We start from the raw sequence: 144,179 nt of genomic DNA on the forward strand, positions 1-144,179 counted from the left end.
AGCCTGATATATCTGTGCTGTAAACCTCCTTTGTTGTCCAAAAGCTGTTTAAAACACAATGAGTCACACTGCTGCACTGGGTGACATGTTCCTTCTTCCTGAACAGTTTAGACACGGTAGTTTGTTTAGAAACGGCTCCAAAGACTAATAACAGTGATCACGTTTTTCAGTCTCCGGAGAGTAATTCTGCGTAATGCAGACGCCACTGAGCACGTGTGGGTTCTGTTTACAGTGTTGTGCTAGCTTGTTGTGCCAAAAATCACAACCTCTTGACTTTTTCCAATGCACAATTTAGTATAAATACTAGGTAATATTGCCTCATCAGCATTAACACAAACACTGCAGTTGGTTATGAATCAATCCCACTCACACTGTCTTGTTACTGTGAAAACTCAGAGCCAGCAGGGTCGGATTTAGTGATTTGGGGGCCTTGGCAAATTCAGTCATGGGGCCACTTTCACCCTTTCTCTAATTGAGAATGTTGATATTGGTGGTGGTAGACAAAGTACTTAAATCTTTAAGCTATTAATACAAGTCCTGAATTCAAACATTTACTTAGGTAAAAGTGCAGAAGTATTATAAGCATAATGGACTTACATTTACTCTACGTCTGGTCAAGGTGGAGCTCATTTTAGCTGCTTTATATACTGCTGGGTAGTTTAATCTATCATAACACATCATCTTTTCTCTCATGATCGTATATTTTGTGTGTAATTAATTCGTAAAGTAACCAGTAACAAGCTGTCAGATAAATGTAGTACAGTGTTTCTCTCTGAAATAGAAGGAAGTGGAGTAAAAGTATACAGTTGAATAAAATGGAAATATTTAAGTACATGTATCTCATAACTATAAGCATAATATTTGAGTTACTTGGTTACTTTTCACCATATGGTATTAAGGAGATTGATGATTTCCATAACAGCAGTCATTTATCACATGAGCATCTCAATACATCTGAAAAAAACTACATTTACTCAAGTGAGAACCTGTACATCTGTCATCAGACTATTCAGGTGTGTTATTGTGCGTGTGGTTGCAGGATCAATAAAGCAGACTAGAGGATGGGTAGAATGCATTCTCTCTGGTTTATTCAGGTTCTTTAGGAAGAATTCTGTTTGAAATTACAAAATGCACTGGTAGAAACAGCAGAGATAGATAGAGAAAGAAACAGAGGGAGAGAAAGAGATGGTCAGAGAAAGAGAGAAAGAGAGGGAGAGAGAAAGAAGGGATTTCATAGCCGGAATAAACGGGAATAACATCACCAGATTCAGGTTCAGGCAGCTCTTTACTCTCAAAGGGATTGTTTTTCATCAAGGAAAAGTTTTGTATTCCTTCTCCCCCTTTTTAAAATCATTTTTTCTTTTTTTTTTTTTTGTTGTAATGTTAGTTAAAGTGTTATCTATCCTTGTTCCCCCACGGTGTTTCTCCCGTGAAATAACTGGCAAATATAACAAACAAACATTCTTTGATTTCATCACCAAAGTCATTTCCATTTTTTGTCAGGATGATTTTTTTTTTTTTTCATTTTTGTTTGTTTTTTTTTTTTTTTTGGTCAGGTTTTTTGTATTTTTTGTTTTTAAAAATAGAAGAAAAAAGAAACACATTGCTCTTAAAAACATCTATCTATATATATTTTTACATATATATACTTTTTTCTTTATATTTATTTTTTTAATTCCTGAAGTTGACTTGTTACCCCACATAGTGGCATGCACATTGCACATGCAAATCTGTAATTAAATACTTCTCTTTTATCTTAAATTGCCATGTATGTTTATTTTTTCTCTTTTATCCCCAACTTGCTGAGTGAATCCTGTATGGTTTTCTACTGTGGCACTGGTTCGGTTTCTACTGGGTCGAGTGTCGGATGGTTTGCGTGTTGATGGGATGGATGGTTGGATGGTAGTTGCTTCAGAGAGTTTCCTCAAAGCATCTGGACCAACTACGCTTTTATCCCCTCGGTGTTTAGATCCTTTTAAATTGTGATCGTTAACCCTTTGTATCTGAGATCTGATTCTTTTCACCGTCTGTCACGTCTGGTTCTGCTCACGATAAGCGTGTTTAGGGTGGTTTACTTCAAGTCTGTAGCTTTTTACTACTTTAGTTTGGTTTGTTCAATGCAGCCAACGCCACTTACAGCTGTAATAAAATACTTAAACACACAAATACTGTGTATTATTTGTTATACTGTGATGTCACGTAAGTTAACATGTTGGATCGAAGAGTAAACCAGTATGGATACTGTTGAAGAAATCCTAGAAGAACCGACAAGAATATCCCTAATTTTTGGCTAGATTTTATTTCTGGAATTGACTTTCTACTACTTTTTACTACTATTAACTCCTTTTGGATGACAAGTTATGAAAACTCTGGAGCTAATGGTTCATTTTGGCCTTCGAAAGCCTAAAACTATCAAGGACAAAAGCCAAATAAATAAAATTTGTCTGTTTTGTTGCAATGAACTGTCGATGTGTTTGCACCCTCAGTCAACTTCACCAATCTTCTCTGACTAAACGTAAAGATGCAACAAGGAATCTAACCTTCTGATGGCAAGAAAAAGCTCAAATCTAAGCTCCGAAGGGTTAAAAAAAAAAAGATCCTGCTGATCTCCTGATCTTGTGGCACCTTGAGATGTTTTGAGAGAGGTCTAGGGAAGGTCTGAAGAGAGGTGAGAGCTAAACGTTGAGGACAGATCTTCTGGAAGCAACTTGTCTCCAGTAATGATGGTGATGGAAACAAATGGAGAAGAGAGAGAGAGAGAGAGGGAAAGAGAAAGAAAGACAGAAAGAGAGCGGGCCTTGAGGGTTGCTATGGCGACATAAGGAGACACTTCACCCATGTCTCACAGGAGTCATTTTTACTGTAGAGAAGTAAAGTACAGAGAGAGAACAGGGAAGTATGGAGCTCGGCAAGTATGAGGGGTTAAACTTTTGATCATTTGTGCTCACAAATCTATAATTTTCCTTCCTCACATGAATAAATTCTGCCTTTACATCAATACTGTTAGCATCCAGCTCGCAGCTGTGTTTCAGTATAGAGGCACAGACGTATTACTGGACTTATTCGCTCAAATTAGTATCGATAAGTTATCGCATTGAGTACATTAATCGCCTTGACGCTCTCTTAAACTGTTTTCATGCTACATTGCTTCAATACTCCTTGTTGACTCTCTGCTAAGCCCCACAAACAAGCAAAGTTAGTGACTAGCCAGTCAAAAAGGTTGAAAATCTAGCAGCATAAGAGCAAGAAGTCTTCTTAGAAGTTGGTGGAGACCAAAACAAAGCTAAAATGAGACTGAATATTGGGCTTACATTCATCAGGTGGACAAAAACACAACTCCAAATGAATGCTTATGTTATCTCTGTGTCTGAAGGATGTGTCGGAAGCTAACTGTCTGCTAACACTTTAGCTATAACCAATTTTTATAGGGAGATAATACACCTGGCTTTGGGTTATGAGCTCCTCTGCCCGGAAGTGGCCAGGAAACGATTAGTGCAGCTTTAAACATGCTTTACGGAATAACACACCGATTCTCTTCTGTTAATTTGTGCACATTTACGTAATTTTAGAATACAAATGAGTATTTATTCCAGTGAGTGATTCACTGATTCATGTGCAGAAATCATCAATAAATTCAGCCCTGATACCTGATGGGCTCCACAAAGAACTGAAGGCACACACTGCAGACAAAACACCCACACACAAGCATGAACTCATTCAACCTACACAGCACAGCGCAATGCACACACACACAGCTTTCACAATGAGCGAAGACGACGACGACAGCTCAATCCCACCACCTTGTGTTCATGAACGGTACTGCAAGTAGATATGCAGTGGAGTCAGCAGAATGAGGAGGAAGATACAGTGAAGAAAGAAAAGTGAGATGAGGACAGAACTAATCAACAGCAAATGAACACGATGAGTTTTTCAGAAACTTTATAGATTGTTATATACACAAGAATTACAGAGCCAAAATATACAACAGATGGCATGGGAGAGAGGGAGAGAGCGGGTTATCTACCGACTCCCTCACATCAACCCCGACTCTCACTCTCACCCATCCAGGCTTGAATCAGATGAGGGGGTGAGGAGCGGGTGAGGGAGGGGGAAGAATATGGTGATGAGGACAGTAACATCTTACATGTGTGCGCTGCGACTGTCTCCGGTGGAGAAATGATAGTGTCCTGTACAGTGTAAGGCACTGAGGGTTACCTACTGTAGCTGATGGTGTCAGGACACTATGCATGCGCACACGCACACACACACACACACACACACACACACAATAAACTGACAAACACATGCAGGTTTACTCACTCGTACATGACTTCCTTGTGCATTCATACTCACAGCCAGACGCACTCAAATAGTGCTGAAAATTAGCCAATTAACTGATTAGTTGACCATCAAAAAATAAACCATTTTTTTACAATTGATTAATAATTTCAAAAATTTCTGAATTTGTGAGGTAAAAATGCCAGATAAATCTTTGTCTTTTGAACTTTTATATATTTACTTCATCTTGGGCTCTGGGAAAATGTGATCTTCATCATAATCTATTTGTTTATATATAGAGGATAGTGCATATTAATTAACACGAATGTGCATAATAGTTTTACAGTAATATAGATTCACCTTTCATAACATAGTAACTGGTACTCTGAATTCGTATTATTAATCTACCTTTATTTAAATTTTATACTATGTTACTAGAAATACTATGTATACTGAGCCTCTTGGACACAAACATTTTCTCCAGAAAAAGTAAATTTCTATCTAATCTTTTGTCATCTTGTCTTATTGACATTTTAGTAATATGTTTGTAAATGTGCTGAGTTTAGCTCAACTGCTAATTTGCAGCAAATACAATTAAAAATAGACAAATCAGATCAAACTTGGCATTATTGTAAATTAAATTAAAAAATTTAATTTCTGATATTTTACAGACTAAATGACTAATAATAAAGAAATGCCAGATTTATCAATAACACACACACACAAGTTTGCACAGCTGTCCTTGTTAGGACATTGCATTGACTTCCTTTCATTGTGGACAGTCTAACCCAAAACCCTAACCTTAACCTAACCTCAATCCATACCTCACCCCTAACCTCAGCCAGGACCTCAGAAATGATGTTTTGCCTCATTAGGACTGGGATTTGGTCCCCATGACGACCACTGGTCCCTACAAGGTTGGTGTTTATACTGAAAAAGGTCCCCAAGAGGTAACAAAAAATGTACACACACACACACAAACACACACACAGAGTAAATGTCTCCCTGTCGCAGCAGTAGCCCCGCCCCCCTCACATTGGGACCAAGCGTGGGCGGATGACGGTGACAAAATGGCTTCTGAGCATGAGGATGAGCCCGAAAAGTGGTCCAGTGCCATTGTGAAATTGTGTGTTAACATCTCTACGACCTCTGCCGCTGCTCCCCCCCCCACCTCCCCAAAAAACTCACCCTCTCCACCCCAAACAGGATCCCTACATCAATAAAATCTCTTTCGTCGCCTTTTGACCCCCCCCACCCCTCCCTCCCTGCCTCGCTCTTGACCCCCTACACACACACGCATGCACACATCTAGTGCTGTACAAAGGGGAGACCACGGCGTGGCTTCAGCTACATAAGCACAACTTTTGGCAGCACTACTGTACATTAAAACCCACTGTGTAGTTTTTTTTTTAAAGAGAGCCCTTATTCGTGTTTTTGTCGACACATCGCCTCATGACTGACCCACTGACACAATTTCACAGCCGACTGAGTGGATGGGGTGGTGCGTTTGTTATTTTTCCTTCGTCCCAGAATGAAGAGGAAAAGAAAAAAAAAATAAGTCAGAGGTTAAAGAGAGATGGGTGACAAAAGCCGAAGGTGGAGACACAGAAAGCGAATGACTGAGCAAAGACTTTGCAACCCTCCCCAAACCCCGTTCAAAGAAATCACTGAAACGACAACAAAAACAAAGAACGAAAGATCAGATGTTCACTTTTTTTTTTTTTTTTTTTTTTTCCAAAGAATGGGATTTGTTCTCGGAAAAGCACACACACAACATGCTTTCACACAAGGGCAGTGTTGTGTGTCGGCCATTTTGGATCCGCTGTTACAATTCTGGACAAGCGAGTGGTGTTGAGGAGCCAAAATGGAGGTGGTTTGTTCCTGCCTGTCTGTCAACACGCTTGGCGTCGAGTGTAGGTGCGCCGGCAGGCTGCTGATGGGGAGGTGAGGGGTCAGAGTGTGTAATGTAGGTTAGTGAAAGGAGAGAGGGGAGGGGGGGGTCAACATTACAACGTCTGACGCCATGCCAGGTAAAACCATACAATAACTCATCTGAGGCCTGCTTGTTTTGTAGCTGACTCTTCTCTACATTGTCTACCTAACTAGCTACCTAACTCTAGAGGGACCTGAGAAGTAAGCAAACCGCTTTGCACCTCTGTAAACCTCTACACCGCCTGAAACTGGACCCAGGACATCTCTGGGATGGACACAAAATGGCGCCCTTGTGCCACGCCTGACAGGGAGGTGAAGCCAAGTGGGCTAGCTTGCTAGCAGCCTCTGGTATATTAATGATGATCTGTATGGATCTTGGATCCTTTTTTTTTTTTTTTTTTTTAATTTTGGCAGCCTTTACAAAAATCTGTGATGCATTTAAGCGATTTAGCACATACCAGATGTGATTTCTCTATGTCAAGTCTAGTCTCTTGGCTAGTTCCTCGCCATGGCCCAGTCTCAAAATCACAGCTCTCCCTGTTTCAATGCTAGCATGGGAGCCAGTGGAACTCGACTTTTAAGGCGTAGTGTGGTTGATCTTGTCTACTACAGAGGGTAGGGGGGATGGATCGGGGTGGCAAGGGGCGAGGAGATTGGGGGGGTGATAAATGTGACTCTGATACAGAAGGCACTGCGGCTCTGTAGGGGGTTTTGGGGAAACACCCCGCTTGCCATAACCTCCCAAAGGAAAGGAGGTAAAGGCAGAGGGGTTCAGGTTTGCGCCCCTCGACTCCCGCCAAACAAATAAACAATCAACAAAAACAAAACCCCCCCATCCCCATTTTCACTACATTATGCTCAACTACTAGGCCTGGAGGCAACACATTTCGGGAGAAGAGAGAAAGATGGGGAGGAAGAAGGGATCAAAAGACAGAGACTGAGGTACATGAAAGAAAGGGGGTTTCACTGTGGGTGTTATGTCAAGTGACGTGTGCAAAAGTGGTGTCAATCTTCATATTTTCTCAGATCCGCTTGTTCCTGTTACACTGATCCGTTTACAGTACCACAGCGTTGCAGTTTCTCCTCCGAAATAATACCATGAGGATGCTTATGAGGTCTGCATAGAGTCAAAACACGTGGACTGGGGTTTGTTTTCTGGCCTCTGCGACTGCGAAGAAAACAGTGCAAGGTTTCAAGAGTAGCTAGATCGTCGACCGTGTCATGAGCATGAACGGTATGCAAAATAAATAAATATCTGAAAACTCTAATTATACTCTGTTATCTATAACTACATCTACGTTATTATATCTAGATTTATCTGTAGGTTATCATCTATATTTATCTATACTTTATCATCTTGTCCTAGAGTTATTGAATATTCAATAATTGTTGTCCCTCATAACAATAAGGATGAAATAATTCCTAAATGTTTCTGTCCTGTAATGCCTTTTGTATCTTCAGTGTCGCTCCCTGGCAAGCTTAAAGAACAGATGTCAACGCAAATGGACAGAAAAAGAAAAAGAGAGACAGATAGATGAGGAAAAGCGTTAGGTGGATACTTAAGTTGGTTTTTGGCAGAGGAGGTTTCAGCCTTACTACAACCTCTTACGATTGGACTGTTGAGATTTGGTGACTTGGTTATCCAGACCTGAGAGAAGGGGTTGGAGGGGGAGGTCAGCATTGGCACAGACAGGCAGACAGAAGGACGGACGGACGGAAGGACATATGGACAGATATGGCATCTCCCAGGCTACATCCACGTCCCCTGACTAGGACTAGACTTCATCTGTATATCTTACAAAGGTATAAGAATCAGATAAGTGGAAGGGTGGTTTACTTCAGGTCTAGAAACCAGGATGTGGCCTGGAGGCTGTCCTGTAGAGGGGGAAGGTAGGGAGGATAATGTTTGCTGATAATTGCCCCCTGATGGCGAAAAAAAAAGAGAACACCACCACCTAATACTGACTGACACAAACACTGTACCACCAATACTGTGCTGTCACTGCCGGCAACTGATCTACACAAGAGAGTAAGTGTGATCAGGCTGGTCTGAAACCTTTGCGGTGTAAAAACTTCTTGATCTTTGGGTTGGCTTGACAAGAGTACTGACCCCATGAATTAATGCAAGTCAGGTACTGAGACTCCCCTGACCTCCACCTCCACCATTCTGAAGAGAGTGTATCATAACAGTTGCGTTACAACACGCAACGCTGCTAAAATGTGAATGTTCCCAAGCCACCATTGCCCCTAAACGTTGCAGGAAGGCATCAGGAACCCAGTAAACGTTGTTGGAACGTGGGGATAAAAACATAACGGATGTAAACGAGATGAGACATAGCATACTTGAACTCCAAATAACATGACAACAAATCTACAGCAACAGGTTCTATCAATCAATCAATCAATCAATCATCATCAGTATCATCATCATCATCATCATCATCATTGTCATCGTCATTTTGCATTGACATTGATATAATTATTCATAAAACTATCATCATTAACAATAATAAATCAAGTGTGGAAGAAGTCCGTTTCTCTCTACTCTTTCTCGCTCTTGTTCCTCATGTGCGGCGGGAAAATTGAACGTGATCCCGCAGCGCTTCCTGTCTTTTAACAGGTCGTTGAAACGTAGGTTTTAAACTTTATCGGCAGAAAACTGAGACAAACAAAACAGCCGACTGTCGAAGCCTGTTCTGGGTTAAAAAGTAAGCGAAAACCGTTTTTGAGGTGTAAAAGAGAGAGAGAGAGAGTCTGAGAAAAGAGAACTTCTTTTGTAAACCTAAATGCAAAGTTTCCTATAAAGCCCCCAGGTCCCACCCACACCAGTTAGGTTTCCTCTCTAGTATGTATTTAATCAATCATGCAGGTTTCCATCAAATTTTGGACTCCGAAAAAGATCAAAGGAGGCTGAGCGAATGCAACAGAAGAACCAAGCTCCAATGTCCGAAGAAGAACAAGAAGGAGAAGTAATTGATAGAAGAAATACTGAAGAAATTAGTCTTTTTCCCCATCCCTCCTTTCCTCTCCTCCGCCCCATTCAACCGTGTGATGTCAATCCCTGTCGGGTTATCCTTCGCCGTGCGCCGAGTCGAGTAACCGAGGAGGGAGGGGCTCGACGAAGTGTCCGACTCCCTTCTCTAGTTATCTTAGCCCACCCCCCCCTCCCTCCAAAGTGTACTGGAACAGGAAGTGAGCTCACACCGTGCCCCGTCCCCCTCCACTTCCACCACCAGACAGGAAGTGATGTCACACCAGTTCCGTCAGCATTAAGTGAGTCTTTAACAGTAAACAGAGATGATAAAACTCATCAAATATCAGCCAGCGCTGTGATTGGCTGGTTTTTGCAGTATAGGCGGAGCTTCCTGGTTATGTCCCTTGGAAAGGAAAAGGTTAAAGATAAAGTGGTTGTTCTCCCTTTTTTTCTTTTCATTGTTTGTCATGTAAAGTTTCATTTTGTTCTTCATTGTTCAATTTTGATTTTTCTGGAGGCATAGCTTGGCATGTAAGGGTTAGGGGGTCCTGGCTTTTTATTAATTTATTTTCCTTTAAAAGTATCTGTTAAGGAGCAGAGTCGAAGCAGTGGACTCTGTGTTCCAGCTCATTTTCAGGCTTTTACAGTAGCAGACTGGCCAGCGACAAACAGCACAGATCTGACAAAACGAACCAATCACGTGTCAGTCTGGGAGAAGTGCTTTTAGGCCTCGTAAACCGCGATAATCCCGGGCCTTTCTTTTTTCTTTTTTTTTTTTTTTAACAACGACATGCTTCTCACTCGCTTCCTGTTCCCACACTTCTCTCTTCCTCCTGCAGCCTGGCCTTGCTGGAGAATTCAGGGAAGTGTAGTTCTGAGACTGAGAGAGGGAGAGGTAAACTGTGCCCAGGCGTTGCCCTAGTTGTCTTGGCTGTCTCTTTATCGATTTTTCCGTCTGCTGCTCTGTCACTGATTTGAGTCTTACACAAAATGTGTAAAAAGCTATTTGCAGCACCATCGCCCCCCTCCCCTCCGCCCCTTCCTCACATTTTGAGTCCAAGGGGTGAAGGTGGAGGGTTTGGAGGACGTCCGATCCCCCCCAACCTCTCCTCCACCACCTCTGCTTCGTTAAAAGTCTACATGTTCATGGCCAGAGCACTGGAGGCTGCTGTTCTTCTCCTCTTCTGCCCTTATCCCTCGCTCCCTGTGGTCGCTAGCACCAGTCATCCTCGTCCGTCTCACTATAAGGTTCATGCAGGCCCTTGCGGGGCCCTCGGGCATGGGGTGGGCGGTGGTGTGGGTGGGGGGGCGCCCCGGGTGGTCCCCGCCGATGTGGTGAAGGTGAAGATGAGCGATAGCCATTGGGAACCCTGCGAGGATGCGGGTGAGGGGGCGGAGGGGGCCCGTGGCGGGCAGTCCTAGGTGAGCGTGGGTGTGGGTGAGGATTCCCCCCATGTGGGTGTGGGTTGCCATGGGAGAGGCTTTGCTCATAGGCAGGGGGCTCATGGTGCCGCTCGTACTCGTAGTCACGCTCATAGAAAGGCCCGTCGCCCTCCAGGCTGTCCCCAGGTGGAGGTCCGCTCCAGCGGCCTCGGTGAGGGGACCTGGGCGAGCCGTGGAGGGGCGAACGTGGGGACTGGTGTCTAGGGGAGCGTGGCGAACCGTGCCTGGACGAAGAGCCCCCGTGGTGGGGAGAGCCGTGGCGTGACGGGGGTCGGTGGTGGTAGCCTCTGTCATGGTCTGGTGGGGAGAAGTGTCGGGGTGAAGGTGAGCGCAGGCGGCCTGGCCCCGGAGGGCCATAACTGGGCTTGCGGACAGCGGGGGAGTAGGTGACATGTGGACGGGGGACAGCGGGGGTCTGGGGCAGCTGGCGACGGCCTCTCCGCGGAGTGCTGGTCCCCGAGGTGGAGGGGACCGGGCTGCCGCTCACCGAACTACTGCCCTACAGCAAAATGTAAACAAGGAAAATCAAAACGCACCACAACAACAACAACAACAACGGAGACCAGAGTAGAGCAGAGTGGTGGTGAATCAAAGATCAAGATAGATAGAAAGATAGACAGATAAGACAGAAAGATAGAAAGGCAGATAGATAGATAGATAAAGTAGAGATAAACACCATTGAAAATCATTCAAAAACAGTGATGAGGCAAAAAATTGACACCAAGAAGCCACATGTCACATTGAAGAAAAATGGACAGAGAGAGAAACAGTGACAAAGAAAAAAGCATAACACAAAAAAGAGAGATTGATATCCATAAGTAGGTGTATGTGAAATAACTTGGTGTGAACTCTTACTGGATAAATAAACAGTCTGCTGATGTGTGAACAAAAGGCAGGGGTTAAGATCACTTCTGTAACATTTAACAGATATACTGATCTATTACAAACACAGCTCATTAGACTTTAAACAGTCAAATATCTGAAAAGTATTTGGAGTAATACCTAAGAAAGCCTTTCCTACTGAGTGTAACAGGTATGATGTTAAGTACCACTGTCAGCACTGAAGTATCCATAATGACAGTACAGAACATCCTGGAGGCTATTAGGGCTTTAATCCAACCTGTGTTGACTAAAAAAGCTGTATATAAAGGATTCTACAAGTGAAATTAACAAGAAAAAACAAGAAAGACAGTATTAAGAAATCGTCCCCAATATTTTGTGACCCTTGGCATTGATCTTGGTGTCTTTTTGGCCCACCTGTCTGTGACCCCGTCCATCAGGCCCCTCGCTGGGTGAGCGGGACCAGTGGCGGTCGTGAGGATGCCTGTGGGGGTAGTCGTGGCGGTCGGGGCCGTAACGTTCCTGGTCCATGGAGCTGTGGTGATGGTGGTGGTGATGGTGGTGACGACGGTCCTTGGTCCTGCCGCGGTCCCGCTCACGCTCCTTGGGTGGCAAGTCGCCCGACTGCGTGGTGGTGCTGAGGTCTGTGCCCAGACCTAGCAAGGAGATGTCTCAGTTTACATTTGAAAATACCAAATGGTAATTTAGAACAGCTTTTCATACCACTGCAACACACATGGTAACACTGATAAACCTTGTTTCTTTCATATCTGAAAAAGGCTAAAAAGCCACTTAAAACGACAGAGTTAATTAGTTAGTAAGGTGCCCAAATGAACAGTGAATCATTCCTCCTGTTCATACTGACCATTAGAAGATCCCTTCATAATGCACTTACAATATAAGTGATGTATGTGAAGTGAATATAAGTGATGAGCAATGTATTTAAAAGTTTATCTGAAGCTTCAGCTGTCCAAATGAGTATATATACATTTGCACAAAACAGGCACTGTGTATTTGTCTCTCATCACTTACATTGTAAGCACGTTTGGTGGGGATCTCTTTAACCTTTTAACATCCACTGGGTCACCGGTGACCCGCTTAAGCCAGTTGATAGCGGTAGCATCACGCAGTAATGAGTCAAAGCAATGGGCACAATTGGGCCAATTTGAGTTGATTGAAGAGGTTCAGGGACACCAGTGACACCACAAACTAAAAACTCCTTAGCCCCCATAAGGTTAGGCCTAGAGGTCTGGAATTTTATACAGGTTGACAAGATGTGGAAGGTATACGGTGTTCTGCATAGTTCTGGCATAACGCATGTCTTAATTATTGTTACTCAAATATGACTCATTATAGACGACGACCAAAAACACTTTTTTTTTTTAGCCTTATTTGAACTGGTGTAGTTTTGTTTGTGTTTTAGCCACATGCTAAACAAACACATTTCCAGAAACTAGAAGATGTTACTTGTCAAATGAAGCCTAATACATGCATCATGGCCTTACAGTTCTTCTGTTATAAGCTTTTCCATTTGAATATGCCAAAATAGGCCAAAATTCTATAAAAAAGAGTGGATGTTAAAGGGTTAAGAGGTACTGCACACTTAAACGTGTTTTTGAGTTGTAAACTAAATGATATGACTGTACTGTGATGAAACACATCAGTGCTGGTGTTAATATTGACATTTCTTACCAAATCTATATAAGAAATTGCCCAACACCCTACCTACTGTTTTAAATCAGCCCTGAACCTTGCAAGGCGACATAAGTCGTGTTTTGACTGTGGGAACTTTCCCCAGGGACTAAGAACCTTTTGAGGAACTCAGTTCCTCGACCTTCGTTTCCACTGGAGGGACCAGGGTCTATATTTAGTTTCAGGGAGATTGTTTTACCCCTCAAAAAGTCCCTGCTTGGGGGGTAATACTTTCCAAAAGTACAGGAACTTTGGGGGCAGGTTTTGCAGGAATGACCGTCTCTGATTGGTCAAACACACAGCGTGGCTGCTTCAACTTGTGTGACGCTTAATTCATAAAACGAGGAGGTGCTCTAGTATTGATTTAAGACCAGTTTAGGATGAGGGGAGGACAGAGGAGAGAGAGAGAGAGCAAGTGAGCAGCAGTGATCAAGCGATGAGAGGGAGCAGCGGTAGTGAGAACAAAGCCGTGAAAGAGAAATAAAGCGTTATTTTCGGATTGTTTCACAGCGGTTTCATTCTAAAGCAGAAATAAATAACCATCAAACATTCAACAGATGTCATACTGTGGAGACAGATGCTCTAATTTCAGTTTCATTTTCCTCCTCTGCATTTCTCCTTTTCATCCATTCATTCATTACATCTAACTCATGCAGCAGTAAATACAGAGAACAGGACAAATCTGTCTTGTCGCTTCCTCGTGTGTTAATACTGTGTCTCAAATGCTGTCATTATTTTTAAATTCCTCATGGGTCTAGTTTGCATGATCTATGATCTGGTTCCTCAGATGCGGGGGAAACACAAACAGGACTGCACTATTGGGACTCCTCTGGGTCTAAAGTACCTAGAACTTTTGATGGAAATGGGGCTATAGAGTTGATCAGTTGGGACTTATCTACGTCATGAAATGTATATAAAAAGAGAATATTAACAACCTAAAGGCTCCCCAGAGACACACACAGCAGGGCTACAGCTACGTACTGACACTCCCCCACAGAGACACACACACACATCGGAGAGCCCCTCGTAGCAGAGCCACTAACTCAGCTACAACAAAGGTACCACATAGAAACTTTAACAAAGGGCCATGAATGTGCTTCTAGTGCCTGTCAAAGCTCCAACGGACTCTTTGTGTTTCCAGCACAGACACGGAGAGTCTGACAGCAGCGGCTCATGGCTGGTTAGCTCTGACTACCAGCTCTACATCCTTGTTCATGCTACACTGAGTGGTGGTCAGTTGGTGTCCCCTTACCTCCAGTATCACACACTGTATAGCCACGAGGCCACGCCCCCTACAATCACTGTCCTCTGCTGCATTTTTTAAATATGCTGGGAGGGAGGGAGCTAGCAAAATTTGGCCAGGAAGAGAAATGTTTACAGCAAGAAAAACCTGTTTCAAAGTTCATTTGGGCACCTGACAGTTTTACGACAGATTGGAAAAATGATGAATCTATCCTTTAAAGCACATTTACATTAAAAACAATTTAAAAAATGTAATGCATGTATACACACAATTATCAACTACAACAATGCAAATATAAAACAGAGAAAAGTAATTTAAAACACCATCATCGCCACCACGTCCAGGAGGCGGAGGAGAGGATTCTCCATCAGATTAGAGAGCCCTCCAATTATAAAGGGGATTTAGAGTTTAACTGCGGCAGCCTTGTTGGATTAGTTTTACAGCTGAAGCATGCAATTTGCACTTGCAATTAGTGTGGCTATCTGCTTGCACAATGTTCTTTTCAAGGACTTCTTTGTGCCAAGACTTGACTCGCATAAAATTTAGTGAATATGGTGATAACTCTGCTCTCTTAGCTCAATAAAAGCACAGATTGCTCTTAATTGCTTCAACAACTGCTATTGAGTTGCCCTTGAGCGGGACAGTTACTGTCCAATAGCTCTAAAACAGCAATATATGAATGTATGACAATGTACATGTGCACTGCATCTACATAAAAGACACTATAAAAATGAAGCACCATCACTACATGTTTAATGTAATGTCCACTGTAAATTTAAACTTGCAATAACAAACTTTTTGTCCACCTGGGGAAAACAGGTTGTGAGTGTTTGTATGAGCACTTGATACACCTGACCCTCTGAGTTAATTAATAAGCCAGCCATCCAAAAAGAAGCAAGGAAAGTGACAATGTGAGGCTGATACTCAATCTAACAGTAGGCATTAAAAGTACTTCCTCTGTATGGTATAGATAACCGCCACAACCCTCCTGTGAGTGACTCACCCGTGTCAGCGTCGGTGTATCTGGTCAGGGAACGCTGGGAGGCGCGATGACTCCTGTCCCTGTGCCTTCGCCCCCCACCGTGCCTCCCCTCCTCGGACACCACCCTCTCCAGGGAGTAGTCATCCAGCCTCACACCCCGGCCTGTGCGCCCGTGGACCAGGCTGGAAGTGGAGCGACGCATCGGACTGGTGTCTGTGATGGTCTATGAGGTCGAAGGAGAAACGTAGAGAAAGAAATACAGAGAGGAGGAGCGACAGACAGATAGGAAGTGATAAGATGAGGAGAAAAGAGATAAAAAAAAAAAGGTGGGGAAAGAGAGGAGAAGAAGTGAGATTTAATATCTCCTGACTGGTGGAGTCCATCCTCAGCTTTAGTGTATGACACCACTACAGAGGTGCATATGGTCGAATGTCTGTCATATCATGAGTTCCTGAATGTGAATGTGTCTATTTAATGACAATATTCGACTTTGGTCACACAGCAGCTTCAAAGAACTCTTGTTTTATGTTTTAATCTTCTTGGTGCACCAGATGGGTAGCAGTTAACCCAACTTGGGCAATTCAGGTATTCACAGGTTGCATTTTGTTATGATAATATCCATTTTTTGCCTCTTGCATTGCCCTGTGTGGTGACCTGCACCCATCTGGCTGAAACAAACCATGATAATATACAATTTAACCAAGCATGAATCAATAAAAATTGATGGAATCAGCATTCACATAGCTTGCCCTATAAAAGTAGAAGCTGAAATCCCCGATTATGGAGCTTTCGACAAGCACATGTAATGTAATACCATGCTTCTCCACCAAAACGTGGAGAGATGAAACAGACAGAGATATAACTGGGAACTGACAGAAAGAGAGAAATAGGGGCAGAGAGACAGAGAAGAGCAAGCATGAAGGAAGGCCATAGAAACCATGCCTCACATGCACAAGGCAGAGGAGTCTACTGAACTTTTCCACATGGAAGCCATATTTCATTTATGTCATTCTTAGCTTGGTAAGATATATATTTTTTTCCCAATCCCAAAGCTGGTATATCATAAGAACATCAGATGGTTGATGGTTGGTTGGTGGTGACGATTGGACACATAGCATTAGCATTATTAGTATTTGTCACCCTGCTGTATTGCTAATTTTGATACGTAAAATTCGACAGAAGCTTTTATTAACAAGTTGAGTGTCAAAGACGCACCACTAAGAATAAGCACATTGCTGCATAACCAATACTATAGAAGACTGTAAAAGCTGATGATTAACAAAAATTAAATCTTGCCGATTTGGAGGGAACTCATGGATCATCATAATCTTGTTTCTGCTGGAACCAACTTAGAAATTTGTAGTAATTGCACCTCTTATCAGCATCTCTGTTCATCACAATGGTGCCATTTATTTTTATTCATTTTTGTCCAAAAACTGCTTGCATTGAGCATTTTCATTTCATATATGTATTGTTTCCCCGACACTGAGTATGACATAAATCAAATATGGCAGCCATGCAAATAAGGCAAACCATCATTCCATAACCTAAGACCCTCGTCAAAAAGCACTGAAAAAACCCAACCAGAAAATTTCTAAAGCACTGAAGAAAGATTATTCTACTCTGTTGGGGGTATATAATATCATATCAATATCATATCAGCTAAATCAAAATCCTGAGAATCCTGATCATAGTCAGTGCAGTAGGCCCAAATGTTTGACACTTTGTTTGTCACATAAGTGCATTGTGAATTGAAGTTACTGTAAAAAAAATTAGTCAACAGGGGCAGCAGAAAAAAGTTATATGTGGTTATATAAGTCTATTTTAACTCTCTAATACCTGCATAATGTAAGTGTGTTGACATATAATGTAGGTGTGTCAGCATCTAATGCATCAAATTCGTGCATTTGGTCAAATATTATTACTTTTAAAACCTGTTGGTGGCTTTGCTGCTGCATCAGGACAATTCAAATAAGATTTCATTAACAGTAAATCACAGCAAAACCTACAAATCATATGTAATGTGTACTGGTCTTGTTGGATTTTCTTGCTGGGTTTATAACAGGCTCTTCTGACCGGGACAGGACCCTGCTGACGCTCTGAACCCCCATAAAAAGCTTCACATCACCCTGATGACCAAACACGTCAGTCTGCAAGCTAGCAGGCCAGACAAATATTCAGACAAACACAAGAGGATTCACCGTCCTGAGAGGAGCTCCACACTTCACAGCGGACTCTGTACACTCTGAGCAGCCTAACACAAGCCATGCATGCCCTCTGGATAGCCGGCAGCACACTACTAAATGTGTGCACACGCTCGACATACACACGCACGCTTGAGACAATCTGGGTGTCTATTTTGGAACGACACATGGATGTGTATTACTTTTACACACCTTTTACACACCCCTCCTCTTGCATGAATAACAAGGGATGTAATAACTTTTCACATGAACAACACTTAATATGTTGTATGTTTTTAGATATTTAGCACTATCTGTTTAAATTGTTATAATGCAAAGAGTAACTTGTACATTTTCTTATTATTTTAAAGCCTTTTGGGCTTGAGCGGGTCACATGACCTGCAATTCAGACTGTAGCCTTTATAGCAAAGTGACACTACTTTTCCAGACAGATAGTTGTATATTTCAGGTTTATTTGTGGATAAATTAATTTTTGAAATTGTATTTGAAAGAACATAAACACTGAAAAAAAAAAAAAGAAAAACCTGCCGGATCCACTCTGATTATGTTTACCATTTTATATTAGAAATATATATATTTTTATTAACATCTTCACTCAGACATGACTAAAAATAACATTGAATTGTGACCCTGGTGATCTGTGTATCCAAATTACATCCCAAGTTGAGACATGTAGAGAAGTGACAAAAAAACAGTATGTCATCCAACTTTAGACACTCAGAAATGCTGAGCGCGACACATCCATTTAATGAGCTCTCAACTTCTCAAACTTTCACTCCACCTTACAGACCACTTAATGCCAGCGTTTTGCTGAAGCAACATTTCCCCTCATTGGTACAACACTTCCACGGCGAGACAGGGCTCTGCCACGTCATGCATGACTAATGACATGCCGGCACGCTGCCAATCCCCTCCCGCACAGGCCAACAGTCTCACATCAGGCCAGTCCATGCTTTTGTCATACGCTGTTGACCCGGTCTGCAGCGATGCAACAGACTGAAACACACATGTAACACGCGTACAGAGGAACATACACACACGCACACGCTGCATACAAGCACGACTCCAGGGGAAAACCCGTCACAGAGGAACAAACAAGGGAGAGCAGAGAAACCGCAACACAAGCAGAGGGAGGAAGGAGAGATGGGGAAAAAGGCAGGAGAAAGAAAGACAGAAAGAGACTAGAAGAGCTCACAGAAAAGCTGACAGGGTAAGAAGATAGAAAAAAGGGAGAGGTAAACCAAAGTAGATCCCAATAGAGGCAATTACGCCGCGGTGCTTGATTAAAAGAGCTTTGAGCACCAGATGGGAGGGGTTCACTGCAGTAACAACTCAGATGATGTCTGGTTAACTTTTAAGTTGCACAAAAGCACAGTGCATTGACTTCCAAGAAGTTTCACATGCCTGTCAAAACCTTTCAGGAATTAATGTCTTTAAAACAGGCTAAACAAGACATAAAAAAGGATGAACAGGATGGATGGAGACTAAGAAAATTAGATAAGTAGAACAAAATTTTAGGTGAACATTGTGATTTGGTAGGTAAAAGTGAGACAGATCCAGGTCTGGGTCACACAAACCCCGTTTATGTCAAAATTTCAGTCATAATTGTTTAAGTGACACCTGTGGTTACTGGTGGTAAGAGCAACACAGGTCCCAGAACAATGTTTGAAATGACACATGTATTGTCCATGAGGGGGCAGCAAACTCTCCTTGAGCGCTCATCAAATAAGCTGGTAGCATCATCAGAGGATGAGTTGATTTTATATCCTCTCATTAAAACATGATGTAATGTCTTCCAGAGATCTTAGTACTTGTGTCTTTTATTCATTTTTACACATCAACAAAAATCTGACTGCACTGATATCTTCCCCTATACAGGACGTCTAGCTGAAGCTAATTTGTAGTACCCGTCCCTGATGAAAAACACCAGGATAGGTAAAACAGACACTATGCATTACACAAATGTATGCAGATATGTTGAATTACTATTGATGAAAAAAGATACTGTCAATAAAAAATATCAAAAATGTGATATAACAAAAATCTTAAGGATTATAACTTTAAACTGTCCTGAATGCCAGATGGATGGGAGTTGTGACACTGTCCAACTAACATCACCTGAACAGTCCTACTGCAGTTCAACCCCACCTAAATTAGCAGCCGACGTAAGGCAAAACAAACACCAACTACAATTTGATGCCGATCAATTTGAGAAATAATTGAGAAAGAAGAAAAAGGGAGGAGAAAGAGAGAGCGAGAGAGAGAGAGAGAGAGAGAGAGAGAGAGAGAGAGAGAGAGAGAGAGAGAGAGAGAGAGCGGTACATACACTGAGGTTATTTCCGCGAGGCCTGTGTCTCCTCCGCTGCAGAGCAGGCAAACACAGAGATGATACGTAGAGCAGAGCAGTGTAGCACACACACACACACACACACACACACACACACACACACACACACGCACGCACGCACGCACGCACACACACACACACAGACAGAGCATAGGCCCGATGTAGCATAGTCACCAGGACCGAAGACAATCAAGAAAGAGAAAGAGACAGAAACAAATACACAGACAGAAGGAATGAGCAACCATGACAGAGATAGAGAAGGACAGGGAGGATAATAAGATTATTTTGGAGAGATAAATAGGTTTTGGGAAGGACGGGAGGAGAAAATAGAAGGAGAGGGAGAAAAGATGAGGGGGATAGAAGAAGGTAGTGAGAAAAGGAGAAGAGAAAAAGTACAAAAGTAAGTCATGAAGAAGGAGAAAGAGAGGGAGAACCAGTTAACCGAAGGAAGGCCAATGCGCACACAGAAGAGCGAGGTGGGTGTGCGAGTGAGAGGACAGAGGACAATATAAGACGCATGTGCATCCACACACACACACACACACACACACACACACACACACACACACACACAAACAGACACACACAATCACTCATACACACACTTACCGAAGCAGCGTGAGCTCTCTGTAAGGCAGAGCAGTGTTAGAAGACAGTAAGTAACAGTGTACAGACACACACACTTATAGGCAAACACACATACACACACACACAGACACACACACACACACTTATAGGCAAACACACACACACAGACACACACACTTATAGGTAAACACATACATTCACATTGGACATTTTCTACACTCCCACAGCACCTGTCTTTATATTGATATTATAATTTAATTATTATATTACATAAACACCAAGACTTGTACTGTATGAACCAGGATAGTTACTGGAGGAGTAACAGGGCTCAAAACTACACACACCAAACTTGTGTTAGGTCTTTTTTTTTTAATGAACATGGAGTACTAACTGGGTGGAGATTGCAAGATTGGGACAATTGAAAAACTTGAAAAGATAAATACAGAAAGAGTGCGATCAGTGCAGACTTTGAGTATATGCAGTATTAAATAGTTTTTGTTGTGTTGGCTTTGTTTTACAGTAGAGATAAAAAGAGACACAAAAAACTCTTCAACAGGTGCTGAACTAAAAAGGAGACATCATGCAAAAAGTAGAATCTCCACACTGTTCTCTGCTCCCACAAATGTTCTTTCTTTTTTTTTAAACTGTTGCTGTGCAATCAGATCTTCAGGCGCAGCAACAGAAAAATAAAAGAAACATTGTGGGAGCAGACAACAGTGAGTGGATCCTACTTTTTTTTTGCCATGACGGCTCTGGACTGCAGCATATAACATATTTGATTGAAACAATGACTACAGTATGAAGGTAAACTTTCAGCTTTAATTTGAGTGTATTTACATACATTTTAGAGGACAAGAAGTTAAAATAAACCTACACAATGTTGTAATGTCTAATAATTGGTTGCATATCTTTTCAGATTAATCATTGATTAAGAAAAAAGCAGTACAAGCTGCAGAGTTTACACTAAAAATCTGATTTGTTAGGAACTTAAAATCCTATGAATGACTAGAAAACAAACTGACACCTCTGTACCACAGTCCTCTTATACACTCCTTCCTCATCCTCTAAATGAACATTCAGAAGCACACCATGGAGTAACCAACATACCAAAGTGAGAGCAACGTGACTCGATGGAGTGACATATTGGGAGTATGGCCGGGCTTATATGCATGAATGTGTGTGTATAACTGCAGCCAGAGGCTTCACAGCAAACTTCACATGTTCTGAACAGGTTTACCAACATTTTTTTAACGCACCTATTGTTATTTTTATTTAACAGAGGCACAAAAAAGGTTGTGCAAGTTCATTAATGATAAAAAATACAAAGCCAGCACAAAAGAAACTTAGCAGAGTAGTAATCCATCTGCAATGCAAGATTTGAAATCTAATTTGTGGTTGTTTTTAGTCTGCAAGATGTAAGCACCAGGGTTTCCTTTTCTCACTTTCTTCATACATGCTATGTCCCTGTATTGTCCCTCACCTTTTGTTTAAAATTATGATCCTAACATCCAGATATGGACATGATCTGTTAAGGTTAACCAAAAATTGTTGGCAAGCACACTGTCACATTCTCAAGTGCATAGCGTCTGCTAAAAGTACCAAAACTGCAGGAGAAATTTTGAGCGCAAAATCATCCACAAGAACTTCTACCACACTTCTCTCTTTCTCTCTCAGACACACAAACACACACACACATATAATTTGATTTGACAACCTAAACTTTATGTACTTCATATATTACTTTAATTTGGGCACAATGTGGTTGAATTTGTGCTTTAAATGCTACAGAAACGCTTTAGCATCACACTTATGAATGTACTTATCACTTATGGGTATTTTCTCATTTTCATCCCAGAAGAGTGACACTAACTCTGGCCACAGTTTACACAGGACAGACACACCAAGGATTTAATGGAAATGGGTTAGGGAAGACGATAAGGTTGGAGGGGACAAAATATTCTATTAATATAGGTCTTCTAGATATATATTTGAATATACATCTAGAACACTTATCCAGCCCTCCGACACGGTTTGCTTTACTGCTGGAGGAGTGGAAGGTGAGAGTGAGGGAGGGAGGAGGTGGAGGGGAGGTGAAGGGGAAGGAGGGAAAACAAACGGGGAGACCAGACAAACGGAGGTGAATTTCCAAAAGTCTCTTTGCTTCTTTGCATCAAACCATTCTATGAATATAATCTTAGTAGCACGCTGTTAAATCGTGCAGATTTATATTACAAACATTGTTAAACTAATATTATATGCATTAGTATATTACAATAATAAAACCAGATAAGAAAAAATATATTAAAAAAAGAGAGAAATACAGAAATAATTAATCAAACTGCATTTTTTTTGTAAGAAAAAATGCCAAAAACATATCAATCGATATATGTTTTCATATCTGTACATTTGACATTTAAAAAAAAGTTTTGGTTTATTTCAGACTCATCTCATCTTTTTAGGATGCAAGGAAAGACTTTTTTAAATCCACTTCAACCGTCCTCACTGCTAACAGGTATAATAATGGACAGTGATGATGATGATGGTGATGCTAGTGATGATGGTGGGATGAAGGTGCTCACTTGGTTGTCTGCCGAGAGGCGGGGCATGGAGAGGGTCCGCCCATGCCCATCCATTGGGTGATAGGGCTCAGTGTCGGAGTACCCGTCCCGCCCCATCTCCCTCATCTCTACCGTCTGTAAAACACAACGAGAGGGGGGCGTGACCACTGTCTGCTGAGAGAGGGGACTCTGGCAGGCGGAGGGGTCATCAACTGATTGAGGTAGGAGCTAGCGGAGGTGGGAGGGGGGGCATGAAATAAAGTCAACGATTTATCAAGAATTTATATTTCAATTTCAGGCATAAATGACTACAAGTCTGTCTTAATTTATGCAAATTGTTGTTGCATAAATTAACTGTTGCAACCAATGTTTTCTCTTGGATTTAAGATGGCATTGCCTAACATCCTCTATGGCCACAGTTTGTGGGTTAGTTACTCTGCCTTACTTATGATTATATTCTGAGTTGGGTCTCTGAAAACTTATCCTGGATTGTGGCGCAAAGTATCCCAACACTAAAACCTGAGTACTTCTTAGCTTCGTAGCTTCTTTGGACACAATGTTTTTCTAGCGACAAACTGCCATCAAAGAATCCAAAATTGGAGCAGGGAAATAACTAAAAAAGCAAATTTATTTTCAAATGTCGACTCTTACTTCCAAAGACTTTCCAATCCATGTACACCTTTATACGTTGGTCATAGGGTTGGAGACAAGAGATGAGGGGCTGGAGAGTAGGGACGTCCCAACAGACAAGCGAAAGTAAGGGGCAGTGAGGAGGAAAAGGTGTACATCACAAAACACATCTACCAACTCCAAGCTATTGACTTTCAGAGGAGAGGAGGTTGCAGAGGGAAACAGACGAGGAACCAGAAGAGGATCAAGGAATAGGAAGATGATAAGATGAGGAGAATACAGGAGACGTGGACTTGGAGGAGGTAGATGAAGAAAGAGAAAAAACAGATAGAGGGACATTTGAAAGAAAAAGAGATCAAGAAAAGAAGAAGAGAGTGACACTACAGTCTTGTCCGCTGGCAGCGGCAACATCCAAGCAGTTCAGATACAGAAAGGACTGCTTCTTTAAACTTCTTCCAGTTTATCGGAGGTGGCTCACAACTTGGTGTCAGGGATGACAGAGTGCATTTCGGACTAATTAGTTCTCAAAAGGACACTCAAAAACACTTAAACTGAGTCATTAGTTCAGGAATTCCTCTGCAGTTGACAAATTGCTTCAAATCAGAGGCGAGAAACTGGATTGGGGTCTAGCCCTGACATGCCCATCCAACCATTTGAGAGGTTAGATATGAATCAGAAAAGATCATTTGAAATAAACCACTTACCTGAGGAAGCACAGAAAATCAGAGGGGTTTACAACACTGGGTTTTATTGTCTGTGGAAAGGTTGTGCTCTTGCATTTAAGCTCACAATTTACAATAAATTGTGAGGTGTGATGCTTTAAAGAGGTTTTAATATGTATTGCAACAGCAGGAATCCTGAGCAGTGTTTCCCACCAGCGTCTTTTATATTTTTTGCTAACAAAGTACTCGCTGAACCCTTGACCTCATTGATAACTGATTATGCATGTCTACCGTCACCTGAACATAAAGTAACCAGCAAGGTGGTTAGTTGGGCTTGAATTGGCGTGCTACCAAGGTGACGACATGTGTGTTTTGTGCTCATCATACCTGTGGGTTGTGCCGGTTGTCGTGGAGATCGTCAGGGTAGGGTCTATCGGGGCTCCAGTTACCCGTCTTTCGGAACATTTCCTGGGCTTTGGCCGTCACCCACGACTGGCTCTCAGTCATGCCACCTTCGGGAGGTCTGACACCCACACAGACACACGTCAGAGGATTACAAACTACGGCAGTCCTTGAAATGTTTCGCAAACTAACAGCCAGAGGGAATCTTTGACCAATCATAGTTTCTATTATAGTTTCATTCAACTCCACTTCAAAAGGATCTCTTGCACTTCTTAAAAATCAAATCATTATTAATCATTATTAAAATGATTGTTACAGTAAGGCAGAGATGAGATTTTCATTTCTCATTAATACCTGCTGAAAATAGCTCGTTATATAACCTAAAAAATTAAGCTTTAAATGGGACTATGGGACTATAATGGGCTAAACAACAGACAACTTGACCCATCGACAGAAAAAAGACCATGAGAATACACATAGTATCACGCAGATGCTTTTGCACTCTCTTACACATTCCAATACAGCCATTCAAACCATTTCACGTTGGCTGGCCTGATAAACAGTACGTTTTCTGAGGGACATTTTATTTGCCCACATTAGTGACAGTCACACAATGTTGAGTAAGACTTCTGAAATGGACAAAAGAAAAACACACACACCCTGACACACAACAAGAGAAAAGACCAAAAACATGAAAAACATGGTCAAAGAAACCTAAAGCTAAGCTGGCAAAAAATTACAATTAAGAACAACAAAGCGATGCAGAGTCAGTATGTACTGTACTACTGTACTGTATGTATAATGGTTGGGATAATCATACACACCATTGTACCAGTTCATTCAGATTTGAGCCTAAAATTCAATTCATTATTCACAGCTGACTTTTCTTTTAATGTTTGTTTTAGAGAAAACCTGTGACCCCAAAGACCCTTTTTTTTATCAATGTAACCTTTGTCACCCACTGTAGATAATTTCTAATCAGGGATTAGTTTTGTTGGGTTCTAGGCAACAGAGGTATTGTGGGCTTTCAGCAGAAAACCACCAAACATTTAACCTGAGACATTTGAAAATGTTTTGTGCAACACAATAACCACTGCATCTACAAACTGCATCTAAAATCATATTAAATTCTGCCACTGAAATTAACTGGAAATGTTAATTTCTTACCCTGATGCACAGTCTGTCTGAATACTGCATATACTGTATATAGAATATAAGTGTCCTTTGTGAATTCATGTGTTTCTATGCCTAACACATAGGTTACTGTCCCTCCTCAGTCTACTCACATGCTGTTGACGTTGTCCGGCTGGGTGCTGGGGAGGCCATTCAGGCCCTGTCCCCCCTGGCCATCAGTGCCCCCTCCCTCAGAGGGTGGCTCCATGCGCTGAAACATTAATGGCGTTCGGTTCTGTGTGAGATACACGACATGGCCTGCAGGCTGGCATCAGGCACACTCAGGGGGCAGACACAGGACACAAACACAGGATGCACTCGCATCATGCACCCACACGGGGGCGCCATTGGCAAGCACATGGCTGTGGGTATCCAAGGTAAAGTTCCCTGCCAGACTACTGATCTGGGATCTGCCACCGACTCTGAACTACCTTTTGAACAGACAATGTAGCAATGCTGACTTTAAGATGCTTTGACTATTTCCTTCATATCAGTTTGGCTTGATGTTCAGGGAAGGAAGGCTGATCTCAGATCTGTGTCAGAGGGGAACTTCTACCTTAGGCATTTGAGATAAGATTGCTCTTGAATCACAGGTCTTGGACCAGATCACCATACTCATGAAACACATCATTAAAGAGACATTTTACTCAAAAAATCATCTTTTGACAATCCGTGCGAGCCTTCATCTGCCAAAATTTTTGAGTAATATGCCATTTTGTGGGAAGTGGACATCTGATCCTGAACCAGTTGTATTAAAAAGCATCTTCTGCTTCTATCAGACAGGCTAGAGGTCAGTCAGCTGTCCTCCCAGGAGATCCTGGATAACGGAGTCCTCTCAGGAATGGCTGGGCAGCGACAATTTATGACTGATACTGAATGTGTCATGTCCATCCACAACCTGGAAATTAAAGGCTGAATGCTAAATGAGCGCAGGATGGATCGAGGCCTGTTCAGAAACAGACGCATGACCACACCTCAGACACACAAGACTGATCTGCTGGACAGGAGGCTAACTTTCTTAGACATTTGCTACATGTATTTTTAATGTATTTGTAATTTATTTGTCTGATGTGGTAGACAACCATATATACCATGTGTAACAATGGCTACTGGCACAATTGCATTACTTAAAATTATCTTAAAATGTTTTATTGCCATATATTTTAGTTTATTTTTATGTTACACTTTTAATCCACATTATAGCTCTACCTTGTGAATGGTTTTTTTGTTTTTTTGTAATTTTTTTGTGTGGATCTTCTATTGTAGCTGACTGAATACGGATATTTTGCTCCTCCTACCAAGCAAATTTGCTTTTTGGATAATAAAATTAAACTTGGACTTGAGATTTATTTCCGAATTTGAGTTCTTGTGAGTGTTCAGTAAATGGTTGTGTGATCAAATGCCAAATGACAGTGCTGTTAGCCAACAAACTGCTGTGCTAACACTCGCCTCTATTGAATAAGTTAGCTTGTGATATGATCAGATTTAGGCTATTCACAGCAGGACAGCAGTGGTTAGATTAAAACTTTGGCTAAAATGATAATTAATGCCTTGATGACCAGTTCCCTTAAAAAAAGCACAGTAATTAACCATCACTGTTAATATTTGTTGAGAATGATAAGTTGTTTGTCCAGACATTTAGTTAGCAGTTAGCATTAGTTATAAACACCTCCAATAAGACTGCCACTGGCTGAGTAATGTCAACTAAAAATCAGTTTCCTACTTTACTTGTAGCACAACTGATTAGGCAGAAAGCTTTTAAAGTGCTGCCCATTAAAAGCCTGTCAGAAGTTTGTCAAATCCTGTCCAATTATCACAATTATCATTGTTTCCTGTGCTGAGGAGGGGAATGGTTTGTCTCTGAACAGTCTGGTTTGGCACTGATTAGCAACAGTGATTATGGTGAACACAGAAACTGAACACTGACTTTAATGGTATAATATTGCAGCAGTGGCATATGTATCAATGAATGGTCCCAGAAATAACTGATGACATACAGAACCACTGGTCACAGGAACCTCCACTCAACATCCCACCAACCACCACAGCAGACAGACAGATACATGAACATATAGATTGGAGAGAATGATCTTGGTTAGAGCAACTTGGTGACAATCAACCTGGATTGACCAAATAGGGAGAGCTTGATAAGTCAAGGTCCCATCTCTTCCTGGAGGAATAAAGGGAGAGCGTCAGAATGACAGAGACGGCATGGAAGACAGAAACAAGGGACTACAGACGACAGACTCCAAAATGGAGAGAGGAAAACACCAAAAACGATATATACACAATCACAGATCAGCAAATGCTGTAGACAGTTGAGACAACCACTTGAAATTATGCATGTACAGTGATAAGAGAGAGGGGAGGAACCAAGGAGGAGAGAGACAAACAAATGACACAAAAAAATAAGAATTAAAGAAAATATCCACTGTCTACTTCTCTTACACCGCTACATATCAGCAAAGTGTATTCCAGGAGTTATTGGGATTAAAGGTGTTTCTGTCTTGCTGTTCTCACTTCTCTTTAGTTCAGTTAGAGAATTTTTACTTTTTGCTTTCAATTTGGGAAGTGCCAATATGAACATTTTTGCGCACAATTTCCTTAATCAAAATGTTCCTAATCTTGGTGTCTTTGGCTGGCAACATTTCCACAGCCCATTTCACTAAATTATCTCCATAATTTAGAAGAAATAAAACTATCTTGTCTTTCATTTGTTTTTGTTTTTGTTGTTGTTTTTTTTTACCTCCAAATTAGAGTTGCAAAATTGGACAAGTCACTGGTTCATGGAGTGTTTTCCCCCATTCTGTATTCCCATTTCAAAATGTTCTTTGAACAATATCCTCAACATTACTTAAACATAGAAAGGAATGACTCTCCCAGCTAATGTAATGACCCTAAAAGTTTAGGTTATGACCAGTTTCAACGACTTAAATGTAGTTTTTGAGAAATCATGTTTGGTACATCATTTTGGCATGGCAAATGGCTAAAAAAACTACAATACTTGGCTGCTGTTGCTATGGAGAAGCCAGACAGAGGCATGAATCAGAGTGGTAATGAATTCAAAATGCTTTGTCATTGCAGTCGTAAATAAAACACAGCGCAACGGTTGCTGAATTCCCCCAAAAGTGAAGAGATTTATGCTGAAGCTGTAAAATCAGTTTTCTCAACACCGTAATCTTTGGATATGGATCTTGGCTATTTTTTGCTGAAATGTTGTAGTTGAGTAGTTGTATTTAACTTTTACCTGAAGGTTTTTATGTACAGAGTCTTGTACTTTTGACTTTTTGACAGGAAACAAGATATTTTCTATACAGTTGTTAATCTTTTGTACTGATGATTCAATTAGGAGAGTTTCATGCCGATCCAAGCCATAGAAGTGCTCCAGTTGTGAGTCACGCAACGTTGTCTATGAGAAAAATTAATGGGACACTTCCTTTTGAAACCACGGCCAGCCGAAATAGCTCCTCCAACTATGCAACTCTACAGAATATCTATACTCTATACTATATAAATCCACAAGTTTGGGGCGAATATGATGGATTTTTTCTAGCTGGACTGTTGAAATTGATTGGCCAACAAAGATACTCTTGGTCTTTGATTTTGACAAAGAAATATTCTGCTATTGAACTGCATTGGAGTTGCACTGGAAATATCTCAACATGACAAGACATCTATCCACATGACAAAGAGAAAAAAACACCATTCAGCAAGGTTTCTTTATATCAGAGCTGTACTGTTTTCGGGTGGATTTTTCCTTTAAGGTGGTAGGGAATTAATAGCAAGGGAATAATTTGAAATGGAGGAGAAGAATGAAATGGCGTACTGTAGAGATGGACGAACAAACAGACAGACACACAGACTGGTTAAAGTCCTTGTGCACTGCTGATGTTGAGAAAGCCTGTATGGACCTGTCCGTTCAGTCCAATGGGATGGCTGCATTCAGGAACATACCAACGCATACTGTATTTACAGGGGTGTACTGTCAAAAAGAAAACAGACTAACATACTCTCCATTCACCAATGCCTTTCTCTAGTCTGCAAAATCCTGCTTCAAGAAACATGTTTTGATTGAGGTGTCAACATGGACGAGGTTGACACCCCCCATTACATGAGATTTGGAGTTTGTCCTATTGTGGTGTTGGTTATTATTAAAAAATTAAGGTTCAAAACCAAGGGGATGATATTGCAGGAGCAAATGGAAAGCATTACGTGACTGGAGAGATGTTTCCACATGTCCAGTATGTGGACTGAAAATACAGAGACAGAGGGAGCGAGTGCATCTCAAAGGCATTCATCGACAGGAGGGAAGAGCACTGACAGGGAGCAGAAGGTAAGGCCATGTGGTATCATCATCGTTGTTCAGAACATCATCAACAACAAAAAGCATACAGTAGTTGTAATTCCGTAAACCTTCTTAACACCCAATTCTCCTCACCAAGATCAAACAGCCCATGGTGAGAAGATAAGGAAAACTTGAAGCAGTGGGGAAGGGAAAGGTTGCTTGCTAGTTGGAGAAAGTAAAACAGCTAGGTAACTGTGGGCAAGCACGGTAAAAGGAATGCGGCTGGCCAACAAGGTGCTAGAAAAAGGACGCTGATTTGAAGGTAGCATGCTTTTAAAAGGGTACAGCACAGGTTGAGAGGGAGATAAGATTTAGGGAAGCTGGTAGGTAAAGCCTGAGGAAGAAGGAGTTTGGAGTGTAGCTGGGAGTCCATATAGGATTTAAATGTATAAGACATGTTTCTTATACTTTTAAATCCATATTTGGGAGAATAAATGCACGATTCAGTCCAAGGGCCGGTAAAGGTGGTATCAAAAAAAGAGGGCCAGGAGGAGGAAGAAGAGAAAAGGGGGGGAGGAAATATGGTCTTTCCGGGTTCGGGAATATCTCTGGAATGGAGTCTACCTGTTCCTCTCGCATGGCCTGCAGCTTTTTCGTCTTGCTCTGCCGGTAGTATTCCATGATCATCATGGCAGCGTAGATTTTGCCCACCGTCAAGTCTGTGGCTGCTGAGAAAATGACAAGTTACCCTGCAAGATTAGACCCGAGTGAGATGGGACCCTGAGCCGTGGGGGGAATGGGAGTGGGGGACAAGACACACAAAAACCACTGACACAAAGAGATTCACAATAACATGCAGATTACACCAAGAGCTGGGACAATTCTGTTTCATTTCCATCCGTGTGGAGACAGACCTGAGCTCCCGACTCAAGAATTTAAACTACATGTTCAGCTCTTGATTTGGTGGGTTCAGCTGTTTCCTTCTTTGGATGAAATAGTTCAGTCACAGAATATTTAGTCAGTGATACCCAATGATTATGTGCAAAAAACACTGTATTGGAGGAGTGAAAAAGCAAAGTAAGTATCCCTTTCTCATAGAGGCATATCTAGAGACTCCACACAATGACCCTTTCCTGTTGTATCCTTAAATGCTTTACTTAAGGTTTCATTATAACATACATGCAAAACATGCTTACTTTCATGCTTGTGTGCACTCTTGAGTCACAAAACCTCATTCTCATTGGCTAATAGATTTTTTTGACATTCAGCCCATATACGGCATTGACACTGTTGGTTTGCTGATGATGTGTTATTGAGCACTGTGGAGTTTGTCAGGCAGATTTGCAATATACCTCCAAGAAAGTATGGAAATTGCCAAATTTGGGAGCTGTTATGAGGTCACACTGTGTGTCTCTTTATTAAATACTCAGTTTAACAGGACCTCAGTATGTTTCTCTTTTGTCTTGAAGGAACATTGGTAACCACTGTCTAAATATTCCCTGTGAGGACTCAACTGAAACAGAGCTGAGCTCACTCTCTGGTGCAGAACAGAAATACAATTTAACAACACTGTACAATTATTAACACAACAGAGCCAGTAGTCTTTTCACAGGCAGATGCTGTACTTGCTACTAATCAATGAACATTCTTTTATTATTCAACTATCATCTAACCTTATCAAACCTTTAGTATATTAAATCTTTAATCATAATATTAAGGCTGAGGACTAGGTAGCCACCTCACTAACACGGACACCTCAGTCGTATAATCCCTGAAAAACAGGAGCTCAATTTTTTCTAAAAACTCCAGATAATGTATCCCCAGAGTTTGGATGGAAACACATAAACATTTAAAATCAGAAAAATATTGAGCTTTGTTTTTGTTGTCAAATAATGTCACTGTGCATCTAAATCTTCTCGAATAAGTGGTGCCCTTTTCAAAGTGGCATGGCTACAAGTCCAGCAGCATTAAAACTGATATTAACATGTGATAAGATATGACCATACATATCTTATACCTTTTATCATATTACCGGGCAATAAGACATGACAATACATATCTTAAACCTCATTAACTGCCATGCACTTATAACAGCCAACCAAATAGATATTGTTGCTAAACATGCATCATTATACTATTTTAATATTTTGTTGGCACTTAAATCATTTGATTAATCTTATGCTACAAAGATTTACCTGAAAATGGTCATTCGTTCATTCATTCATATCTGTAACTTACTAGCCTAGATTTATTTTACTAGTTTACTTGCTGCTGAATTATTCCTGTAGTGAAAAGACTTCTATAGAGGATCTTCTATAGCAGGCACCCCCTGATACCAGGACTGACTGAATGGGTGGAGAGCTTGGCAGTGCTTGTGTGTGCTATTGTGTGCATCCTGATGTGATATATGTGTCTATATCCAAATGTGTGCTAATGTGTATACAATACATGTGCAGTTCTGTACATGGTGCATTGATGGGTTGGATTTTTAGTGCGGTTTCAGACCATTGTTGGACCACTGGTGCATTATGTTGTTTCAAAGAGGTTAAAAATGTTGACCTTTAATTATAGCATCCCTATTGTACCTTTAATGCAAAATCTGGTATAGAATGCATCATCCCTCCCAAGTTCTGGTAAAATTGGGCTAGAAGGGTACATAAGTTTGCATTACCAGCCACCACATGACAAAGACCTGTGACCTCTTGGCTTTGTATGTGGGAAGCCAGTGAGGGATTTTTGTTGCTACAATGGTGACGCCTACTGGTTGGTCAAGGCAATTAAATGGTTGGTAGCAGTTAACTCCCCACTGGTGGGTGAAAAGAAACAGATGCACCTCCATGAGTCATGGAGGAAGATGTGTGGAGTCAGTTGAATTCGCAGTAACAACTTTTCCAGAGCATGGGGAATTGGGCACTCCAAAAATTGTGTGAATATAGGGATAAAAAGGTCCCAATCGGGAGTAGTACCACTAGTGAGGCTAAAAATTACAAGTTTTCCTTTGAGAATGATGGTAGATGAATCACTGTGGGGTCATTAAAATCAAGCGCAAATCCTCCCAGGAACACTGCACATGAGAAGTTGAAATTGTGGCTTGATGGTGACGCTATAGAAAGGTCAAGGGGTCACCAAAACCTATGGGGTTTATCTGCTGGAGACCAAGAATATTGACTGCAAACATCAAGGAACTCTGGTTGTTGGTTGTTTTTTGACATATCTTGTCACTGATCAAAGTGTTGATCAAAGGCTAAATATATTTTTGACCTAATGCTACACATTAAGCCAGAGAGTCACAAAAATCATTTTAAATAGATTTCAACTTTCAGGTCAATCTGGCCAGTAGTTGCTGAACTATTTTGCTCTTGAACAAACTGTTGACCGGACAATTGTTTGTACCTAATCTAAATTGGTGCATGTACAGTGTGTATGCGTACAGGTATGTGTGTTTATGATATAGTGGCCTGATCAGGAGATGCAAAGCAGTGAATGACACTGGCTGAAGAAGCTGTCCTCTTGGTGAGTTGGTGATCGGACACACGCACACACCACTATGCCTTTTTTTCCTGCAACTTACCCTTGTGCGGTGTGACCAGCAAGTCCAGTGTCTTCTGCGATAAGTTCGGCCAAATCGCCATCATCTCCTTTCTCAGCTCTGCATCCATTTGGTGCTTGTCTGCACCGCCTGGGTGGCCCAGCAACCCAGATTGCACACACACAGTACACACACACACACACACACACACACACACACACACACATATATCAAACATTCATCCGCACACCACACATGCATAAATCCATACATGGGCAAACATTCCACACACACAAACACAGGGCAAAGAAGGTACAGACCAAAAGGGAGGCACAATAGCACAAAATCCCAAAAGAAATATATTTGGCCATTCATGCATGTACACATTCACCCAAAACAAAAAAATAATTTGTTTAGTGTCAGAATTTGCAATTATGAGTTTTGTCGCATTTGCTACAATATTGTTGTTGAACAGGAGAGAAGTCATACCCATAAATTACTCAGGAATTTCAGACAGGAAATGAACTATGATGAACATATAGAGTAAAGGGAGGATAATACTTTAGAGCCGTACCCTTGGCAATCTTTATATCCAGTGCTGTCCTGATCAGCGCCATGAGGGTGGAGTTAAAATGTACCGTGTTGTCGTCGGCAACCGGCAGATCCATGCGCAGCAGCCTCTGTGGAGAGCCAGTCAGGATGACAGGATGAGAAAGGGATGTGTCTTTGTTAAAGGATGGCGTGCCTGAACCTCCAGGGAGGGGAGGGGGTGAGGGGTTGGGGTCGGGGTTGAGAGAGCTCCATAGACAACAGCCAATTAGAGATGGACTGTGCTCGTCCAGCTATCCTTAACATTCCCTGAGACAGATTAGAGTTAAGTCAAGGATAATAATGTGCCAGAATAACACCGTGAGATTCGTATCTGATCAGTTTAGCCTGATAAGTCAAGTCACTGCATTTAAACAGCTGGCACTATAGTAGCAGAGTTTCAAAAGTCCTCTGATAAACGTGCTAATTGAGGGACTGCTGAGCATTTGTGTGATAAGTCTGATTTTATTAGTGCATGCATTTGCAAATGCAAGAGCATTTGCTTGACAAAAGAAAATTGAACAGGTGAATCCCTGCGTCTCCTGATTTTCCAGTGATACTCAACAAAACAGCACAGCTATCCAATGAGGGCCATCTGCTGCTAAGCAACTGTGAGAGCCGAGAACCACAAGGAAGAACAATCGGAGCCAAAATGGCCTCCGACCCAACCTGTGCCCATGTTCCCTAAATGTGTGAATGCAGTGGTGCATTTACACATCTATGTTGTTACGTACACATATATATAACAGTACACATACACCAAACCCCCCTCCCCCCATCCAATACCAACATCCCTCCCCACCCACTTACACACAATTATTTGCACAGACTGCAATTAAGGGCGCTTAATTGGAGTCCTTTGGAGACAAAATAGGTTGACTGGAGAACAATAACAGTATCACTGGTGTAATTCTGCTATTTTTCAGGAGACAGCTGTTGTTTTGTTCAACTGAGGCATCTTCTATAGAGCTCCCCCTACCAGTAAGGAGGTTCCCTGTCTTTACATGTCTATACCAGGTAAAACCAATGGAGAAACCCATGGATAGAACGAAACAAGCTGGGCCAGCTAGGGCGGCTTGCCATTCCTATCCAGACCAGTTGACATCCATCGGATTTACCTACGAACATGAGCGTTGGGCACTCACGATGGCAAGCACGATAGTACGATGGCGGTGGGTTTGTGTACGTGCTGGTGTAATTCTGAGTGTGTGCGAGTGTCGGGCATGCCCAAAGCCAAGTGTGTTGCAGGCGGAGGGCATCGGCCAACATCCACATCGCTCGGCAGGCAGCAGGCAGTCTCGATGTCGCCCATAGCCATGCGACAGAGAGTGCAAAGATTGCATGCAACACCACACAACAACCCCAAGAAAAATCCCACAAACCCGGACACACAGAGCATGCAACATGCCTTTACTTCACTACCATTATCTAACCCCCAACTCTTCAAACCTACCCAGCTCACTACCCCTCCCTCCCCCCCCGCAACTTCCCTCAAAACCCACTTTCACAATACAAGCAGCCGTGCATCCGCGCAAAGAGAGTATCCTCAATCCAACTGGATTGATCCTACTGATTTTTCTTTTTTTTTTTTTGTTCGCTCTAAATTCATTGTTCCCTTAATCAAAGTCAAATTGGACAGCGATAATTATATTTCATAGCAAGTCAAGATCTCTCTCAATGCCAAACGGGTGCAGTGTCTTAAGGGGGTGTCAGAGTTAGAGAGGATTAGAGTTGTGGCATTCCCTGAAAGAAGAAAAAAATCATAGAGAAGATCAAAAAGAGATGATTGATGTTCTTTGTGTTTTTTGTTTTGGACCAACCAGACTGTAGTAGTGGTACTGTAGGGTAATGGGAAGGGGGGTCTACCAAAGGGGACACATGGTGGGGACAGCAATTAGTTGAGTTAAACTAGGCGATTCTAAGCTTGGTCATGAGATGTGGTTACAGATAAATAGGGCAGGAGGGCGAGAATGAGGAGGGAGAGGAGGATCGTGAAAACACTGAAAGAGTAAAAGAGGAACCAAGAAGATGTGGTTCAATTGGAAGAAACAGAGAGAGGAGGTAAGTGTGTAAGTGTGTGTGTGTATAGAAAGGTAAGAGAAGAGATTAAGGAGGCTGAAAATTACAGAACAAGACGAGAGAAAAAGACGAGGACTAAAAACGACACTGACATAAGTTCACTGAGAAGAGGTCAAGTTCAAAAACCAAGCTGTGATAGCAATACACAGTTATCAAACCTACTTTTTCGACAAGTGTGAGGCCTAATGTCCACTAAAGGGAAGGTCAAAAACTTTTCCTCGCCATTTAGAGTGATCAGTGTCAAGAAACCAAAGGTTCAAGATGTCTAACCATTCCCTTCTCTATTCTGACAAAACACCATGTGCACTTCCTGATTTCAAAAGGTCCTTTAATGGACGTCTTCTGTGAAATTTTTATCAATGAATACTGGAAGTCTTTGATGGCTGAAGTATGTGATGGGGGCCACTGCCAAGACAAGTTGACATACTGGAGAGAAAGAAGAAAGATCAAAGAAGAGGGAAGATAGAGACAGAACGGGCTCAGATGGACAGATGGAGAGGAATACAATGAATGTATGAAGATGGGTGCTGATTGCTGACAGACAAGTGGATGGAGAATTAGAGGGACAGAAGAATGACAGAGAGAGAGAAAGAGAGAGAAAGTGGACATAATTTCCTTTAGGAAAAAAGACAGAGCAACAAAAATAAGTAAAAAAGAAAGGAGGCAAAACTTAAGGAAAGACAGAGGAAAGCAAAAGAGGCTGAAAAGGAGAAAAAGTGACAAAAGAGAGAGTCACCCAGATTCACTAAGGTTTAGCACAGTGAAGAATTTGGATTACGTCAAAGTGACCAAAACGGAAGCTGTTCACTTGCTGTACATAATGTACGGCTAGTACATATGCATAAAAGTGCAGCTCAAAAGACTATTTTCACTTTTTGGCTGGACCATAGGGACCAGCCCTATAAACACGAATGTCTTTCCGTCACTGACTCACTCACTGACTGAACGATGAAGTTACGCCATCAGTCGGCTGAAGCTTGAGACAACCAAATATCCCAGAATGCATTTCACACCAACCAGCAGCGATGGTGGAGATTTTAAGCCAGGTTAAAAGCTGTTGTAATTTTTGATGTAGGACTATTAATATGTCACTTTATTAAGTTTTAATATTTTTTCAAGCCAGAAAGTAACCTTTTAGATTCCCTATATGTGATGAGTTTATCCAAAAAATGCCTATTTGGAAATTTGCTTTGATGTTTTTGAAGATGCGAGGAGCCAGTTATTATAGCTACATTACAGACTGAATAACATAATTTACTGCATCTCTGTGTTTGAGGTTATTTTTTGTGAGGAAAACAGTGTTAGTGGAGCTTTGAGTTGAAATTATTTTGTCACAGTACAGTCAGGTAAGTTGTGTTGAAGCTGAACTGCTGCTGTCAGTAAGTACACTGCTGTTCCAATTGCAGAATGATTGTACTGCTTCCTCCTGTCCTCAGACGTTTGTACTCCCGAATCAAACTTGCCAAGTCCAAACTAGCAAGTACTCAAGTCTGAACTTGGCATACTTGGTATTGGGAAAGGCCCTATGTCAACCTAACTTCAGTCAAAGCCCAGTGCACTTCTAGGGGGCTTGGTCACCACGTGTCGCCACTTCTGGTATCTGTCGTATCAAATTAAAAGCCCTATCGCATTTCATACATGGTCCAGCCATATACTAGGTTTTCACCTAGTTTTGTTTCTTTTTTGGTTTTACTGTACATGAAGTACTGTGAGTATAATAAGCAAACGACTCTAGTAAAGTCTTTCATTAAGTGTCTCGCCTTTGAGAATAGATGCTAACATTGTGCAGGTATTGTCACAACAAGTTAAGAAAATAAAAGGAGGGGATTTTCCATCAAATTCCTTCAACATAAAATTACAGAAGGTAGCAATTATAAACACCTTAAGATGCAAAGGTGCAACAATGTTAGTCTAGATAGGTTAGCCTTAAGGGTAAAGCACACTCATTGCATTGTTACATTTTATTATTATATTAACATTATATCAATTAATTGTGGTAGTTTCAGGGCCAAGGTGTTATGCATACAGGCCAACTGGCTCACTGGGACATCATCATTTATGTTATCAGTTACATCTGTGTGCTTGTTGCTACTGTATGACAATTTTAAAAAATCCGCAGTGAAAAGAGCGTATTTTCACCTCTGATGTGATCAGCAACATTTCTTAGCTCTTAGCTGAGGCACTCCAGGCACCAAATCATTTTAATGAATCTGGATGTCAATAAGAAAGAGAAAGAGTACAGATAAGAGCAGGAGTCTACTGAGGTGGAGAAAAAGCGTGGACAACAAGACAAAGAGACAGCGAGTGCTGAAATGCTCAACCCGAATCTTTACCCTGGTGGTCTGAGGTGCAAAGAGAAGCCAAAGACTCAAGTTTCCTTGGGTAGCGAAAAAAAAAGCATCTTGAAAAAAGACAAAAAAATCCAAGGGCCAGAACTTCTCCTACTCATTTTCTTGTGTGGACAGTGTGTATGTGTGTGGTAATGTATATGTGAGCACTATAGTACCATCCACAGGAATAAGAGACGCAGAGGACTGAAGACAGACACCCTTGCCGGTCCTTCTGTACCCGCATCGTAAGCAAACTGTTGCACGGTGTGAATATTATTTAGAATAAACTTACTACATTTCCAGAGGGTAAATGTTGTCTTGTGTATTCAATAACATGAATAATTTACTGAGTTTCTTTATTGTAAAGCAATGGCTCTTGTAAGATGTACATTTCAACATTCGGCAAACATATCCCCGTTTAAATGTTTATGGACATTATAAATAATATTCACAATAAATCCTGGGGTGCACTAGACACCTATGAATCATTTACAGGATCTCATTTTTAAAATATGCCTGTAATGCATAGTGACCCAACTTTTTTTTGCTATAAAGTTGTTCTTTATTGTAAATATCAGTACCAACAGTTAAACAAAAAGGCTATAGAGACTATAGAGTATTGGGCAGCTCATGCAACAAAGAGAAATACCTCATAAGATCTGTGCTCTATTTCTGTTTCTACATCTGGATTGTAGTTGAAAGGTGCGTGTATGTGTGCATGCATGCGTCCGTGCAGGTTGCAGAAGGACTGGCAAAGCCTTCTCCGTTCCCTTACTCCTGCGGCCTGACGGGAGAAAAATAAAAAGAAAGAGGACTGACTATCACTCCACTATCACTTCACTTCACTGCACGACAAAAGCCCATCCCTCCATCCCCGCGGTCGGAGAGAGAGAAGAGAGGACAGCGCTCACCACCACCACAACCACCACTAACAGACAATGAGGAGAACACCGCTGGGAGGAGGGAGGGAAGGAGAGGGAGGGCGGGGAGGGGAGGAGGGGAGGGGGGGAGGAGGAAAGGGAAAGGGGAGGTTTTTAGCAGATGAGAGAGGAGAGGTTCTCCTCCCCAGCGATGGGGAGGTGTAAGGACGGAGGTGGGTTGGGATAGGGAGAGATGAGAGGAATGACAGGGAGGGTGGGAAGGAGGTGGGGGGTGGTGGTTGAGGGGGGTGGAGGGGTAAGGTGGGGGGCGAGTCTACCTTATAGGCGACCCGGGCGGGACACCTCTTCCCGAGGCCTAGCGGCGGACACATGTGTCTTAGCATCTGATACATGTCTGTGTAACTGATCCGGCCGCTGGGGTGGCCACAAATACACGCGCACGTGCATTCAGACACCCACACGCCAACATACACGCACACGACAGACAGAACAAACGAAGACGGACGACGTGAAAACGAAAGAAATAAAAACAATGAGGGGGTAGGGAGAAGGAGGACGAAGGGGGTGAGGGAGGGGGGGGGGGGGGGACGCAGACGCACAGAGGTGTGTTGGGGGAGAGGAGACATGAGGAGAAAAAAGAAAGAAACCGACAAAGGAAAGGAAGAGGGGGGGAAACAAATACACAGAGGTTATTGTTTTGATCGCTGTGGATATGTGGTTGCTGTGGTGAGAGAAAGAGAGAAAGAGAGAGAACGAGGGGGGAGTGTTCTAGTCTGGTATTATCGTAAAGTGGGAGGAAAAAGAGAGGAAGGGAGAGAGGAGAGAAAGGTTGGGGGAAGGAGAGGAAGGTTGAGGGAGGAGGAGGTGTTATCATTTAGTTTAGTTAGTTGTTGTTGAGATACCGTTCTATGCGAGGTGAAAAGGGGATTTGGGTTTTTTTTTTTTTTTTGGTCTTTGCCCTCTTTCGCCGCTCGGATAGAACTCGCAGCGGGGCTTCTAGCAGGCAAAGAAAAGCACCGCTGCAGAGGTCGGAGTGAGTCACAATGACAAGTCAATGCAGTCCGTTACTGAGGCTGCGTGTCCACCAGGAGCCTCTGCTCACAGCTGTCCCTTCAGATGTTTGTGGGAACCCTCCATTATGTTGAAGAGAACAGGTGGGATTGTTTTGTTAAAGGGTCAGTTCACCCAAATCACAAAAGAAACAAAACAATACTTTCTCACATACCTCCAGCGCTATTATAGGAATTCAGGTTGTTTAGGTTTTATGTGCCGAAGTATTCACCTTTGAGACTTCTGCTGCCGCCCCAATAAAATGGACATTTACTCAAGTACTGAACTTAAGCACAATTCTGAGGTCCAAGTTTCATGCCACTTTATACTTCTGCTCTATTATATTTATCTGACAGCTACTGTACACTTAAAACCTCCTTTGCAGATTAAGCTTTTTAAATCCACCTCAACTATCTACAACATTTAAATGCTACATTAACGCATGACCAATAATTATCCATTAATATAATAATGCAACACCTTGTGCATAATGCATACTTTCCCTTTTTAATACTTAAAGTGCATTGATATTTTTGTACTTTTACTTAAGTAAAATCATCAGTAGACCTTAAAGTTAACTGTTTAATAGGGACTACTTGGGTAGACGGTAGTTCCAAGGAAAACATTTGACAGTGAGGTCTGTGGATTATCCGTAGTAAACGGAAAACTGTTTCTGGGAGGGGTGAGGAGGTAGACTCGGTCATTCAATCCTCAGCCGCCACTGTCCACATATTGAAGTGTCCTCGGGCCAGACACTGAACCCCAAATTGCTCCCGATGGTCAGGCCGGCTCCTTGCATTATAGCTCGCTGCCATCAGTGTGAGTTTGTGTGTGAGTGTGGGAATGAGAGGCAAATTGTAAATGCATACTGTAAATGCAGCCATTTACCAAAAAAAAAAAAAAGAGTTCCATTTCCCTCAATTGTATTAGGGTTGAAGCAGAAATCTCTTCCCATAAAACTAAAACTGTCTGCATGACGAGATACAACTTGGGTTAAGTGAGAAAATAATATGTGATTTGTGTGAACTGACCCTTTCACAATATTAAAAGTCTAAGTCAAAAACTGCAGCACCTTTCTAACAGTCATAAGGCACCAGCAGATGTTACTGACCACAAGCATCTCAGCACAGGTAGTTAAAGAGGTGCTTGGTGGACACAAGACCTTCATATGTCCAGAGTCCCTGCCCCAAACCACACACACACCCTGCCCCTTTTCCTTCTTTCCCCATAAACCAGAGCCACAAACAGAGCGGGTTTGGCCGTGTTTTTACCTTTCAGCTAACAGTGAATAGGCCTGTTACTCTCTCCACTTCAGGTTTACCAACATGAACACAAGCAGTTGGGATATGCAAGCTGTCTGGTTACATAACAACCATGCAGAAATTGTCTTCTTTGGGATCAGTCTGAGGTTATGAAGAAATCATTCATACAAGGGAAGTAAACATATGTAATCTGGGACTATAGTATTTACTGTAAAAATGCTATACTAAACCTTATAAAACTGTTTTTTAGTGTATAGGTTGAGAAAGATTTAAGAAATCATTCTCTCATTTTGCCAAGATGCCGGTATATTTATATACACAGGAAATACATTTTTAGCTTGTTGCAGCGTATTTAAGCAAGGCATCACATTTATTCAACATGACATTTTACTGTGTGAGGAACAGACTTTGCACTCCTTTCTACTGCTGTGTGTTTCCTTAAATAGAGGATGTAACAGGTCTAAAAATGGGTTTGATTACTTGAAAACTTAGAGCCACTACATGTAGTATTAGAAAAAAAAAAAATCTGACTTTGATGCCATCTGGTGGAGGTATCAAATAAGATACAGTTGCACCGGGATTGATTAAACGTTCATTATCATCATTTGAAAGATGCTACAATTATACAAAAATTCTACACGTAGCAGCTTTAAAATTTAAAAATTGGATTGGACTTCTCAGCACAGTGGTTCAGACGTGTGCCATGGAGATACAAACGTCTGCAATTTGTCATTTCAGCCCGACCACAACCGCAGCTCGCTATCAGCAGCTGGTTTAAATCGTGTTTATCGGTGGAATCAGCTGAAAACCTGCAGACTCTAAAGCCTCGATGTCACACGGCTGGAAAACACCGACTTGGCTAACAGCTCTGAAGGTAAAGCGTGATAACGTTATTCAAGGCCAAGCCCTCATTGTGTACGTCTCTGTTCTAACCCCGCCTCCCTCACCCAAAACCCCAAACTCAAACAAGAACAATGCACGTTGCTCGATCCGTTTTCTGCTCAGGCAAAATTATACAGCAAGCAGAAATAAAACAACAATGGCTAAATGGGAGTCTAGACTCTAGTTTTTTTTTTTTTTTTTACATACTACTGAATTAAAAGTGGAAAACATCAGTGTAATTTCCCCCAGCGTTCAGTCAGAAGACAATAGCGAGTGCAGTGCACCACCTCATGCTTCACACACCGCTATCGGTGTGTGTGAGTGAGTGTGTACAAGAGTGTGTGTGTGTGTGCATTTCTGCATTGTCCCAAACATTCTCATTGTCATGTCAGAATGCATATACAACAGAAACCCCCCCCCCTCACCCTCCCCCCACCCCCTCCCCAAAAGATGATTCAATGGTGATATGAGATTAAAACAACTGAATAATGCAAAACCTGAACAAAAATAATCAAACCAAATGCAATAAAAAAGTTGAAGTAGGAAAGAATTTGTTTTAAAAGTGATAAAGAGCGACATTCATTCCAGTCTCTTAAAGGCGAGCAGGTTGCGTTTAAGTTTGTGCTTTAGGGGTTTGGTCCAAACCTTGCAGGCCACCCTATGTGGGCATTTCTTGCCAAGGCCCAGGGGAGGGGAGATAACTCGCAATAAACTGTACATATCCTTATAATGTATGCGCCCGCTGCAAGAAAAATACAAGGAGGGGAGATTAGGTGAAGAAACTCACAGATCACACAGAGAGAGAGAGAGAGAGAAAGAGGAAGAAGAAAAAAGATGAAAATTGGGAGATGAAAAGGAAATAAAGAAAGATAAGGTAGAAGAAAGAACATTGATTTACACTGAGAAAGAGGTGTAAGACACCTTCCTCACATGCATGCTCTTACATACACTCATGAGGAAAGGAGGAGGAGGAGGAGGAGGAGGAGGAGGAGGAGGAGAGCGTTACATTCACCTCATCTGTGCACAAATTTTTGCATCTTGAAAAAAATAAAGAAAAGTAGATAACTCCTCGCTTAAGACAGGCCAGCATTAACTGTCCCGCTTTTTTAATCTTATCCTCACATGACGTTGATCCTGCATCATTATTACACTTTGCGGACGAGATCATGACACCAGTCCTTGTCCCGATTTTGGGACGGGAGAGAAAGTCAAGTGTTAGTTAGTTTACATTCAGCATGAGACAAAACAGTGTGTCTATTTTTGCTCAGTTTTCTGTTACATACAGTAGCAGCAGAGTGTGTCATTTTTCTAGATTCAAGCTTGTGTATCTGTATATGTGTATGTAATCTCTACTTTATATGTGTGTTTTCACATTTTTATTGACTGCTACAGTGTGTGTGTGTGTGTGTGTGTGTGTGTGTGCCACTCACCAGGCAGCGGGGTCGTACTCGGCCCATATCCTTACATACTCGTCCAGGTGATGCGGCCCCAGGATAGAAGAGTCTCTGGTCAGGTACTCAAAGTTGTCCATGATGACGGCCACAAACAGATTGAGCATCTGAGTCAGGACACAGCGAACAAAGAGGGATGAGTTTTATTACTGACTTAGGAAAATATTTCAGATTTAAAGGACCAATGTGTGAGATTTATTGGCATCCAAATGAATACCCCTCCCCTTCCAAGCATGTAGGAGAAGCTACGGTGGCCATGAAAATCGCAAAAAAGCGTGAAAAGCCCTCTCTAGAGCCAGTGCTTGGTTTGTCTGTTCTGGGCTCCTGTAACTAAGGTAACGAAAACACAACGATTATACACTAATTAAAACATACTTATGAATATTATATTTAATTTCTGCCAAGTCCGTCTGCTAGATGCCACTAAATTCTACACACTGGACCTTTAACACAAATTGTTAGATAGATCTCGAAGGAATTGTAAATAACTTGTTTTTGTTTGGTATATTTTCATACGTCATCCTAGTGGCCGGTTGCTTTTTTTCCTTATAGATTTCCATTGTAAAAATGACAACTATAAAACTGTTGACAGGACACTTTGCTCACTGTAGTTTTAAACCATGAAGATTTCATTTTTATTTTTTAAAATCTTAGAAAATCTCAGAACCTGGAAAATATTTTAATAGGCTTTGCTTGACATCATGTAAATGTTTTAAACAGCATCCAGGATTATATAATACATCTATTCTTCTAAAAGTAAGAAGTCACAGGAAAGAAGGGATTATTAAAAACACTTGATATAACTGGAGTGACTCATTTTCCATTTTACTGGTATGTGATGCAACAACTAACAAGCAGATGATGTGTTCTAGCAAGGAGACATAATTAGATACAATATAAAAAACTACAAGTAAATGCACATGTTGATTAAGTGGTTAAAGCGACATTCTGCGTTTTTTTTTTTTCCTCACCAGGAAAGAGCAGAGGAAGATGAAGGAGACAAAGTAGGTGTAGGCGAAGGTGCTGCCACATTCAGGTTCTGTGTTTCCTGATTCTGGGTCGCATTCTTTACCACCCAGACAAGCCAACATGATCTCATGCCACGCTTCACCTGTAGCGCTCCTGCATGACGGGACACACACAGAGCAACATGAAAGAGTGAGCATAGAGTCATAAAAAGAGGCCCAACTGCCATATAATACCATATACAGTAGTTATATACATTCTGTATGTAGTATATGTTTGTAACCTACTTCCTAATATTTTAAAACCTTTATATTTATCTGCATCGTTCAGTAAAATATCAGCCATCTGTTGTTTTCTGTCTCATAACCCCTGCTTCTCTTTGTTTAAGGTGACTGTACCTGAACAGCAGCATTAGAGCCATGATGAAGGTTCTGAAGTTATTGTGCTCGTTGATGGCACTCTCTCCCTCCTCATCTAGTGCCAGGTTCCCGAACAACTAAACACAAACACATTAACATTATCCTCTTAAGCATACAGAACACTTTTTTTGAGACTTGACAAGACTAAAAGAACAAAACTACATATTCTTCGGGTATTATTGTGCTGTAAAGCAGTGCTGTCCTCCTCATTTGTGCCATAAAGCAACTAAGCAGCTTACAAAATGTACGCTGAGCTATTGTTGTTAAGACATATGCAGAGAAAATTCAACATCCTGTGTAAATCCAAACTGCATGGGTGTCAGTCTGGAAGAAAAGAGTAATACTCACCTGCATGCCAATGATGGCATAGATGAAGAAGAGCATGGCAATGAGCAGACACACGTATGGCAGAGCCTACCGGAGCAGAGGAAGAGGGGAAATATTTGTCAGCACCGTGGAAGGTGTTGCGATTGTGTGTATGTGTATATCTGCTCATGACTGAATACCTTGAAGGACTGGACGAAGGTCCACAGCAAGATGCGGATGGTCTCTCCCTGTCTCAGCAGCTTGATGAGGCGAGCTGCTCTGAACAGCCTCAGGAAGCTCAGGTTGATGAAGTTATTCTACAGCACAGAAGAAGAAGAACAGTCATTTTCACCAAACACGTGACACCTGCACAACCTCCATTTACCCACAAACATAAAAACCAAAAAACAACAGCGGAATAAAGAGAGGAGAAAAGACAGAAATAGAGGAGGGGGATCAAAAACCAACAAAACATAACCAACTGCAAACATAATGGCACTGAGTAGACACAAAGGTAAATGAGAGAAAGACAGAGAAAAGGTTAAAGGATAAAAAAGAGAGAGAGAGAGGAAAAAAGGAAAATCATAATTCAAAGAGTCTAAAGGTCATCATCCAATCTGGTACAGCAGAACGCTTTTTTTTTTTTTTTTTTTTTTAAGAGAACCAAATGCACTGATCTCTGAGGGGCAAGCAGGCCACACATAAAAGGAGCACAGTGCACGGTGCCTGTCAACCACACACACACACACACACACACACACACACACACACATACACATACACACACAAAAGAGCATGGCTTGGAGTTCTCTGTGAAACTCTGAATATGACATTTTTAAGTTTGGACAGGTTTTCTTTTCAAAAACACACAGTCCAAACTTGGCATCTCATCTCCAGAGAACAAGAGCCGATGTCAACGTAAACTGGATAAACTGGAACATAAGGCAGTTTGCCCTTAAATGGCTTCAGCTGCATGAATCACTAGGCTTTCATTTTCATTCAAAATGACTAACGTTGAAAGGGAAATAACAGTGCGTTTGCACATTTTAGCTCCTTAACTTCAAAGCCATTATCAAAATGCAAGCTACAGGAAACAGGTTTAGATTTGTGCTACCATTCTGGGATTTAGTTTACATTACATATTCTGTACTATATGAAAATCATTTAGCAGAATGAACATCTAGTTTGGTTTACTTTTTTTTTTTTTTTTTGTCAAAGTCACATTATTATTAGGCAGTAATGCAGTTGAAAGTGCATATTGATTTCAGTTGATTGATTTCCATATGTCTGAGGCACAGCCTTCTAGTAGCTGCACGGCCAAGAACAAAATCAATGGAGAGAGATTTGTTTTCTTTCAAAATACCCTCAAGTCCTTAGAATAAGAACAGATTAATCAAAACGGACATGAGACAAAATCAAAATTAGTGATCCTTAGGGCTGGAGTCTTTTTGAAACTTGCTCTGGTTCCTTACAGTTTCACAGAGAGCACTATTTAAGGTAAAACAGCCAAACTCCCTGGTGAGACCCTGGTATTTTGTGGTTGACAGGCAAGGCAGGAAGGGGTGGGGGGGGGGGTATGAAGAGGAAGAGGAGGAGGAGGAGGAGGAGGGAAGGACTAGCGAGCAGCCTCAGTGCAGGCATGGCTTGGCATGGCATGGTTTAGCATGGCAGCATACTTTTCAGGAGAAAGAACCGGCCTACATGCAGACCATCTGGGGACCGGTGGGGTCGAGCAAATCAGAACCTCACGTTTGACTCAACGTTCACTTAAAAGTGTGAGAATTATTTTCTTCTACATGTGAGATGTGTTGAAAAATAAAACAGGTGCCAAGTGCTGTTGAATATCGGTTTCTAGTGTTGTCATGAATGATAAGCAGCATTACGACATATCGATGCTGTTGCAAGAAGCCTGAATTGAATATTGAATCACATTTCAGCTCCAACTCAAGACAGAAGCTGTTGAGTAAAAAAAAAAAAAAGATGGCGACAGCATCAAAATGTGGACCACACCTTGAGCCGGATCTCAGATCATGTAATTTGCTGCACAAAACTGTTGCAAGGAGCCAAATATGGAACAATGTTTTCAATAAAACTGCCAAAACCTGCTGTTCCAAAGTTGCAACAAAGTGCAATTTGAGGTCTTTACTAGTTTGTCTTAATGGCAAATTCAAAATTTAGGCATCATGACAACACCAGTGACTGTTTGCCTACTTAATTAGCCTGATTACAGGTAAGCAGACCACATTAAGTGCTCCTGTTCTTATTTAGCAATCCTCCTGACTGGGGAATTGGTGAAAGTTTGAAAAAAATGGTCCCTACTGGATGTGTGCAAACCACTTGGAGTAAAGTTTTTTTTTTAAGGGAATTTAGGGTCCATTTAAGTATGTATACTGCTATGTGAAAATGCATTACGTAACCTTTCTAAATAATCAAGTTCAAAAGTTTAATAAAAAGGTCATCATCCAGAAAGCGCATGCACTGGGGTCAAAGAGTTCTGAAGGTTAAGACTGGTCATGGGGAAGAGGGGGGTGACCGGGGATAAGAAATGGGTTTGGGGGGGGGGGGGGGGGGGGGGGGGGGGGTACGCATGACCAATGAGGATGCAGCAGAAAGCTTTGAGAGATAAATTACAAACCAACCGGATTCTACATGTGCGAAGATGTAGAAAGATGAATGGGAGGGGAGGTTTTGTTTTTTTTTTTGTTTTTTTTTGTGGTAAATTGTAGAACATTGTGAGTGGGTGAGAGACATTTTTTTTGGAGGGGGGGGGGGGGGGGGTTGGTCGTGTGTTTTATTGGGCAGGGGCATGGGGGCGAAACGCACACCACCACCATCATTATCATCATCATCATCATCATCACAGCACCACCACCACATGTCATGGCGCAGCACGGATGGAGAACACGATGAAGGATTTCATAGTGCATTTTGATTGGATGGATTTTTTTTTTAATCAGAGGAGGAGGGAGTGGGAGGGGCGTAGGGCGCCAACAAAGTAGAGAGGTTTAAAGAAAGCATGTAAAGAGATAGAAGAGGAAGACGGAATCATTATGGGTGTCGTTAAAAAGGCAGTGAAACACAACTTCAAGTCAACAACAACAGTTACTGTGATACAGTTGGTTCAGCCCCTCTTTGATGCCACTATTACTGGAAAATCATTGGCTATTTTGGACTGTTTGTGCGTATTTAGATTAGCATTGGCACTGAATAGCACAGCAAAAGTATTTTGTCAAGTCGAATTATGATATTTCTTCTCAACAGTTGTGCTCTTTACAAAATCCAACAACAATGGTTTCAGCTGGAAGTCCAAGTAGCAAAATGCAACCAAAATGAACCTGGTGTTTGGCCCTTAATTTGAAAATATTGGGATAATTGGGATAACTTATTGTCTTTAGTAACCTTGGCTACAAAAATAGATATAAAGCTCCTGAAAAAAGATTTTCTCTGATCTGTAAGAGAGGTAAAAACAAAAAAAAACACTGGTCTGATTAGGAAGATGAGGTTCATTTTGGTTTTTGGTGTATTTATTCTGCAGAACTGCACTAGATACTTAGTTAACCTGAACTGATTATGATAACTATGCAGCTAAGCAACGCGTCAATGTCAACATGTGATTACTAGCCACTTCTAACACTAGCAACTACTTATTACGCAAGCTTGTCAGATCGGATGTATTCATCCAGCAGTTTAGCCGCTACAAGCTGACATTATATTGACAGATAATCAATCGGATGTCTGAAATGATCAGTTCACTGAAAACAACTCTAATGTCAATTGGTATCAGTTCAGACAGCTAAAATGTAAATTTAGCACTTTCAACATGGCCAGAGGGTGTCTTTAATCATCTGAAAACACAGTTGTTCTGCAGTAATTAGCGCAGTTTCTGCTAATCTAGTTAGTGTGAATGAGAGGAAGACTTGTGCAGGTTGGAGTGGTTTTATAAGTTCATGACTGAAACCTAAAAAAAATAGGTGGACAACAAAGAGGGGCTGAAATTGCTAAAGAATTCTACAAATATTGAGTCTCATAGGTATAACTATATTAAGCTTGTATGTAGATTATAATGCACAGATAGACATATTGATAAACATACAAACAAAGCACAATTAACTGTGAAATAAACATGAGCATGTTCGCACACAACAGCACATTAGGCACAATCTATTATCGGTGCAAGTTGCGTTTTTAATTTAGACTTTAGACTTTATAATTGTTCAGGGTCGAAGGAAGCACTGCATCCCAATACAGGACTGGACCTTTGAGTTGTCTGACAAGTTTCACCCCAGAATAAAAAAAAAAAAAAACTAGAGAAATTGTAAAATAAAGATCGTCATAAAGGTGATTTCTATTCATTAAATAATATCAAAGATATTTATATTATTATTATTATTATTATTATTTAGAATGAACCCCCCCCATAGAATAACACAGACAGACACAAAGCATTCAGGTACTTGAAAGGTACAGCTATGACAACTGGATTATAATTTGCTAATGCTAATCCTTATAGCATAAGAAATGTACCTGTACACCTGCACCATTTACAGTCTGTTGACAGACAGCTACATTAAAGTTAGCAGCTAAGACTGTATTAAGACCAGTCAAAAGTCTGGATGAACCCTCCCATTCTCCTTAACCCTTTCATGCATAGTGGTCACTGCATGGGGGTTTTAATGGTATAGTTGCACATCAGCCACCACAGTGGACTCTACTGTGTCATCCCATGTTTAAAAAAAATGAAGTTCAAATATTTTTTTTTCATGTCTAAAGGGGAATAAAAACACTTGAAGTGTCCTGACTGAGGTTATCATAATTCATGCATGAAAGGGTTAATGGCGAAGGGTATCCAAACTTCTGACTCCTACTGTATATATAAAATCCATAGTTAGAAAGGGAAAATACTTAGTTGCCTTTGTGTATGTGTCTATATGGAGTGTTGGACACTGTTTTCAGTGTGTAACAGACTTAAAGGAAAAATCAGCTATTATTTATTTTTTGGGGCATCTTACCTAACGGCTTTTGGAGAGTTGTGAAACAGATTCATGGAATTTGTATCATTCTTATGTGCAATTTTATAATCATGCTTGAGCACTGAAAACTTCTGTCTTGGGAAACAATGTTATTGGCTGTCCTCTACACAAGCAAAATAAAAATAATTATTTTGTGTCCAAAAGTTCTGTTTTTGTAGTTTCAGTGAGGAAGTATTTCAGCATTTTGATGGTTATAAGCAAAAAGAACTACACACTGAGTCACTTTAAGGCTCCAATAAAAGGAACAGTTTTGTTCAGTTTTGGCTGATTTTTCCTTTGAGTTCATTAAACTGGCTTCATGTGACAAATCATCAGCTTGTGTTCAGCTTCAAATAACATGTGGTGGTCCAAACTCTCCAAAGTACTTACCCCTAGTTCTGTAACTAATATGTCAGTGATGCTTCCAAGGACAGAGACAAAATCAAAAATGTTCCAGGCGTCTCTGAAGTAATTCTGTTGGGAAAGAGAAAAAAAGTGAGACGTTAGCCCGATGAAAGAGTAGCTAATTGCATCTCCCTAAAACTGAAGCTAGAGGGCAGTAAGAGACATGCCCCTGGCCAATGGATGTGTTGTTACCGTGGAGACAGACTGGAAAGAGGCTGATAGCGTGACTGCTGTGCGACACTGTATGCTCTGGGTTTTTCAGGGACAGGAAGAACATGCTCTAGATCTGTCTACCAAAATAACCCGCTTTATAAATGAATTATAGGATGAAACACTGAAGCATATAGACTGGGTCAACCTAGATGAGGAATATCTGCGTAGGTACTGCGTGTTTGTGCGTCTTTCCATATTTGTTCTTTTTTTTTTTTTTTTTTTACAGCCTTACCAGAGGGCCGAAAGCGATTATCTTGAGGACTGATTCCATGAAGAAGAAGGTGGTAAACACAATGTTGAGGTTCTTCAGTACATTATCGTACGTCAATGATGCACCGTCGAACTATAGACACACAGAAATGAAGAAAGAGAGGGAATGTGAACAATTAAACTGACAACACAAGTTTTTCCAATGCAGATTTTTAGATCACCTTTCCCCAGTGCCATCAGTGTTCAATTTATGAGAGAAACTGTACCTTCGTTGTGGAGCTAAATAGTTTACAACCATAGTAACCAATCTGATCCTAAAACCCTCAAAACTCAAGACAATAATAAGGAGGTAAGAAAGAAATGCATCCTGGCCAATGTCAGGAAAACTAACCCTCACTAACCCTAACTTTGTAACATTAACACCAGGCAGAAACCAAATACAGATACTAAAATGAGTAAAGGTTATTTGTGCAGACAGTTTGTTTCTCATAATCTCTGGAAAGTTACTATGTGATTTTGATATAAACTTGTTTTATTGAGATCAGACTGATGAGAAAACAGTAAGTGTTATTTTGTGATCATGACTCAACATACCGAGCTGTCAAAAACGTTCTCTAGTATCTTCTCAACTTAGTATAATAACGAATATAATAGCAAAAAATAAATTGTAACATTTTATTTTCTTACAACAGCAAAACAAAGCTTGTGATGTTAAGATCAAAATAGTTACATTGTCATCACAAGAAAACTATATATTAGTAACAATTATAAGAATGTTTTTTCTGGAGTTTTGTAAAGATGTTAGTATTTAAAATTGAATATTTGGTTGGCACCATGGTGGCCAGTTTTGAAGCAGGACATTGGCTTGATAGGTGCTTATTTACACATCCAGCAGACGCAGAGCAACGTTGCCGTTCATTTGGATTCATGTTTCCGGCCACCTGATGAATTTAAGTCCAATATTCACTCTCCTCTCAGCTTTGTTTTTTGTCTCCACCAACTCCTGAGAAAAATATCTGACAGCTGTCTGCTACTGCTGGAAATGATGCTGAGAGACCTAAGACTGAACCAAAACAGTAATTATGCGAGTGTCAAAACCAAAACAACGAGCTGAAAGATACTAAAACTCCCCTTAGAGCTGACAGGAACTGCAGAAGAGGGTAATGATTTACTGTGGGTTTATCGATTCAAATGATCCTTTTCACATTACATGTAGTCATTTGAGCTGTTCATATAAAAATGCAGCTTTAAGAACACGTTTGGTGCTCAAAAACCAAACTGAGGTGGCACTTCTCACAGTTGGATAGTCTGGTTTTGCAGAACGCTTTGTGTAAATGCTCTTCATTAAGGACCTGGAGTATTACAGTAGCAAGACAGCTGAGGTATTAAATGCTTTTCCTGTGATCATACCTAATCTGGTAATCCTTTGTGCTACAACAACATGTGCAGAGCCGCACACCACAAAAAACACTGTTAAGAGTTAGACTTTTACCTTCATCATGAGGACGACGGTGTTAAGCGCGATTAGAGCCATGATGCTGTACTCAAAGGGCGGAGATACCACAAACTGCCACATGCGATACTGGAAGCTCAGTTTGTTCTTTGGCATATGGCGAGTCAGAGGTCTGGCATTGATGGCGAAATCTATACAGGCTCTCTGCAGGAGGGCAGGGGAAGAGAGGAGGGTTGAAGTTACATTACTTTTTGCTTTTAACCCTGTAAACACTTTCTAACAAATCATTTTGTATTAAAGAAGCTGTAAAACTGACACTGAACATCCAGAAATTCAAAGCAGCCTGCAATCTCTCCTCACCTCATTCTTTTCTAAGCTATAGTCCTCCATCATCTTATCCCCCTGTTCCTGGAAGGTGATGATGATGAGAGCCACAAAGATATTGACGAAGAAGAAGGGGAAGACAACGAAGTACACCACGTAAAAGATGGACATTTCCATCCTATAACCTGGGCTCGGGCCCTGATTCTCATAGGTGGAGTCCACTGAGTGCTTTAACACCCTGTAGAAAAAGAGAGAATTCAAAAAAAAATTAAGAAAAGAGAAAAACAAACAAACAAAAAAAATCCAATAAATGTGTGTGTGTGTGTGTGTGTGTGTGTGTCCCACTCACTGCGGCCACCCCTCTCCAGTGGAGACAGTGAAGAGGGTGAGCAGGGCCCAAGCCACATTGTCGTAGTGGAAATCGTACTTCTTCCACTCCCGCTTCTGAGCTTTAACCTCATCCCTATCATACACTAAGTACTCGCCCCTGAGGAAACACAAACATGGATTATAATGAAATCACACAGTAAAAATATAGAAGTATCAAAACATTTAAAAGGTTTATTAAAAACACTCTGGAGTGGAACTGGAAGTGTAGAAAAGCACCACAACTACTAGGAAGTCTTTTTTATATTTGACATAATATACTTATTAAGAGTGAACATGAATTATAATATTTAGAAATTAAACTTCCCAGAAAAGCCTCTAGGTGGCAGCATCTACACTACCGATACAATAGGCCAAGAGACTGGTATGAGTTTTTCAGAGTACTATATTTTGCCAAAATGCAGAACTGTATGTTACATAAGTATCTGAAATACAGAATAAAAATGTGTAAAAACATTTTATAGTGCTAAATTAAAAGTACTTGGTGCAAATTGCAAAATATGTTGAATGTAACGGATGAAAAATCTTTTGTTTTTTGACAGTGAACGAAATTTAAAATCACTTGTAAGACCGATTGAAAATTATTCTTCACACTTCATGAAAAGCACATACTTTCACAATGAACTGAAGTGCTCAACATGTTTGAGTGTTTCTGAACCAACCTGCAGTCGCGCTCAAACTCTTTGGATTCGTCCGTGCAGTAGAAGAAACGGCCCTTGAAGAGCTGCACGGCCACCACGGCGAAGATGAACATGAAGAGCATGTAAACAATCAGGATGTTCAGCACGTTCTTAAGAGAGTTGACCACACAGTCAAACACAGCCTGCAGGCAGACGAGGGGAAGAAAACATTTAGATTTACAGCTAAGTTCAGTTGTAAGACTGATTATCTTAACTAGTATGACATCAGAGTGTCAGTGCGTTTAACATTTGGATAACTTTTGCCTTTATATGTATCTAATGATACTCAAGGGTCACTGCTGCCACATGCATGTCCTGCAGGCAAGCACAAATAATTTCTGTAAATGCTACTCAGCCTATGACTTGCACTACACTTAATAACATTGCTGTAGCTTTAAAGGACAAATCCACCCTTGTAAACTGTTATATTGTGTATATTTAATTAGTTTGCATGTTGTACTGTGATGCAAATAGAATAAGTAATGTCTTGCCTACTATTTTAACCAGTCTTGTTGACCTGTAACTTTAACAGTCTATGATTGGTTGAAAAGCAAAACTGCACTTCACATGTTCATGAATGATATATCAGGTATGCAATGGTGCAAGCTCCCTTTATGATTTCAACATATTGGTGCAAAATTGACTGACATTAATACCTGATATTTACAGTTGGTGTTTTAGGTAACTGAAACAATTTCCTGCTAACAAACTGCACTGATGAGATGTCAAACTCACTATTTTTATCTTGCCCTTTCCTGATGTAATGATAGAATATCTCAATAAGGAACATTTGAAACCATCTTGATCTCATGGGAAACATAATATGCAGTGAAAATATAACTCCAGTTTATAACCATGAGTTTACATTTTTGCACACAAAAACACAATTAGGAAGCTTTCCTAGTCCAGGGGCTGCATCTCTTTAAGGACGCATACCTTTAGCTTGGGGAGACGTTTGATGGTCTTAAGAGGACGCAGCACCCTCAGCACACGCAGGGACTTGATCGTACTGATGTCTTTACCCTTGCTGCTCCCCCTAGAGTTCATCCAAGGAACAACAAAATAGTCAGAGAAGAATTAGATGGTGCTATTAACATAAACCATTTCAAAAAGTGGTGAGGTGGGGTGAGGGACATGTCCTCAAAGTCAGATTTATCTTAAATATTTACTAAAAGCAACACACAATATGACACTTGCAGTAGTCCTGTGTAAGACAATACATGTGTGTACAATCAACGCTCTTACAGTCTCTTCTTCTGCAGAAAAAAGAAACTTTCAAGTGTGCGTCAAACATGAAACCGGTGGGAGGATAACCGATCAGTTGCCTGACCGTTTGGTTTCATGGACATCAAGAAGCAGCGACATCGTCACCATTTTTTTTATAATCTTCACCATGATAAAATAAACATTCACACACATTCCATGTCGACAGGCATCTCCCGGCAGAGTGCCCAGCCAAACCTCTTTCTTTCTTTTTCAGTGAAACGCTGTTCGGTTCTTCGGAAGAAAATGGGAGTCTCAGATGTGGAAACATGAAGCGTGGGCTTTAAAGATTACATGGCTAGGATTATGCCAATATAATCCTGAATTTGGAAACACTTGATGGACTGAATCTGATACGTTTCACATAGCTTCCTTTCATTTAAATCCAGATTTTACCGCAGCCTGAATCAAAGGAGATGGGGACAGGCAACGGAGGCTATGCGAGACTCTTGGGACATGTGATGTTGCTTGCAGAACGCAACATCAAATGTCATAACACAAACAAACACATTGCATTAATAGCATCAAACGAGCCGTGAGAGCGACCGGAGGAGACGATTTAGGGCCGAAAAGACAAACTCCTTTGGTTGTGTGTTTTAATGCGCCTGCTTCCTCCACGAAGCCCATAACTGAACATTCTGCTCATGATTTGTACGCCCATAAACCAATATCAGTGAGGAAAAATTGGGGTGTCAAGGGAGTAAATAGCCATGTTGATCTTTACTGTAAGTGAATGGCCCATTTTCAAAAAACAAGGCAGGAGGCGCCTGGACGCCTGCCAAGCCTGAGCAGAAGAGAAGCCGTCCATCAAGGCTCGCTCCTTAACTATGAACTCAGTTCCCGTGGCAGAAAATGTAAGACGATTCAATTCAAGGCTGATTGATTGAGTCTGAACCTAGGCACTTCTACATGTATGCATGTGGGGGTTTATGTGTGTGTGTGTGAGAGACTCGATCGATAATCAATAGGCCTTCCTCCTTTGAAGGTGAATGGGACTGAGGTCTCTATCAGAGCAGCTTCAGTGTATTAGAGTAAAGCCCAGTAAGGCATAGGTGTTAGGAATTAACACCAACCCTACGCAAACACACACGCACACGCACACGCACACACACACACACACACCCACACACACAATGATAAGGGCTCTTTGAGTCTCACGATTTATGTATGAGTGTGTACACTGCACTAATTTAGCATTCTGTCCGTCAACCTTACTAAAAAGATGACGGAAAGATGACGGATGTTCCCTGAATGGCACATTTTCTTTTGAGTATGAAACACTCAACATCTGTAGGATTGAAAGTTGGCAGTAAACAGCCTCTAGTTTTATCCTTGACGATGCACACCAGCTGTTGTAAGTTTGGATTCGTGTATACAATGGAAAAAAATGTTCGGAAAACTTCTCAAACCACTCCCGCTGAATAAGGCTCCAGTGCGTACTGCACTCTGCTGCTGTCCATCCATTTGATCAGCACGTTCTGATCACACACATTTTCTCATACAACAATCGAGCACCTTAACATGGCAAAACACACAATGTCTGTCTCAATACTAATACCACTGAACATATCATTAAGGTCTTGTTCAGATAGACATTAGCACTACGTCAAGAAATGCAGCCTCCTCCCTCATCCATTTCAATGAGACTGTAGTTTTGCATAACAGGATTTCAGATGACCCAAGTGATGAAACACAAAGTTGAACCTGACTTTTGCCGCAATGCAATGCTGTATATTGGCCTATCAAATCAAGCATGTGCAAGTGTACATTCTGGCAGATTGGTGGACCAGGACATTTTTACTGTTTACCTTGCAACAAAGACTAAAATGATTGCTGCTGTGGTTACTTTCCAAAGGTGTAAAATCCTGCACCATAGCATTATGTACTTAAATTTTTCAGGGACAGCATTCATTATTTAGCGGCGTAAGGCTAACATTCATCTGCAGTGATGAAGGTGTCACATTAGCCTGGGTAGGTTCATGTTAATATGCAGTTTTGTGGCATCTGATAATCCTTCAAACTCATGGGCTTATTACTCCAATTGAACTTCCTGGATTGTATTTCATCTTTCCATTGACAATTATAGCAACATACCAATGCAGCCCATTGGGGTTTTTCATGTGGCACCATTTTAAGACCAAATGTGGCGAGACAAGACATTCAGTTCAACAGACCAATGAAAGAAACGGAGGTGTGCCAATATGTGCAAGTCTCACAAGCTTGACAGTATCATGTGTGAAGACTGAGATTGGAGTGATACAGTAGAAATATTTGGCTGCGTGAACATACTAAAGCTAAAGATGGACAGCTGAGAAGTGGATTTTGTAGGAGTGGTTTGAAAAATTTCTTTGGATGGTTTGATGTCTACACTGGAATCCATTGTTACAACATCAATTCAAGCTAAAGTTTTTAACAATACCATTTTAAAAACCCACAGAACAAGTGTTGAGTGTTCAATACTTGAAAGACAGACTTTCATGCTATTTTTCAGAAATATGTATTTATAATGGAAATTTTAACTGGTAAATTAATTATCTGCGAATTTGGAATCACACTACTTCCAGTACACCTATGGGCACCACCGTCAAACCCTTTAAATCATACTTATCAATGAAACTACTGAGATGTATGGATGGTTTCCTGCAGTATGTGGGTGTGGTGGTGAAGAAAAAGAGAAAGGGGCAACGATACGGCGAGAATGAGTACGAACGATCAGAAGAACAAAGAAAGAAAGAGAGAAAAGCCAATTTGATACGCAAGGGACAGAGCGGAGGAGGAGGAGGAGGAGGAGGTGGACAGAGGAAGAACTTTACCGGGTGCTGCTCCTGTCGAATTTCACCGAAGATGGAGACAGCGAGAGTCAGTGACAGCGACAGAAAGAAAGACAGAGACAGAAGAGGAAGAGGAGGAAGGGAAGGAGGAGAGGAAAAACACATAGAAAGACAGACACACACAGAGACACACATTGATAAAGAGAGACCGACAAAGACAAACACAAGACAAAAGAGAGAGAGAGAGAGAGAGAGAGAGAGAGAGAGAGGGGGTTTGGTAGAAACAGGAAAAAATACATTTATATGAGAGACAGACAAAGAAGGAAGGACAGCAAGATGGCCATACCTGCTTAGAAAACCCCACCCACCCACCAACACACATATACACACACTCAGATACACACATCTCTCTCTCTCTCTCTCTGTGTTTCCCTCCCCTCACCCATCACTTGTCTCCATGACGACAGGATGGGATGTCTACATACTGTACCTGTCTCCTAGATTTATTATTCGATAAGGTGAAGATTACACTGCATTATACTGTATACTGAACAACACTTACATAACACCAATATGTAGCAATTACATCAATCAGGTGAATTTGTATATAAATGTTAATGCATTTTATAAGATTCATCAGCTTCAAAAGTCTATGAGGTCACTGAAAAAAAATACAAAAGGTGTAATCTTATACATTTAGTAATCTGATTATTTAGTCCAATCTATAAAAACTTAACCAGGAGGCAATTTTCCACTGTAAAAGCAGTTATTTTTTGTTATTTTGTTTGTCCTGATTTGATTTTTAATTTTAGTTTTTTTCAATTTTGAGTTTATATTTTGTATTGTTGTGTCTGGTTTAACACTGTCCAATGCACAGTGGCAAGTAAACTATAATGGAGAGGGTGATTAAGAAATATGGAAACTAGCATTTCAGAATCTACAATTTTTCTATTGGAGACTGTCTGGAATAGCTTTAAAAAGGCTCCATGTGATTATGATAGTAGAATATATGGATACTCTATGTTTTATTTTCTGTATCTTGCATTTTTAATGTATATTACTCTATTTGTAAAAGCTTTTAAAGAGCAGCTGTGAGTAAAATGTTTAAAGCATTTACTGTTTCTACAGTTCAAAAATACAGTACTGAATGTATGTTTTACTGCCACAATGCATGAATGTGGTAAAATGTGCTTTTTTAAAAATGCATGACTGAATTTTAATAAGGGGTAACTCTTAATACTTATATGATATCTGATAAATCGCATAATCATAATCTGAGAAAGGCTGAGGTCAGTTAAGTGAAACATATATACAGTAGCTGTGTCACTCTCCAGGTATTACTACATTTTAAGTTGCGGCTTTTCTTCCATCTGAATAAAACAATCTTCAAAAACATCCCAACATTAATTCTTAGGTAACTTCCTGAGATCTACAATAATAAAAACACTTCTGTGAATCTATCCCCCCGGCTGAGACTGTGGATGTGCAAAACCCTCCTTCCCTCCTGGCTGTTTTCTGCTGTGACCTGCTGTACTACCAGCTCTATGAAGAATTACCTTCATGGTTGGAGGAGGAAACTCGATTGCTGCATCCATTTACACCGATTCTTATCTTATCACACCATAATGATCAATTAGACCAGGCCTACAGCACAAATTTCCCTCATTAGATCTGCAATCATCTAGTTGGATTTTTATCAAAGCTCTTTTGCATGCACATCTGCGCAAGGGGGAAGAAAAAAAGGCGTTAAATCTTTAGAAGTGGCCGGTTCCAGGTTTTCTTGACATGTGAGAGCACACAGGCATACACGCAGGACATCTATCATGAGGGGAGACTCAAGAAACCAGGATTTGTGTGTATTGTCCCATACACACACACCGTCAATAGAAAAGGAAAGGCATTCTCACAGAGTACTGCGACAGCATGCAGTTCTCAGTCATGAGAGTGTGTCATTCAACATTTATTTGGAGGATGAGGGGTGCCAGAAGCGCAACTTGTTGAGTTTAAAAACCCAAAATAAATGAAGCCATTGCACTCTGACCATGCTGGAAATCCCGTGTACAATGGTTTCCGAGATGTACCTGCTTTTAAACAGTGTGTGTGTGTGTGTGTGTGTGTGTGTGTGTAGCCTTCAACCCTTAAGCAAAACTGTACTGAAAGCTCAGCCCTGGATCAGATGGTTGGAGCAAGGAAGCAAAAAGAGGAGAGATGGTGGAGGAGTAAGGAGAGGAAGGAAAAGAAGGGAAGGGTGAAAGGAAAAAGAGGCAAAAGTGAGGGGTGATATGGCGGGAGAGCATCCTCTAAAAGGGGAACGGAGAGGGCATTAAAAAAGTGGGCAAAGGAGGGGAGAGGAGGAGGGAAGAAGACCACTGAAGGAGGGGAGGAGGCATCCTTTTTTCAGGGAGGTGTCATGCTGTGGAGGGTGCAGCAGTGGAGTAATTTTTGAGTTGCTGTAACAAACCTATCAGCCAGATGGTACAATTGAATTTGATAGGTTCTTGCTTTTTTTTGCGTTACTGCTTGCCTTTCTAGCTAAAGTGATATTTCACTTTGATATTAAATTTTCACTTTTTTTGTGTTGGAGTCCACCAGCATTATTTGCCTTCGTTGGAACCTGTGGCTGGTCAAACTATTCACATGTATTATATGTATATATGTGAAAAAACATGTTCAACTGGATGATACTTTTAATTTCTTTCTGTTTGCAGTTAATTGTACTTAGATACAGTAGAATAAATACTGACTTGTGCAGGTTCAGTGCTCCTCAACTTCAACACAGGTGTGAAAGGTTTTTACCAAAGTAATATATCACTTTAAATTCATACCACCTGCATTCTGAAATCTGTGCATTAAAACACTTGTGTGTGCACCTTCCTCATCCTGCTCGCTCCTTGATTTACTTTTGCCGCTGTTGGTTGGTTTCCTTGGACTCTATTTACTCTGTATTTAGACTGCGAGCAACCACATTACCGTACAATGGCTGGTATGAGTTTCATTTTTATGCAGGACTCATACCAATAGCTACATATGACAGGCATTATGATGTAAACAGCCATGGTAAAAAAAAAAAAAAAAAAAAGTTAACCATTGTGAAATTGGCTAATGTTACTTGTTGCTGGCAATGTGAACACATAGTGACAATGACAGGAACAACAGGAACTGTAACATATTTGCTCTTCACTACAGAAATGTTGTTTGTTCAGATTAAATGCAAAGTGAATTTACAAGTCTGGATTTGTACAGTCTGTGTTTATTTGCCACAAACAGCCGTACAAGTAAAGACTCACTGGCTCTGGAGTGGTGCAAAGTGTATTGTATCTATTCTTTTTGTATGTGATGCCCAAGAAATGCTTCTCAAGACAATGTGGGATATTAGACAACATGGAACTGACCAATGACATGAGAAAAAGAAGAGGTCAAAATTTTAATTTTATGTAAATTCACAAATTACACCGTGCTTTTGAACGAGCAACACTTGCTCGTGAATGCTGATGAAACCACATCAGCTAGCGAGAAGTTGCAGTTGCATGATTTCTTTGCTTCCAGTGGAAGACTACTGTACAGATATTAGCTAGTGTGTGAGGACTATGCCTGTCTGGGCGTGTTTCTGTGTTGCGGCTCAGACTCTTGCTGATCTCACAATTTATCAGGAACTCTAATTCTTTCTGTTATGTTCCTCTAGGGCTCTCTCCCTTTTCCTGTTTTATCTGAACCTTAAAGGATATGGCTGGCAATTTTCAATATTTTTTTCTTGTCAACAAATCTCATGCGCAGAGCTAAACCAACAATGAACAGATCCCACTTAGTAGTGTGTGTGTGTGTGTGTGTGTGTATCCAAAGCCTGATATATCTTATTCCTCTGTGCTGTAGACCTCCATTGTTGTCCAAAAACTATTAAAAACAATCATGATACAATACCACATTATCGTCAGCCAAACTGTTGCATTGGATGACTCTGAAGATTATGGTCAAAGCTCGAGAGACTAATAACAATGATCACATTTCCAGTCTCTGGAGAGTACTTCTGTGTAGGGCAGACGCCACTGCACATGTGCAGGAACCTGTTTGTTAATTACCAAAGAACTTCAGTAAAAAAATCAAGCGGTTGTGATTTGAAGCACAACAAGCTAATGAAGCTCTGTAAATTGAACCGCATTCCTGCACATGCACAGTGCGTCTTCCTTACACGGATCAATTCATTGTTGGTTCTGGACATGAGATTTGTTGACAATAAGAGAAAATTAGTAAATTGACAGCCATATCTTTTTATGATATCATATACATAAAGCTCCATTTTTTGCCCAAGCATTTTCAAGTTTGTATGCAATGGTGCCATCGCTAAAATTTGCTTTGCCTTCAATCTGAACATACCTTTACAGTACATAGGGAATTAGCTCTAAGATTAACAGAGCACATTTTACTGGAACACATTCTTTGCCTGGGACTGACTCCGAACATCATTAACAAAGTTTTCAGTGATGCTGTCTACTGCATCACAGGTTGTGTTCAGGTTCATGCAGCCGCCAAGGCAGACATGCACTGATCATCCACAGAACTGAGGAGGATGCACACACGAAGCTGTCTTTCTCTCTCACTCACTTGACCTGTTTTTCTGTCACACGCAAACACACACTCAGTCCCTCTAGGGTGCATATATCATACATATTTCATTTATATGTATTTATCTATATACCTCAGCATAAGAACAAATCATTCCACCCACCACACTCTGCCCCAGCATGCCTCCCTCCTTCCCTCCCACGCTCAGTCTGACTTCCCAGGGTCGTGCAGAGGAAGGAGAGTTAAATACCTGTGCCTCCGGGTACGTTAACATGGCCAGAAACGGCGGATGAGTATGTGTTTTTGTGTTTTGAGTGTGCGTGGGTAAAAGAGAGGGGACGAGGCGATGAGTAGTTGTACCCTGGCGGTGTTCCTCCTCGTGGCAAACGGATAGCCTGGGCACTTAAAGGGTTAAAGGTGTCTGGGGCGCCCTCACCCCCACGGACTGACCGACTGGGACCTCCAGCCCGGAGGACGGGGGAGGATGAGGAGGCGGGTTCGGGGAGTGTGATTGGGTTGCAGGGGGGAATGTTGGCTTTTATGGTTGTTGGAGTGGTGAGAAAAAAGGGGGGAGCTGAAAAGGTGCGTGTGGTGGAGTTTGGTGGGGCAGAGGGGTGAATTAGGGACTAGACGAGGGTGGAGGCCGGGGTTGGGGGAGTGGGGACAAAGGGTGAGCAAGAAAGCAACGGGTACACCTCCTACTAACATATAGCAAGCTAAAATTTGCAACAAATTAATCTGATATAAACTGTCCAATTAGTGTGTCTTTCCTAAATTTAATGAAAACTAAGAAATAATCACCCGTTAAATCTCTTCAGGTCATTTAAAATGCTGTAAATTCACATAAAAGTAGGATGACCATCAACAAATTCTCATCTAGCGTCGTTCTCATACTTGCTTTGCTCTATGTTAGGAATAAGGAGGGTGTATAGGGGTACATGAATTGGATAGAAGTGCAAAATTTTTATAATAGATAAGGGGAAGCGCTCCTATGAGAGAGGGGATTGGAAGGTATCTGGAAGGAGGTGGAGGCATCAGCAGGAACCAAAGCTGTGGAGGGTCTGGGGGAGGGGATGTCGGTAAGCAAAGGTTTAGGGGATGAAGTTAGGGTTTTAGATGCAAGTACAGAGGAAGGGATGACTCACGGCCTGGTTGGAGGAAATATCAGAGCGGCATGGATTGGCAAACAGGGCACAGAAGGGAAGAAGGAAGGAGGAAGATTGGGAGGAAAAAATTTGAGAATGAGCAGGTGGTGTTTTATAGTGGTCACACAGTTAGGGGGAAGGGACGTTTGGGGTATTTTGAGGTGATTATTATACAGGCAAGGTTTGGGGTTTGTGGAGGGTGGAAGGTGGACGTACACTCTAAAAACATATATCACTTTCAGCATTTAAGGGTTCCTCGTTTAAAGGAACTATCCAAAAAATTACATACTTGTTAAAGTAACATCATAATTGTTTTAAAGGAGCTCCTCAGGGTACCCGCTTAGGGCCCTCAAAGATTGCAGCATCAAGAAAAAGCAAAATGCAACGAGGAGCCCTTTTCCTTTTTAGAGTGTAGGTCAGAGGTTGGTGATGATCGACAAGCACGTTAGGAAAGGAATTTTGTTAAGGATCATAGGTGATTGTCCAGATGAAGGTGGTGATGAAACACCGAGAAAGACCTGTTGATACAATGTGATGATGACCAATGAAGGAAATAGAGAGAGATACGGAGAAAGTGTAGACTGCAGAGGGGATAGAGAAGAAAGACCTGAGGAAAGACCTGCTGATACAATGCCACATGTGATGATGACCAGTGAAGGAACAGAGAGGGATAAGGAGAATGTGTCGACCGTAGAAGGGAGAGAGAAAAAGAGACATTGACAAGACTGCAGAAAAGAGAGTCAAGAGAGAAAGAAAGAGCGGACCAAGACAGACAGAAAATAAGAGACAACATCAGAGAGAGAGAGACAGTGGACCGGAAGAGAGACAAGAGTGCAAATGCAAGAGTAAAAGAGAAAGTAAGATTAAGAAAAAGATAAAGGGAGAGAAAAAGGATAGCCAAAAAGACAAAAGACTGAAGTTCAGCAGGCTGAGTAAAAGGAAGTGAAAGATCAACATTGCCTATCGGCGTATCGGAGGACGACGAGGGTCTTTCTGTAGATGGGGGGGGTATGTGTTTGTGTGTGGGTGGTGGAGATGACGAAGAGGAAGGTGGGGTGTGGGGAGGGGGGGAGGGGAGGGGACACTTACGTGAAGGCGAAGGCCACCAGAGCACCACTAACCACTATAAAGTCCAGAATGTTCCACAAGTCGCGGAAGTAGGAGCCCTGGTGGAGAAACAAGCCCAGCACCACCATCTGGAAGACACGGAGCATGCTCAGTACAACACACATATACACATGTATAGTAACACAAACACACTCACACATAAATCTGCACACTTACAAGGGCACGGACACACAACATAGATACACATAATACACATACATAGACACACACCCACACACCGACATTAACTGGAACAGAAATGTGCACAAATACACACACGCAAAAGACACAATTATACAACCATGCAAACAAAGGCATGGAAAAAATAAATCAGCACACACACACACACACACACACACACACACACACTCTTTGTTACCTTGATCAACATTTCAAAAGTGAAGACGCCTGTGAAAACGTAGTCAAAATAACGCAGCACCTGCAGAGCAAGACACAACACAGTGAGATATAATTATCTAAGCAGAGAGACGCAGAACGATGAATCAGAAGAGAAACAGCAGGACAGATTAACAAAGAAAGAAAGAAAGCGACAAAAAGGCAGACACCAACAAACCTAGAACCTAATCCTAATTCTAATCTTAATCCTACTTAGATTTTCCACATCCAAATCAGCATTTCACAATATCTGTTCCTTTTCACTTTCCTTTTTCATTTCACTTTTAATTATAACTCAATTATCCCTACTGTAGTAAGATATAAATATTCTATATTTCTTTTAATTTGTGTTTCCTGTTTTTATGGATAAAATGTTTCCACACATTTAATATCCATAGCATTAACATCTTTTTTCCGTAAACATTTTCTAGCAATGCTTACTCAGAGTTCAATTGAAATCAGGTGACTTTCATCCAATTTAAAGACAAAAAAACAGCCAAAGGGGTGCCCTCTCTTTTTCTCTTGAACATAATATTCAATAAATAACACTTAAGCTAATAAGTGTCATGAAAAATTATGAAAATCAAGAAATTATGAAATTCACTACAACACATTTTCTTTTACAAATGTTTGTTGATATTTTTCCTCATAAAAATGTCTAAATGAGTGCTTTGATAGGTGCTTTTTGTGCATAAAACAAACAAAAAAACCAAAAAAAAATGTATATAATGGGCACTTGTTTTACTATCGGTACTAAATTTTCATGTAAATATGATCTGTTGAACATTTTAAAATATGCACATGTGTGTAAATATGTGTACAGCCACATCAGAATCTGGCCCAACCCTGGTACATGATAAAATAAACTGTCATAATTATTATTACCATCTAATTAGCAACAAATTCACTAACTTAATCCTAATTTAAAGATTCAAATTGGAAGACCAAACCTAATCTCTCTACTAGTGGGAAACTGGGGGCCAAAATGTCCACACATTTTGCTCATCTTTATATCCATTTTATCTTCCCAACAATGTAGGAGTACATACACTGACAGGCTGACAGAAATACACAAACACACACACACACACACACACAGATGTCTCACATTGTTTCTCGGTGAGTCAGGTGAGACAGGGTCCTCTGCAGCGAGGGCGATGCTGCTCATAGCGATGACAGACAGGATGCTGAACTCAAAATACTTCAGAGTCAAGATGTAGTGACAGCACTTCCGAAACCTGAAGTGAAAATACACAGATGAATATGCACATGTTGACAAAAGCAAACAAAACACACATTTCTAGGCCTGGAGAGAAAAAATGCTCATAACTTAAACAGCTGCTCTTTACACAGACGCACTGTTTTCAAATTGTACTAGCAGTACTAAGCTGATTTCTGTATTACAACAATGTTTGACCAAGGTGTTACACAAACACAAACACTCACGGGTTTGTGGTGGACATTATGAAGCAGGAGCTGTAGGGAGGCATGGGTTTAGGGCCGTCTTCGTCTCCTCCGTCGTCCTCCTCCTCCTTCTTCTCCTCGCTCTTCTTCTGGTCGGTGTTGGCGTTCTTGTTCACTGAGCGAAACAAGGACAGAAAACAGACAGGAAGGGAAGGACAGAAAGACGTCAGCTTCACCAGAGCAAGACAGTAAAAACACAAAAAACATCCGCCAACATTGTTTTAAGAATAGAACAGAATAAGGCTGTTTTTTTTTTTTGCCAGCGTTAGCCAGTGAACAAATGTTCCTAAAATGGGAACTCCACCAATTTCTCATGCCAGAGTCAATTTAAGCTTCATGGGGAGTGCTACTCAGCCTGTGAAAACAGTTGTGTAATATCTACTGCGGCTCTGGAGGAGCTTTGTCGACTGACAAAATAGCCATGATGATGTCATAGTGTCGTCACCGGTGTAATCTCAGCTTAGACATGGAGGCTTTACAATTTTAACAGAAAGCCTGCGTTACAACCTGGTAGTTTGAAAGATGTGGGCATTTACTAGGCATGGAGGGTCTTACCGACAGCGACACAGGCTGTCAAGTTGCATTATGGGAATTGTAGGATCCAGCATTTTAGGATCCTACACATTTTAAAGGTTTGTCTATTGAAATGTTCCCCAACTTGATTGAAGTGCAATGCTTAATCGCGGGAGTATTCTTTTAAGATGTTCATTGTTTTCAAGCAAGTGAACATCAGAGAGCATTAATCAAGACTGAAATGTAAAGACTGCAGTACAATTTGTTCACTACTGATAAGAACACACTCATGGAGGAGTTTAAAATGTGTTTATCTGTGAGGAGTACGGGGGGGAATCTTCCTACAAAATGCGACACCACTCTTATGTAATAAGTAGCAGTATCAGTGTGTTTTTCAGGCCATATGTATTGTACTACTAGTAACTATCTTCTGCCATCCTCGTCCATCACGATATTCTTAGAATGCTTGACATAAAGTGTCTTGACAAAAGTTTGGACACTTCTCATTCAAGATGTCGAGGGTGTAGGTGTAGACTCCTACAAATACCTTGGAGTGCACCTGGATGATAGGTCTGATTGGACTAAGAACAAAGAGGCCCTTTACAAGAAGGGTCTGAGTTGGCTCTACTTCCTGTGGAGGCTACGATCATTCAGTGTCTGCAACAAGATGCTAAAGATGTTCTATCAGTCAGTATCTAGTGCCATTTTCTAGGCGGTGGTGTGCTGGGGGCGTGGTCTGAAAACTGGGGATGCTAACGGACTGAACAAGCTTGTTAGGAACGCCAGCTCCGTCATAGAAGGTGGAACTGAGCTGGACGTCCTGGGGGCGATGGCCAGGAGGAGGATGCTAACCAAGCTGGTGAGCATTCTGAACATCACCTCCCATCATCCCCTCCACGACGGGCTTGTCAAACAGAAGAGCACCTTAAGCAACAGACTGATCTCCACCAAATGTTCCTCAGAGTGACACAGAAGGTGGCGGACATCAAACTCTACACCCGTTGCAACATGGGATTAGACTGACACTTTCAGCCCTATGCTTTCTTACAATAACTGATAACTTGTTAAGAATTGCACTATATAATTATTACAATGTTTCTATTGCACATTGCACACCTCATAATAATCATTCTACTCTTATTTTCTTATTAATCATACTGTATTTCATTACATACCATGTATATAATCACTGCACAATAGATTTTTTTATCTATCTCACTACTCTCGTTTTATATACTCGACGTATATACTGCACAATGTATAACAACAAACTTTTCTGTTTTATTATTTCATTTTATTCTGTTGTGTCTGAAATGTGATGTGTGCTGAACGCTGCTGTTGTGACACTTAAATTTCCCTTGGGATCAATAAAGTATATCTTATTCTTAATCATTTGCCCAAAGCCTATAATTAAGTCACCGTTCATAAACAAATCCCTACATTTATACAGCACTGGAAGCCATTTTCAAACTTCTTCGGCCACATGTCAAAGTGCATACTGGGAAGTTTTGTCTACCACTTGCTTCTGAGTTAGCATTTGGAAACGCTACATGAACCAGCTCCCTCAATCCAAAATATAAACCCAACATCACAAGGAAGCATAAAACATGCAGGGGAAGACTGAGTAACAGGGCCAAAGTATTGGGAGAGGGTTTTAACACCTGTGGTTCAAATTATGTGAATTGATGAAGAGCTTTGTCACACAACTTATGCTCTCATCTACAAGGACTCATCCCCCTAGAAGCCTACCTTGCAAGATGGCGTTGGTGGAGGGGTAGGGGTAAACTGGGGGCATGTCTATGCTTGTGTATTCAGGTTTGACCATACTGGTCAGAATTAGACTGTCCATGCTGTGGAGCAGGGTGTGGGTATCTGCGTCGCGGCAGTTCAGCAGGTTGTTGACGTGGTCGGGGTGGTCTGGGTGGTCTGGTGGAAGGGCGTAAGGATGTTCGTGAGCGCTGGCCAGCTTGCTGTTGTTGCGGAAGTTGTCCAGGTCCTCATTGTACTGCTGTATGGGTCGTGTGGTGGAGAGGCTGGGACCGGTGCTGTGGTGCTCCCTGATGGAGGAGGAAGGGAGGAAAGAGAGAGAGGAACGGTGAGATCGGAGTAATCAGAGGCAGAGGAAAAAGAACCAGGAACAAAAACAAGGATGAGGATGGAAAGGATCAGGTGATGGAAGGAGTATCTCATCAAAAACACCAGATGTAGCACCATATGTCACAAGATGTGCACTGTCACCTGTACTGTTACTACTAACACATACAGAACACACTGCTAAACTATTAATTAAAGCACAAAGATAAATAGATGCTTACTTTTTGCATCAACTGCCACAAACTGGAGAAATTCAAAATACGTTTTACACCCTTTCACCTGACAAGACATTTAACACACATTTTTCCCGGAAATATGTCAAAGTTGGTGTAATTCTGGGATCAGACTACAAGATATCAGCCTGATTTTGGCCAATTTTAACTGGTCTGGGACAATGAGACCACCTATAACACCTCACCAGGCCCCTAAAGAAAGACCGGCTTCTCAGATCTATGACGTGCTCCTTGACACTTTGGACCCCATGGTTGAGCCATTCATGATCATAAAAGTCTCTGGCCTCTCTTGCCTGATCACCTTCTTGTCACATCTTGGCAAATGTTAAAGTGCTTCCAATTTATGTTGAGCTACCAGACAACCAATCACGAGCCTTGCTTCTATAGAGCTTTGCACTCAGATGTTATGGCTTCCCGATTTCTTAGACAAACTTAAATAGCATTTAGTGCTCGTCAGGTAGTAGTGTTAAGGCTCACACACAGAGAAAATAAACCCTTTCTTCACTCACTTTCTCGTACGATGCCCTCTGCTTCTCTCCTGGTTGCCATGGCGATGCCGTCTCGTCTTCCTCCCTTCTCCTTCTTCGCCCTTCTCTCCTTCTCCCTCCGTCCCCCTGGATCTGTGTCTCCTGCCCTCCTCCCCCTCTCTGGCTGCCCTGCGGTGCTGTCTGGACCTCCTGTGCTCGTTGTTTCCCCCCTCTCCCCTCTCGCTGTGGCGTGGAGACACGCTTCGAGTCTCCCTGCCTTCCCTGTTCCTGTGCCGGTGGCCCCGGTGGCTCCTGTGGCTGTGCCTCTCCTCCCCTTGCTGACCCTCCACGTTACCAAGGGACGTGCAGCTAAAGCCATGCTCCATGCGCGTCTCCGTCGGCTGGCCCGGCTGCTCGCTGATAGGTCCGATGGCTTTCTGATGGTGATGGTGGTGGTAGCGATAATAGTGGGCCGCGCGGCGGTAGTGGTCGACGTCTTGCCGCCGATATTCCTGATCCAGAGGCAGCTCACCGGGTTGGGTCTTGTTGGTGTTGTTGTTGCGGTTGTCCTGCGGGTTGACCACCAGCGGACGGTCCAAATGGGTCTTCATGTCACCACGTCCTTTCCGTGGGTAGGACACCTGGGTCAGGGGTAATATGTAGCAGAGGGGATAAGCAGTTGCTCATCCTCAGAGATGTCTTAAAGGGTCTGTTCATCCAATTTTCCATCTCTGAGATTTCTACTGCCCAAAAGGTAAATGGTAAATTCACTTGTGGTGCTCAAAGTGTTTGCGAAATGAGATTTGAAAAACTAAACAGCAACATGTTTCTCCAGAAACAGTACAACAGTCAACAGGACATTGTTTCTGGAAAAATATGTCACCGCAGAGTTTTTCAAATGTCATTTTTCACTGTTTTGAGCACCACAAACTTCCATTCACCTCAAATGGACTGGCATTGAAGTAGAGATCTCAGAGGCAAATATTTTAAAACCTGGAGGAATCAAACCAAACTGAAAGGATAGATACCACTGAGGGTAAGTGAGAAAATATGTTTTGGGGGGGATTTTTTTGGGAGAATTTGGGTGAACTGACCTCTCAAGTCCCACTCACATTGACAACAATTACTATCACAAGAACTTTAAACTAATGATATATTGCTATTTAAGCATTCACAAAATAAATATTTCCTATCCATTTCTTTAATTTGATTGGTCGGAAATATATAACAAAAAATAGACATGTTATCTTCTTAATTTTTTATAACTATTGTTGTTCTTACAGTTGTTGCTATCGATGTGAATGAGACTTTATGGTGCGATCCCACATTTGCTTGGGTAATACTGCCTGATCTCTTTTTTACATGTGTCACATGGACACATGGCCCTGTAACTCCAAACATGATGGATTTGCAGTAATTTACTTTCTCTCCAGTCATTCATTTACTGTGACTATTACATTAGATGAAAATTGTAAAATGTAAGAAAGACACAGCTCTATTAAAATGAGTAAGGAGCTGATGATTTTTTTTGGTAAAGTGTATACAACCACTGAAACTAAAAAAAATGAACTGAAATATGTGGATGACATATTCACTGTTGCTTTGCATTTCAAATTTAGTTATACTGCTGTAAGTCAGTTGTATTCATATCATCATAAAGCATCAGTTCAAGCAAATCAGTGAAAAAACCAACCAACCATGGCATGACCAGCCATGTGTCTACAGAAAGTCACTGAAATCCATGCATGTTTGAAACTGTAACAGTTTTCAAGGAGCAAGCTGTATTTACATTTTTTTAGACTGCAGTAGCATCGAAGCCGGCACAACAGACACAGTCTAGGCCTACTTTGACCTTCATTCACTCACTTTATACCTGACAGTTTACTAACCCACCCCCCTCCCTCCCCTCCCCTCCCCTGAGCCACAGATATACACAGTTCGGCAAACAGTCCAGCATTTTTGGCTCCACATTAACAATTTGAGAACAAAATTGTTACGAACACTTTTGGAACCAGAAAATGACAAAACAACTCCATCTGCAAACACGCTGTTTGCCGAGCCATATCCAGTCGACTCCTGATCTTCTTTTTACATTTTTTTTTTTTTTTTTTTTTGAAGTGCGTTACACTTCGCCCCGCTCCAGTTTTGAGTCTGCTGCCTTCTTTGGGTACAGCTCTGGATTTCTCTGCATGCCCCACTTTAATAATGCATCTCTCCCAAGCACGCAGCTTCAAGCCGTCCCATATAGCAGCAGCTAGCGCAATAATAACACTCTTTCACAGGCTTAAAGGGACATTACACCCTGAAATCAAAACATCTGTGAAGTTGCAGCATGACCCAGAATACACAGAAGTGAAAAAGCAGGTCAGGCCCTTGTGTTAGTCCAGTGTTTCCACTGCGTGTTGAAACACATTACGTACAGATGCCCTGAAATGTGATGCAATTCAAAAACATTACTTTAACAGTTTCAGAGTTTCAGTTTCAGAGAAATAGAAAGCTAAGATATGATATCTGCCGAATTAAAAAGTGTATTCGCAGAGAAACTCCAAATATTTGTATAATTGATATAAATCAACTTAAAATGTTACTGATTTTATGTAAACTTTTTGAGATTCCCAGAGAACTCAAAAGTTAATTTCGCTTTTGTTACAATCAGACAAGAATGAACTTCATCACAGGGTTTTGGTTAAACATCTATTTCCATGTTTTTTGGAACAGCCAGAAAAAACATGTTTCAATTTTTCATCAATGCAAACTCTTGGAAAACAATTGTCAAACACTTTCAGGTCCATTTTGTCCTAAAAATGTTGGAACCCAGGTATGATAGCATGGTGACACAGTATATATATTTTTAGGACCTTTATTTAGGTCACTAGAAACAAATGGCTGAATATTTGTTCACATTTAATATCAACTTTACATCCAGTTTTCAATTGACATCCAAGAGTTTATCCATTTAGTAAACTTATGAAAATGATTTTAGGCCTTAAATACTAAAAGATGGATGATAATGTCCCTTTAAGAGGTTAAAATAACTTATCACTCTACACACAGAACAACAAATATCCACCATATATCAGGAGTAGACTGCATATATGTGTATATTTTGTGTCTTTTTTTTAGGGGGGGGGGGATTCCTCACCTCCTCTCCCTCCCCTCCCACCTTCCAGTCATCCTGCTCCAGCTCGTTGTAGAGCGCCTCGCGACTCGTCATCAGGTTCTGTCGGCGGATCTCGCTCGTTCTCTGCTCCCACACCGACTTGTTGCCCTTGATGTGGTTCTTCTGCTGCTCTTTACTGTTGGAGGAGGAGGCGGCGGTGGCGGTGAAGCGGACAAAACGGAGGACGAGAGTATTTGGTGGAAGGGAAGGAAGAGAGAAAAAGTGAGGGAGGTAGGAGTTTTGAAACGAGGAGTTGAGGTATGAAAAATGAAGGAAAAGGCAGGAGGGGGAACAGGTGACAGTGAGACAGAAAGAGGGATGAAGGGAAGAGAGATATTAAGATTAAGATGTCATAATTTCTGTGGGAAATTAGCATGCAGTAATATTAACAATATCCCATTAAAAAAATACATAAGAGCAAAATAAATTTGGTTATAAAGGTGGCCCTATATGCAGTCTGCAATTTCAATGTGAGAACATGTAACAGGGACTTGAACGTGTGAATAAAGGAAAAAAAAAACTGTGAGAAAATGACAGCGACAAGTAAGAATTAAAATACTTTACATACATTATGAAATACACCTTAACACTAAAACAACGGGTCCTTGAGGTTGTGCTCCATGCTTAAACAGTCTGAACTGTCTTGAGTGGCTGATATCCTCACCAGCAGGGCTAAAAACATGCAGTGTTTTCTCACTGAATATGAATTACACTCTCTTACAATCAAAGACAAGTTTCCTCCACCTGGAAATAACATTTGGAAAATATTGGAGGACTATGTTTTGTTACAAGGCTCACCTGTCACTTTGAGAGTGTTACATTTAGGGCTGTTTAGCCTTTATGTTGCTTGGCTAAAGAGTTTCTTGCTAGCTACAGTGCATCTGAGAGAGTTAGTCAGCCATTAAAGTATCAGGTGAGCCTGGTTTAAGAATTTTCTGGTTGCTTGCTTACAGAAAAAAAAAATGTTAATGTGCAGAAACATGTGGCAGAAATGGACCTGAGACAGAATGTCATGTTAGAAGACGGCTAGCCCAATGCTATCATTCATTAGGGCGGCATGGTGGCTCAGTGGTTAGCACTGTTGCCTCACAGCAAGAAGGTCCTGGGTGTCTCGGGTCCTTCCTGTGTGGAGTTTGCATGTTCTCGCCGTGTTTGCGTGGGGTTTACGCCGGGTGCTACGGTTACCTCTCACCATCATCAAAGACATGTATGTTAGGGTTAATACTCCGGTTAGCGCCCCCTGACCGAGGCACGGGCACTGCACTGGAGCTGCCCGCTGCTCCTACATGCAGAGGATCAATTTCCCCACAGGGATCAATAAAGTACTTCTTCTTCTTCTTCAGTCAGAAAAAAAAAAAAAAAACTTTTCGAAAGCTTCCAAGAGCTTGACAGGAGAGTGACTTAAAAAAAGATTCAAGGATGTCACTCTTTTGTATTACCAGAGCTGTTATTCAGCTGCTACTGCTGCTCATGCTAACTCTCTAATATTGTGCTTTTCATTCAAAACACACATGAAACAAGAACAAAATGTAAAATCCCTGTGCTGCAGAGATATGTCTAGAACGGTAAATCGATTTAATCGTGTCGTGGCTGAAAGGAAACTCATGAGCTAGTTATCCACACTCATGTTACAGCTAATGATTGACAAGTTAGTGTCTAATTGACAAGCATCATTTTAGCATACAATTTAGCCGTAAAAAGGCTCAGCTCGCCACAGTGACTGAAGAGTCCGGCGACTTCTAAAAGGTGCGGCGGGTGTTTTTGAACATCTCGTTTTGATGTGTCCTATTGTCAGCGTTTCTGCTGCCAGGAGCAGATTTTACTGACTGCCCGCCTCTCGCTCTTCTTCACTTCACAAAGCCCAGAATCTGTTCCTTTCACTTCCAGAACAATCACTTAATCATGTTTTAGAGGACAAAAGCGGGGACAGTGGATAGTGTGTGTTTGTGTGTGTGCGTGTGTGTGTGTGTGTGTGTGCATCACGTGTACATGAATGCCTGCCAATCATAAATGTTAGGAAAGACAGCTGTGAGAGAGAAACAGAGCGTGTGGGATTGTGTATGTACAATTTTACAAAAAGAGTGAGTGTGTGTCTGTGTTTGTATGCTAGTGTGTGCATGCACATGTATGTATGTATATGTACCGTGTATATGTGTTCTATGCTTTGTATGCATTCGTGTTTTGCATGGGTGTGTGTGCATGTTTCTCAGTGTTCAGGCATATGTGAGAGTGTGTGTGTGTGTGTGTGTGTGTGTGTGTGTGTGTGTGTGTGTGTGTGTGTGTGTGTGTGTGTGTACTCACGCAGCAATAGACAGGTTGGCTGCTGACAGCGGGCTGACCTCGGCCACCTCCTTCGCTTTCTGCAGCGCTGTCTTCTGATTGGCTGCCTCCTCCTGTTCCTCCTCGTCCTGTTGGAGAAAAAGAGAATAATTTCAAAGACACTGCTGGTTAAATATTGACAACATTTCCTGATAATTTCAACATTTTACATAATATAATTACATGTCTGAACATAAGCTCAATGTTTGTTCCTAAATGGCCCAGAAGATATCTTTCATAGGTTACAATATATTTACTTTATGACAGAAAATGTATATTTTGATCAAATAATCATTTTTTTGCTGGTTGCAGCATCTCACATGTGAGGATTTGAGGCTTTTCTGAGTCATACATGATAGTAAACTGAATATCTTTGGATTCTGGACTATTGATAAAACAAAAGTTAGTTGCAGCCTTACACGTTTTACTTATTTTTCTTAAAATAAGGGGGAGCGTGTATTTTTTCTGCTTTGATTCTATACCTTGGTGAGCTCCTGGGCATTGGCCAGGTTGTCGACAGCGATGGCCAAGAAGACGTTAAGTAGAGTGTCTGAGGTGGCAGAAGTTAAGAAATATCAATGCAAGGACAAGCAGAGAGGAAGCTGATGGTTTCCTCAGTGGGAAAGAAAGAAGAGGAGGGGAAAAGGTTAGAAGAAGAGGCTGGGAAAGGAGAGGTGTTGGGTTGCAGATGTACAAGTCAGAGGAAGAGGAGGAAGTGGTATTTTTTTTCTTCAGATTTAAAAAAAAGACATCTATGTGGAGCCGAACTGGACCAAAAAACAGGAAGATTTAAGTCATATTCTACATCTCATCATCATCATAACTTATATGATCCCAGGCTGAGGATACAGTTGCCGAAGAGTGTGAGGACAATGAAGAAAATGGAGAAAACCATCCCTTTGTCGTTCACTCCTCCCTGGGACTCGATGCCATCATACATCACCATGTTCCAGTCCTCTCCAGTAAGAATCTGCAGAGAGAGGACAAATAAAAAGTTGTATAATTTGCTTTGTATGTATACTTTTTCTTAATTATTCAGAGAAAATCAGCACGTTTTAGCATTTTTTTTTCCCTGTTTTCCTCTTTATTTTGACAGGAGTACATTCTGAGCTGCCCTGGACCCTGTTTACTGTGCTGAAGTCCTGCAGCAAGAAACAGAAAACCTTCTTCATGTGTGACAATTAAAATCCTTTCATTAAAAAAAAGAATCAGAATTTTAAACAAAATAAACATTTATCATATCATCCATTATAAATGTTATGTATGTTAACATTAATGTAAACCAATGTTGAATAATGTTGATCTGAGTGGAACTGAACTGAGCTTAACAGAGGAGGTATGACATTAATACTCTTTAAAATATCATAAATATGAAGCTCAAACACACACATACACACACAAACAGACACACATACACACATCTGGCCTCTGAGTCACTCCGAGACAATCAAGTAACACAAATGGCTCTTAACAAAAGCCGTCTCTCTAACTGAACACAGAGAACACAGAAACATGGAGACTGCAGTCAGAACTGAACAAGTCATCTGACAAACTGATGACATGACAACAATGGGCTTCATTAAATTTCCCTCTTAAAAAGAGCTTCAGCTGTGCTGAAAACGCTCACGAGTGTGAATGAGTGTGCTTACGCTCATGTTTGGAAAATACAGTAACTCACTGGTGCCTCATTTTTTAAATTCATTTGCACTGTAGAAGGGTTTTTTTTCATGTACACAGCTGAAGAAACTGACATGGAAAATTGGTTTTCATAAAAAAAAACATCTCAAGTGGAACACAAACTAATAATATTCTTTGATAAGTACGTATGATTAGTTCAATGTTAAGAGAATTTAACTATTTGTCCTGCTGATAAAAGTAAGTATCAGAGACTTAAAAGGCTCAGCGAGGAACCTCCAACATTGTAAAGACTGGATGACATGAGCTCATTTCTAATGTTTGACAAAGTCCCAGCGGTAAAGATCATCACAATATTTATTTTCTTTTTGTTTTAGAACCATAAACACATTCATAAGTCTTTTTTTCCCACCTGAAACACTGTCATGATCGCTGCTGCAAATGTGTCAAAGTTAGTGGGCGGAGTTCCGGTTTCAAAGTTGAATCTGAAATGAAAGAAAGCGAAAAGAAAGTGAAAAACCACCAAGAATCGTACACACACAGAAGAGAAACATAAAGTGAATACAGAGAAAGTGAGCTCCGTTCTTATTCGCCGATACTCACTGTCCACCAAACAGCTGCATCCCCAACAAGGCGAAAACCACGATGAAGAGAAAGAGGAGGAAGAGCAAACTGACGATGGACTTCATGGAGTTTAGCAAAGAAACCACCAGGTTACGAAGAGGAGCCCAGTACCTGAGGACGAGGAGGAGGAGGAGAAGTGGATGAAAGGTAGGAGAGAGGAAGAGGAAGGGAGGAAGAGAGATGAAAGGAGAGAGGAGGACATGAAAGACAGCAGGAGTCAAAGAAGGGAAACATGAAGAAAGAAGGCAAAAAGAGGAGATTGTGATTTGAAAATCCAAACATTTACAGTAGATACAATGAATATATGGAATATTTAGACAAATTTAATCTCACAGTTATCTTTAGAAACAATTTTGATGTTAATATCTTAAAAAAATGACAAAAAACAACAACAATATGCCAAATAATGTTAGATTTTCAACCATTTTCACCACATTGAACCACTAACTAATCTCTAAATAAACCATTAAACATATATTTTATGAATAATTCCAGTTAGTATGAACTTTTCCTCAGTTTTTCAGATACTTTCATCACAGACATACTATTTGAAGCACAGTAGAGTTTTGATCAAAGTCAAAACAACACAATAACAATGATTCTAAATTAAATCGCTGGATGAAACCTTTTATTTAACCCCCCCAAAAAAAACCGACTGTTTCATGTTCTCATTTTAACGTGACTTCAGCAGGTAGCCCCGCTGAGAAAATAAAGCCTCGTTTTCAAGTGAGATCCGTCCAAACGAGCGACGTCGTGACGAGCGGGGAAGCTACGCGGAACAGAACGGAACAATGTGCGTGAGCCAAATCCAATTAAAATCTCCCCTGAAGGGAGCGTCAAAGGAGTGTCAAAACCTCAAAACTGTTCAGATGTCACAACAGTGATGAGATTCAGACTGAAATACCAACATCTGATTTATCACAGTACAGTACAACAACATCAGGTTATCATCATCATCCTCATTATCATCAGTGTCTCATCTGTGGAGGAGTTAACGGATGAAATGCATGTTTAAGTAAATGTGTGTGTGTGTGTGTGTGTGTGTGTGTGTGTGTGTGTGTGAGACTTACTTGGTGACTTTGAAGATGCGGAGAAGTCGCAGAGCTCGTAACACACTGATCCCGAAGGATGTGCCCGGTTTGATGGTGGCCCACACTACCTCGAAAATACTGCCCACAATTACCTACACGCGCGCACACACACACACACACACACACACGCACACACACACGCAACATTTTAATTTAATCATGTACTCATATCCTGTTGAAAGACAGATTTTAATGTCCAACAAACAATGATAAGGGCTCAGATTTTATTTTCTAAATTAAAATAATGAGTTTTTGTGATGAAGAACAAGTAATGTTTGGTGCAGATGTGGATCCAGGTGTTGATCCAGGATTTCTTCTTTGTTGCTAGAACATTTATTTATTTAACTATCTTTCAATGATTGTCTATCACTGTGTTTTTAATGCAGATTTACATTCTGATGGAGATGAAAAATTTCAAAACATTTTCTACTACATTTTCTAAAATTATTGAGGATTGCTCATGCTTGGCGGAAGTATACATTGTGTCACCGCTTTCTAGTGCTTTACTACGACTGTTTCTCTTCCTGTTTGAACTTTCAGCATCATGTAGCTATGGGGTAGCAGTCAAGCAATCACTGGAAGTCCATTTATTCCCAGTGAGATTTATGTGTTTCCTTGTTTCGCTGCTGGTTTAGGTTAGGTTTAGCTAACAACTGTTTTGAGCAACAAATATTATAAACACATAAAACTCAGATAAATATAGATTACATATTAGAAATAACTTGAAACTTCTGTAACAACTGACTGTAAAGAGGTTTGTTAGACTACAAGACAACAAAAACAGTATTTTACTAACTTGGGACCAGATACAGAATAGAAGCAGCTATCTGAACGAGGCTCTATTTGCAGGTACAATGAATTTCCGGATCTCTGCAACTTATGACAGCAATACTTGATCAATATTAACTCTGAAATCATTGTTGAGCTTTTTATGTAAATTTGTATTAATATTCAAATCAAGCTAAATTGACACACATTGAAATTTTTTTTTTAAAAATCAACATTTTGCAGAGAAACATACTCTGTGTCCACACCCGCAGCCGGTCCACTGAACACAGTATTACATGCTGTCACTTTACCATGCAGCGTATGTCAGCATGTACAATGAAGTAACCTGCCAATAAGCATCTGCAACAATGTCAGCATGACAAATTAATGCACAGTTATTGCACACGTATTGGTGACAAATGCGATGCTGAATCCGTTCTGCACCGTTGTTCGTTTGTCGCAGAGCAACATGAGAAAAATCTATTCCTCAAATCTGTTGATTAAATGGAGTGTTTGATTTGTCATCAAAAGCTGATACTTATAAGATGAATGTTTTTTTTTGTCACTGTGTGTGTGTGTGTGTGTGTGTGTGTGTGTGTGTGTGTGTGTGTGTGTGCGCGCGCTCACCACACAGTCAAAGCAGTTGAATGAGGAGTGAAAGTAGGGCTGAATGCCCAGACCATACATCTTGATCAGCATCTCAGACATGAACAAACCGAGGAAGATGAACTCTGCATAGACTGGAGGAAAAACAGAGGAAGAAAAGGAAAGGAAAGAAGAAAGGGATTATAGTAAAGGAGGGCAAGGATTAAGGGAAGAAGGAGAGTGCAGGGATGAATAGATAGGAGTAGAGAGTGGGGTAGATGTAAGGAGAGAGGAAGGTGAGAATGAAAGAGGGGATTTTACAGTTTGAATAAATGCTCATATTCATATTCTCAAATTGTTGCAGTTTCTGGGAGCCAGTTTTTAGTGAGTGTCTTCATACAGTGTACAGTATGTGAGCATGTTTGTGTGTCTTTGTATATGTGTATTGATCGTTTCATGTGTGTGCGCACACTCACACAGGAAGTCGGACAGCAGCTCAGGCTGGTTGTAATGCACCACAGCCACACACATGGTGTTGAGGCCCACCAGGCAGAGCACCGTCCAATAGAAAGCCTGCGTCTTCACTATCTTGCGGATAAAGAATCGCATCCGTCGCTCCTTCTTACTGTAATTGGAGCCGTCTTTACCGCTCTTTATACTGGAGCGGGCGAAACCTGGAAGAGGGAAGGGGTGTGATTACCAATCACGTCTATTTATAGTTACACTGGACTCATTTTTTAAATGAGATAGCAGCCAGTTAGCTACTCAAAAACCTGCATTTGTGAAAATTGTGATGAAATTTTAGCTTTTTTAGCATATTTTATGTACTCATTTAAATACTGAACAAGTAAACATGTCACTTTCCATGAATAATGTAAGCACTTTGGCCACTAAGCAGCAAAAAGCATCATCCCTATGTTTTTTTTTCTCAAAGATTACAGTGTCATAGCAGTTAAACAGTTTCCCTATTTTTCATATGTGACTTGAAATGTAAGAATTTACCTCCTTACACCCAAATGATCTTGCATTAAATTTTGCTGTACAAACCACAGCACTGCAGTTTGATCTTCATACCTGGATAACTGAACTTTTCTTACAAACTCATCCTCACATGTCTCCGTCCCCTTACATCCAGTTTTTCTTACCTACTGCATCTCCTATGTTGTCCTCTCCTTCCTCTGGGTTCAGAAGTTCAGTCTTGTTGTTTTTGGTTTTGATGGTCGGCCTTCGTCTCGAACCTAGTGAGAGAAAAAAAGGATTCATTCTTAATTAACCGGTTTTCAAATGCCACAGTCCCGCCCCCCACCCCCCTGACAGAGTCTGTCACTTGTGGGTTTATTGTGCTAAACTCAACATTTACACATTTAACTGAGCGGTTATGAAGTTGATTAGCATTATTAACTAAAGACATTGCTAAAACTTGCATCAAGCCATCCCACTAGAATCGTGTTTTTCAGATTTTTTGTCAAATTCTGTCTTACGTAATGAGAAGAGAAGATAAGCATCATAATATATCTGAACGAATCTGATGTCTTCTCATGTCACAAGCTTTTCATTGCAAACCCTCAGTTGTTATTCCCTCTATCTCTGTTCTCTATGTAGCTCTTCCTTCATACTCAACTCACTAATGTCTTTCACCAGTCTCAGCTACACACACACACACACACACACACAATAAAAGAGAAGTTACCATCAAAGTTCCCTGTGCCGTCTTCCTCAGCCAGAATCACCTCCTCTGTAAAAAAAAAAAAAAATTAAACAAAACATAAGATGTTTGGCACACTGTGTCTGTTTAGTAGTTGTTTTTTTTTTTTACCCACATACAGAATGTGTATCCATGGGAACAAGCGGTGTGTGTGTGTGTGTGTGAGCGTGCCCTGACCTGCTTTGCAGATCCACTCCAGGTATCCGTTGAGCTCTCTCTCGATCTGCTGCTGTCGCCTCAGCTTGAGGAACTCGCTCCTGTTCTCCACTCGCTCTCTCTCTTTGGCAAATTCACTGTGGGGACATTTGGAATTTTTTATTGTATTTAATTATTAAAAAAAATCTACAATATAAACATTTTTAGACACAAAACAATAGTAAAATGACCAGTAATATATTTTTAAAAAGCTGGGAGTTAAGTAAAACAAAAAAATACGACTCCAAAGAGCACGAGTACAAACATATAATATATTTAATAAAAGGAAAATGTCAGCACACAGACAGAGGACCATACCCTGAGAGTACACCCAGCACCAGGTTGAGCATGAAGAAGGAGCCGATGATGATGAGGGGGATGTAGTACATCCAGTTCCAGGCGCTGCCCTCCACATCGTTACTCTACAAGACGGAGACAGAGACACATACAGATAGAGAGGTGTTTACAGACTGACCTGTTATTATCATTCATACAATATATAAAGATGTGTATGTAGCACTAAGGGGTTGAACATTTCGCTCTTATTGCGCACTTTACCCTTCAATATGCGATAAATATGTTACAGTTTTTATCTGTTTTTCTTTTTTTACATCACTCAGTGTCACATGCCAGATATCCTCAACTGTGTTTGACGTAAATCTTTATCTGCTGCACAGATTACTTCCTCCTACCAGTTCAAAATAGCTTTACTGAGGGTTGATTCTTTGATTGACTGCCACTCTGCACTCTATGACTGGATTTCTTTGCAAAGAAGTAGTTTTATCCTCTCAGACAAGAAGATATAACCATCTCATGATATTCATCTATAGAGCTCTACTGTTTAAGCTTCCAAACTACCTCACATCTCTTCTCACATTTCAGTCTTGTAACCATAATACATGATGTAGTCACGAATCTGGGCTGAACTAATTTCAGGTACTAAAAAACTGCAAACTGCCCTCAAACTAGATTCTTTCTGTCTCCTTGTAGATTTTAAAACTGTATTATCTGATGTTCTTTATGACTCTTGTAACTTCTTATTAATTATTTCTTGATTGTGGTTGACTGGCCTTTCGTTGTGATGTTTCTGTTGATTCATTACGAATGTTTCTTGTTCTCAGGTCTCTGCTGGAAAATAAATCTCAATCTGAAGTTTAAATTGAATTAAATATGTAATCAGTTTTAGGTAGTGTGTTAGTGTTGTGCAAACTAAACCTTTCATATGATTTTTTTATTGCATGACTGAAAAAAAGATCTTAATCTCGATCCAACTGCTTGGCAAGTAAAAGTACGACTAACTAACCGAAGCAACTTTTCCTGCACTGCACAAATACTAAGAGGAGCTAAAGTATGCATATATGCTGGCTCAGAACTGACCCATTTTCTACCTTAAAGCCTGACAAGGGGGTGCAGAGATGGTGCGCTAGCGCGGTGTTACAGTAAAGCATCTCCTGCTTTCACAGACATCGATTGCTCTGAGGTGTCTGGTGAGCACGTCAGCAGCAACAAAATTGTCTGACACTGTGTCACATCCCTCTTTCACTAAACAAACCCAACTGACAATCAGAGAAATTGGGTTACTGGAGGAGATTGTGTTTCTGTGACCCGTGTAACGCTTTAATGGAACTATCAGCTGATTATTATCTACAGCTGGAGTGCTGCGTGCATGTGTTGGGTTTTATACTGCATGGTACAGCGCAGGCAGCCCGTTCTCTATTAAACTTTCATTGGTTTCCTCCTGACTGCCTGTGTGAGTGTGGAAGTCAGCCTCCATCCATCAGAAAAGATGTTAAATATAGAGTGAGACGGACCAGAATAGAGAGAGGAAGAGAAAGGAGGCGGAGAGAGAGAAGGAGAGCGACTCCGAAGGCAAGAAAAAGGACAGATGAGAAGATGGATAAATGAAGTCAAACAGAGAATGATAAAGACAGAGAGAGAGAGAGAGAGAGAGGGGTGGAAAATGGGCTTTCGGACAAATAAAATGGTGTTTTGAATCAAATCTCAAACTACTTAATGCCTCATTTAACTGAATGAAATTCAAGCCAATCACCAACCTCCACACCCATCCACCCCCGCGAGTCCTTCACTGTGCTAAAACACATACAGTACAGTACAAACCTAATACACATCATAGAGAACAGAAAAAACATTGCAGATTTCAAGCACAGATCACTTGATGAGGCAAGTTTGACTAAATTTGGGGTGATGGGAGATGTCTAAACCTACAACAGCACCCTGAAATATCTGTCTGTCTTTCTGGTTTACAGAGGAAAAAATATCTATATGTTGGGGTCAACATCTTACGTAGTAGAGCATGTCTGTCCATCCCTCCATGGTGATGCACTGGAAGACGGTGAGCACGGCGAACAGGATGTTGTCGAACTGGGTGATGCCGTAGTTGGGTCCGAGCCAGCCGCTTTTACACTCCGTGCCGTTAGGACACAACCGGGACGGCAACTCATCGCCACATGGCAATTCATCCACTGTCTCTCCTGATCAGAAAGAGAAGCACAGAAAGATCCACCATTACAGCAAAATAACAAACCAGATTTATTTTTGGATCTGAAAGAAAACTCTTAACAATCGTGTGTTATCTGCTCACGAGACCTGTAGTGTAAAGAAACTGACAGACTCTTCTCACAGTGGATATTTTGTCTCATTAAACAACTAATACACTTGTGCTTTTCCTGCTTTGACAAGTCAAAGGTCTGCTGTTTGCTGTTTGCAATATAGTATCCAGTAAAGGCACATTGTAATAGTGAATTTGAATGTAGACACACTAACCAGAAGTCCCTAAGTACTAGCTCTAAGAGAATATTTGTGTTATTTTCTTTAATGTTTGAATTCACATGAGGTTTTCTCAAATAAAATCCCTGTAAGGCATAGCAACCAGTGACTCACTTAACACCAATGTGAGCTGATTGTACACAACTGCCACTTTTGTATACCTGTGTTTTTATCGTAACAGGTTCTGTGGAACTTTCCCATGTAGAACTCCAGGCCGATGATGGCGAACATGAGGATGGCCACGAACAGCAGCAGGCCAATCTGCAGCAGGGGGATCATAGCCTTCATAATGGACTTGAGCACCACCTGCAGGCCTGGAGGACACGGTGCAAAACAATTACTGAGAGGAAGGACTTGATTCTTGGTACAGTGTACATGAGTGTCGAATAAAAAGAACAGTAGTGGAGTAGACTGTATTAACAGCTGTGTTACTGTGCATTGTGTTGAGGTTGCTGATTCCCTGCCAGTGCATTGAACATGTTGAGGTATTTAGATACATATAGTAACTCCAGCTCCTTATTGATTTGGCAACTGGCAATGTTGCCAAAGTGGCAGCCAACAGTTTGCATCAACAGAGCAATATTTGTCACCATTTCTTTCATAGTAGTAAATAAATGCACTGGTTTGTCAAATTGGCTACTTGTTGTTTTCAAGTGATATTTTTGATACTAATAGCAGTTGGAGACAAAAAAAGCAAAGAGTATTCAGTACTATTTGAAGGAATTTGTACTGAAGCAACTGTAGTTAGCTACAATAAACAAGCCAGTGTGCGCACAAGGAAACACACAGTGCTGCACTTACTGGGAATCCCAGACACCAGTTTTAGTGGTCGAAGCACTCTGACAGCTCGTAGAGTCCTCAGGTCAAGCTGAGACCCCACTGACGACAAAATACTGCAGAGACGGCGAGAGAAAGAGAGAGAAGAGGAAGAAAAAAAAAGAAAGCAAAGTCAGTTTGACAGGGAATGCAAAAAAAATAATTACTACAGCTGCAGAATTAAAACGTACCACACTGCTTCAACACAATATTGCTGATACTGACACTGATTTGTTTAATGTGACCACACCCAAACCACTTGAGCAGGTACCTTTGCACAGTTTTCACTACTCTGAGAGATCCATGTTGCACCAATCAGTGAACTAACAATGATGAAATGGCTTGCTTTCTGTCAGTCACAACAATTTTGTGTCAAAGATGAAACCTGGAGCATGATTGTACAGCTGCAAGGTCTACAGCATGTGCACAGCTTCACCAATCAGATCATTGTACATAAAATCCAAGGATGTCCAATTTAAAACTATAAAATTAATAATTCAGGACAAATTAACATAAAAAATGTTACTATATGTAAACCTTAAAACTATGTTTGTGTATGTGAATGATTGATTGAGTCACTAAACAGCATGTTGGCTTTTGCCACTCACTACTGCTACAATCCCAGTCTCTGTCATGACTTGGCTTCAGAGACACACCTCCTGTTCTGATGGCTTTGTATGTGTCTGTGTGTGTGAAGCTCTGGTGTAAAGTCAGCCGGAGACAGATTGGAAAATTCCATGCTCTGTCTTGTATGGGGGCGGAAGGCAGGGTCTGTCCAACAGGAGGGGGAGGGGGGGGAAGTGCGGGGGCGTAGAACGGGGATGCTCTGAGGAGGTGGAGAGAGAGAGGGGAGGGTAGGGGAGGAGCGCAATACGTGGGCAGACTTTGACCTCCAGCCAGACATCATTAGAAGACAAAACAATCATTGATAATAAAATATATGCTTGTATATTTCTCACAAGAGTTTTCATTTTTGCACTCAGCAGTTTAGTGTGTTGACAGCTACAAGAGGAACAAAGAAAGAATAAATATCTTAACTTAAATTCACAGGGGTTACAAACTCCCCTCATATTATATGTTACCATGCAATAAATCTCCATAATTACGTCACATGATGAACTGAGTCGCCTCAGTTTGAAGGTCGGGAGATGTGGTTGAAAGCACTGGAAAATGCTCGTACGTGGACCTTGATTTAAAGTTATTTTGTCCAGCTTTTTCCAAGAATGCACTTTCACACAATTGTTCACTTTCTGCGCTGAGAAAAGACCGCCACTGTGGTTAGTAACAGGACACTCTAACTGCAACTTCACATCAGTCCACTAAGCCAGTTTTTTATATTTTAATTTGATTCTATGTGCTTTAATGTGTCCAGTTAATGTGTATCGTACAGATTTATGTAAACCAACAGTGACAGGTTCACATTATTCTGTGAATTAAATGTTGGGTAAACTAAGTTAGGGTGTGTGAACTAATAACACAGTAATCATAAAAACACAGGGAAGTTTTCTCGACACTCAAATGCAAATTTGCGAACTTCGACAAATCTCAGTCAGTCAGTCACACTTATCAGATCTCCCCCTAATTTTGTGCAATACTCCTTCAAATGCATCTGCATTTAGGAGCGAGGTGCACCTGCTAACGCAAACTTCTACACGTTTGATAATTCACATGCACATCTCCCGGACCAGAATGCATCGGAAATGAGGCACAAACAGCTTAGTAACTATATCACTTATTCCTGATAACGCTGTACGAGTCGTGCGCTGAGGGTTTGCACCACAGAAAATGAAAGACGCACGAAGATTGACCACCTTAAACTCAGAAGAGAGAAACCAAGAGAATAGACAAGAAACGGAGAGATTCAAGCTAATTGGAAGAATGGCGAGAGGTGCACAGAAACCAAATTTGGCTAAATTTTCTTCCTCCCTTCATCTCTCTTCCTGTACCATCCTTCTTCCTCCTCACCCCCCCCCCCCCCCCCCCCCTTCCTTCTTCTCTCCAGGTTGGTTGCTAATTCCAGTAAGAGGTCATTTATTAACAGACACAGTACTGGCAGCCAAGCCCCTCATTCCCTCAATGGCTTTTTAACTGCCACAGCTAAAGGCCATGCTGCTGCAGACCTGAAAACACTGGACCTCAGCAAAATAAGCAAACAGCCTGAGGTCCGAGATGCAACAAGACACGTATTTAGATTATTGTCTGAGATGTTCTCTTTGTAAATGAGAGCACACAACAGGGCACATCACTAAAACTGCATATGATCTATAGGTATACTCTGAAGTGTGATTTAGAACATATGTAACCTTAGTAATACAGTACATTTTGATATAGTTGATATCACATATTCATTTTGTTCACATTTTTCTTCTCACACATTGCGTACACACTGATATTATGTAACTTTTTGAGCATAATGTCTCATTTTTATCTCAGGATTTACAACCACACTCCATAGTTTTGCTGTTATGTTTATTCATAATTTAATAAACTGTGATTGTGTTTTAAAAATGTAATTTTATGTTCTGTATTCTGTTGCTCCAACTGCTACTCTTTTATTCAGATAAATCTTTACTGTTCAGAGCGCTGGACTCATGCATGGATGAGGATGAAGCAAGGGTTTGTTTTTGATATCTAGAGTCTAAATTCTCACTTTTCTGCCTTTCTCTCTCTCTCTCTCTCTCTCTCTCTCTCTCCCTCTCTCTCTCTGTCTTTCATTCTCTCTCCTCTTTCTCTCTTTATTCTTGTCCCATTTCACTGCATCTCTTTTTTCTCTCGTACATCTCATCGGAGGGCGAACGCAGAGCTTCGATAGTCATCCGTGCGAGACGGCAACCGTCCGCTTCTGCCAGACAACCCAAACCTCCAGGATGCAGTCACCCCTGGCAACGGCAGAACCTGCCCACAGTGCATCAGGGCGGCCAGTAGAGGGACCAGCGACTGTGCTGTCGGTTGTGATGGGGATGGGATGAGATGCAAGGGGGGGAGGTGCGTGGGGGGGAGTGTAGGAGAGAGGGAAACAGTGGAACAACAACAACATGAGTGTGAGGGAGGAACAGGTATGAGGTAGAGAGGAAGAAAACGGAAAGGAGCAGAGGAGGAAATGATGGCAGGCGCAAGAGAAAGAGGGTAAATGAGGATATGGAATGATTTATGATTACTGTTATGATTATTATTAGTCTAATTTATAAATTTGACTTTTATCATCATGACCTTTGCTTTAATCTTCCAATAGTGTCAAAGTACCTGCATTTACAAACAAATGCATAAGCTTGAAATGCCAAATTTTTACCACAGTATCAGTGACCTTAAATAAACTCACGACAGTCACGACAACGATCAGGTTTTAAAGCTGATCGTTTAATGGGTGTAAAAGGTGACTGCATTTACTGTATAACAACCCGTCCTGAAAATGAGGCAAGAAAAGCTGTTACTCTCAAACCATAAAGACATAATGACGGCTTTGTGTCTACGCTGAAGAAAAACTTTAACCTTTAATGATGGGAAAAGAAAAGATGTAATCTGGTTAATTATGGCCACCATGTCACTTTTGTACAAAGACACTGAAAACATATGGCGCAGTGATTCTTCATTAACACTGAATGATGAGCAGTGGCAGAAAAATGAGCCATGAAGGTTAAACCACAGGCTATGTGGAATAAAGAGACATGATGCTAACAACGAAGATAGCTTCATTAGTATTAGCATTTACATTAGCTATAATGTTGTTAATGTTATAACTACCTGTTTCTTCACATCATCTTATTTGAAAACTTCATCAGTTACTATGAGTAACATTACTATTGTGAAACTATATCTTCACTATAACCTCTCTGACATTCAAATTGTTTATTAGTGTTTTAAATTTACACAGCTATAAAACCATTAATCAGGTACCCAGTTCAATATAAGCCTTGTCTGGAGATACGTATTTGTATCTACATCCATATATTTGTATTTATGGTATAAAATACATACACCTGCCATCTGAATAAAAGGACAGTGCTACTTTTTGCCACTGTTCACCTGTAATTTTCTGTTCAAATGCTAATTCTTGTACTGAACTGCCTCCTACAATTTCGCTCTGTCCTTCAGCCACAGTTCACCCTAAACACTATGTTCAAAACTTACCAAATCATCCCTTTAAATGACAGAAATTCAAGATCATATGGGAGATTTGTCCTTATTACATTAAACAATAGAGATAGGGCGTCCCTGATGACATACAGACTGGGGATGGGAAGAGATGCAACTTCCCCACAGAGACACAGAGTGAGAGAAAGAGTGAGCAGATTGAAACTGAGTGATGGTCCTGTGTGTCAAAAGTGTGAGATTCAATCGCTGACAGAGAGAGAAAGAGAGAGGCAGGCAGACAGACAGAGAGAGAGAGGGAGAGACTCCAGAGAGAAAGTGTGGAGGGAGAAGGTGTTTGGACAGTGATGACAGTGGCTCTCACTACTGGGAAACACCTAACAATCAACCTGTAAAACGTGAACACACACACACACACAGACACATACTGTTTAAACTGTGCTAACAGTGTGTTCACTTTTTCTGTGTTGCCACAGAGGAGCTCTCTTTTTTTGCAATGATATACTGTATGGCGAGTGGATAGTGCCAATTTAAGGATGACCAGGAGAAGGAGAAGGAACGGTCTACCCTTTGTCACTGCCAGACTGTGTGGAGTTTTGAATGAGATTGAAGAGATCAGCGGTGACATTAGTGCGAGTGCATGGTTGGAACGTCTACCGGCAGCAGCTTAATCATAAATTGATATATGTTTAAACTAGGTACATCGATTTAAAACTGCGCAATTCACACATCATCTCCATGTACATCGCCTGGTTACCATCAGACATGGACATCGCCAGCATTTTTAAGATGTTTGTTTTCATGTAGACTATGTGGTGCTGTTGTAAGATGGGATGAGTTATGATTCAGGCAATTCTGTATATGTTTTATATGTTATTTCACTTACCAACAACCCAAAAACAGTTTTAATGCAGTAACTATCAAGTTAATCGTTAACGAAAGAGTAAATGACATCAATACAGTTAGTATCATGTGTGTAAAGTTTGCTTAAATGTATTTATTATATTGCTTTTATTTTTTATTTCCCATGAACATGAAAGAGACACTAGACGGATGTAACATGAGGACATTGTCAGTAAGTTACACACAGATCCTCTTTTCTCACATAAATGTTACACAACAGTGTCCTTCGGTAGGTAATCGTGGCACTATCCACTCACCATAGTACTGTGCGTTACATAATAGTTAAGCAATAATGCACAATACTGTCTGCTAATCAGTGTTGGTATTAATAACTTACTTTGTACCGCATTGCAGTAGATTATTTGTTTTTTCAGTAACAAGTAGAGGTACTTTAAGGGATTACTGATTGAAAATCAATCATTAATGCTACATTACAGTTACTAGCTAATCCCAGTAATGCTCCGTTACTTCAACAGTTTGGGGTTACTTGTTTGCTATCTTACCGTTAGCTTAATGAAGAGTGGCCCCATTTGGCTAAAAGCTAAAGCTACAGGAAGTGGCTGTCTGCTGCTCTTTAACGGGATAATTTTTTTTTTTTAAAGTCTTTATTCTTGTAAAACCTAAAAATATATGTTTAAAAACACTTCTGATAAAGCATAAATATCACCTTTGAGTTGCTTGTCCAAGTTTATTGGCTCATTTCTGCCCCTTGTGGCAGCTGGGGAGAAAAACACCCAGTTTTCCGCCCTTTGGCCTCAGGGTGCCGTAATGAGCCCATTACGGATTGGCGCACCAAAATGAGGTGAAGAAGACGTCACACTCGAAAACTTAGTAAAACAATACGATTACTTTTTAAAGGAGTAATATTGTGGATGTATTACATCCATGAGTAAAAAGCTATACAGCGTTAATGTGTAAATTATTACATTTTTCAAGTAACTTAATGAATGAGGTGGAGATGAAGAATTTCAATTGATTCAATTAATTCAATTGATTCAATTAAATGAATCAGTGATAGCATTACATACTACATTAAACATATTCTCTTTTTCTAGTGTTAGTTTATTTTTTAATTATATTGCTTGTTAAAGTCACGTTCATTGATTTTGTTATACACTATAACTCCCTCAAATCCCCAAATTTCTTTGCAGTTCACCACTGTTGTTAAGAAGAAAACCCTGTAAACTATGTTTCAAAATATCAACACAGAAAATTTTTGCAACAGAGAAGAACAAAGACTGTGATGATGATGACAATGATGATGATGATGACTGATGGCCCTGTTGATGAAGATCTTGGAGGTCACTCGCCACCCTAACTTTGCCTGGTCTCTCCCCGTTCACATGGTATTGCCATGGCAACCGGCGATTCCTCTCTTCGCCGAGTCTCCACGGTTACCGACCTGCTCTCATTCATAAGCGTTGCCAGGGCAACACAGCTCTGGCTCATTGATGGAATCTCGGCATTGCCGCAGCAACGGGGATGGGAAGTGGGTCTCCTAGCGATTGATTTTCAACCCTTCCACACCCCCGCATCCCCCACCCGCCCACACAACCACCCACCCACCCACCCACCCACAAACACAGACACACACACACACACACACACACACACACACACACACACACTATCCTTACTTACCCCCTCACACCCTGTTCTAACAGCATCTCCTGTGCAACTCCTGTGCATTGTGCACACATGTACACACACATGTGCATAACTTCCCTTGGATGCAGACACACACACACACACACACACACTGACCAAACGAGCGCAAGTGCATCCTTTTCCAGCTACAAACACAGATACACTCACATCAAATATATGTGTGTGTGTGTGCTCAATCTGCACACACACAGTACGATTTGATGACAGCGACGAATGCAGCGCAGCCCAGGTAGTATGGATGACCCAATTTCTCTGCTGCTGCTGCTGCTGGTGTGTTGAACACTAAAATTGTTGTGTTTTACAACATGTACACATACACTCACAAACACGTACATCAAATATAAGTGTCTGATTCTATATAGACCTTGTAAAATCATTAGACAGTAATGCCTGTAATGGAGGATATGCAGCAAGGAAAATAGTGAACTATTAGCATTTTTACACATTTTTGTTTTGTAGATTTTAAAATTTTTCTATTCACCTTTAAGGGATGGCAGAGCATGGCTCCTAGTTATATTTCTGAATTGTTAACCCTTCGTATTGACGTCTGATAGTTCAGAGGTCTAGACCGAAGACTGAAGTCGTCCAGCCATAGATACCCACGGCATAGATTTTCATTTATTGTTCAGAGTCAGATTTCACTGGTTGACATCACTACTGCAACATTAAGTCTATCGTATGTCATCAGGCCATATCATGCTTAAATTATATTACATTTAATTATAACTGTGTGTCCATTGTTTCATTGAGTGTGTGATACAAGCCATGGCGGGCCTTGTTTCATTACTGAATGTGGGACTATTCTGAGCGGTTGCTGCATTTCATTCACTGTGAGAAAAGGGTGGGATTGCAGTGAGCAGAAGTTTTTGATGTAAACAGCTTTGTTAGATGTGTGTTACTGGAAAGTAGAGGAAAACTGAGCCTTTTTTCATGTTTCAAACAATTCATGCGGTCCCCAGTTGATAACATACATGTGCCTGTGTGTATTATGTATTAACGTGTTGTGTGTAATCATGCTACCACAGTGAGGCTTCTTTGGCAAAAAATAGTACAAACACATACTCACAACATGCAAGAGAGTGTGACCAACTCCAGCTAGTGACAGGCGCATGAGCTGTGTGTGTGTGTGTGTGTGTGTGTGTGGGGTTGTGTATGTGTCAGCGTATGAGTGTATGGTTTATGTGTGTATTGTGTGGAAATAGTGTAGGAGTGCCATGTGTCATCACAGTGTGAGCTCCTGTCCCCTTAGTGTCTCCCACTGAGCCCTCACACACAAACACACACAGACACAGACACACACACACACGTGACGGACAATGTTCCAGTGTGACACAGTGAACAGTTAAGGGTTTTTAACATGTTCAAACATAATGTAAGGCATGAACTTTGGAACTTGAGTACGTTTGCTGTGTTCACATCTGCCCAAACAAAATCTTACCGAAGGGGAAAATGAACCAGAGTCGCATCCAACTGGACGAAACAACGCAGGTTTGAAATAATAGAGTTGATAATAGAGTTAGGTTGTGCTGATGTAGCCCAATCTAAAGCCACTGGTCTGAAGCCACAATCAATCAACAAAACCAATAGGAAAAACGTCAAACACTATGAAATCAAGACATAGATTGTAAAAAAAAACTGAATTTTGTGTTGATTTCATTTGATCAAAGTGAAAGGGACAATGTGGCATCTTTGCTGTAACTGTTTCACAGATTGTCTTATGAGTGAAAAGAGGTCCATGCAAAGTAAAAAAACCACAAAATCTGCCTAACTGGGGGACATTACAGCAAAATTATAATGTTTCTCTGGTATTTGGGCCTTTTAAAAAGTAGCTGAGTACAGTAATAATATCCGTCCTGGCCATGACCAGATTAACCTGCTAAGAGACCCCGGGGCAAAACGTAACCATGCCCCAGCTTCAAATGTGTGTGGAGCTGAATAAATGGATGAAACAGTAAACCCTTCCTGGTAAGGCGAGAAAACAAAAATGATTTTGCTCTCAAAACCTTTCACACCAGCTCTGCTCCCCCTATAGATATGGGACATTAAGCAGCACTTTATGACTGTTATGTCACCGCTCACCCCCGACCTCCGCCACCAAGGTGGTACGCACCAATCGCTTTCCCTTATTGGGAGAGTCCATTTGTTAGGCATAGAGGGGAGTTATTGGGGGAAGGGTATGATGGTGAATGAGGGGAGATCATATGTCATTATGTCATCAGGCCCCTACCTCACACTTCATCAAAGACACCATTTTCTTTTCTCTCTGCATCCAAACGTCTCTTTTTATCTTCATCTCTCTTTCCGTCCGCTTGTTGCTGAAGTCTTTCATTGGCAGAGGCGGGATGGAAGCACTCTCGTTCTGACCACACTCTCCATCCTCATCTCCTCCTTCCTCTTCCGTTCCCTCTCTTCATTTTCTCGCTCTCGCATTATTGCTGATCTCAGCAGAGTGCTAACACTCAGCTGATGGACTCTCTACCTCCAACCCCCCACCCCAAACTCTGCTTCTTCCCACCATCTCCAGTCCTTTCCCTTCATTCCTTTCTTTCTTTGCCTTCTCTCTCTCTATCTCTCTCTCTATCTCTCAGTGCTTGTGCCCTCCTCGAGTTTGGCTTCATGTTTGATCAGGTGAGCGGAGAATGAAGAGAAAAGAAGGAGGTCTGATCTTTTGTTCCTTTACTCTCCTCCCTTCTCCTTCAGCTCTGTCATGTCCATCCGCCCTTTAATCACATATATGTTTTATTAACCTTTATTTATCCATGGGAAGGTTTGCTGAGTGGGCATGCTTATCGGCAAACACCCTTTTTTTTTTGAGCAAAAGCACCTTGATGGCAGGTTTTAAAGTAATAACGCATTAAAACTGTGTCAAGATCAGTGGACAGTCATTTCTTTTTCTGTGAACTAGTTGTTGAGGACATTTGTTCTTTTAAATTTGATGTTGGACAGGAACAGTTTGACGCAAAAAGGGCCTTGCTCAAGAGCATTATGACGGTGGTAACAGCATGGAAAGTGTAATCTGTCTCAACTAGTGTTGAAGATCAAACGAGTAACCTTTGATCTGCTTCTTGCATAAATTAGCTGTCTGTCATTCCTGATTCATCCCCACATCCATCCAGATGTCCCTTAATTATATCTCCACTCTGTTCGTACACTGTTTCCTCTCTCCTGCTCACCAACGTCACTCTATCCTGTCTCTATAATCTTCCTCCAGTTTTTCCATTCACCTTTCACTCTTTCTCTCTCTCTGTCTCTCTCTGCTGGGCCAGCTGATTGGCCCACCTGTCCCCCCGTCTCCTGCCAGCGTGACTCTCGGACCTCACAAGGGCACAACGTCTGGACCTCTGTATCCTTGTTTGTGTGTGTATCTTTCCTCTCAATGTGTTGGTAGGTGCTTGTGTGCTAGTGACATGTCCTGGTGTGTGCGGTATGTGTGTCTTCCTGTGATACTTCATAAGAGGCTTTACAGCTTGTTTTGGGAAACAAATTCCCTGACAGCTGCTGTTGTGATGTCAACTGTAGGGTTGAAAACTCTAACTTGTAAAAGATGCACTAATCAACATTTTCACGTCAAAAACTGATGTGAAATGTGTAAGGTGAAAGGCATCATTCATACTGAAGAATCTAAAAGAGAATGATTACCCAACTCTGCAGATCTACCAAGCCTTTTGGCCTCATTTAGCTCATTATTTCGGATATACCGCATGCAAATTCCCTTCGTGTCAACCCTAATTTCCAATAAAACCACTGCATGTAGACAAAGTTAGTGACTAGCTGGTGAAGACAGTCAAACATCTCACAACTACAGAGTACAAACACATGTTAGTGGCACATTTCACACAGGATCTGGTTCGGATCTGTGGTTGTGTATCAATGTTGTATTTCTGACTTCTAATACATATCAGTTAATCATTACACTCCTAGTGAATAGGCAACTGATTGTTGTTGAATTGAAGCTAGTTATGTGTTTTTCAGTTTCTTGTGGAGTGGCAAAAAATTTAACTTAAGCACACATTCAAAATGAATGGTGCTTACCTGATCGAAAGCTAAAGTCTAAGGTTTTTTTTAAACATGCCTTGGTTAGTCCAGTTGAATTGGACTCTCTCATTTTCCGTTTTGGTGTCATCTGTTTGGGAAGATCTGAACACAGCAGTCGGACTCAGGTGTGGACAAAACAACTGCACCAAGACCCTTTGAGGGTGCTGGGAACATGATCCGACCTCTATATGACCCTGCTACTAGGCGTACTCTGCATGTTTGAGCTGAACGGCTCCCATAGCCAGGTGTGCTTTGTATACTGGGATGCGAATGAGTTAGCAGCTAGCCATGTTCAATCAAGGTCTGACCAGGACTAGCACAATGGAGAAGCTTTTGGCCAGAGGACCTTTTTCTGGACCTTCTTTGTGTGTTATGTTCTCACAATGAACCACTGAGAATGAATGTATTCATGTGGGTTTTAGTGATGCATTTGGTTTGCGTGAATGTTTTTTGTGTGAAAAGAAACAGAACCAAGTTTACGAACTCATCCATTGATTTAGACCAGAGCAAACAAACTATAGGTTTGAAAACGCCCTAAATCGATCGAATGTATCAGTGATAAAATGATCACTTCCCAGTCAGGAACAGGAAAGCGTTTAACCATGTGTACTGACTTCTGCTGAGATGACTATGATATATGTTAAAAACACATTTGGCAGTTTACTGTCAGAGAGGTCAGAGGTCAGAAACAGGTAGAGAGCAGCAGAGACGGTAGCCGGATGGAGCCAGTAGGGATTAAGTGTCTTGCTAAAGAACACTTCAACAGGACAGATGCTTGTCAACACTGTGGGTGTGATGAAGAACCTAACTTTACCCCCCCCCACTGTCCTCACATTGTGTGTGTGTGTGTCGGTGTGTGTTTGTGTCTGTAACTCTATTTTTGTTCACAAGGGTGTGTGGGTGTGCACAAAGCACCACACACTGAAGCAGGCTTTTAACAAAAAATGTTTTTGTTTAAAGGACATGCCACCCATTTAATGTCACAGTTATTGATTTTAAACAGTTAGCTGATCACTTTCAATAGTTTTTCTCTAACTCAACCTTTTTCTTATGTTTGCATACTGCATTACTGAACTGTGACTGTTGAAACTAACACAAACTAACCAGTTGTTTAAGGTTAATAATTGACTTTCTGGTGTCCTGATGTAGAAACTAATTCACTCAAAAGGAGGAAACGGCAACCCATTAGCGCTCACCTCCACGTTGTCAATTACTTTAGTACATCAGGACAACGTTTGTGAAGCCTTCTACCCTTCACATGAGTGTGTGTGTTCGTATGCAGCAGCGGCAGGCCTGCAGGGTACAGAGTTGGAGGGTATAGAAGAACGTATAGGAGAGTGATGAGCCTGTAAATGACTGCAGAGCAATAATGATAATTGAAGTGATGGCAAAGGGACAATTTTCAGTCAGGTACTCTTCTCTCTCTCTCCCTCCCTCTCTCTCCCTCTGTGACCTCATTTTTTTCCCCCCCTTGCTGGACTTCATTTCCTCTCTCTATGTTCATACATTATTTTCTCAGAGGAGCAACTGTACTTACTGTAACACCTGTGTGTACACTACCTATTCCCAATGTTTGAGTACATTTTCATTTGGTGTTGGAACGTGACCTGATTCACAGCAAAGTTAACTGAGGTTTCACTCAGTCAGAGGCTCAACAACCGTGATTTGTTTTATGTTACACTATTTTTTTTTCCATCTGAAGGCCTGAGTCGATACAGCTGAATAAATATCTTTATGAAGACCTGTTTTATCTCATCTGCCCTGTTTCTGACGCAAACCTCAGTTGTGAGTTGTCCCCCGTGGTGAGTCAGAGGTTCCTGTTTCCTCATGTTGACTTCTGATGTCATTTAGTATTTCTGCCAGATACACCAGTGACTCAGTATTGCATCTTTTTCCCCCTGTTTTTCTAAGCTCCTAAGGTGAGAAAGAGTTTTTTCTTTCTCACCTGAAGAGTTTGTCCCTTCTTTCCTTTAAGAGACTAACAGAGGCAGTTTCAGTCTTATGCATTTACATATATAGTTGGATTATGTTTTGACAGTAGGGCTGTTTCTGTCTATCTTGATGCCTTATATAGGCCAGTTGTCCATCGGTGCCCCTGAGTTTATATATTTTCATTGCCAAATAACTTTATGATATTTTAGTTCCATTCCACTTCATGCAACTTCAACTCAGTGTCAAATCTACAATTTTTTTTTATCCCATTGTGACTCTATTTCCCAATCCAAGTAGCCAGGAAATGATATATGTTCATGTTCTTTTTGTACAATGCCCCATTGTGTATGAAAATATATAAAATAATGGAAACCAGCTTCATAAATGAATAGAACTGAAAAAATATGAATCCAGGTTTGTGAAGGCTTGTCACTGACCGCATAACATCCCAGACAGTCTTGTGTCATTTATGTACTGACTGAGCAGATATTTATTTAAATTCAAACTTAAACTTCAGGATGTCCAGAGCATTTTTTTGATTCAATATGTACTTTTATTTCGTATTCTATTTTGGTTTATGTTTTCCTAGATTATAAAGCTGACTGTGCACACCTGGGCTACATTTAAATTAACGAAGCAATTCATTAAAAAAAGTGTGCTGATTTCGGCGGGGTAGACAACATTTAAGCTGACCACAGCTGCCTTCCGAGACAGAGCAAACTACATTTTTACAGACACTTTAGAGAATTAGAGAGGTCTATTTTTGAATACTGTCTATCTGAACCTTCATTAGGAGAGTTGTAGGGGCGTATATGGTGTCCTCTCATTGACTGACTGGCCCAAAGTCTACTGCAAATGATTAGATTACTGTGTGACGTCACAGCACAGCACTGAAAATCAATGGACTGCCATCCCTGAATACTAAATACACTAGTCACTGTGTGTGTGTGTGTGTGTGAGTCCCCTCTCCTCTTTTTCCCCCCCTCTCATTAATTCTTGTCCTCATCAAGTATCTCTCTCTCCAGTGTGCCTGCCAAGAACGAAGTCAGCACACATGTATGCACATGCACACACACATATGCACACTTCACAACACCGTGACAGAAGCTTTCTCAGTCACGACTTGCACAGCACAAGCACACACTCTCCTAGAATCCAAGCGAGAAAAAGTGAGACTGACACTATTAACACTAAAAATCTAACTTAAGTCTCAAGCGCTGCTAGCGGCTCCTAGAGGCTGCAATGTTTATTACACAACATGGGGCTAAACAGCATTGGCCATTATACCAATAATAAAAAATGTTAACTTTGTCTTGAGGGTGGCGCTAGAAGAAAAGTCATAGAATCATTATAATCATAATATAATTCCACGACTTCCCTAGTTTGGGTCCAACTGAGGACTTGTGTTTCACCTTCATCTCCTCCCCCTTTCTTGTTATCTCTCTACTGTCTCTAATAACGGCTTTGAATGCCCCAAAATACCTTTAAACCTCAATGTTTCAATGTTTTCATGAAATCCCATGAAAATCCAGCCATTTTTAAAAAAATATAGTACCTCAAAGAGAAATTGTTGTCATGTGGTCATGGTTGTGTCAATACAGCTAGGCATGCAGCAGCAGAGTCAGCTTTTCTGCTAATTTGTCCAAGTGGAAAACTATGGTACTACAACAGAAAAGGTTTAGAAAATCCCCTGCTGCACAGAAAGCATTTTCCACATTCAATAGACCTACATTATAAAGGGGACACAAAACTGTTGTTATATATTTTTTAATTCTCAGAGTTTAGAAGAGCTACTTTACGTCTACATATGTAATCTCAATGTGAAGTCTATAGTTGGAGATGGCAGATCGAGACACTGATGCAGTAATGCGTTACTGCCCAACACTGGTGAGGACCTTCGTTAACATAACTCATTCCCCTGCTCCTAAAGCAAATATTTACCACCACATCTGCATGCTGAGTCGAAATCTTTACCTTCACCTTAACCTGAATCCTCTTTTTATAACCTTTCCATTCATTCATTCAACTTATACAAAGATGGTCCAGTGAGAATAGTTTACTCTCTTTTACATTGGTGCTCTGTGTACACAAGACACTGAAAGCATACATATTACTAAAAAAGCAAAAAAACATTTAAAGACTAAAACTTAAGAAAACTGCAACTGAAACAATAAATTAAAACATTTGAATACAATCATCAGGGAAATAAGCCGAGTTCTCCTTGCAAGAAGCTCAGTTTTAAATTTGGGTACATTCAGAACAAGCCAATCAGAGAGTTTTCATATACTGCTGAAGATCAGATGCAACCCTAAAGCCAAGTCTTAACCCTCAAAAAGCCCTTCTGAAGAACTGAGGACCGGCCAAAATGTCTTAACTTCCCAACAGATCTTCACTCTCAAGGTCTTAAATTGATCCTCACATCGATAGGAATACACGAACAAACACACACACACACACACCAAGAAAACATAGTAAATATATGCTAGCTTCTTGCTGCACGCGTCCATACCAAGACCTTGCATTCAATTAAAAATGTTCTATATTAATATACATGAAGACTTGAATTATGACTATAGTTGGCAATATAGGCCAAGCATGGTAATTGCGTGTACACTTCCACTGTGTGTGAATACAGAAATACATTATGTGAGTATGTGTATGCACCATAAGATAACAGCAGAGTGTATTATATATGTAGGCTGTACTGAGTGATTGATCATAGGGAGCAGGGAAAAGCAGGTTACTGCAGCGCTCACACACACGCACACACACACACTCATTCCCTCTCTGAGCGTGCTCCTCTCGGCGTTTGCTCTTTCTCATTTCCCCTCTCTCTCCCCTCCCCCCCCTTCTTCCGTCTCCATCTTTGCCTTCCCTCCTCCTCCCATCCTTCCTCCAAACCTCTCTCTCTCTCTCTCTCATTCTCCATACATCCCTCTCACCACCCCCGTACCCCACCACCCATCACTCTTCCCTCCTTCCTGTGGTCTTCCTCCTCTACCTCTATCTCCTCCGTGCTCTTCGAGCCTCTCATGCCTTCTTTAACGGCCAAACCCATCTTGTATTCTCTCTCTCTCTCTCTCTTTCTCTGTCCTGTTATCCAGAGCCCAGGGGAACGGAGAGACATCGTCACGTGTCCTCTACTTCTTCCACCTCCTCCTCCTTTTTCCACCCTCTGTTATCTAGCTGCAGTAGTACAGCTCTACTCTACTGCTGCTTTGGCAAGGGGAGGCTTCATCTCTCTGTCTATTTATTGTATCTGTGTATCCATACCACGCTATCTATCTATTGATCCATCTACAGATCTGTGACAAATTAAAGGAGAAGCCCACATAAAGTGTGTTATGGCAGGGGTTCATATGAGGAGTCGTTTTATCACGATGGAAGGGGGAAAGTTACAGAAATTTGTCGGACACAATCCTCTCAAATCCGATGTCAGAAAGATGTTGAGGGATGTGGTTTCAAGCCTGATGCTTTTAATAAGGTGTTGTAGCATCATGAACAGCTGGAAGGATGAAGACCTTTTGGAGTTAAGATGATGGTGGTGGAGAGCGCAATCTATCACTTTGTTCCTGTAGATGTCTATCTATCTATCTGCACACCTACCTACCAAAGAAACTATCTAGGTACCTGCACACACATAAAATGTCTGCTCATATTCATGATAACATTTAATCAAATCAAGTTTCCCCCAAATCAAAAATTCCAAAAGGATATTTATTTAGAATATGTTATGCATCATCAGTCTATGCTGCTGATACTTGTATGTGTGCTTTCCTGAAAGTCGCTTCTCAGGGAGTGGGTTTTTGGGGCCAGATACCTCTTGCTGTGTGTGTGACTTGACATTATGTAGCTTCACAGTTTGTGGCTATGAAGGTGAGGTTAGTGGCCACAGAGCAGGGAAAGTGAGAAAACAGATAAGAGCTAGCTACATACTAAAAAATTAAGAAAAAAGTTACAATAGCTACCAATACCAATAACTCTACGCAGCTCTTTCTATAGTCTGTACTTCTTATGACTCTCTCTATTATTTCTCCCCAACCTCACTATTAGCTATTTATTAATATCCATTATTAGTAAGGTATTCTTTATAATAATACCTTTCACCTTATTTCCACCTTTGGATGCAAGAAAGCTGAAAACTGCAGGTGCCCCTCCTGGGGACCCCAGGTCATGGGGTGAGCGGTGGGTCCCCAAGAGTGAGACGCGTCACTACCTTCAGTGGTCTTTTTTCCCTCAAAGAACAAGATTTCACTACATTCAGAGAGTTTGACAAACAACGATTAACTCAAAGTCTCCTTATTATGTTTCTGTGGGAGCTTTCAGCCTCATGTGAAAGCTGAAAGCTCAGGAACAAATCGAGTGAGACAAGAAATTGTCAAATGACTATTTCTGAGGTAAGGAATGACCGTTCAAGCTCAACATTCAGAGAGTATTGCCACTCAGAAGTTTAAGTAGTGTTGACATCATGTTCTACCTTTGTGGCAGCAAGTGACATGCCTCTCTTCTAGGGACCAAGGAGGTCTGCATTTGGACTTGTTGGCTAGACAGTCTCTGTTCTAGCCAACAAGTTTCTCACAAGTTGCTGCTTTCTGAGCATCTCACGGGCATTTCCTGTCGCACAACAAAGTAAAGGTGATGAAGACATTGCTACATGTTAACATACCTGCAGCGAGGACTGGCTACATTTCCCTCTTGCTTGCTTCTACGACATCTTGCGATCATGAATGACAAGATGAAGGAGCTAAAGGAGTTCGAGAATGGGGCTGAAAACACATCAGCGGTGATAAATATGTGTCATATCTGCTGTCGTAATCTGGTATTGGTAGTGTAGTGATTTCACATATCATCCTAATAAAGTATATTTTAATTAAATGGAGAGAGAAAGAGAGGAAGAGAGAGGGAAGGAGGAAACTCGGCTACCACCTTCTCAGCTATTGCCATAACAACAAACCCGCTCCCCCATCTCTCGGAGAAGTGACATTTCACTTTGCCCTGGTTGCTGCTCCCTGCAGTGCTGCTCTGATCCAGCCTCTGAGTGTGTGTCTGTGTGTGTATATGTTTGTGTCCTCATTAAAGGAGGATAGCGACTGAGGGGGAGTGGCCCCTGATCACACACGCACACCTTGTCAAACCAGACCTCTGCTGTGTCTGTGTGAGTGTGTTTTAGAGAAAGAGAAAAGAGAGGAAGTCCTGCTACGATACGATGCACACACACACACACACACACACACACACACACACACACACAGATTCAGAGTAAGATTAAATGTAAAAATTGAGATCTGTTATCTTTACACTTTGGAGTGTGTGTGTGTGTGTGTGTGTGTGTGTGTGTGTGTGTGTGTGTGTTGTAAATATACAGTATGTCTGTTTGTTTTCCAGGCTTTCTCCCTTGACAAACACTCTATCTCGTTACCATCTCCACCCATCCCCCTCTCTCCTCCTTTCTCGCTCAGGCAGCCATATTTAGATCACACAACAAAAAAAAAAAACACACACACTCACACACACACTCACGCCACCTGTCTACACACACCAGACTCAAAATTAAGTAATAAGTGAGTAGATAATACTCATTATTTCCTGTCTATGCAGATTTTTTTTTATTTCTTACAAAAAATGCCAGATTTTTGTTTTCCCAGATTGTATGTTCCCACACATTTTATTTCAGATGACTCTGTCTAGTAGAGTTTCCAGAAAACAGGCCACTGTGCACTGAAAATGCTATTTTTTTTTATCTGAACTTGTTTAATAAAGGAAATAGATCCCAAATATTTTTTATAAGAAGAGAAAAAAACAAAAACCCTATCAATAGGTGAATTAGAGAATACAAGTATACAGTAGATTACGATGGATATTTAATATTTCTTTGTAATATAAATAAAGACAGACAGTCAGTCCCTTAAAAAAACGTGAAAATACACCCAAAGCACACACACACACACACACACACACACACACACACACTCACTCATACACACAAGCATTAAATAGAGTGAACAGTCGTCCTGGAGGTTCGTCCAGTGATGGAGCATGAGAGGTTTTTGCTTCCTCATATCAGCAGTGATGCTTTCACTCAGTGGACACATAAATATGTGCTTTTGGCAGAAACCTGATTTCAAAAATGTCTGAAAATAGACATATAGTTTCCTCCATCAGGGTAAAAAATGAAGAGAAACCTGGCAAACCTATAAACCCTTAACTAGGTTTGTTGAACTTTTTTTTGTGTGTTTGCATGATGAAGATCCAGAAAGAGGGAGGTAACTCTGCAGGGTAACAGTTGTGTAGAGTTGTGTGATGGATTATTTTAATTATTCAATCTGGAGAAAAGGTAAAACAAACTCCCAGAACCTGATTGCCCCAAGTAACCCAGGGTTAAAGGAAAACAGGTAGCCATGTAAACACATCCTACACCTTTTACTATGAAGTGCAGGGTACACATTAGGTACCATGTGGACAATAACAAAAAAAACCCCACAAATAAAAGAGTCAAGAAAAGAAAAATAACAATTAATTAATAGAAACATTTAAGAAAAGTATTACACAAAAAAAAGAAGCTAAAATAAGTTGTAAGGTTGTAAGAGATGTTACTGGACTCACCCGGTGAGCACGACCACAAAGTCCATGACGTTCCAGCCGTTCCTCAGGTAGGAGCCCTTATGTAACGCAAAACCCAGAGCCAGGATCTTTATCCCTGACTCAAAACAGAAGATGGCTATGAAGTAGGGCTCCGTCTCCTCCTGCAGGGGAGGGAGGAAACAGGAGAGGAGAGACAGGAGGATGGAAAGGAAACAGGAGAGAAGGATGAGAAGGAAGAAGAATGAGAAGAAGAAGAGAAAAAGAAAGTAGGTGTGGAATAGAGGGTCAGTGTGGGGCAGATTGTCAGTCAGGTTGTGCTCATGTGGACGTTATTTTAATGAGATAAGTGTACACAGTTCTCACAATTACTTATATGGATAAAAAAGCATCTTCACTAAAATGTCTTAATCCTAATCAGTCCTAATCAAATATACCAAAACTATTTTATGATAATTTATAATATTGTGATAAAAATTAGAGCCGTCACTTTAGATAGAATATAACGTGTGTAGGTGATATCATATGAATCACAGTGAGAATATAGTTCTGCTTGTGAGTGTTCTTTGTTTATATAAAATGTGTTTCTTTCTGTGTTTGTATATTTCTGTATTCTGTAAACACTCAGCTTATGCACTGCATATTTGTGCATATAGTGCATTTGTGTGTGTGTGTGTGTGTGTGTGTGTGTTACCAGTCGTTCCGACAGAGGTGTCTTGTCTCCATCGGGAAGGTGCTGTTCCAGAGCCAGGACGATGCAGTTTGCAATGATGGTGGTGAGGATCATCCATTCAAACGGAGTACAGCTGGAGTTAAGGCCAACATCATCACCAACAGGCAGCAAACACAAACACACACACACACACACACACACCTCATTTACAGCACGTGTACATTACAATCATTCACACTGGACAGAGTGATCCACTGCTGGTCAAAATTTCTCAACATATTTAACAATATTCCTGCGTTATGTAATTCTGGTGGACCGGTGCCAGAACTTTTGTGACCTCTTTCCTTCTCTCTTCGTGTGACACTGTCCAATAAATCTGCTGAAGGAGGAAAGTTTCTCTGTGCTCCCTTTAAATCTGAGTTGAAGGCGTGTACCTACGAGTGTGATTTGTGACATGACAACTAATTTGCAGCCAATCATGCAACTTATACAAGTGTGATGTGGAACTTTTTTTATGGACAAACCATATCAGGCACAAATTATTATTCAAAATTATTTTATATGTCTTAAAACATGTCTTGAGGGGATCTTTCAGCAACATACCACATAACTGTCTCTCTGTAGTCTCTCTCTACAACTGTGACAATACAATAAAGGCAAAAAATGACCCATGCCCCTTGATATAGAAGTTATGACAAAATCACATTCAGTAAGTTGTTTGGTATTTTCTTGGTCCTCAAAAGTCCATTTGGAATGCAAAAATGGTGATAAATAAATAGTTAAAAATACTCTGTTTTTCTTTGTGTTTGTGTGTTTTTTCTATCGTTTTCCTGTAAATCACATTGTGGCTCATATGTTTGTTTAAATGTCTCTGTAAATCCAATTAACTCTGCTTGAACTTCAGTTGACTTTGATTTCACACTGGTATGTAAGCTCCTGTTGTCCCTTTATATGTGTGTCACAGCTCTACGTGGCCATTAAGTCACTGGAAGTTCCTAAATATAGAATTTTTCAAGCTCAAACAAAGGCAACGCGAGAGAGCTGAAGATGTGAACGCACCGCGCTAGCGAACAGAAGAGCGGCGATGACTGACGTGTTTTATATTTTAACTTGAAAAGAGTGAGTTTATCACGGCTGAACATGAGAATAAAATTCCTAAACACACACACACACACACACACACACAGTGAAACACACGGGCTGACTCACAGAGGTCGCCTGGTGGTGCAGCCAGCTTTTCACAGCGCTCCATCCAGTCAAGTGTGTTTGTATATGCTGTGGTGTGTGTGTGTGTATATGTGTGTGTGTGTGTGTGTGTGTGTGTGTGTGTCCATGCCTGAGTAATGGCTGCTGGAGGGGCTAAGATGACTGGATACATCTAGACAGATCAAGCCTGTGCCTAATTGGCCAGTCATTATCCTGTTAGCTCGTATATGTGTGTATGTCTGCGTGTGTGTGTGTGTGTGTGTGTGTGTGTGTGTGTGTGTGGGAGAACATGTCTATTGTCGTGTTTACCAGATGCAACGTTGACATTGACACTATGGCCGGAGGACGGCCTCTCTCTCTCTCTGTGTGTGTGTGTGTGTGTGTGTGTGTGTGTGTGTGTGTGTGGGATAAGAGGCTGCTGGTTGATGTGAGAGGATCAGACAGGTCGGTCTGAGGAGTACACACTAACAAGACAACGGTGAACTACGCTGCACATGCTCGCTGGCAGACACTTACTTGTGGTGCACGCAGTGGTGGAAAACGGTGCACCAGAACATACGGGAACATTTAAGAGCAGACGTTGAGGTAAAACAGCATTTTAGCTGAGATTTTATAAGTTTCCTTGTTATATCGGTGAAAAACTTCCTATGTAGATATTTTACACTGTTTGTAAAGTGTAACTTCTGCTGCTGAACATAACCTGCCTTCAGCCCAATTATCAGGCCCTGTAGTGCACAGTCTCCAGTTACTCACTTAACAAATAAGCAGTATGTGTGTAGTTGGTGGCGTTCAGACTGATATGAGCCCTGCGTGAAAAGACGCAGCCCTCTCGTTCATTTGAGCAGTGCGTTGACGCGATGGGGCTGCTCCAAACTCATCTTTGTGGGTGATGTTTTTAAATCTGTTCAGCTTATACACATGTACAGTACATACGCTGGGTTGAGGAGACAAGAGGAAAAGGAGAGGAGAAGCTGATATTCTATCTGCTGTCTCTCCACAGATCTCTATTTTTTGAGTGGCTCTAATAGAATGACGGTTTGAGAGCCCTTAAACTTAGTCAAGTCAAGTGAAGTCTATAAAATTAGCATACATATCAGGTCAATTAGCTAAAATTAGCTGGTCAATTAGCCAGTTTTCTTCTTCTTCTTTTATATCTGGGAGATGATACACAGCTACGTCGCTAATATGCTGCCATCCTGTGGGCGGACTCACAGTGACCATGCTTTAGTACTTATTACTGTATGTTATATGAAGAGTGGAGATATTGTAAACAGGTTATTTTGATTTGACTTCCTTTTCCATTTAGTTTATTGATTTTTTAAAAGTTGATTGAACTCCTTCTCCTGTTCTTATGTTTAGCTTTGTTTTATTTTATTTTTGTCAAATCGCTATAAGTAACCGTCCTATCAACTCGCTGGATTTTGTTGCAAATCAATCTACAGTAACCTTATGCAGCCCACAGATGCATGGTGTGTGTGTGTGTGTGTGTGTGTGTGTGTGTGTGTGTGTGTGCAGACTACATACTAGCCTGCTACAGCATCTATTATTCAGCAGACACACACTCTGCTGGCCTAACAACCTGCTGAAAGCAGGAGGTAACACTCCCTCTGTGTGTGTGTGTGTGTGTGTGTGTGTGTGTGTGTGTGTGTGTCTTGTTTCCTCCCATTTCTTCACCTCCCTGCAGTCTCTTTCTATATCTGTCTAGCTCTTTCTTTCTTTTTTTTCCCCCTTTTGTTGTGTCTTCTTTCCCTATTTCTGTTTCGTCTTCTCCTTCTTCTCTTGATCTTTATTGATTTTCCTTTCATCCGCTCATATCTTTTCTCTCACCATCTCTTTCTTTTTTTATTTTTGAATCTCTCCATCTTTCTTTCTCTACTTGTCTCATCCTTTTTCTTCCTCAAGCTGACTGCAAAAAGTAAACGACCTCTTTCCTTTTCCTCTCTTCCATTCCTCAATCCATCAAATTTCATCTTCACATCTTTTCCCCTGAATTTCTGTCTCTTTTCTTCTCATCCTTCCATCTTATTCCTTTTTTTCTAAGATTGGGAAAGACAGACTAAGTGAGAAAGACAGACTGACAGAAAGAAAGAAAGAAGAAGCAATTAGAGAGCCGATTTTTTTGGCAACAATATTATTGGTGAACACTGCAAAAGTGTGTGTGTGTGTGTGTTCCTCTCTCGTTAATTAAAATGGCTTTCTGATGGCCACAAACAAGCCCTCCCCTGCCAAATACACTGACCACACACACACACACACACACACACACACACACACACACACACACACACACACACACACACACACACACACACACTGTCTCTCCTCCTCCTTTCACTCTTTATCTCTTCTTTCCACTGCAGGCGGCTACTCAAAGCAAACAATTAAACACACACACACACACACACATAAAACAGCATGTATGCAAACACCATGAACATCGACACATATGTACACACACACACACACACACACACACACACACAATGAGAAAGAGAATATCCCACATCAGCAATATTTTGCTGCTCTGCTGCCTATTACTGTGTACACACACACACACACACACACACACACACACACACAGACTATGATACTGCCAGCAAGTGTATTAACTTATTACAGAGAGAGAGATGACTGGTATTTATGCACAGGTTCCACACTTCAAGCTAAATTTCAAAATGGCCGGATATGAGCAGGAGTAAGTAGATTAATGTTAGACAATAAGTCATCACACTGTACTGGAAACATGTATTTTCCATTTCTTTAAAAAGACTGATGTTATGGGTGTTATTATCTATTATTTAAATTGTGATGATGTGTTTTTAGATTTCAGGATTTTATTGTTTAGTTTTACGTTGATTATCTCATGTTTCTTTGTCTTTTAACATCATGAGACCATGTTGTAAATCATATCATATCATATCATATCATTATAATTAATATAAGAATATGGTTAAATCATCCAGGTATAAATAAACAGATTTATGTACAGTAGACATCAACTGTGGGCTAAATTTGGACAGATTAATCACAGTTTTTTAAATAATATATTTAGGCTACATGATGACCACAAAGGACAGACCACATTATAAGCAGTGCAATAATTACACCAGTATGATATTACAGCCGTACACAATTACCCGTTATGATAAAACTCCTGCTACACCTCAATGAATCCACGCCAACGCCAGAGTTTACTGTATGTTTATCCATGGAAGAAACCAGCATCATTCTACCTTTCATCAGCGTATTCGCAGAAATAGACGTTTTAATAAAGCTCTTGTGCTGTGGACTGAAGAATGAATAAAAAACAAAAAAGAAGACAAAAAGAAATCTCTCCAGTTTGGTGATGCTGTTTGAATCCTGTTGCTGAAACCTGGATATGTACAGTAGACGACATTACCTATGTTACATTTTCTGTTAAAATGATAGCTTTGGTTCTTTTTGGATGACTCAATGACACCTTCTTGATTGACTTTTAGCTGTTTCTGTATGACTGAAGTCCTGGTTTTTGATTTCAGTCATAAATGCTGCTTTAAACAAGGACCAAGCATCTTGCAGGCCTTCAGGTTTTGTTTACTTCGCCTGTGATGAAATAAGGTTTGGTACATATACAAAAGGTGACTCAAGAATTCCCAGAAGCCATCGATATCACAGGAGTAGGGAGTAGTTATCAGATTTGCCGCTAGGCAGCGTATGCCTACAGCATATTGGGACTGAAAGGGAGAAGCCACCGTGGAATAAATCCATGAAGACTCACAGGAAGCTCTGGACACAGTGACAAAAAACACACAGTGTGGCTGCTTCGTACTCTCGTATGGATTTAGGACCAGTTTAGGACAAGTGGAGGACATTTCTCTTTGTTTGTTCACGTTAAAAGTAAAGTAAGGGATTGTTGTTGGCCTCCTGACTCATTTTAAAAAAAGAGAAAGAGAAAAAACAGATAGAGCGAGCGAGTGAGGAGAGGGAGCAGCGGTAGCGAGAGCAAAGCCGTTGACGAGAGAAATAAAACATTATTTTCTGACCGTTTCACAGCGCTTACGTTCTAAATCAGAAACAAATAACCATCAAACACTCAACAAGATGATTTACTGCGGAGACAGACGCTCTTAGTTTCAGTTTAATTTTCCTCCTTTGCGTTTCTCTCTTTTCATTCATTTATTACATCTCGACTCACGCGGCAGTAAATACAAAAGAACAGGACAAATGTGTGTTGTTGTTGTTCCCTCGTTTGTTAATGCTGCATCTCAAACGCTGCCATCATTTTTAAATTCCTCATGGGTCTAGTTAACATGATCAACCTGGTTCCTCAAATGCGGCGGAAACACAAACAGGACAGCACTACAGGGACTGAAAAGTTTCAAGTTTAGTCCTTGAGATAAGTTCTTCTGGACCCAAAGTACCTGGAACTTTTGGTGGAAACGGGGTTAAGGACATTTTTAGGGTTTTTTTTTTTCAATATATGCATTTATTTTCCTCCCAGTATCACAGTGTGTGGGTTTTTATTCAGGCACTCACAGGTGGTGAGATAGATGGTGCTACATCAACAGTGAAATCAACACATACCCTCACATCTACCTTTAATGTTTCATGTATACAGCCACTGTAGTGAAGAATTTCCTCCTCAAGGACATTAAACTCTATATTAAACTGCTAAAAATCACCCCTCTGTCTATACACTACAAGCACAAACCTCCACAAAACTACCCACACCTATTTAAATGTGCCCTGTGAAAACTTTGCTTGTGTATACGCGGGGTGTGTGTGCACCCGAGTGTGTATGTGTGTGTGTGTGTGCGCGTGTTTTCAGCTGATGAGGCATTCCGGTGCGGCGCTGAGGTTGTGCTTTAGGGGAGCCGAGCCTGATGAGGGGGGGAGATTTTAAATCACACCAAATGAAGCTTTATCAAATAAATGAAACTGTGTAGCACTCGACTCAGCAAGAGTCAGTTCCTTTATGGGAGTGACGCAAGCGCTCGCTCGCTTTCTCTCTCTCTCTCTCTCTCTCTTTCCCCCTCCCTTCTCCTCCGCAAACATGCAGAGAGGAGAAATTGCACAAAAAAGGGCACATACAGTCAAATATCCTCCGAATTTCAAGTTCATATATGGTTTAAATAGCATCCTGTAGCTTCTACTCTCTGATTTTTAAGACTGATGCACAGAGGAAGAACAGGCTGCAGATTCACTACAGACAGTGTGAGATAAGGCAAAGATGCATCCATTTGAGTAACTACACCCAATCTAATATCTAGCAGCTGCTGCATGCTCTGCAACACTGTAGAGACCGACCGTCCTCATCGTTTGGTCTGTAAAATGTCAGAAAAAGGTGAAAAAAGTTGATCAGTGTTTCTCAAAGTCCAAGCTGACGTCCCCAAATATCAGTCAACAATCCAAAGACATTCAGTTTACTATCAGGGAAGACTAAAGAAACCAGAAAATATTCATTTGTATTATATTATATTCATTTGAAAGGCTGGGACCAGAGAATTTGGACATTTTTTTCTTAAAAAAATGACTAAAAACGATTAATCGATTAAAATAATTGGCAATTAATTTTTTGTTGACCAATTAATCAACTAATCATTGCAGAGCAACAAAGTTCATATAAGGAGGATGTTGTGGTGGATGTTTCGTTCAACAAAACTATACTGTATTTTTACATTTTATCGTAAAACAAATATTTTGTTTAAATTTTTTTTTTTATTTTTTATCTTTAAAATGTGAATTTATTTGGTTTGACTTTATTTTTCCGTTGTGTATTCCTTGGCAACAACCTAGTTTTCCCCACACGGTTGAATAAAGTTCATCTTCTCCTCTTCCTCTCCAGTTTATCCCTCCATCTGCCTCTCCTTCTTCTTCTCTCCAGCCATCAGTTTGGCTGCAGTCAGACTCAGCAGGTTGATCGCTCCTCTCTCTCTCTCTCTTTCTCTTTCAGACCCTCAAATCCCCCCCCCCCCCCAAAAAAAATCACTCTACATCTTTCTTTCCGCTTCATTCTCATTCAGCCATCTTGCTTTCCTTCCATCCTCTCCTCCTCAACCCCGCCATCCAACTCCACTCTTCCTTCTCCTCCATGAACCGCTATATATAGACATGTGAAAGATAAAAGGGTGTGTCTCTCTCTCTCTCCCTCTCTCTCTCTCTCTCTCTCTTTCTCCTGACCCCAGCTCTTTTTGATTTGTGGAAGAAGCTTGTTTTTTTGCAGAATATCTGCTGTGCCACTTTGCAAGCTGGTAATGAGAACTGCATGGATTCTCTCTCTCTCTCTCTGTAGCACACACACACACACACACACACACACACACACACACACACACACACACACACACACACACACAACGTCATCCCTCACTCTCTCCTTTCCTACTGGGCTGAGCTGAGCCATTGTATCCACCATTTCCAAACTGAATGGAAGCAGCACACAAACACTCACCACAGTCATATATATATATACACACACACACACACACACACACACACACACACACACAAGCATGCATAATTGCACAAATCACTCACACAGAGCTCACACTCAGTAACACTTGCAGCATCTTCCATGATGCAACTCAAGGAAAGAGTCTCTGGGGTGTGACAGCACACACACACACACACACACACACACACACACACACACACACACACACACACACACACAAACACTCATGCATTACAGAACATTTAACTCCAGAACCGGCTCTGATCACGGCTTCAGATGGGCTTTTGGGTGCCACCCACCTTAAAATGACGAAATGCCACAACAGCGTTTTTTAGTGAACACTGAAGTCATCTCGGACCAAATCTCTCCACCGTTTACTGTAATTCACTGTCTACACAGACAAGACCAGAAATCAAATTATATCAAAATAAATCAGATTAGAGTAGATCAGATTTTAATTATCACAATGGGAATTAGATCATTTGGGGAGCAAATAAATGTACTGTACTGTCCAAAAATGGAGAAAACAAATGTAAAAAAATGTATGCATACATTTCAAAAGAAGACGAAAAGAAGGATAGAAACTAAGACAATATGAAAATAAATGGAAGTACAAAATTGTGCACATGAGAATATAAAATGTGAAAAAGTCAATATTTGTTGAAATGTGCTCACAGCAGATTTAAAACATCACAAAAACTACCTTTTTTTTGTGATGAAATACAGCACAAAAACTAATCATCTTATCATTTACACATGAAACTCTCAACATTCACAACCGCTCTGCCGACTTCTTTTGTAGGTCAACAGTCATCTGGAGTCCTGCTCTATATTAACAATCTAGTCGTCTTCAGAATGATTAAATGTAACGGCTGGTTATTTACCAGCTGCAGACGACAAAAAAAGGTTCGTTTCTTATTTTTACTTTTTCGGTTTTTATTTCTCTCCATTCGGCTGCATCACAAATCATGTTTTTGGCATTCGCTTTCCTCATGAGCATCTCAGCATTACCACTGAAATACTGAGACACCTTAAACAATCTCACAAAGTGCAATTGGCTGTAACTAATGATTATTTTCATTATAGATGAATCTGCCGATTATTTGTCAATGAATCGATCAATCGTTTGGTCTATAAATATAGTGAAAAGTGACCATTATAATTTTCCAGAGTCAAAGGTGGCATCTTAAGAAGTCTTGTTTTGTCCAACCAACAGTTCAAAACTCAAAGATATTCAGTTTACTATCATATATGACAAAGAAAAGCATTAAATCGTCATATTTGAGAAGCTGAAACCAGCTAATTTTTTGCAATAAGCATTAATTAATAAGCAAGATAATCATTTTCTAAATAAATGTAGTGCAGCAGTGTAACTACTTCACAGTTTACAGCAATGTAAACTGATTTTTTTGAATTGTTTCTAACATTATTTTGATTTTTTAATATCTCAACAGATCTCAACTGCAACAAGATCTCTCTCGTTCAAAAAGCCCTGAATCCCTTCCTAAACCCATTTCTTTTCTTTTTTTTCCTAATCATCCAGCAGCTACCACTTTCCCATATCTCCGTCCATTTTTCTCATCCAGCCAGAGGCGTTTTATCTCTCCACCATCGCTCTCTGTTAATCTTCCCCTTCTTTTTCCTCTTTCTTTCGTGCTATCCTGTCTAAGTTAAAGCTCCTTCTCTTTCGTCTTAATCTGGACCGCTCGTGCCGGAAGACACTCTTGCACTGTTCTTTCCCCTCCCTTCTACCCTTCCTTTCTCTCTCTCTCTCTCTCTCTCTCTCTTTCCCTTCATCGTACGGTCCTAACTCAGCCAGGCTGACGGCTGCAGCATCAGCATCCGTCACCGGGATGGGAAGAAGTGAGAGGAAGAGTGAGGGGAAGAAGTAGAGTGAGTGAAAGAATAAAAAATAAATAAAAATGGAGGAATCAGAATGAAAGAAAAAAGAGACGGAGGAGGAATTAAGTAGAGAATAAAGAGGGGAAGGGATGGAGGAGGATAAGATAAAAGAAGAAAGGAAAGAAGAAGAGTATAGGCAGAAAGAAAATCATAAAGGAGAGAAGACAAGAGGATGTTAAAAAGAGGAAAAGAGTGAAAGTATAAGGGAGAAAAACAGAGGAGGAGTGGAGAAAGAGGGAGAGTAGGAGGTAAAGGAGAGAAAGTGGGTGAAATAGAGGGAGAAGGTGAAAGAAAGAGGGCAATAAAAAGTGAAGAAAGGGAAATAAAGGAGGAGAGAAGGAGGGAGTGATGGACAAGAAAGAGGAAGAAGATGGAGGTGAAGATGACAACGAGGAAAAGGAAAGATAAAAGAGAGATGCAAGAAGAGACTGAGAAAGATGGAGATGTAAAAAAAAAAAAGGAGAGATGGAGGGAGTGATGAGGTAGAGGAGGGCAGAGGAGAGCGAAGGGGAGGCGGAGATGGGTGGAAGAGTAGATGGAAGTGGAGATAGACAGAGAGAAGGAGGAAGAGGAGGGAGAATTGCAGTATTTTTATCATTCTGAGTGAGTGGGCTCCATAAAAGTAGGTTACTGTCAGCAGACAAGGAGAGGCTCACACACACACACACACACACACACACACACACACACACACACACAGCTACATGTACCATCTCCATTTTAGTTCTGCTGAAGCAGCTGCAGTATGTGTGAATATATGTGTGTATGTGTGTGTGTGTGTGTGTGTGTGTGTGTGTGTGTGTGTGTGTGTGTGTGTGTGTGTGTGTGTGTGCGCGCCTGGAGCATGCTCAGTGAGCCACCAGCTAAACTGTTGGTTCCAATGTGAAAATACCAAGTGAAACAGTGGATGTTTAAGAAAGAAACACCGACAGCCCTGTCTCCTAGAAATTACATTTATATACTGATAAATTGATTTCTCAATTACTTTAAATTAGCAAACATAATCCCTTCCTGGATTACATTCACAGGCAACATTTTTTACTAAAACACTACATTTATGTACTGCACTAAAGTTGTAGGGAGATGGTCGGGGTGGATCGTGGTAGAGATGTGCAGAGAGCCAAGTGTTTGTATTTGTATCTGTATTTGTTGAGGCAGCAAAATTATTTGTATTCAAATACAAAAGTGGAAATAGGCGTACCAATCCTTTTTTTTTGTTTTTATTACACTTCTAATTTTAAGATGTTAAAGTGTTAAAATAAGTGTTCTTCAATAAACTAATCTGCAAAGTAGGATTCCCACTCCGGGTCTCAAACCCTGATCTACCAGGCAACAGATGACTGCGTTGACCACTCAATTTGACCTTTTTTTTCCTTCCTCGAAAACAAATAATTTAAAGAATATTTGTACAGAATAAATATTTGTAAACACCCAATTTTTGTGCTTTTCCAGATACCATATTTGTATTCGGCTCCACCCCTAGATGGTGGGCGTGCAAATCACAGATCATTGAAAACGGACGCTGGGATTCACATCCTGAGTCCCGTGTTCAGTGTTAGTGACAGTGAAAGATCGTGGTTTTAGTTAAATGTTAATAAACCAGTTGTATCTCAAGTTTTTCTGTTTTAAACCAAGACCATTATCTTGGCCATTTTTTGTTAAAGGAACATCAAAAATCTACCTTTTCAGTATAAAATACCCCCACCTACAGGGATGAAAGTTGTTTGTATCTTCCTGTTTCATGGAGGACTGCAGCTGTAGTTAACTCGGACTTATAGGAGTTACCAATGGTGACTCTCAAACTCCATAGAAACTTCTCACAGCACTTCTGCTGCATAATCCACTTCTTTGACTTTAATCCATATGTACAGTTTGCTCTAATCAATCCACAACATATACAACAAATTACTCTAAAATAATTCTGTATTACGCTATCACCTCCTCATAGGAAGTAGCTTATTTAGCAATTATCTGGCGAAGGGATGACTGTAGGACAATCGGTATTCTGTTTCAGCCAAACCCGGAGATACACTTAACTTATAAAAGATTATACTATATATAGTAATGGTTGAAAATGACTATTTTTATTATATTTCATTTTCGAGAGTAATCTGAAGCTTATGCTTTGTTGCTGCTGCATCCACTTTCTGTCCAGCTATCCTGTCTTCCTCCCCTTTACCTAATGACATCTTATGTTTGTCATAATGCCAAACAGCAAACCACAGATAATATCATTTAGCTTTGACGGGAAACAATGACCATGACCATGAAAGCTATATGGTTCTCTGAATGTATATGTAAGACATAAGATTACAGTCCAGTCTTTACAATCCATCAGACAGGTGCAGCAGGTCTGTTGGTTCAATGCTAAGTTAGCAAACATGTACATAACACTGTGGTTCATTATAGTTTAGCTTGTACTTTTGTTGCTGTAACTGCTGCGAGTGCATATCGGGCGTTGGGTGTAAATTGATTTCCTGAAGAAATGCTGCTGCTGATCACAGAGTGACTACAATAGTATAAAATCCAGACATGCTGCTGACATAGTGTATGAGAGAAAATATATGGCATGTAGCTGTAGGGTATAAGCATCTTCTGGCTGAATTGCATTCTGGTCTATATTGTGGTTATACAAAACTTACAGCGATAACAATGATTCCCTTTCAAACTCACTTAGTTGAGTTGGAGTTGGAAATTACTTAGTTGAGTTGGAAATATCTCAGCAGCTACATTATGTAATGATAAATGAGAAACATAAATAACTTTTATTTAACACTGCTAATATTTAAAGTGGATTTCTTTCATAACAAAAAGACACAATACACATTCATCCCTTCAGCTACTGGTCCTTCTTATGACTCAGGTGAGGTTAATCAAAGGGTAAAATTCAAGCCCTGCCAAAATCTATACTGTGACCTCATAAACAATCACTTTACAGACACACACACACACACACACAGTACATGCAAACAAGTTCAGGCCTACAGGTCGACTAGGCAGTCAAAGTCAATGAGATCTGATGGAATGTCAATGGAGCTGCAGTCGGAGGAATCGGCGTACAACACACACACACACACACACACACAGAGGCAAACACAGTGTTCATGCACACACACACACACACATACATAGGTTTGATGTGTGAAGAGGTGGGCTAACTAACATCCCACAGCGTCCTGCTAGCTCAGCAGCCGTAAAACTGTCAAGAGAATTGATGACCAACTAGTCTGTCTTCACACACACACACACACACACATACACATACATACAGTTCACCTTAGCCACAAATCTCAAACATCCCATCCTCCCCTGTCACTTACTGAACACACGTACATGCTCACGTGTACACACAAATATGCACTCACAAATGCTCACATGTTTCACATAAACTCTGCGGTAGAATTGCTTCTTTATAAAAAAACGTACAACTGTGTGCATTAAAAATTTCATATCAGAGGGACACAACACATCTTCAACAGCAGGTTTCGGTTGCGGAAAAGCATTCGAAAGATGAGTTGTTGGACAATACAATCCAGAGGACATTGTTTAAGGCGTGTTTAAATTTGGTCAGCACTAAAATTCTTGAATTAACCAAACAAAGCAGCCTCCATCATGGCCAAAAACCAATATGCAAGTGACTTCCAGTAAGATGTGGTACCAATGATGGAAATCAGATGCTGCCTCCTAAAAAAGTTATCAGCTCTATTGCTACTCATCTGGTCTAAATAGCCAATATGACATCCTGCGACATGTATCTTGGTGGCAATAGAGAAGAATGCATTGAATCATATCAGCCATGGTGGTTGCCACTTTCTTCTCCTATGTCATGCCCATCCAGGCTCACTGCAGTTTGTCCAGTTTTGAAATGTTCTGGCTCAATATCAGTGGGCGGTACACCTAAATTCAGTTTTCAAAACAATCCAGTCTCACTGGGGATAATATTGCAATAGGACCCTGGAATAGAGTTCACAAATTCCATCATCCATGTTTGTTGTGGCGTGTAATGGTAGGAAATCAAGTTAAAGCCTTTTTGCTAAGGAGATAAAACAAGACAAACTGCAGACAGAGATTCACATGTTGTAACATAAAGTGTAAGGGTCATCTTCAGTCATTTATCAGGCTGTACTCTACAGTTCAGCATCCTGGACCTGGTCGTTTTTTTGTGTAAAGCTTTGGGCTCGGGTCGGGTTGTAGTATTTTCAAATGTAGCATTAGTGTTAGCCTGGCAAGCTAGTGGTCGTAATGGTTGAAATATGGACTGAATGAAAGGGGAACTTCTTAGAATCCCAGATGAATGACTTGTTGTGAACCAATAAAAACCTCCAACCTTCCTCTATAACTCTGACTCTTAAGGAGCATCGTGATTGCCTGTACAAAGTTCTGTTCTGAATCAAAACTGTGTAGCCTGTTGTCAAGTTCATCTAGAGTTTACCGGCCAGATTATTCTGGCCAATATTCAAAAAAGTCAGAATTAATCTACTAAACGATAAGGTAGGTAATTTGCTATTCTGAGATACTGCAGTGTTACATTCTGGTAGTTGACTGCATTATGTGCAGTGCCAATAAATTGACGTCTAATCAGCTGGTAGAAGATATAACGCTGTACGGTCTAGTGCTGGTGGGCCGCCGTGCCATATTCTGTGTTGGTCTATTGCCATCACATTAGTTATTTTTTTATGTGTGAGAAAGCCTTGCCAAAGCAATCATATAACTTTGTCTTTGAAGAAAATTATATTGACAAAAATACAGCCTTGGGTCTCGAGTCGGGGCCATGTGTGGGAACAGGCCGGTTCAATTCAATCAGGTTGGGTCAGAGAGGCGCGGGTAAGGGCCGTGTAGCACTCCAGCTCTGTAGCATTAAAGGGAGAATATGAATACTGCAGTTCTACAACTAAACCATGCTAGGTTTTTTTTTTTTTTTTTTTTTTTTAGAATGAGCTCAATAGTTGGATTATAGGAGTCCATGTAAACAGTCAGTAGTGGGGATGGGATGTCTTTGCTCTGCAGCTTTGGCTGATAAAAGTGTATTCCTCCACAACAATCCTGCCTATAAGCACTTTTACTTGATCCAAATTCAATCCAACTACATGTGTATACTGCAGCTTGCTGGAGGATCCATGTGTGTGTCTGATGCTCCGATCAATGTGATTCAGTTTCTCTCAGCTGTCTGTGGCAGACGGAGGTTATGCAACGTGAATACATGTTACTAGTACTTCTACTACTGTTACTAGTTTGATTTCACACCTTCTCTGTCACTTTTCTTGTATGCTGCTTGCTTGAATCGCACATCTATAACATGATTTCTCTTTTTTTCTTCCTCCTTTTCAACGCTTCCTTCCCTCGATATGTCTTTCTGCGTTTCCTCATTCCTCACAGTTCCTTAAATAAAAGCAGCTTGTCATGTTATGTCAATAGTTTTTATCCTGTATATTGTACTACCTGCATCTTTGAGCTGGTATATAGATAATGAGTGTACACATATGTGTGTGTGTGTGCACGCGCAAGGTGATTGGCTGATAAATGATGAATGCTCAGGAAATGAGGAGTTCAGCAGCAACGAGAAGCAAACACATGACATCAGCAGCTTCTACATTAGTCACCAAATCACATCTACAGAACGAAGCACTATCCCATTATTTAGTACACTTACACACACACACACACACACACACACACACACACACACACACACACACACACACACACACACACACACACACACACACACACACAGCCACACACTCAGTACAGTACCTACATGTACAAGCAAGCATGAGCATGAAAACACCCTCAAACATCACAGACATGTAGAACTGGAAACAACCACAGGGAGCCATAGCTACAGGGTACTAAATATGTATGTATGTGTGTGTGTGTGTGTGTGTGTGTGTGTGTTGGGGGAGTGTATTGGAAGACAAAGCTGGTTGTGCTCGTGCTGCTGTGGTGACTCATCAACCCAGTGAATCACACAGAGATCTGATTTAGAAACAGACTGCATCCACCTGACTGCTGCTTCCACCGGCACACACACACACACACACACACACACACACAGAAATACACACATATGCGAAAACACACACACCTACACACACACATTTATGCATACTCCCAATCAGACGTGCAAAATGTACAACGACAGACACTTCTACATAGACTGTTGAAGACAGATTTGATGTTTACTGGCCTGAAATCATCATTATTCTACAGATGATATTCAATATCTTTAAACTACTGGTTTTCATGGTTTAGAGAATCGAAGCTGTGTTTCATTCTAATCGTTGTTGAGCCACTTCAACAGTATTCATACAGTTACAGGGACATTAAAACACCCCAGTGAAACCAAAACTAATTATGTTCTTTCAGTGTTAGCTGCCCTTTAAGACCAGCACAACTATTTAAAGGAAGGAAAATACAAACTGTACCTACTAGAGCTTCAAAAATCTAATTGAGCAAGTAAAATAGTAAAAACAATGTGTAAAATAAAAATTTAATTGTACGTTTTATAAACTGACGTCATATAGCCGGTGAAGAAACACTACCTAACCTCCTCAAGTCTACAGACTCTTTGGTAGGTCCGTTTATACAATTTCGTTTCAAATCCACTGAACTTTATTTTAAATTGCAGTCAACATCTGTGAGATGATGACTTTCTGGCATTTGAACAGATAAATATTGCAGAAAATGTCAATATAAAAAGTGAAATATACCCATTCTGGTTATTTTCTGGTTATCTGTGCAGCCGAATAAATGTCTTGGTTTGGAATATTTCCTTCAATATCCCAAATTTCAATGTGATGTTTTCAAATGGTGTGTAGTATCATTATGAAACTACATATAATTGCATTATTTTTGACGGTGACTCAAATGACTATAATGTAAAATTGTCTCTCAAAGTGCCAAACTAATTCAATTACGAGCAGCCATCTCTGCAGCTTTTAGCTTCTGAAAAGTCACTTAATGCAGCTTCAACCATTTCAGACTTTTGCCTAAACGTTGCCATCTGGGCACGGCTTACTATTTTGACTTGAAATTTCCAAAAAAGTTCCTGCACAACATAAAGTCTTAGTGATAGGTGCATAGGATAAAAAAAACAACCATTGATTTAAAAATAAAACCAAAGAATCCTGCACACTGTCCATCACTTGAACTTACTTTAATAACACAACGTTTCAGTCCTCAGACCTTCATCAGGCAACATTCAAACATTTAGACAAACCTGTTATTTCTGACTAAAATATAAATATATTGTATATATATTAAACATATGCTAGTTACTAAACTGTGCTACGGAAAGCAATACATGAAACTGTGTAAACATAAAATGAAAATTTCACATTTTTACCAAAGAAAATTTGAAACAGCACATCCCCAAGCATTTAAAACTTTAGTGGAATATTAGAAACATAAAGGTGCAAGACTAACAAAAAGCCGATACCAGCCTGGCATATTTATAAAGCAAATGGTCGAACCCTTCCTACTGCTTATGTGTACTGAAAGGCTAATTATGCATGCTAAATAAATGCTAAATAAATTAGTAGCAAAAACTAAAATATCAAACTACTGATTGATTACTGCTTAGGTCTTGTCAATTTCATTTAGTTCATAATATAGTATATGATATGGTTTATTATAGTGTTTACTGGGTTCATTGTGTTCTTATATCATATTTCTATTGTAAATCCTGCCTACAAACAAAATCCCTTTTAGGATTTGACCATGTTAAAACTGAGCTGAATTGTGCCCGCAGATAAAGTCAGAGAGACTTAAAAAACCTTTAATAAGGAGACGTCAGCCGGTTATTCTGCCTCCTTGTCCTCCTTTAACACTAAATCCGTATTACACTGGATAAGTCTGCAGCAGAAAAGAAGCCTAACTTTAGCTCGCTCGCTGTCCCCGATGATTTTGACTTCAGCTTCAAGGGATTTCGGGGCGCACTGATCTCTACGCAAAAACCTTTCAATTACCAGGTGAGCTCAAAGTGAGGAATACCTGTCTGCCTCTCTGGAAACGTTTCAGAGGAGTAGACGAGTGCAGGGATGTGTGGTTCAAATAATTAGCCCAATACCAGAGTCCCCTGTCGCCAAATAGTTAATTAAAATCTCGCCCAGTGTGTGTATATGTGTGTGTGTGTGTGTGTCCAGAGGATTAAAGACTGTAATTATAATTATGTCCCCTACTCTCTGTCTTTTTTTTTTTTTCTCCACCTTCTCCTAACACATACAGTTTTCTCTTGGTATTTTTACATACACACAGATTTCTCTCGCTCTCTCTCTCTCTCACACACACACATACACAGAGGAACACTCTGGACCACCATGGTCCAAATCAGCGGTAGTTTTTTCTTCCAGTTTCTCATGCCAGATTCTAAATAGTCACATGAACAGAAGGCGAGGTCTCCCTGTCACCGTAGTGAGTCAGGTTTTCTGTCTGCAGCTCTTATTGCTCATGTTCTGAGTCGACTGTCTTGACTAAAAATTCAGCATCGGTTGAGATAAAGACAGAAATGTAGACACGCTAAAGCAGATGAGCAGTATGAGATGATGACGCTATTATTTTGCATATTATATATGTGTTCTTTTGTGCTAAAATTTAGAGTCAGAAGATTTATTTTGTAATATGAGACAGGACATAATCTAGACTTAATGTTATTCTGATTTTTTAAATAGTAGTTTGTAGGAGTGTTCCAAGAAACATCTAAAATAGCTTCCTATAAGGTACACTCCAGTAGGAATACAGTAAAGTTGCCATGGTAACGGTGTTCCTGTTCCAGTTGATCAAATCTTGATAACAATCCAAACTGTTCCTGTTGTTTATATATATATATATATATATATATATATATACACACATATATTTTAGAAGGAGAAATGTGTTTGGTTACATGAATAAAGCCACAAGACAGTAGATACTGCAAAGTAAATATGATGTGAATCATCCGGTGTGAAGCAAAGCAATGAATTAATATCATCATGTATCATCACAACTATTAATGTAATTTGTTCAACTGAAAACAGGAGATCCTCCAAAGAAACACAAGAACATCAATTGTTTCAGCAAATGCCCCAAAAACGACAAATGCTTTTTAAATAATTAATGCATTTTATAAGCAGATAATTGATAATATTGTAAAACACTGTTGTAATCATTTAAAATATGTCTTCATAGGAGAAGTTATAATTGCTGATAAATAACTTTCAAACTAATGATTCATTATCGATTCATCTGTCGATTATTTTCTCGATTAATCGATTAGTCATTTGATCTTTAAAATGCCAGAAAATGTCGATCACTGTTTCTCAAAGCCCAAGACGCATCCTAAAATGTCTTGTTTTGTCCCGATCAACAGTCCACAACCCAAAGATATTCAGTTTACAATCAGAGAGGACTAAAGATACTGCAAAATATTCATATTTAAGAAGCTGAAACAAGAGAACTTTACCATTTATTCTTAAAAAATGATTCACCAATTATTTATTTTAGATTATTTTTCTATAAACTGACTAAATGATTAATTGCTCTATTATAATGCTCTATTTATTAAATGTTTGTATAGAGCTTATAAATGCTAAATAGAGGGAGTTACAGTGTTACTGTTTAGGTTTCAAAGCTCTCTAGTGGCTGTAGGATTTATGACTGTAGGAACAAAGGAGGAAATAGCGAGACGTTATAAAACTACAAAGTCCGCAGAGGGAGGATGGGACGAAAGTTGAGTCACCGTTGGTGTCTTTTAATCTTGACCGTGATTGTATTTTTTGTGCTTAACTAAACCTTAAATGCAGCTGTATCAGATCAGAAAACAGCTTTACTGTATTTGTGTAATGGTGATTTATTTTTATTAAGCGACTTTGGCAAACACTGATAAATGTTGTCAAGCTAAGTGGGGGGTCAGATCATAAAATAATTATATGTCGTTACATTTGGAGGACTTGTTGGATAACAGTTTTTTTTTTTTAGTGTTTAGTTTTTAATATTTAGAGCTTTTAGTATTGAGTTAAGTATTCTCATGGTGCTGCTACAACTATACCTGAGTGCTCTGTGTGTTATTTGGCCATTGTGTTACTGTTTAGCTGTTTATTTATAACTGTATAGTTGACTATTATATTTGTATATATATGTTTATTTATATGTATATTCATATAGTTTATCTTATGTGTTTGAAATGACCTAATTTTGTTCTGCTGTGAAAACTGCTGTCAAAATGCTCTCACCGACTAAATTTGACAGATTTAATTAGTTATTTTTAAAATCGATCCCCCTCATTTTTTCCAGTCAAATATCGAGATCATTATTAGGGAAAAAATATCCTTTTAGGCTTTTTAATGCAACTGGGTACTGGTCTTACAAAGCTGCATACTGTAACAAAGGAGTGACTTTTTGAACTCCAGCTGAGTGAAACGAATTTCCTCTGACATCTTATCACCCACTCATTAGATTAAATATTGTAAAAGAATACTCACAGTTATATAGGAAAAGCATTGATCACAAGGTATTGAATCAAAACACCTATGGTTTTGTCAATATTGTCTCGTCTGAATGAGAATTATTAGTTTGTACACAGTATTACACTGATGTTGGTATATTGATATTAAACAAGCATTTATATTAAAATGCTGCCGATTATTATCTTCTCATCTACATTTCTCACTTTCATGACTTCAGTAAATATAAGAAAAAAAAAATCAATAGTTCATGACAGGTATTTTATTTTGAAAGATCTGTATTTTTCATTGTATGGTAAAGCACTGGTGGCATTGTAAAGAATATCCTTAAATCTCAACCATGAGTCACATCCGTCTACCTCTCCTCTACTGTACCACCCCGAGCACACAGCAGCTCTGTGATTGGAGGAGCCGAGGGAGACTTAATGACATCAACGTGTTGCCCTCTCTAGTTCAAACAGACGACCTTTGACCCTGAGATCTGAGGCTTGTATTGATGTCGCGACCCTGGCTAATGTAGCCGGCCTGCTGATAGACTGAGATAAGAGTCTGTGTGTGTAGACACTGCTGAGACAATCCAGTCCAGCAGACTGATGCCGCTGAGTTCAATTAAGGCTCTAACAACATTATTAAGCATCGTTTCTTTACATGGAACATAGTGATAGAAGATTTACTCTGGAGTGATATTAGTTATTAAACTTTTGTATTTTCATTCATTCTACAACACTCTTATGCTGCAGGTTGACTCGTATATATAGTTTGTTGGTTTCAGATGTATAACAAGCAGATTATTTCTGTCTAGTTGCTGCACAATCAAACCAAGTGCAAAGTAGATGTCAAGGTGCAGGTGCACATCCCACTTAACACCTGATTATTCCACATATATATAGTTTAGATCAGTTTTCAAACATTTAGGGAAAAAAATGAGTTTCGTCTGTTATCATTTTGTCTATGGCTCTTTTTGTCTGAAGCAACTCATCAGAGAAGTTTGTCTGATTATAGTTAACATTAGCTGAAGTCATAAAATGCTATAAACCTTTTGTTTTATTTTATTTTATTTATTTTATCATTTCTCTTTAGAAATGTATGCTTTCTTTGTGCCTTCTAGGGGAATAAATTGCCATGTTATTAGCAAGCTTGAATTTAAGCATAAGGCATATTTGAGTAATAGCTCACCATCATGGACTGTACTAGTAGAATTAATTAAGAAAGTGCAGTATTTTGGGAAAAAAGAGCTATAGGTTCGCATTCAATATTTCTAATAATGTAGAGTGACTGCTCTGTGACTGATGAACAAGGACTCAAGCTTGCTGCTGTTCGTAAAAAAAATCAATCTTGTGGTGAAGGTGTCACTATTTTCAAACAGTCCTAACCTTATAGTGAACTGAAATCTGGCTTTGTGTTACGGTTGATGAGGTTAAGATCAGACGGACATTTGTTTGACCTCTGGTTCCCTTCCTGGATGACCTCAGAGGTCACCAGACGGGGTCAGGGCTGTGTGGTGGCTGACAAACAGCTGCTGATGCTGAAAATACCTCCTCCTCATCCGTCTCCTCCCTCCTCTCTTTCAGACTCACTCTCACCTCTGACCAGACAGATGGAGATAAATTATTGAAAGCCTAAAGATCATTGTGTCATAATCAGAGATATACATGTAGTATGCATCAATGAATCTAATCACTAGGGATAGATGTGGAATACCAACAGTTTCAGACTATAGTTACTTGTGTTCTTTTAAGCAGTATGTCAGCAATGAGCTTGTTAAGTACAATATTATAGAAATAAAGGACAAAAATACAAAATTAAGGACCAAGTTATAATAAACTGCAATTATCCTTTAAGATCTGTAAGGAAAATATAATACTCATTCAAGGTTTTACAACTGTGGTCAGCGAGAAACACCAACACTGCCCACTATTTAACTAAAAGCCAAAATCGTCCCACTATATTGGCAAGCCATTATACTGGTCTAACCCCATCACACACCATAAAATCCACCCTGAAAGCCCTCACTACCCTTTACCTAATTAAGTGTCATGTCACTTATCCATCTGTCCCCCTCCCTCCCTCCCTCGTTCTCCTCTGTCACAGCACGACTCTCTTCCTCTCAGTTATCCACTCATCCTCCTCAGCATCTTTGCCTCCGGGCTTCGTTGATTGACAGTCGTACTGACCCCAGGGCCCACCCTCTCGGAGTGACAGGACCAATCCCCTGGCTTGGCCAAGTGACACACTAACGTGGCAGACTGGTTGTCAGGCTGATTGGCAGCCTGCTGATGCTGCAGTGTCCCAGTCAGCTCAACTGGACTCTCGGCCTGGCACTCTGTTTAGTTTGCAGAACGTTGATGAAACACCCGCTCCGGTCCGGATGAGGAAAACTTCTTTTTTTGGCGTTCTCGGGATTAAAGGATAATGAGATGATAGAGGTTTTGCCTCAGTTTCACTTGCTGTGCAGTTGCTGTTGTTCAGTTATCTGGGGCATTTAGGGTGTGTGAAGGTGCCTCTAAAACTGTAAGGAGGTTATGCTTACACCCCTGTTTCGCTGTTTATCTATTTGTTCGCAAGATCTCACAAAGTTATAACTTTTTGCAGAAAGTTGGGGACCACCTTGGACCAAATGATAAATTGATGTAATTAAGGTATTGATCTAGGTCTGGGATTGCCATTAAGGGAATTTCTACTGACTGTTGTCCATTTACTCCATTTCTTACATATTTAAAAGCACAGTTTTTAATACCATATCAGAGAAAAATATTTTAGAGTTTATTTGAAATTATGTCCACACTTATAAAGTTATGTTTTATCTTAGTTTTTTGGGGGATCAGGATAAAATACTTAGGGGAAAGTTGTGCATATTTCTCTGGTTAGGTTACGTCTTTGGTCAGGGTTTCTTCTGTAAATCTTCGTTAAATCCACAAGGTCTAAACATTTTTATACAGCTAACATATTTCTCCTCATATCAGGCTCATTGGTAGGAAAATATGGCCTATATTGTAGCTAAACAACACTGTAATATGATGCACAACATGCAGTATAAGTGGAAAATCTCATTTGGAAGAATATTTCTACTTCTCATATAGTGATTTGCTGAGTGTCGCAGGAGATTTGAGCTCTACTGAAAGTCTTCCAGCAAGTCTTCAGGTACAGGATGCTGGTTTAACTCAGTCTCATTGGACCAGTGAGCATTCGCCCTAGTTATGTGTCCTTGAGCAAGACACTGAATCCTTTCAGTCGGTTGAATAACCAACCTTTGACCTATAAAACCAACTTCATTAAAGCCTGGACTCTTTCATTTTTATCAAATGACTTTTTAAATGCCTTAATAGCCCATTAATTGTACAAATTAGTCAAACCACTGACAAGATGGAGGTGTTGGAGATAAAGACATTTTCACCTGATACAAATATTATAAGCCTTCTATTGTCTGTTCTGTCTTGTATTTACTCTAAATATATCTCTGTGCAGTATATGTGTGTCACATCTGAGAAAACAAATCAGAAGAGCAAAATTACATCTTGTTGCTACAACTTCAAAGCATTCAGGTGTTAAAATCCCTGAAACTCAGTCCAAACTTGTATTTGTAATTCTTGTTAAGTCAAATTATTGTAAAAAAAAAAAAATAGTGAATGACATGAAGCAGATATTGCCCACTTTTGTTTGGAAGGCCTGAATGCAACGACAAAAATCTCACTGAACACTTTGGTGTATTTCGACTTTAACTCTCCATTATTGGAAACTGTTGACCCCATGAAAGAAGGTATGGTTGATTTTTTAAGGATCTTTTAAATGTCTCCCTGAACAAACCAGCTTTTTTCACCCCTTTTTAGTTGAAAATATAATGTATTATCTTGGATTTTCTTCATATTCCAAATAGTTTGCTGGCTGTGGAAACGTGTGACGCTATGCAGACGATACTGTAATCTTCAAAACTAATTCTACATGTCTGGTGGGTAGATAGCCAGTAGGAGTGTGTGCCAGGAATGTTTCTCTTAGGTGACAGCATTTATTAGCTACAATAAATCTGATATTGTATAGTGTGAATGCAGCACATACTGCAACATTTCTACGACTGCACCATCAGAAACATCCCACATATTTATCTAGATAGAGAGATAGATGGAAAGAGAAGAGAGGATTTAGTTTAGGTAAGGCGCACGCAAACACACTGCTATTCCACTTAGCCACAGCAAGGAATGATGGGTAATGGAAAGAATAGCCTATAGCAGCTGGGGACCATATACTGCAAAACAAAACCAAGCTTCAAATTAGCTTTTGATATACACTCGCTCGCTCGCAAAGCTCGCACACACTAATAGGATGGCATAAACTGCACTTGCAGAAACACACTCACATACACACAAACAAATGCCAAGAACGCACAAGAGCAGCAATCACACCTACACACACTTGCCCACACGGACTGTAGTGTAGACTCACACTCACACACACACACACACACACACACACACAGAGATGCCTGCACTTGGCCCTGTTTCTGGGGAGAGGCGCCCTGGGCTGCAAGGGGGAGGAAACCAGCTCAGATCAAACACACACTGAGCCTGTCACTATTCCTTCATTCCCCTCTTTCTCTTTTTTTTTTCTCTCCATACCCTCCCCTCCCTCACTTTCTCTCTGCATATCTCTTTTCCTTCCTCGCTCTGTCTCTCTCTGCTCCGATCTGCTCTCCACACTGCAGTCGACAGCAGCCAGAGAGTAAAATGGAGAGGGGGGGTGTGGGGGTGGGTTGGGGGAGGGAGGAGAGATGTAGGAGGGAGGGGAGAAACACTCGGAGAGAAAGGCTCAGTCAGGAAGAGCTGGAGAGGAGAAGAAGAGATGAAGTGACAGAAAGATGAGGAGCTGAGAGCGTCGACAGTTCTCCTTTTTTTTGTGGTAAAATCCTCGCGCTCCACACCTTCCCCTCCTGTCCTTACTCAACCCTACGCACCCCTCACATCACAAACACACACCATTCCTCTCCTTATCTATCTGAAACCTCGAATAATGTTCTATTGCAGCTCAATTACAATAATTACGATCATTAAGGTGATCATTTCCCGACACCACCATTCATTACTTTGGCAAAATAACTATTAGAAGCAGACTGGCGGGAATGGAGGGGAGGCTGACCCTGCACCAGAGACATAGCGCCCTCCCCACTTTCATACATTCAGCTGCCATTGTAAATGTAAGGTTGCTGGTTCAAATCCGACACTGTTGAATCGAAATATATCTGCAACAAAGTGTCTCAAAATTGAGCAGAATTTGAAAAGCCCCGCCCCACTTATTTGTGGTTATTTTTGTAATAATTAGTATTTTACACAGAATTTAAGAAAAGCAGTCTTCTCTTGCTGGCAGATTTTATTAGCAGCAGTAGCTAGCTAGGTAATTAATGTTAGCTCAATTAGTTGTTTTCTCCAACTGAGTCGTTTTAAAATAAGAACATTGTCAAAGAACCTCAAACATGAACCTGATGGCTACATACATGATATCATGCCAAAAGACTGAGGATAAAAACTGAAAAAAACCACAACCCTCCAGCCTTTTTAGATGTTGAGTATTGTTTTTATTTATCAGCTCCATGCACAAACCCTCTTCATGTTAAGAAATCCAAATCTTGACAGTCCTGTTGTCCCTAGTTACCGTTGATAAGCTATGATTTGACAACTGTTGTCCGAGGGAGGGTTAGCAATCGATCAATTTGAACATGAATAAGATGACATTCACTCAATATCCATCAATATCAATCCATCTGAAATATTTTACTTGAGTAGCACAAATTAGAAAACACATTTTGATTTGTCAAATGTTACCTAATAGAACAACAGGCCCTCATACCTAAATGACAAAACGCCCAATCTGACCAAAGAGGATTCATTGGTCAAAAGAAACATTGACATTGACTGATGGTGGGAAACAAATTGCAAACTGGTCTCCAGTGTAGATAGTTGAGTGTACATTTTGTACACTAAACTATCCATGCCAACCTCCAAGAAGTTTTGCGTCACTTTAACAATATCGCACTACTTTGCATGACCGCGAGAGGTCGCTTGTCAGGAAAGCATACAACACAAGTCAATTTAAGTGTTTGAACTAATGGCCAATGCTGTTTTTTTTGTCTCTAATAGATTTAGGCAGCGTAAACTCTGCTTAAATCTGATTACAGAAAGTGTTCAGAATCGTTACAATGAGCTGTAACATGTGGATAAGTAGCTGCAAATGTTGGCTAACTGAAAAGGAGAAGAGCACTTTAGATCAGCTGATGAAATAGCTGCTTGAATTAACAATGACAGACAATGGTAACGAAAAATTTATAAATGGGAATAGTGTATATGAGACAACAAATATCTGTCTCAACAGAAACCCTTTTGTCATCACTGAACCTGAGTTCCTGAAACCCCTCTTTAACCTCCACAACCTCACATTACACCGCACTGTTTCAGTGTCAAACTACTCCCTGTTTGTATTTATATCGCCTCCACCTGACCCTTCATTGTTGTGGAAATGTTTTTCTCTCAGTGTTTGTGCACGGAACACACGCTTAAGCATTTTAGGACATCATGTTCTTTTCTCTCAATTTCATAACGCTCCCTTCTTCCGATCTTTCTTTTCCCTCTCCACTACAGAACATCCAGGATATAAATAAAAATCTAAGTTTGGTCCGCTGGAAGCTTTTGCACGCTCTGTGATGCATCAAGGTGCCTTTGAGCAAGGCAGGACAACTGAGTGTTTACCCAAACCAATAACTGACCATCATTTCTAATTGTCTAACGTATTTTTTTTGTATAAATACTGTATAAAATGAATAATGCATTTTAACTAAGTATCATCAGATGACTAAGACACCTTTTGGGCACCTGAGAGGTAGACCAGTGAGCCAGAGATGAGACAGTCTACAAATATAGAAACCCACCCACATACAGTACAGAAACAATGCCTACTAATACATTTATTTTCTCATGTGCAAGTTCAGACATTGTGCAGGTGCGACAAAGAAATGCTGAATCCAAACATTCAGAAAATGAGAAAATGCACAAACTGAGAACTACCCCTTTTTTTTTGAAATGTGAGGATCCAGAATGAGAAGATACCTGGTTCATGTGTCCAGAGAGGAAACCACTGAGGGTGGTAAAGAGGGGGAGTTGGTTTATAGAGCCTCACTCTCCCATGTGTGTTAAAGCCCTCCCCGTTGGTATTTAGATATCAGTCCTGCCTCAAAGGCTGGTTTCTTCTGTGTGTGTATGTGTGTGTGTGTATGTGTGTGTGTTAGTTTGCGTGTGTTCTAGTGTATTTTCATGTGTATGCTTGCTGTGAGCGGAAAAATGTAAATGTGCTCATGGCTGAATGAATACAGTATGTGCATGTTCGTGTGTGTGTGTGTGTTTATGGACACCTGCAAGCCTGCGTGTGCGTGTGTGCGTGTGCATGTGTGTGTGTGTATGTGTGTGTGTGTCTGCATGAATGGCTGAGTGTATGGGGTGTACACAACATGTGCGTGTGCATCAATCTCAATACCCATTCTCCCTATTCTACCTCTCCCTTCTTCTCCGTCAATAGGATAAAAAAAAAAGCAAAAAAAAAAAAAAAAAACGCCACCACTGTGCTTTTCAGCAAAAGCATCTCAGCACCAACACACACACACACACACACACACACATATACACACACACACACACACAGGCTGGCTAAAGGCCAATCAATAATTCACATAGTGCAGATTGAATGTAGATCAGTGACTCAACATGGGGGGAAAACACTATGGCTCTCCACCGCTATCGCTCTCTTCCTCCCTCTATCGCTCCCTAATTCTCCTACTTTCACCACATTTTTGTCTCTTTCCATCTTTTCTCCAGCTCTTTCTCTCCTCACCACACTCTCTATCTTTGCTTTTCTCTGTCTTTTTTGCCTCTCTCTTCCTTTCTCAACCTCTTTATTTTACTCTTTTGCAACCATCCATCCCTTTATTTTTCATTTTCCTCATTCTTCCTTATTCCGAGGTTTAGGTCCTGGCTTCTGATTCTGTTTTGGATCCGATTTCAGGTTTGATAAAATAATCAGATTCACTAAGTATCTTGATGACAGCCCAGAACGATTGTTGGACTGCATTTAGCCCTGTTTAAAACAATACTGTAATACTCATAGACAGGACTTTACAACGCTGGAAAGATATTGCGGTGGCAACTGTTCTTAAATTGCGACGATCGCGAGGTAAACAGCAGAAACACAGTGCTCACGTCACCAAGTAATCGACCAAGAATGTACACTTGCATGTATGTCATTGACCGACGCAGCAAAAGTTGAATCTTTTGCGTTGTTTTACTGGAGCTCTCTGTGTTGTCAGCCCTGCTGCCCCCATTCAAACGAATGAGTTGGCTGCGTTTTTTCCATGCAGAGCTAAAGTAGGTCCAAATGCCGCATTAGATTGTTTGTGGGCAGTGTGCTTTGTAGTTTTTTCAGTTTCAGTGCTTTTGCTAGTTAAACTTCTATGCATATTATATCACTGATTCCACCAGGGCTGCATCTAGCTTAATCTGTCAATACTTTTCTTGATTGATTGATTGATTGATTAGGAGTTTGTGTGACTCAAAACAATCAATTATCAAATTATTATCAAAATAGTCAATCATTGCAGCTCTAGATTCCACCTCTCATCACTTTTTTTCTCGTCATCTTTTAATCTTAAACACTCTTTTTCTCTATTTTGCTCTCTTTCTCCGCCACTTTTTTCCCCTTACCTGTTTTTCTTGTTCCCTCTCTTTCTTTTTCATACCTCTGTCTTTCTCCTACCTCTTCCTCTTCTCCATACTTCTCTCTATTTGGCTCTTTCTGTCCCGTTCTCCCTCCTCTTTCTTCGCATTTTTTCCACCTCTCCCACCTTCCTCTTCCAACCTTTCTGTACCTCACCTTTCTTAATCTTTCCCTCTTTCTCTACCTCTCCTCACCTTCTTATTTCACACTTATTTCACACGATTCTTGTCACAATAACAGGCGACAAATACCTTGTGGTTTTACGTCCAAAAGTTAAAATTTGTCTGAAGTTATTGTTCTCCCGTCATTGATTTGCCTTGACCTGACCTCGTCAATAACACACTTGCATATAATATGCAACAGAAATCACACACACACACACACACACACACACAGAGGTGGCAGCCCACACACAGAGTTTAGGAGAGGACAGCAGGAGAATCGCATTACACCACAGTGAGATCCAGACAAAAACACACACTGAGGGAATTGACTGAGGATCACGTATCTAGAGTAGACTTGTGTCAAAACAACCATTACTATGGTGCTTGTCTGTCTGTCTGTTAGGATGTCGTATCCAGTAAAGAGGGAGACAGTTGTATACATGTATGTATATATATATATGCATGGATGGATGTAAGTACATGAATTCAAAGACTGTATGTGGGTTTTGTACATATATGCATGTATGTATTGTATGTATACAAATTATGTAGGAAAGCAAGGCGTTTCTCAACATAAATGATGTATCATAAAATGGCTTTTATTATATTTTTTTTCATATATGTTAGATTTTCAGAAGACAATGTAAATGCAGACTTTGGTGAGAATTCCTGGGAAATCGCAGGATCTCAAGTCTTGATTCAATCCTCACATATGTACCTTATGTACAGTATATATGCCTTCATGTCTGTACATAAGTATGAGAATCCAGCTGATACCATTAACAATATATGAGCTTAAAAATCCATAATATAACATATAAAGTAATATTTTTGATAAGAATCCTTTTAATCTGATTATTAAAGACTTGTGATCAAGAATGTACTGAATGTGACTTATCGGTATTTTAGGACTTTCTACATTATTTCACACATATTTTGGCATTTCTGTACTACAATTTCTTGTTATTTATCAGCTAACGTATCCTGATACCGATACATCTATAATAAGCTAATATCAACCTCTTGTACATATGTACATAAATATGTATGTATGTGTGAATTTGTATATGTACAGCAGGTGTAACAAGATGTCTTGTCTTATGTCTAAAAGACACAAATGATATAGTACTACTATTAATGATTTATCATGGCAGAGGTTGAAGACACCAGTCCTCAGGGACAGAAACTGATCTAGAAGACAAAAAGGCACAGTTCCTGTACTAACGAAGGTTTCCCATAACATTTTTAATTCTAAAGTTTGTATTTAAGTTGTTACTGTACTGCAGTAATGTCATATCGTAGCATCAGCGTTATCAAAAGTGTCATTATGTCCCCAGATTGTATTGTGGCAAATGAGACAGAGAGAGAGAGAGAGAGAGAGAGAGAGAGAGAGAGAGAGAGATTGCACACTGGAGCGTGAATGTCCCAAATGGTGCTTTTTTCTGCCAACCACTGGGCTGTGTGTGTGTGTGTGTTTGTGTGTGTGTACATGCATATGTGTGTGTGTGTGTGTGTGTGTGTGCTGGGATGCAGCAGAGCCCCCTGAGGTAAGTGATCCTGCTGAACAGGTGTTACAGTATCACCTACCCCCACCCACTCACACACACACACACACACACTCACACACACACACACACACACACACACACACACACACACACACACACACAGAGCTATCAGAGCCTCTGTCAGCCGTGACTGATCTGAACGGATCTGCTTGCTCCATGCCAGACGGATGAAGCCAAGCCACCAGCTGACCTATCAGTGCAAAGTGGCAAGTCGACACAATTTGAACAATCTCACGCCTCCTTTAAAAGGTTGAATATGAAACAACAAACACACACACACACACACACACACACACAAACAAACAAGTCTGCACACACACCCCTTTAGACCGACAAAATCTGCAATAGCGCTGAAATTTTTAATTCAGCAAATAATTAGTTGATAGGCAGAGAATTATTCTTGACAAGATTTTGGGATCGGAAGCGTTCTGGTTTCCGTTTCAGTTTCGACAACTTCTACAGGAACATGCTTTGGTTGCATGCAGGTAAACAGTCTGTGTGGGGAACGAAAGAGGCAGAACACACTGTCTGAAATGTCATCTGGACCTAAAACACCTACAGAAAGTATTGATGTTTGTTTATTGGTTTAAACTGTTAACTGAGTGTAAACTGGCTACTTATGAAACAACCTGGTCGTAGACGTCATCTCTCAACTCCAACTCCACTCTCGCATCTCAAGTTGTTAATCAGACTGTAAACAATAACAGTAAGAGGAAGTCTTGAACCGGATATCCGCTGGCTACACCAGAAGCCCCAAAACATTGGCCGTTGCCCCCAGAGGCTGAATCGTTGTCCGATGAGTTGCGAGATTGTAAACAGTATCAGTCTTTTATCTTACTATAAATTAAATATCTTTGAGTTTCAGACTGTTGTTTGGACAACACAAGCAGCACGAAGGCGTCGATTTAGGCTCTGTAAAATTGTGATTTTCACTATGTTTGGACATTCTGAAAGTGATTCATTGAAAAAATATCGGATAATGTGTTTCGCTAAGACATCGTAAATGATGAATCTCGTGAGTGCTGATTGACCAAGGCCGCCGCTACTCAGTTGCAAGTTACTAAAGACAAGGTGACATTCTCCTGTCTGATTAGTCCAGAGGGGGTTGGAGGTCTGTCTTTAATCCTCTCTCTCTCTGTCCAGAACTCTCTGCCTCTCTCCGCTCGTCTTCCCCTCACATGATACCAGGCATCGTTGCCAGAACCCAGCCGAGAAGTGTGAAACCCACACAGACAACGAACGCCCAGGACAGATGGTCAGAGAGAGAGAGAGGCAAATATATCATCACCTTCTTTGATGCTAGACTGCTTTGACAAAATATACAGACTCTCTTTTCTTGTCATTTCATGTCATGATTTGGAGTAAACTAAGAGTAAAATGAAGAAGAAAAAGAAAAGTGAGAGAAACAGGGCCAGTGACTACAATACTGTAAGTGGAAAAACATGTTGAAGTGCTGAAAATTATGTGAATGATATGGTATAGGACTGACACAACAAATTCAAACTAACATGTAACTTGAAAGACTTAATACAAACACGACCCACGTAACCTAATTCTAACTTCGGGTGAAGAACTGACATGGTTTCTTAAATTCGTGATGCCTTCACTGTCTTACTTGAGTGCAAGCTAACATTACTGTAAGTCAGTTGTATTTTATAGAGTCAGCAAACAGCATCACCTTTATCAGTTTTTCCATCTAGGGTGTCAAATCCAAAATTCTTCCAAACATTATCTGTTCAGCACGCTAGTTTTCTCTATTTTGCATTAACGAAGAGAACAATGAAAATCTGCAGGTCAGATATATGATGCACGTTAGGAACATCCTCAGCTTCTGTACAAAGCTTTACACTAATAGATTATGACTTTCAAATCTGAACAAAAGTTCTAATTTCAAATAAAAAGTGAGAGCACTATTATGATATTGGCTTTACGGTCTGTTGGGGGTGAGATCAAACAGGAAGCCCCTTCGTTAGCCAAATCAGTAGAAAGTTTTGATTCATATTCCAAAATTCAGCGACAAGAAGGGTGTAGATATGATCTGGTTTTGAGTGTTTATTAACATCCATATCCATTCAACTATTCAATTTCAATCCACACTGTAAATCCCACTGAGCTTCTCTCAAAAAGGGAACATTTGGAAATATCCAGCCCGTTCTTGTTCTATTTACAACCTGAGTTATGTGTTGTTATTCAGTCACAAACCTTTTTTGTTCCACTTTTGAAGTTTTTAAGTTCACTCTTTCTTCTAACTATCTAGTCACATTTTTCTTCTTCTTGCACAGGTGCAGCAACTAAGTCTCAAAATGAACACATGCTGTATTTATATAGAGCAATAACCCACTACCCATACATCAAATTAATTACTGTAACAAAAGACAGAAGCATGACACTAATTAAATTCTCTGCTACATGTAATTAATTTTATTTTTTGATATTTACTCTGATATTTAGTCAACTTTGGCTCCTACACAGTCACCAGATCTGAACCCAACTCCAGACACTCGGACTACAAAGACTGCGCTGCATTTTTATATAGCGCCTTCATCTAAAGCGCTTTACAGTTTGCCTCTCATTCCACCCACACTCACACTACCATGCAAGGTGCTGGTCTAACCATCGGGATTCAGCCTCTTGCTTAAGGACACTTCGACATGTGGACAGAAGGATCTGGGGATCGAAACCACTAATTCTGTTTCGAGACTTGTAGAATAAATTCCAGGGAGCATCAAAGCTGTTTTGGAGACTTGTGATGGAACATCTTACCAAGACTCTTTATGTTGTTTTTTTTCATTTGTCACCTATCTGTATTTTGGACATTTTTTTCACATTTTGCACACTGCTTTATGATAAATAATTCTCCCACCACGGTATCTAAGCTGAATTAAATTAAGAGTGACAGAGGAGAAAAGACAAAATGAGAAAGAAGAGAGAGAATCAGAGGGTAAGATAGAGAGAGAGAGAGAGAGAGAGAGAGAGAGAAGATGGAGGACAGAAGATTTAAAGCAGAGTTGCAGGGGGAGAAGTGCAGTGGAAAAGAGAAGATGAAAGAAGTGTAGAGAGAGAGAGAGAGAGACAGAGAGAGAGAGAGTGTGTAAGGGAGAGAGGGGATGGAGAAGTGCAGGCGGAGGGAGGGGAGGAGGTATAATGAAGTCCTCTGGGTCTCTAGTGGAAGAAGCCACAGCGCCTGCCAGCCAACACAGCCTGGCTCTGTGCAGATGGTGGCATGCTGGGATATGCTCAGTTCACTTTCAGATCAGGAAGTGGATCTTCTTTAAATTTGAAAATGTGCAATAAGAACGTAAAAGCCGTTCAGATTCAGTTTTATGCTGATGTTTCCGTCTCTGTGTCTGTATACGGAATATCTGGACTACTGTACTCAATCAATTGTTTACTTCTTGTTTTGTTTGACCAGGTAAAATCGATGCCATTTGAACTCAGGGAGCACCGAATAACAGCCTCAAGATTCCTAAAAAAAAAGTCTTTGTGCTCTACAAGTGATCTGTAATGTAGTTCAAGCAATAATCAATCATTGAGCAATAATCTAAGTGTGCATACAGGAGGGAAAAAACTCCAAAATGCAAGGATTTACTGGTGCAAGTAAATGCATATTGACGTCTTATAGCCAGCACAAAAAATATGTTCATTTATAATTTACATAAGCCAATATGTTTTGTAAAATCTGTAATGCTGCTGCTTGTGTGTTTTTTTAATCAACATAATGAGAAATGATTTAAATTGAACATATTTGTGAATTATTAAAGGTATCTGCAAAGATTCACTGTCAACACACTGTATGTTGCACACAAAAAAATTGCGATTTTTTTTTACATATTGAAAAAAAAAAGGCAATAGTAGCCTAAACCTGAACACATGTAGGATGCAGGATTCAAATATTGGATTCTGGTGTCAAAGTTGTGGGATTCGAACAAGCAAATATCCACCAAACCTCGTCTATAATTATGTATAACAATATCACACTTCATCGATTGGATAAAAAATAAAAACTCTTACATAAATCAGGAAGGAATTATGTTTTTAATATGTATCTAGCAAAGCAAGTAGAGAAGACCAAGATCAAAGAAGAATAAACATGCATCCATGCTGGATGGCTACAGTTTGAGTGCCAAGTTACCACCTACTACTAAAAGCTACTAGTGAGCTATGTGACTTTACAATTTTTAATAAAATGTGTAATGTTGAAGCTAAAAACAAAATAATTTTCACCTTGTAACCAACCTGCACGAACTTTTTTAAAAAAAGCTCTGGTCTCCAAGAGTGTTATGATTGGTGAACAGATATCAGATGACATTTGGATATCTTTTATGATTTTTTTAGAATAAAATAAATTCTTAAATTCTCTATGTTTGTTGACTTAACTGTACTTATCTTACCTATATTCCTAACTCAAGTAAATGTGTAAATTTTACTGTCAACTGTCATGTATAAGCATCACACTGTATGATATCATATTGTTTAAAGGAAAGGAAAGATAGGGAGAAGAAGACAACAAAATGAAGACAATCAATAAAGGAAAGAAGAAGAATCTCTGTTATGCAGTGATCGATATAATCTTGTGGTCAGTTGTATTAATTCCAGATTCAAATAAATTGATTTAAATCTAATGTAGATAATACATCTTTACAGCATGAAAAGCAGCAGTCAAACACACAACACAGCACAGCACTGTCTAACACAGACAACTGTCATGTGACCAGCCTGGATCTCACACCATTTAAGGCGTTACATGGCTTAACGTCGACTCACGTACAATGTCAGACGGGGAAGCGGAGTCCAGGTGTGTGTTTCAATCAGCTGATGATGGATGCCTTCACGCTCTCCCCCTCAAATTCAACTCATGCGATCAATTAAATCATAGCTATAAATAAAACACCTTATTTTTGTAAAATAGCGCGTGACTAATCTTTTCTTTCTTTTAACTTTTAAGTGCTTTTTGTCTACATTTTATCTGTTTTTTTATTCTTGTAATTGCGGTGGAGTTACAATTTGAAATATACTGTATTTATAAAAGATGATTTACAATCAAAGCGACTTCCTGATTAACCGGTGTTGAACTGGGAATTCTCATGAGCAGCATCATACTTTAAGATTACCTTAAAAGACCCACAGGGAGGCAACTCAACCTCTCTCACTCTCCTACGTGCACAAACCAGCCGCCATCACTGAATGTATCACTGAGTTGTGTGATGTGTGTGTGAAGTGCAACACATTACTTTTTTTTAAAAAATAAATTGCAACATTCCCTTATCTAACAATTTTTGGTTGTGATTTCCTACATTTCCCACAATACCTTGCAAAGGCTTGTAGTTTTTGCATTTACTTAATTGTCATGTAGGCAAAGAGAATGATAATGAAATCAGTAGTGACTGTGAGAGCCAGAGATGTTTTTAAATTAAGAAAAAATCAAGTGTTACTCTTGCTGATCTTTTCTTTTATCAACAAAGTGAGAAACCATCCTATGACCTCTGACCTCTGTGTGCGTCAGCTTGTTTTGGTAATTTGATTAATTAAATAAATGTTTGGGAATATGCAGCACTGAAGCACAAAAACCATAAGCACTTAAAGGCAGTTCCTACATTATTATCTGATTTTCAAATGCCATATTGTAGAAGGACCCTATGTTACAATGTTGTTTTAAGACCTTTATAGTATACCTCACATCATGTATGTTACCAAAAGTGTTAACTTAATAACTGACACACAGGAACACACTGGATGGGTTCTGGGCAAAATCTCTAGAAGCAGGAGCATCCTTGTGGACTGGTGGTCATGACATAAAAACAACATCCCTGGTTCGAATGCAACTGTGGATCTTTGTTGCATGTCTTAACTAATTATAAGCATCTGCCATATATACTATGCTATACTTGAACGTGAACAGAAACTGGAAAGGAAAAGTCAGGTGGGGGCACAGCTCATGTTTGCCCTGGGGCCTACTAGCGGGTTCATCGGGCCATGCTTTTAAAATTTCTGCTATCAAACTCTATTACAGCTGCTGAAAACGCCTTATTGTGGTGTCACATAGTGTACAATTGGCCGGTTATCTACTTTTAAAACCACATTTAAAAAATGAAACAATATGGAGTGCCCTGGTGGCCTGAGGGTCTAAAACAACAACCTTGACAACTTGCCTGTCCTTCTGTCAAATCTTTTAAGTTCTTTAATGTCTACCTGAGGCAAAATTGCCAAAAATATACATTATAAAACCAGAAACCACGGTACACTGGATTTAGCATTCTTTTTTCTTTAAACCAAGACTTGATGCGAGGCCAGAGAGTGCTCCAGGTTCCAACGGCAGTGGACTGACACGTCCTGACAATTACAGCCTTTTCCGCTGCTGTCCTGTAGGATGAGCCACAGGCCGTCCATATATGGTCAGTAGTAATTAGAGAGAGAAAGCGGGAGAGAGTCATTTCCTCTCCCTCTGGTTGCATGGTGCTTAAGCCTTCATAATGCTGACATCAGCGCTCTGAATACAACTAGCCCCAGCATAAACACACACACACACACACACACACACACACACACTCAGGTCACTAACAGGTTCAAGCTAAATGCTGCATTCAAGATGCATCTTAATCACCACCAGCATTATCATGATTGTGATTGCTGGTGTCATGACAGCCGACATCATCATCAACATCATCTTTCATTCCATCAATGGGAGCCTTATCAGGTGACCTCGGGGCCAACGGGGGGATGGACATGGCGGTGAGAGTGCAGTGAAATCATCTATTCTGTCATGTACCCATCAACACCACACTGCAAAAAGCCATAAAACATGTCACACACACACACACACACACACACACACACACATACACACACACACCCCTTGAAAAAAACACATCATGTAATATATCAAAAACACAACAATGCAAAAAGCCACAAAATATGTCACACACACACACACACACACACACACACACCTTGAAAAAACACATCATGCAACATCTCAGGTGTTGGCTAATTCAACATCCAACCACTCCACTCCACACTAGGCCACACCTCGCACACAACACCAGCAAACACACCACACCACAACCCCAGTACCTTGGCAGGCTGGTCGGCATTGCTTATGAAAGGATATGGCCATTCGGTGATCTTTTTGGCGTACTTCCTCACCACGTTGTCTTCGCTGAAGAGGAAGAGGGAGCGGTTGACCGTTAGGCAGCTCTGCCGGACGGGTATGGGGTTGTACAGGGCCATGGTCCGGGCTCTCTGGGCCATCGACTGCTTGTACATCCGCTGCGCTCCGGGGGGCCCCCCTTGCCTGCTGCCGCCGCGACCGGGCCCCCCTTGTCCGCCGGCACCCCCGCCACCACCGCCACCACCACCTCCTCCTCCTCCATACCTGTTGGGTAGCTCGTCTCCAAAACGCGCCATTCTGCAGACACCAAACGCCAGAGGTTAGGAAGGAGCCGGGGGGGAACCTCAGAGTGACACCTCCACATGCCACCACCCCAT

At 40.6% G+C, this 144,179-nt stretch overlaps 1 protein-coding gene and 1 long non-coding RNA gene across 2 annotated transcripts; one reads left to right on the forward strand and one right to left on the reverse strand.

Annotated features, from left to right (window-relative positions):
- Positions 1 to 1,744: 1,744 nt before the first annotated feature.
- Positions 1,745 to 106,356, reverse strand: cacna1ab (calcium channel, voltage-dependent, P/Q type, alpha 1A subunit, b). Its single transcript, XM_044340084.1, has 46 exons — positions 106,256 to 106,356; positions 105,586 to 105,725; positions 86,341 to 86,432; positions 85,701 to 85,853; positions 85,057 to 85,244; positions 83,071 to 83,174; positions 82,735 to 82,850; positions 82,543 to 82,587; positions 81,998 to 82,090; positions 81,329 to 81,526; positions 80,895 to 81,007; positions 79,479 to 79,591; positions 78,388 to 78,519; positions 78,197 to 78,269; positions 76,999 to 77,119; positions 76,632 to 76,699; positions 76,132 to 76,238; positions 73,813 to 73,966; positions 70,713 to 71,311; positions 69,626 to 69,933; positions 67,346 to 67,478; positions 67,008 to 67,137; positions 65,883 to 65,942; positions 65,486 to 65,592; positions 55,594 to 55,693; positions 54,640 to 54,800; positions 53,940 to 54,077; positions 53,627 to 53,828; positions 53,306 to 53,470; positions 51,836 to 51,946; positions 51,376 to 51,459; positions 46,177 to 46,293; positions 46,019 to 46,084; positions 45,650 to 45,747; positions 45,257 to 45,407; positions 44,265 to 44,392; positions 39,958 to 40,054; positions 34,337 to 34,442; positions 33,805 to 33,912; positions 30,858 to 30,958; positions 26,062 to 26,183; positions 24,761 to 24,896; positions 23,103 to 23,216; positions 15,406 to 15,607; positions 11,885 to 12,123; positions 1,745 to 11,126 (listed from the first exon to the last, which is right to left on the reverse strand). Exons 1-46 carry the CDS (start codon positions 106,346 to 106,348, stop codon positions 10,398 to 10,400), a joined length of 6,915 nt encoding a protein of 2,304 aa, XP_044196019.1. The 5' UTR covers positions 106,349 to 106,356; the 3' UTR covers positions 1,745 to 10,397.
- Positions 73,990 to 77,356, forward strand: LOC122972768. Its single transcript, XR_006399847.1, has 3 exons — positions 73,990 to 74,743; positions 76,988 to 77,111; positions 77,246 to 77,356. It is a non-coding gene; the product is annotated as an uncharacterized LOC122972768 (long non-coding RNA).
- Positions 106,357 to 144,179: the final 37,823 nt, after the last annotated feature.

Source organism: Thunnus albacares, chromosome 3 (assembly GCF_914725855.1).
Source record: "Thunnus albacares chromosome 3, fThuAlb1.1, whole genome shotgun sequence".
Classification (NCBI taxonomy): Eukaryota; Metazoa; Chordata; class Actinopteri; order Scombriformes; family Scombridae; genus Thunnus; species Thunnus albacares.

Bases quoted from the DNA above. Each gene is read 5' to 3' on its own strand.
- cacna1ab (XM_044340084.1), bottom strand. From the start codon at position 106,348: ATGATCCTCACCACCATCATTGCAAACTGCATCGTCCTGGCTCTGGAA. The intron at 77,120-78,196 runs GTGGGAAAAAAA...CTCTCTCTGCAG, and splicing joins CGATCATGACAGTGTTTCAG to ATTCTTACTGGAGAGGACTG. The intron at 71,312-73,812 runs GTGAGGAATCCC...CCCCTGACCCAG, and splicing joins TGGGAGGGGAGGGAGAGGAG to GTGTCCTACCCACGGAAAGG.